Source organism: Salmo trutta, chromosome 6 (assembly GCF_901001165.1).
Source record: "Salmo trutta chromosome 6, fSalTru1.1, whole genome shotgun sequence".
In the NCBI taxonomy this organism is placed as follows: Eukaryota; Metazoa; Chordata; class Actinopteri; order Salmoniformes; family Salmonidae; genus Salmo; species Salmo trutta.
Genome location: NC_042962.1, coordinates 27,858,034 through 27,985,635, shown reverse-complemented (window position 1 = coordinate 27,985,635; position 127,602 = coordinate 27,858,034). Strand labels below are relative to the sequence as shown.

At 42.1% G+C, this 127,602-nt stretch overlaps 3 protein-coding genes and 1 long non-coding RNA gene across 13 annotated transcripts; 2 read left to right on the top strand and 2 right to left on the bottom strand.

Annotated features, from left to right (window-relative positions):
• Positions 1–22,673: 22,673 nt before the first annotated feature.
• LOC115195212 (transmembrane protein 236) lies at positions 22,674–30,819 on the bottom strand. Its single transcript, XM_029754996.1, has 4 exons — positions 30,401–30,819; positions 30,010–30,082; positions 27,753–27,876; positions 22,674–24,018 (listed from the first exon to the last, which is right to left on the bottom strand). The coding sequence occupies exons 1-4, from the start codon at positions 30,670–30,672 to the stop codon at positions 23,303–23,305; spliced, it is 1,185 nt and encodes a 394-aa protein (XP_029610856.1). The 5' UTR covers positions 30,673–30,819; the 3' UTR covers positions 22,674–23,302.
• Positions 30,820–39,589: 8,770 nt separating this feature from the next.
• On the top strand, positions 39,590–58,239 carry LOC115195800 (very-long-chain (3R)-3-hydroxyacyl-CoA dehydratase 1). Its single transcript, XM_029756057.1, has 7 exons — positions 39,590–39,759; positions 46,314–46,431; positions 46,824–46,842; positions 46,939–47,027; positions 47,304–47,425; positions 55,921–56,099; positions 56,474–58,239. The coding sequence occupies exons 1-7, from the start codon at positions 39,641–39,643 to the stop codon at positions 56,554–56,556; spliced, it is 729 nt and encodes a 242-aa protein (XP_029611917.1). The 5' UTR covers positions 39,590–39,640; the 3' UTR covers positions 56,557–58,239.
• Positions 58,240–59,735: 1,496 nt separating this feature from the next.
• LOC115195794 (collectin-12) lies at positions 59,736–125,922 on the bottom strand. 2 transcript variants are annotated; one of them, XM_029756053.1, is made up of 10 exons: positions 125,325–125,922; positions 121,399–121,449; positions 78,025–78,147; positions 65,668–65,754; positions 64,431–65,474; positions 62,109–62,606; positions 61,855–61,991; positions 61,638–61,747; positions 61,334–61,480; positions 59,736–61,187 (listed from the first exon to the last, which is right to left on the bottom strand). In XM_029756053.1, the coding sequence occupies exons 1-10, from the start codon at positions 125,329–125,331 to the stop codon at positions 61,097–61,099; spliced, it is 2,295 nt and encodes a 764-aa protein (XP_029611913.1). In that variant the 5' UTR covers positions 125,332–125,922; the 3' UTR covers positions 59,736–61,096. The 2 variants fall into 2 exon arrangements, with proteins under 2 accessions (XP_029611913.1, XP_029611912.1); XM_029756052.1 differs by lacking the exon at positions 125,325–125,922 and having other exon boundaries at positions 121,399–121,459.
• On the top strand, positions 82,090–86,651 carry LOC115195798 (uncharacterized). 9 transcript variants are annotated; one of them, XR_003878750.1, is made up of 9 exons: positions 82,092–82,227; positions 82,346–82,393; positions 82,849–83,661; positions 83,755–83,891; positions 83,977–84,070; positions 84,209–84,547; positions 84,635–84,818; positions 85,059–85,181; positions 85,403–86,651. It is a non-coding gene; the product is annotated as an uncharacterized LOC115195798 (long non-coding RNA). The 9 variants fall into 9 exon arrangements; XR_003878748.1 differs by having other exon boundaries at positions 82,090–82,227; positions 82,346–83,661; XR_003878745.1 differs by having other exon boundaries at positions 82,092–82,393.
• Positions 125,923–127,602: the final 1,680 nt, after the last annotated feature.

The following is a 127,602-nucleotide window of genomic DNA, read 5'->3' as shown; positions in this document are numbered from 1 at the left end:
GTGTGCATTGTATAATGGGAGAGCGCTCGTGAATAACATTTACATTTTTTACATTTTAGTCATTTAGCAGACGTTCTTATCCAGAGCGACTTACAGTAGTGAATGCATACATTTCATACATTTTTTTTTGTACTGGCACCCCGTGGGAATCAAACCCACAACCCTGGCATTGCACACACCATGCTCTACCAACTGAGCCACATTCTGATTATTGTAAGCTGGGCCTCCGTTTGTTTCATTTAACCAGAATCTTACAAACTCTGGGGTGCCGACTGAGTAGTTTAATTGAAGTTCAGTTTATGAACATTGGGATTGAACAATTTCGTAACAATTGGTCCTTCGAGCCGGATTCCAATACCTGTCCCTGTTGTCCGAAGGCAACACGCCATAAACCGTGCACGGGCGGGTCTTTGACCCGTAAATTAAAGACCTGTCCCCTGACATTGGGGTTCCATAACAGGCCGGCATATATCTAAGGCCGACAGAGACGGTGACAGAATCCAACCTACATTGCTTTTCCCAGCCTACAAGACGAAGGTCAGTAAATCTTTATTCAGGCGGATTTGGGGAATTGACATTCGGGCTACATTTAGAGAAATATTTGTAATGATTCTTGTGTGGTTTGGACATTGATCTCTAGATTCTGTTGGGCATTCTAACCTGGTGACCTATCTTTAGAATTTTGTGTAGAGAAAAGTTTTAAAGGGAACAAAGTATTCTATGCAATTGGAAGATAGGAATTGGGTGTAGAGCCACCTAGGAAGCGAAGTCCCTAGTGACTTGTCCGAAATGACACGGGGTATCTGCAGTACCAATGTAACCTAGCTAATATTGAGATCTAAAAGTAACTAATCAAAAGTATATTAGAAGGGAGACCTAAAAGAAGGGGTGTGAGATTGGAGATGTCAACAGTGTCAAAAGTCGTATATTATACGTGAGACCAGATACAACAGTCAAAAGCTGCTCCCGATCGATAAAGTTTCCAAAATGGAGAAGGCATAGTATAATAGGCGAGATATACTTATAAATCATAAGTAGGGCAGGGATATAGTTTTGTATGTATAGTTTTGTAGGTATCCCTGTCTCAGCTCAATTTTGCTGAATACCGTGGACCCATAAAAATGGGTTGTGAGCTCCTCAGCGGTTGGTAGCGGGTACATGTTGGGAATAATCGCTTGTTCACAGCCCTGAGGTCCATGCAGATCCGAAGATTGCCATTTTTCTTGGGTGCAAAGGCCAGGTTAGAGACCCATGGCGAGGCGTCAACGGCCTTGTCAAAAGGGTCAGCGGAACTCTCCACAATAGCTGGATTACTGGCTTGACATCTTTGTTGACTGTAGGCCGATGGACAAAACCTCTGAGGTGACCTAGCCCCTCAAACAGTTGTGAGTGCTGCACATGTGCACCAGTTGAATCTGACAGCTTGAACCCTAGGGCATGAAAATTGTCCAGTCCCAGGATGTTAGCGCCATCTGTTGCAACGTAGAACTGGGTGGCCGGTGTGGTTTTGTTGTTCTAACAGACTGGCAGTGAGACAGTCCCAGTGATTGAGATCAGTGTGTGGTTGTAGCTGTAGAGAGATACTGCTGGTCTCTGCAGTGGAACATGTGAGAAGAATGATTCATAAATGTCTTTCTTCAAAAGTGACAGTTTTGCTCCAGTGTCAATCACCAGAGAGGTTTTAACACCCTCAATGTAGCAGTCACATTTCTTGAACACAACTGAGTAATCATGTACAGAGTTAATGGGGACTGGTGAACTTCGACCTGCATCTGCACGATGCTGTCCTGCTGCTGCTGAACGACAACAACGGGCAAAATGATTGTATTTGTTGTAGTTCTTGCATCGTTGCCCCTTTGCTGGACATGTTGATGCTCTTGTAGCATGCCTACTGGAGCCACAATTTGAACAACGTCGCCCCCTCAGTGGTTTCCTGCGCATTCTGCACTGGTGCCTCCGCCAGTGTGTGAAGCCCTGCCCCCTGATATGCGCTCTGTAGTTTATGTAGGTCAGCGAGAGCAACTTCCATTTGTTTTCCAATATTAAGTGCTTTCTCCAGTGTCAGATCATCGGTCTCTAACAACAATTTCTCCCTCAGTGCAGCACGTTAAGTTTTTTCAATGAACTGATCACATAAAAATGTGTTTTCGAATCTGCATGGTCCCACTAGCTCTGTCAAGGAGGAGACAAACTGTGCTACGGACTCACTTGGCAGTTGAGCTCGTTGTCTGAAGAGAAAATGATGCATGATCACACTGTGTGAGCCACTGTAGTGTTCCTCCAGAGCTTGGACCGCCGATGTATACTTGTTATCCACTGGCTGTAGAGTGGAGAAGACACATTATCCCTCAGTGCCAAGACAGTGGAGTAGAACCGGCCGTTTTCGTGAGGTCGGCAGCTCCATGCAGATTGATAGCTACCATATACAACTGAAAGGATTGAACCCAGCAATTCCACGGAACAGGTGGATCTCCAGGGAGAGGGAGAAATGGAGATGGTGGAGGTAAGCAGAACTCGGCCATCCTCGTCGCCAAATGTTACAAATGCAAGGAGGCTTGTTGTGCAATTAAACTGAGCGTCTTTACTTCAGATCAACATGTTAACAGCTTGTACAATCCCCACACCTTCGTTTACGCACAACGTGCCTGATACATTCTTAAAGCAATAGTATTCAATACTCAACTGAGCTACGACACCATATTACTGAAAACAACAAGTCCTTAATTTGCTTTCTAATGATTATGATCTTTTCATCAAAAAAGTTAATCAATACTGAAGTGAAAGCCATCTTCTCTTGGGGAATGCTGCTTTTTAGTTTTGCGACAGTATCAAAAAATGTATTTTGGATTGTTCTTATTCTCCTCAAATACGTTGAAAAAATAGAATGATCGAACAGCAGTGAGGGCTCTTCGATATTGCACAGTACTGTCTTTCCAAGCTAGTCGGATGACTTCCAGTTTGGTGGAGTGCCATTTACTTTCTTGCTTCAGGGCTCGTGAATTTTCTGTTAAGGTTACATTTAGATCCTCAGTTAGGTGGTTAACTTCTATGGGCTAGGTGGGACGCCAGCGTCCGACCTGCGGGACATAGCCAGTGAAATATCAGGGCGGAAAATTCAAAAACAACAATGTCATAATTCAACTTTCTCAAACATACGACTATTTTACACCATTTTAAAGATACACTTCTCGTTAATCTAACCACATTGTCCGATTTCAAAAAGGCCTTACAGTGAAAGCAAAACATTAGATTATGTTAGGAGAGTACATAGACAAAAATAATCACACAGCCATTTTCCAAGCAAGGACATGTGTCAATAAAACCCAAAACATAGCGAAATGAAGCACTAACCTTTGACGATCTTCATCAGATGACACTCCTAGGACATTATGTTACACAATACATGTATGTTTTGTTCGATAAAGTTCATATTTATATCCAAAAACAGCATTTTACATTGGAGTGTGATATTCAGAAAATGTATTCCCACCAAAACGGCCGGTGAATGTGCACATCAATTTACAAAAATTGTTGACAAAATACATAACAATTATTTTAAGAATTATAGATAGACTACTCCTTTATGCAACCGCTGTGTCAGATTTTAAAATAGCTTTACGGAGAAAGCACATTTTTCAATATTCTGAGTACATAGCTCAGCCATCACGGTGAGCTATTCAGACACCCGCCAAATTCGGGACAACATAAACTCAGAATTAGTATTAGAAATATTGTATTGCCTTTGCTGATCTTCGTCAGAATGCACTCCCAGGACTGCTACTTCCACAAGAAATGTTGTTTTTGTTCCAAATAATCCATATTTATGTCCAAATACCTCCGTAACATAGCATAATGCGCGAGAGTGGAACAAGAGACGAAAAGTCTAAATGTGCCATTACCGTACTTAGAAGCCAAACGCTGTTTAAAATCAATCTTTATGGTATTTTTAACGTAAAATTGCGATAATATTCCAACCGGACAATAGCATATTCATTCAAGAAGAAAAAGAAGGAGGGGCGCGCTCGCGGGACCGAGCATATCCAATCCCTTTGTTGCCAGGCAGACCACTCAGTAACTGAGCTCCTATACTCTGCCTAGTGACAGGAAAATGCTCAAACCATTTTCTGAAGGCTTTAGACAGCCAATGGAAGCCTTAGGAAGTGCAACGTCACCCCACAGACACTGGAGCTTCGATAGAGAATCAAAAGAAGAACTACAATTCCCAGACGTTTCACTTCCTGCTTGGTTTTTCTCAGGTTTTTGCCTGCCATATGAGTTCTGTTATACTCACAGACACCATTCAAACAGTTTTAGAAACTTTAGAGTGTTTTCTATCAGAATATACTAATAATATGCATATTCTAGTTTCTGGGCCAGAGTAGTAACCTGTTTAAATTGGGTACGTTTTTTATCCGGCCGTGAAAATAATGCCCCCTAGCCCAGACAGGTTAACCGATTTTATGTACTTCGAAGTCCTTGTGTAGGTGGAGGGACTCTGGAAAGGCATCTAGGAATCTTTGAGTAGTCCGAGAATTTATAGCACATCTTTAGATGATCCTTGGTTGGGGTCTGAGCAGATTATTTGCTGCGATTGCAAACATAATAAGATGGTGGTTTGATAGTCCAGGATTATGAGGAAAAACATTTAGATCCACAATATTTATTCCATGGGACAAAAGTCGATGATGACTCCGAAAGCCTTTTGGAGTGGGTCTGTGGAATTATCCATGTGAATATTAAAGTCACCAAAAATTTGAATATTATCTGCCATGACTACAAGGTCCAATAGGAATTCAGGGAACACAGTGAGGAACACTGTATACAGCCCAGGAGGCCTGTAAACAGTAGCTATAAAAAGTGATTGAGTAGGCTGCATAGATTTCATTGCTAGAAGATCAAAAGACGAAAATTGAAAATTGCTGTTGTATATTGTTAGCAACACCTCTGTCATTGCGGGATGCGCGGGGGATATGGTCACTAGTGTAACCAGGAGGAGAGGCCTCATTTAACACTGTAAATTCCTCAGGCTTCAGCCATGTTTCAGTCAGGCCAATCACATCAAGATTATGATCAGTGATTAGTTAATAATTGACTATAACTGTCTTGGAATTGAGGGATCTAACATTAAGTAGCCCTATTTTGAGATATCAATCAATCAATCAAATGTATTTATAAAGCCCTTCTTACATCAGCCGATGTCACAAAGTGCTGGCTGTACAGAAACTCAGCCTAAAACCCCAAACAGCAAGCAATGCAGGTGTAGAAAGCCTGAACCTAGGAAGAAACCTAGAGAGGAACCAGGCAATGAGGGGTGGTCAGTCCTCTTCTGGCTGTGCCGGGTGGCGATTATAACAGAACATGGCCAAGATGTTCAAATGTTCATAGATGACCAGCAGGGTCAAATAAAAATAATAATCACAGTGGTTGTAGAGGGTGCAACAGGTCAGCACCTCAGGAGTAAATGTCAGTTGGCTTTTCATAGCTGATCATTCAGAGTATCTCTACCGCTCCTGCTGTCTCTAGAGAGTTGAAAACAGCGGGTCTGGGACCAGTGGCGGTTCTAGACCATCTCAACTGGGGGGACCAAGCTGGGGCCAGTTGTACTGTAAGAGGGGCCAGTTACATTAGACGTTATTGTTGTCATATCGTTTTCTTCACTGCATTGCAGGCATTAGCAGGCAAAAGACCATGTTCATAATCATTAGTGTTCCGCGTTGCCACAATAACGGATGTAAAAATGTGTTATGTAAAATGTATTTCATACTGCAGATTTAGGGGGGCCACAAGGGGGTCCAAAATTGTTGTCACAGGGGCACTGCCCCCCCCCCCCCCCCCCCCCCCCCAGAACTGCCCCTGTCTAGGACAAGGTAGCATGTCCGGTGTAAAAGGTCAGGGTTCCATAGCCGCAGGAAGAACGGTTGAAACTAGAGCAGCAGCATGACCAGGTGGACTGGGGACAGCAAGGAGTCATCAGGCCAGGTAGTCCTGAGGCATGGTCCTATGGCACATATCCTCCGAGAGAGAGAGAGAGAAAACGAGAGAGAGAGAATTAGAGAGAGCATACTTAAATTCACACAGGACACTGGAGAAGACAGGAGAAATACTCCATATAACAGACTGACCCTAGCCCCCCGACACAAACTATTGCAGCATAAATACTGGAGGCTGAGACAGGAGGGGTCAGGAGACACTGTGGCCCCGTCCAACGATACCCTCGGACAAGGCCAAACAGGCAGGATTAAACCCCACCCACTTTTCCAAAGCACAGTCCCCACACCACTAGAGGGATATCTTCAAGCACCAACTTACTATCCTGAAACAAGGCCGAGTATAGCCCACGAAGATCTCACCCACGGCACGAACCCAAGGGGGGGCGCCAACCAGAGACAGCAAGGGTGGGTCGTTGCTCCAGTGCCTTTCCGTTCACCTTCACACTCCTGGGCCAGACTACACTCAATCATAGGACCTACTGAAGAGATGAGTCTTCAATGAAGACTTAACCTCTCTGGGCTAGGCTTTGAAATGCTATTACTTCAATTTCTCAAACATATGACTATTTTACAGCTATTTAAAGACAAGACTCTCGTTAATCTAACCACACTGTCCGATTTCAAAAAGGCTTTACAACGAAAGCAACACATTAGATTATGTCAGCAGAGTACCCAGCCAGAAATAATCAGACACCCATTTTTCAAGCTAGCATATAATGTCACAAAAACCCAAATCACAGCTAAATGCAGCACTAACCTTTGATGATCTTCATCAGATGACGCACCTAGGACATTATGTTATACAATACATGCATGTCTGTTCAATCAAGTTCATATTTATATCAAAAAACAGCTTTTTACATTAGCATGTGACGTTCAGAAAAAGCATACCCCCGCAAACTTCCGGGGAATTTACTAACAATTTACTAAATTACTCACGATAAACGTTCACAAAAAGCATAACAATTATTTTAAGAATTATAGATACAGAACTCCTCTATGCACTCGATATGTCCGATTTTAAAATAGCTTTTCGGATGAAGCACATTTTGCAATATTCTAAGTACATAGCCCAGCCATCACGGGCTAGCTATTTAGACACCCGGCAAGTTTAGCCTTCACCAAAATCATATTTACTATAAGAAAAATGGTCTTACCTTTCCTGTTCTTCGTCAGAATGCACTCCCAGGACTTCTACTTCAATAACAAATGTAGGTTTGGTCCCAAATAATCCATCGTTATGTTCCATCAGCGACGTTTTGTTCGTGCGTTCTAGACACTATCAGAATGGTAAATCACGGTCGTGCGCATGGCGCATAACGTGACAAAAAAATTCTAAATATTCCATTACCGTAATTCGAAGCATGTCAACCGCTGTTTAAAATCAATTTTTATGCAATTTATCTCGTAGAAAACCGATAATATTCCGACCGGGAATCTGCCTGTCTGTAAATAGAGGGAAAAACAGAAAGGCGGGGGCGGGCAGTGCACGCGCCTAAGCCTTTTGTCTGCTGATAGACCACTTAGCAAAAGCGCTCGTGTGTTTCAGCCAGGGCTTTGAATTACGTCATTCAGGTTTTTCCCGGGCTCTGAGAGCCCATTGGAGACGTGGGAAGTGTCACGTAACAGCAGAGATCCGTAGTTTTTGGAAGAGATGTCAAATAAAGCAAATAAATGGTCAGACAGGCCACTTCCTGTAAAGGAATCTCTCAGGTTTTTGCCTGCCAAATGAGTTCTGTTATACTCACAGACACCATTCAAACAGTTTTAGAAACTTTAGGGTGTTTTCTATCCATATATAATAAGTATATGCATATTCTAGTTACTGGGTAGGATTAGTAACCAGATTAAATCGGGTACGTTTTTTATCCGGCCGTGTAAATACTGCCCCCTAGCCCCAACAGGTTAAAGGTCGAGACCGAGTCTGCGTCTCTCACATTGATAGGCAGACCATTCCATAAAAATGTAGCTCTATAGGAGAAAGCCCTGCCTCCAGCTGTTTGCTTAGAAATTCTAGGGAAAGGAAGGAGGCCTGCGTCTTGTGACTGTAGCGTACGTGTAGGTATGTACGGCAGGACCAAATCAGAAAGATAGTTAGGAGCAAGAACATGTAATGCTTTGTAGGTTAGCAATAAAACCTTGAAATCAGCTCTAGCCTTCACAGGAAGCCAGTGCAGAGAGGCTAGCACTGGAGTAATATGATAAAAACTTTTGGTTTTAGTCAAGATTCTAGCAGCCGTGTCTAGCACTAACTGAAGTTTATTTAGTGCTTTATCCGGGTAGCCGGAAAGTAGAGCATAGTAGTAGTCTTACCTAGAAGTGACAAAAGCATGGATACATTTTTCTGCATCATTTTTGGACAGAACGTTTCAGATTTTTGCAATGTTATGTAGACGGAAATAAGCTGTCCTTGAAACAGTCTTGATATGTTCGTCAAAAGAGATCAGGGTCCAGAGTAATGCTGAGGTCCTTCACAGTTTTATTTGAGACGACTGTGCAACCATCAAGACTGTCAGATTCAACAGACGATCTCTTTGTTGCTTGGGACCTAGAACTAGCATCTCTGTTTTGTCCGAGTTTAAAAGTAGAACATTTGCCGCCATCTACTTCCTTATGTCTGAAACACAGGCTTCCAGGGAGGGCAATTTTGGGGGTTCACCATGTTTCATCGAAATGTACAGCTGTGGGTAATTCGCATAGCAGTGAAAGTTAACATTATGTTTCCGAATGACATCCCCAAGATGTAAAATATATAGTGAAAACAATAGTGGTCCTAAAACGGAGTCTTGAGGAACACCAAAATTTACAGTTGATTTGTCAGTGGACAAACCATCTACAGAGACAAACTGATGTCTTTCTGACAGATAAGATCTAAACCAGGCCAGAACTTGTCCGTGTAGACCAATTTGGGTTTCCAATCTCTCCAAAGGAATGTGGTGATTGACGGTATCAAAAGCAGCACTAAGGTCTAGGAGCACAAGGACAGATGCAGAGGCCATTAAAAGGTAATTTACCACAAGTGCAGTCTCAGTGCTATGATGGGGTCTAAAACCAGACTGAAGCTTTTCGTATACATTGTTTGTCTTCAGGAAGGCAGTGAGTTGCTGAGCAACAACTTTTTCTACAATTTTTTGAGAGGAATGGGAGATTTGATATAGGCCGATAGTTTTTTATATTATCTGGGTCAAGCTTTGGCTTTTTCAAGAGAGGCTTTATTACTGCCACTTTTAGTGAGTTTGGTACACATCCAATGGATAGAGAGCCGTTTATTATGTTCAACATAGGAGGGCAAAGCACAGGAAGCAGCTCTTTCAGTTGTTAAGTTGGAATAGGGTCCAGTATGCAGCTTGAAGGTTTAGAGGCCATGATTATTTTCATCAATGTGTCAAGAGATATAGTATTAAAAACTTGAGTGTGTCCATTGATGCTAGGTCCTGGCAGTGTTGTGCAGACTCAGGACAACTGAGCTTTGGAGGAATATTCAGATTTAAAGAGGAGTCTATAATTTGCTTTCTTATGATCATGATATTTTCTTCAAAGAAGTCCATGAATTTATCACTGCCGAAGTGAAAGCCATTCTCTCTTTGGAATGCTGCTTTTTTGTTAACTTTGCGACAGTATCAAAAATACATTTTGGATTGTTCTTTTTTTCCTCAATTAAGTTGGAAAAATAGGATGATCGAGCAGCAGTGAGGGCTCTTCGATACTGCACAGTACTGTCTTTCCAAGCTAGTCGGAAGACTTCCAGTTTGGTGTAGCGCCATTTCCATTCCAATTTTCTGGACGCTTGCCTCAGAGCTCGGGTATTTTCTGTATACCAGGGAACTAGTTTCTTATGACAAATGTTTTTTGTTTTTAGGGTGTGACTGCATCTAGGGTATTATGCAAGGTTAAATTGAGTTCTTCAGTTAGGTGGTTATCTGATTTTTGTACTCTGACGTCCTTGGGTAGGTGGAGGGAGTCTGGAAGGGCATCAAGGAATCTTTGGGTTGTCCGAGAATTTATAGCACGGCTTTTGATGATCCTTGGTTGGGGTCTGAGCAGATTATTTGTTGCGATTGCAAACGTAATAAAATGTTGTTCCGATAGTCCAGGATTATGAGGAAAAACATTAAGATCCACAATATTTATTCCATGGGACAAAACTAGGTCTAGAGTATGACTGTGGCAGTGAGTAGGTCCGGAGAGATGTTGGACAAAACCGACTGATTCGATGATGGCTCCGAAAGCCTTTTGGAGTGGGTCTCTGGACTTTTCCACGTGAATATTAAAATCACCAAAAATGTGAATATTATCTGCCATGACTACAAGGTCCGATAGGAATTCAGGGAACTCAGTGAGGAACGCTGTATATGGCCCAGGAGGCCTGTAGCTATAAAAAGTGATTGAGTAGGCTGCATAGATTTCATTACCAGAAGCACAAAAGACAAAAACGCAGGCATTTAAAAAATGTTTTTTTGAAATGTGCTATTGTGAATGTTAGCAACACCTCTGCCTTTGTGGGATGCACGGGGGATATGGTCACGAGTGTAACAAGGAGGTGAGGCCTCATATAACACAGTAAATTCATCAGGCTTAAGCCGTGTTTCAATCAGGCCAATCACACCAAGATTATGATCAGTGATTAGTTAATTCACTATAACTGCCTTGGAAGTGAGGGATCTAACATTAAGTAGCCCTATTTTGAGATGTGAGATATCACAATCTCCTTCAATAATGACAGGAATGATAGAGATCTTAATTCCAGTGAAATTGCAAAGGCAAACACCGCCATGTTTAGTTTTGCCCAACCTAAATCGAGGCACAGACACGGTCTCAATGGGCATAGCTGAGCTGACTACACTGACTGTGCTAGTTGACAGACTCCACTAAGCTGCCTGGCCTGCACCCTATCTCATTGTGGAGCTAGAGGAGATAGAGTCCTGTCTATGTTTGTAGATAAGATGAGAGCACCCCTCCAGCTAGGATGGAGTCCGTCACTCCTCAGCAGGCCAGGCTTGGTCCTGTTTGTGGGTGAGTCCCAGAAAGAGGGCCAATTATCTACAAATTCTATATTTTGGGAGGGGCAGAAAACAGTTTCAACCAGCGATTGAGTTGTGAGACTCTGCTGTAGAGCTCATCACTCCCCCTAACTGGGAGGGTGCCAGAGACAATTACTCGATGCTGACACATCTTTCCAGCTGATTTACACGCTGAAGATATGTTGCGCATTATGACCTCTGACTGTTTCATCCTAACATCGTTGGTGCCGACGTGGATAACATTATCCCTATACTCTCTACACTTGCCAGTTTTAGCCTTAGCCAGCACCATCTTCAGATTAGCCTCAACTTCAGTAGCCCTGCCCCCTGGTAAACAGTGTATGATCGCTAGATGATTCATTTTAAGTCTAATACTATGGGTAATGGAGTCGCCAATGACTAGGGTTTTCAATTTGTCAGAGCTAATGGTGGGAGGCTTCGGCGTCTCAGACCCCGTAACGGGAGGAGGAGAGACCAGAGAAGGCTCGGCCTCTGACTCCGATCCGTTACTTCATGGGGAGAACCGGTTGAAAGTTTCTCTCGGCTGAATGAGTGACACCGGTTGAGCATTCCTACGGCATTTCCTTCCAGAAGCCATGAGAAAATTGTCCTGACATCGTTGGTGCCGACGTGGAAAACAATATCCCTATACTCTCTACGCTCGCCAGTTTTAGCCTTAGCCAACACCCTCTTCAGATTAGCCTTTACGTCAGTAGCCCTGCACAACCCGTTACTTATTGGGGAGAACCCATGGTTGAAAGTTTCTGTCGGTTGAATGAGCGAAATCGGTTGAGCTTTCCTACGGCATTTCCTTCCAGAAGCCATGAGAAAATTGTCCTGCTGCGGGTACTGTGCGAGGAGATTTATACTACTATCTGTACTGATTGGTGGCACAGACACTGGTTCATCCTTTCCTACGCTTAAATATCCCTTGAGTAATGATTGTGTCTGATGCTGGGCTTGCAGCACAGTTATCCTCGCCATAAGGCAATCGTTCTCCTGTACAGTCATGGCCAAAAGTTTTGAGAATGACACAAATATTAATTTCCACAAAGTTTGCTCCTTCAGTGTCTTTAGATATTTTTGTCAGATGTTACTATGGAATACTGAAGTATAATTACAAGCATTTCATAAGTGTCAAAGGCTTTTATTGACAATTACATGAAGTTGATGCAAAGAGTCAATATTTGTAGTGTTGACCCTTCTTTTTCAAGACCTCTGCAATCCGCCCTGGCATGCTGTCAATTAACTTCTGGGCCACATCCTGACTGATGGCAGCCCATTCTTGCATAATCAATGCTTGGAGTTTGTCAGAATTTGTGGGTTTTTGTTTGTCCACCCGCCTCTTGAGGATTGACCACAAGTTCTCAATGGGATTAAGGTCTGGGGAGTTTCCTGGCCATGGACCCAAAATATCGATGTTTCGTTCCCCGAGCCACTTAGTTATCACTTTTGCTTTATGGCAAGGTGCTCCATCATGCTGGAAAAGGCATTGTTAGTCACCAAACTGTTCCTGGATGGTTGGGAGAAGTTGCTCTCGGAGGATGTGTTGGTACCATTCTTAATTCATGGCTGTGTTATTAGGCAAAATGGTGAGTGAGCCCACTCCCTTGGCTGAGAAGCAACCCCACACATGAATGGTCTCAGGATGCTTTACTGTTGGCATGACACAGGACTGATGGTAGCACTCACCTTGTCTTCTCCAGACAAGCTTTTTTCCGGATGCCCCAAACAATCGGAAAGTGGAATCATCAGAGAAAATGACTTTACCTCAGACCTCAGCAGTCCAATCCCTGTACCTTTTGCAGAATATCAGTCTGTCCCTGATGTTTTTTCTGTAGAGAAGTGGCTTCTTTGCTGCCCTTCTTTACACCAGGCCATCCTCCAAAAGTCTTTGCCTCACTGTGCGTGCAGATGCCTCACACCTGCCTGCTGCCATTCCTGAGCAAGCTCTGTACTGGTGGTGCCCCGATCCTGCAGCTGAATCAACTTTAGGAGACAGTCCTTGCGCTTGCTGGACTTTCTTTGGCACCCTGAAGCCTTCTTCACAACAATTGAACCGCTCTCCTTGAAGTTCTTGATGATCCAATAAATGGTTGATTTTGGTGCAATCTTACTGGAAGCAATATCCTTGCCTGTGAAGCCCTTTTTGTGCAAAGCAATGATGACGGCACGTGTTTCCTTGCAGGTAACCATGTTTGACAGAGGAAGAACAAGGATTCCAAGCACCACCCTCCTTTTGAAGCTTCCAGTCTGTTATTGGAACTCAATCAGCATGACAGAGTGATCTCCAGTCTTGTCCTCGTCAACACTCACACCTGTGTTAACGAGAGAATCACTGACATGATGTCAGCTGGTCCTTTTGTGGCAGGGCTGAAATGCAGTGGAAATGTCTTTTGGGGATTCAGTTCATTTGCATGGCAAAGAGGGACTTTGCAATTCATCTGATCACTCTTCATAACATTCAGGAGTATATGCAAATTGCCATCATACGAACTGAGGCAGCAGACTTTGTGAAAATTAATATTTGTGTCATTCTCAAAACTTTTGTCCACGACTGTATATTATGAGTACAGCGACTGTAATTAGAAGGCATAATGTTAATGTTACTACTTAGCTTCGGCTCGTGGAGGTCCTGACGAACCACATCCAGATAAAGCGTCCAGGGTGAAAAAGTTGAATGAAAAAAGTTGAGCGAGGGAAAAAGTATATATATATAAAATGGTAATTAAAAAGTAAAAACCGTAAGGTTGGCATGTAGCAAAGTAAGGTTAGCAACAAACCGCACAGCAGCACGTAAACAAGTCTATAAGTTGTCTCCAAGACAACAATCTCTTTCAATAATGACAGAAATGGAGGAGGTCTTTATTCCAGTGAGATTGCTAAGGTGAACACCGCCTTAGTTCGACCTAGATCGAGGCAGAAAGACGGTCTCAATGGGGATAGCTGAGCTGACTACACTGACTGTGCTGGTGGCAGACTCCACTAGCTGGCAGGCTGGCTAACAGCCTGCTGCCTGGCCTGCACCCTATCTCATCATGGAGCTAGATTAGTTAGAGCCCTGTCTATGTTGATAGATAAGATGAGAGAACCCCTCCAGCTAGGATGGAGTCCGTCAGTCCTCAACAGGCCAGGCTTTGTCCTGTTTGTTGGTGAGTCCCAGAAAGAGGGCCAATTATCTACAAATTATATATTTTCTGAAGGGCAGAAAACAGTTTTCAACCAGCGATTGAGTTGTGAGACTCTGCTGTAGAGCACATCCCTCCCTTTAACTGGGAGGGGGCCAGAGACAATTACTCGATGCCAACACATCTTTCTAGCTAATTTACATGCTGAAGCTATAATGTGCTTGGTGACCTCTGACTGTTTCATCCTAACATCGTTGGTGCTGACGTGGAAAACAATATCCCTATACTCTCTACGCTCGCCAGTTTTAGCCTTAGCCAACACCCTCTTCAGATTAGCCTTTACGTCAGTAGCCCTGCCCCCTGGTAAACAGTGTATGATCACTGGAAGATTATATTAAGTCTAATATTGCGGATAATGGAGTCCCCAATAACTAGGGTTTTCAATTTGTCAGAGCTACTGGTAGGAACCTTTGGCTGCTCAGACCCCGTAACGGGTGGAGTAGAGACCTGAGAAGGCTCGTCCTCTGACTCCGACTCGTTGCTTAATGGGGAGAACTGGTTGAAAGTTTCTGTCGGCTGAATGAGCGACACCGGTTGAGCATTCCTACAGCATTTCCCTCCAGAAGCCTTGAGAAAATTGTCCAGCTGAGGGGACTGTGAGGGAGGATTTATATTACTATCTGTAGTTACTGGTGGCACAGACGCTGTTTCATCCTTTCCTACACTTAAATTGCCCTCGTCTAACGATTGCATCAGAATCTGGGCTTACAGCATGGCTATCCTCACCATAAGGTGATAGTTCTCCTGTATATTATGAGTACAGCGACTGCAATTAGAAGGCATAGTGTTGATGTTACTACTTAGCTTTTTCGGCTGTTGGAGGTTCTGTAAAACCATGTCCAGATAAAGCGTCCGGGGTGAAAAAGTTTAAAGAATAAAGTTGATCGAGGAAAAAGCGAAGACGTTGGTAAATGTGTTAAATGCAGAGTTTGATTAAACGGTTAATAAAAGTAAAAATGGAAAAGTTTGGCAGGTAGCCAAGTAGAAACAAACAGCACAGCAGCACGGAGACTAGACCATTCTCAAAGGGATATTCAATGTCTGCTTTTTTTTTACCAATCTACCAATAGCTGCGAGGCAATGGAAAACCTCCCTGGTCTTTATGGTTGAATCTGTATTTCACTGCTTGACTGAGGGACCTTACCATTGTCTAACAGTAAGGTTAACACTATTATTGCACCCAGAGTGAGCCCATGCAACTTATTAAGCAACATTTTACTCCTGAACTTAATTAGGCTTGCCATAAGAAGGGGTTGAATACTTTTTGACTCAAGACATTTTAGATTTTCATTTATTTTTCTAAAAACATAATTCCACTTTGACACACTTTGCTGTGTGTAAGCCAGTTACAAAAACATCTCAATTTAATCAATTTAAATTCAGGCTGTAACACAACAAAATGTGGAAAGGGACAGGAAAGGGAAAGGTCAAGGGGTGTGAATACTAGTGATGGGGAAACAAAGCTTCCTGAAGCATTGAGCCTTCCATCAGATTGCGTTGAAAATGGGTTCATTACTCGAGGCTTTGAGCAACAGGTTGTACACTAGTGACACCTGCTGGTAAAATAATTTAGAACGGCCAAATTATTATAGATGATGTCGCACACGCCGTAGCGCTTGCGCAGGTTAGCCATTTTGTCTTCTACCATACCAATACCAAACCAATCAGGTGGTTGTTCCACAAAATGAACTTTGGACATCATTGATCACGTGCTTCTCATAAAGTGATATAAGCATCAGCACACTGCTTCGAATTAAACTGCTTAGCGATTTTGATGCATGCCTCAGAGCGCTGGTATCAAATGTAACATCACTAGTGAATACTTTCTGAATGCACTCTATGTTAAAAGCACTACTTTCTTATGTCATTCATTTATCAACCCTACAAGCAATACACAACTCTATTATTAAGGTTGGAGATTACTATACGGTTTTAAATACCTTAATGGACCGTAAAGGAAATCAAACTACAAACTATGACCCTTACGCACTAAAGGAAATCACAAATATCATGGTTATATTGGAACTAGTGGATATATGGAGGCTTTAATATCCTGACCTAGTGAGATATACCTGGTGGAGGCTCATTGAACCTAGTCATCTTGACTTCTTTCTTATGTCATTCTCGCCGGCACCAAAAGTTTAAAAAGTGGTCGAACCATCAAATAATTGGCATACACATTACTCTTACAGAATGTCCATGTGGGTGAGGATATTGGAAATGTAATCAAAGCCTATTGGATGACAAATAGTTTTAAACCAGGACAGAAGAATTTATAACTTACTTTTTCCGACATAACATAGGAACAGCAAATCCCCTTATTGAGTGGGACACTTTTAAATGTGCCTTTAGAGGCCATGCAATTCAATACTCGTCTTTAAAACAAAAGCAATTTAGGTCAAAAGATTTCATATTAACAAAGGAAATAGAGGGACTAACAGTACATATAAATATAAATAAAAACTGTACCGTAGAGGCACAGAATAAGTTAGTGGAAAAACTAAAAGAAATGGAGAAACTTATTCAAGAAAGATAAAAAAATAAAGTGAACTGGATGGAATATGGGGAAAAATGCAACAAATTATTTTTTTATCGTCAACATAGAAATGCTACCAAAAATAATTTATTGAAACGTGTTACAAATAACGGAGTCACCCATGATTCACCAAACAATATATTGAAAGAGGAAGCAAAGTACTTTATTTAATTTATTATTTTTTTATCCCTTTTTCTCCCCAATTTTGTGGTATCCAATTGGTAGTTACAGTCTTGTCCCATTGCTGCAACTCCCCTACGGACTCGGGGGAGGCGAAGGTCGAGAGCTGTGCGTCCTCTGAAACATAACCCAGCCAAGCCGCACTGCTTCTTGACCCAATGCCCTCTTAATCCGGAAGCCTGCCGCACCAATGTGTTGGAGGAAACACCGTACACCTGGAGACCGTGTCAGCGTGCATTGCGCCCGGCCCGCCACAGGAGTTGCTTGTGCATGATTGGACAAAAGCATCCCTGTCGGCCAAACCCTTCCCTAACCCGGACGACGCTGGGCCTATTGTGCACCGATCCATGGGTCTCCCGGTCACGGCCGGCTGCAACAGAGCCTGGACTCGAATCAGGATCTCTAGTGACACAGCTAACACTGCAATGCAGTGCCTTTAGACCGCTGCACCACTCTGGAGGCCTGAAACAAAGTATTAATAACAAAGATTTTTGTTCTACTAACAATAGAAAATGAACAGCTGTACAGAAAGACACATGTGAAGGCCAAATTACAGAGGAGAAACGTATTGATGTAATTAAAGCCTTTATGTCTGGGAAACTCCAGGGCTGGATGGTATCCCAGTTGAGGTATACCAAACCTTTTTTGTTGTACTCAGAAGACCGTTATTAGCATGTTTTAACCACTTCAATAACAATGGTAGATTATCAGATACTCAACAAGAAGGTCTGATTTCATTATTACTGAAACAGGACCCAAGTGGTAAATATAAATATCCAGTCCATTTAAAACATTGGAGGCCCCTTACACTTCAGTGTTGTGATGCAAAGATTCTAGCAAAATGCATAGCGCATAAAATTAAAAAGTATTGTCATATATCATTGTAATCAGACATTTTTTTTTTACATGGACGAGACATTGGAGATAATATAAGACAAGTACTGGAAACAACAGAACACTTTTTGTAAAGGCTTTTGATAAAGTACGACTTGACTTTACAGTTGAAGTCGGAAGTTTACATACACCTAAGCCAAATACATTTAAACTGAGTTTGTCACAATTACTGACATTTAATCCTAGTAAAAATTCCCTGTTTTAGGTCAGTTAGGATCACCACTTTATTTTAAGAATGTGAAATGTCAGAATAATAGTTGAGAGAATGATTTATTTCAGCTTTTATTTCTTTCATCACATTCCCAGTGGGTCAGAAGTTGACATACAGTCAATTAGTATTTGGTAGCATTGCCTTTAAATTGTTTACCTTGGGTCAAACATTTTGTGTAGCCTTCCACAAGCTTTCCAAAATAAGTTGGGTGAATTTTGGCCCATTCCTCCTGACAGAGCTGGTATAACTGAATCAGGCTTGTAGGCCTCCTTGCTCGCACACGCTTTTTCAGTTCTGCCCACACATTTTCTATAGGATTGAGGTCAGGGCTTTGTAATGGCCACTCCAATACCTTGACTTTGTTGTCCTTAAGCCATTTTGCCACAACTTTGGAAGTTTTCTTGGGGTCATTGTCCATTTGGATGGCTCATTTGAGACCAAGCTTTAACTTCCTGACTGATGTCTTGAGATGTTGCTTCAATATATCCACATAATTTTCCTGCCTCGTGATGCCATCTATTTTGTGAAATGCATCAGTCCCTCCTGCAGCAAAGCACCCCCACAACATGTTGCTGCCACACCTGTGCTTCACAGTTGGGATGGTGTTCTTCGGCTTGCAAGCCTCCGCTTTTTATTCAAAACATAACGATGGTCATTATGGCCAAACAGTTCTATTTTTCTTTCATCAGACCAGAGGACATTTCTCCAAAAAGTACGATCTTTGTACCCATGTGCAATTGCAAACCGTAGTCTGGCTTTTTTATGGCAGTTTTGGAGCAGAGGCTTCTTCCTTGCTGAGCGGCCTTTCGGGTAATGGTGATATGTGTCATGCACAAAGTAGATGTCCTAACCAACTTGTCAAAACTATAGTTTATTAACAAGAAATTTGTGGAGTGGTTGAAAAATTAGTTTTAATGACTCCAACCTAAGTGTATGTACATTTCCAACATCATCTGTATATATAAATGCCTGGAATATTTCAATTTTAGAGAATCTCTTATACAATGGGTTAAAGTTATGTATAGTAACCCTAGGTGTAAAATAGTAAATAATGGCTACTTCTCAGATTGTATTAAACTGTCAAGAGGAGTAAAACAAGGTTGTCCACTGTAGACATATCTATTTATTATGACCATCAAAATGTTATCAATTGAAATGAGATCCAACAATAATATCAAGGGGCTAGAAAACCAGGGCTCAAAAACAAAGGTGTTCTTGTACGCCGATGATTCATGTTTTCTTTTAAATCCACAATTTGGATCTCACAGAGGATCTAAACTCTCTGGATTACAACCAAATTATGATAAGAGTATTATATGACATATTGGATCACAAAAAAAAGTACTTTCACATTTTACATACCAATAACATAATCTGACAGTGAAGGGGACATACTCTGTATTCATATCCCAAAATAAATAAATGATCTCACTACAAAACACTTGAATAGAAAGTTAGCAAAAATAGATAAGATGTTGTTACCATGGAAAGGAAAATACCTGTCTATTTGTGGAAAAATCACCCTGATTAACTCTTTAGTCATATCCCAGTTTACCTATTTGCTTATTGTCTTCCCTATACCTAGCGACTTGTTTTTTAAATTATATGAGCGAAACGTATTCCATTTTATTTGGAACTACATGCCAGACAGAATTACACAGGCCTATTTATATAATTAATATGAATTCAGAGGGCAGAAATGATTACATATTAAAGCATTAGACCTCTCACTAAAGGCTTCAGTCATACAAAAGTTATACTTAAATCCAAACCTGTTGTCTATCAGATTAGTAAGAATGTCTTACCCCATGGTCAAAAAATATTATGGTTAAACTCAAATATACTAATTGATAAAAAAAAACAGTTATATTAAAAAATCTATATTAAAAAAAAATCTGTATAATCTTTGTAAATTATATCATAAATAGGACTGGTGGAGTTATGTCACACTTGCGGCTAACAAAAATATATGGGAATGTCTGCTCGACCCAAACTATTTGCAGCATTACCGCAGAAATGGAAGAGGCAAGTGGAAAGGGAGAAAGTGAGGAACTTGTCTGTCGGCCCTGCATTAAAGACCAAAATTGGTTAAAGAAAGTTGTGATAAATAAAAAAGTATACCAGTTTAATTTAAGGACCAAAAAATTGTCAACTGTGCCATATAAATTACAAAATAGTTGGGAAGAGATTTTTTATGTTCCGATTCCATGGCACATGGATAATGAACTGATACACAAAACTGCACTGGATTCAAAATTGTGTCATCGGCAAACTTAATGATGGTGTTGGAGTCGTGCCTGGCCATGCAGTCATGAGTGAACAGGGAGTACAGGAGGGGACTGTGCCTAATAACCTTAGTGTTCTTGGGCACAGGGACTATGGTGGTCTCCTTGAAACATGTTGGTATTCCAGACTCAGACAGGGACAGGTTGAAAATGTCAGTGAAGACACTTGCCAGTTGGTTTGCGCATGCTCAGAGTATATGTCCTGGTAATACGTCTGGCACTGTGGCCTTGTGAATGTTAACCTGTTTAAAGGTCTTACTCACATCAGCTACGGAGAATGTGATCACACAGTCATCCAGAACAGCTGATGCTCTCATACATGCGTCAGTGTTGCTTGCCTTAAAGCGAGTATAGAAGTAATTTAGTTTGTCTGGTAGGCTTGTGTCACTGGGCAGCTCACAGCTGTGCTTCCCTTTGTAGTCTGTAATAGTTTGCAAGCCCTGCCACATCCGACGAGCGTCAGAGCCGGTGTAGTACAATTCAATCTTAGTCCTGTATTGATGCTTTGCCTGTTTGATGGTTCATCGGAGGGCATAGCGGGATTTCTTATAAGTTTCCGGGTTAGAGTCCCGCTCCTTGAAAGCAGCAGCTCTACACTTTAGCTCTACCATCACATATCACAGTCATAGCAAGTAAAAAGTTTCTGTAACCGTTACTGAGAATGCTGTTGCTGTTCAGGCTGGCTACTTGCAAATGTATTTTAGTATTTTAAAGTTTAGTTTATATTGATAGAATGATATTTATTGTATTTTGTAGTTCAATTTTGTAATTGTGTTTAGTCATTTTTGCCCATCCCTGACCATGGGTGAGGGAAGGGTAAAAGTGATGTTTTACTTTGATGTCAAGTCAGCTCATATTGTTGCTACCTTAGCTGTTGTGCTAGTTAACATGCTACTGAACAGTGACACTAGCATATTGACATGCATATTATTGATATTAGCTCAAATACAGAAATGTATTCACCAAAAAATACATGCTTAGGCAAATCCTAAGTGCTAGCCACTAACTAACTAGCTCGCTAGCCAGTCAGTGCTGCTGACAGATAGAAACTGATCTAGCAACAAAATGTTTTTCACTCTATTCCATAACACATGATATTGCTAAGCAGGCATCAATTATTTAACAAAATGTTTATTAGGATGATAGACACTCACCAAACAACTTTGGTAGGTAGCTACATTGGTTGGTTTACATTTTCTAACCAATTTTTCTTCACCCCCTGACTAGTCGTCAATGGTTACTGGCTTGGAACTCATGTGTTCACCAGAAACGGCTTCTGGTAAACTGTTTGCCACTAGTGGCAATACATATTGTCACCACAGATTCAAATAGAATCTTGAGAGAATTGTTTGCCAGAAAAAGTTCACAAGTGGCAATAAATATTATTGTCGTAGATTCACCACTAGAGGCAAACATTTGCAAACTTCTGGCAACATTTTGTGGCACAATATTAAGTTTGCAGCAAATTTGCCATAAACTTGCGGGAAGTTTGCCGCAATAAATGATATACTGTTCATGACACAGGAGGTGACAGTTGGTCATGAAGATGTGTGTGTTTTCAGAGGACAATAATGCGCTGTGTGTCATATAAAGGAACATTTTCATCAGACAGGACATTTGAAAGATACAGTAGGAGGCAGTTTGCTTCAAAAGTGTTTGGTGTGCATTTTATCACACTGCCCCCATCATACTCACTGTATGCCGAAAAAAGGGCCTTGAGGTAGATGATACGTGACGAGAGCAGACAAAAGAAATGCGTAAACAATTCCCAGAAGCTTGTATTTTTGGAATTGAAGTGATTTAGTGGCCAACTGTTTTGGGAAATTACACTGTAAAGATGTCAGATCAGCCAAGTGAATAAGGCCACCGTAGCCCCAAATGAAATAACTTTTGCTGACTTAGTGGCAGGGAAGGGAGAAGGATGGGGAGGGATGGGGGGGAGAAATGGGCAGGCTCTTCTCCTCCACCACACAGACTGCTGATGCTGTGGATTGGTGGGACAATAACCATTCAGGAGGAATTGTGAGGGCACCGCGCGGATGGAAGGTTCTCCAGAAAAGAGGGGACAGAAGAAGGGAGGATATCCTGCTTCCTGCCAGGGGAAGTGAGGGGAGGCCAGAGTGTGCAGATCCATTGTGGAAAGCCCAACATGGAGCCCTGTTACCCTGCACCATCATAGGCTGAACGAGGCTGGGGAGGGCCTGAAAAAAACACAATCATACACCGTCATGTACTAACATACAGAGAAATACATTAACAAAATGTAAACACACATGTAAATGCAGTCATACACAGTCCATGCTCATGTGGAATCATATCATAAAACAGATTTCTTTCCCTATTTTTCTTTATTATTTTTTACCCCCAAATATATGTTTCATTTGTACAAACTCACGCTTTGTTTTTGTGGATAATATCATAACCTAGCAAGGAAAATAAATCTGGGATGTATAACGACATTGATGTATATTCTTACACATTCACTGCACTTAGTAATAGAATAGAAAAATCATATATTCTCTGTTATAAAATCTGTAAGAAGTGACATGACAGGTTTTTTACATTCTCAAAGTGCCATAGTTCAGGTTGGGGACAAGGGGAATCGGAGGGTAAAAAACCCCACTTGGAACAAGGAGGAAATAAGATAACACTAAGACAACACATAGTCCTCTGACAGTTAATGTCCTCCCTCCCCTTTACGGGAACACATTGCCGAAGAGTTCCCTTTTAACTTGCAAAAAGCACCACAATGTAGTCCTGTCCCTCCTTTAATCAGAATCATCATTATGAAATGGATCAATCTGTCTTTGCTGTGGTGCAATCACATCAAACAGTAATCCTCTCCAATTCTTCTCATGTTCTCCATAACATCCTATTGTCATCGCTGTGTGAGCCCGTTCTTGTTTTTGTCTTCCTTTGGTTTGGTGACTCCTTTGTCTTTGTCATAAAGTCCATCATAGTCCATAGTTTTTTCTCATCCGTGGCCGGCAGCTCAGATCAGAACATTCTCTCTGTGTTGAAGACCTTCAGCTTGGTCATGAAGTTGAAGTAGATGAACGCCAAACAAACGAGCAAGTTCTTCATCAGGTAGAGGAGTGGCGTTACAAAGCCGAAGAAGGCAATGAGGCCGATACGCACAAACAGGAAAGGCAGATCCTGCAGGGCCACGCCTAGCAACGACAGCAGGGGACTGTGGGGCATGACCACCAGCCGCAGGCACGACAGGTAGCTGAAGATGTAGATAGGGAACACCCAGCCCGAGTAGTAGACCGCCGGGTGCCCTGCCACCCTCACCATCTCCACCGTGTCCATCCAGAATAGAAAGCTGTCCACAAACACTTCGGCTCGGGCATCGCTGGCACACAAGAAGCGCAACGGGCCTGTGTAGGCATATGGTGAGACGCCGTGGTCTGCGGACATGCTGGCCGAGCGTGCAGAGCATGCCGAGCGCGAGCTCAGGCCTGACATGCTGAACTGTCTGCCTTGTATCTGGTTAACTGGCATCCCCTGGAGTGTCCAATTGGCCTCTGGTTGAAACCCCGCCCCGTTCTGGTCCTGCCCATTTGGATTACCAGGTTGCCCTGGTTGTGTAGGTTGCCCGGGCACAGCTGGCGTTACGGATGCCGCAGGGTTTTCTGGGTTTACCGGTGTCACTGGGGTTATGTTCGTGAGGACAGTGGAAGGGATCTCAGCATCTCGGGCCAATTCGTTAGCTGGACGGAAAGACAACAGCACATGGGTATGTTAGCCATGATAGAACAACCCAGATCAGAACATCTCATTATGGCACAGACCCATGGAGCAGACCACGTCATTTCAACGTGGACAACTGGGTAATATTTGGTTGAGACGTTGATTGATAAGATTAGAACCTACATTCACTCCCTCAAAAAAAACGCCAAAAGTTTGTTGAATTCCAAATGTGTTATCACTATGCTTTCAACCGTCTAAAAGCACAGCCAAATTTTTATGGAAAAACCGTGTCTGATTTTTGGTTTAGTTGTCACTGAAAAGTTTTATCACTGCTCTTTCAACCATTTAAAAGCACAACAATGTTCAAATGGGAATACGTCAGATATTTGGTTTATTTATAAAAAAATGTTCATGTGTTATCACTGCGCTTCATCTTATCGCACAACCAAATGACCTGGATTGCAGTTGAGATTTCTTTAAAAGTACGTACAATCCACTCATTTGAACTGGTGTCCACATACTTTTGTATATACTGTATAGTGTATGTTCTGTTTGCATAGATCCATCTGTGCCACTGACTTAGACTGGATTTAATGCCAATTTGTCTATAAATTAATCATTTATATGTTGGATCTCAACCAAAAATCTTAAAGAATGTCACGCCCTGATCTGTTTCACCTGTCCTTGTGATTGTCTCAACCCCCTCCAGATGTCGCTTATTTTCCCCAGTGTATTTATCCGTGTGTTTCCTGTCTCTCTGTGCCAGTTCGTCTTGTCTGTTTCGAGTCAACCAGCGTGTTTTCCCCTGTGCTTTTGCTATTCCCTCTTTTGCTAGTCCTCCTGGTTTTTACCCTTGCCTGTTTTCTGGACTCTGTCCCGCCTGCCTGACCAGTCTGCCTGCCCTGACCTCGAGCCTGCCTGCCACTCTGTACCTCCTGGACTCTGATCTGGTTTTGACCTTTTGCCTGTCCACGACCATTCTCTTGCCTACCCCTTTTTGGAACTAATAAATATCAAACACTCTAACCATCTGCCTCCCGGGTCTGCATCTGGGTCTGAGCCCTTATAAAGAAAGAATACGACTAAACAGCACTAAATCAAATCAAACTTTAAATGCACTTTAAATCATTTTCTATTTGATTTAGTCCTATTCTTTCACTTCATTTGTTTGAGATGGAGATGTGAATCCAACATATTAATAACTCACTTGTAGATTACATTTGAAGTCAACCAAAGCTCGAAACTCTATATTTAGTTGAATCCTGGGTTGAATTGAAACAATACCTGTTCGATATAGGCCTAAACAGTATAACTAATGATATACAGTATGATAAAGTATGGTTTCATTTAATTTCATGTCATTATACTTACTCTTTGAAATTAATTTCAATAGCAACAGTGAATCTACAAACATTTTAAGTGGAGGATTCTCAATAATCATTCTCACGGTAGCACATTGGTAGTTGCCAGTGTCAAATAGCTAAGCTGGGCTTGGTTGAAACCCTGGATGGGAGACCAAAGGGTAGCTATAGATCAATTCTCCAGTTGGAGATGCTGCCAAGCCTATTGCTTTTTTTCTGATAGTGGACATAACAATGAAGATCTGACGTTGTTTCTAAAGGTACAAATTCAATGTTATTGTATCATACAAGATTTGTCTATGTTGAAAATTGGTTAGCATTACATAATCCTGATGTTGAAATTTCAACTTCAAAAAAGTTAGACTTTTTGCAAATCCAATGTACTTTAAAACATAGATTCCACATCACAAAACATTGGCAAATGACATTAAAACAACGTTGATTTAACCAGAGTCCAACAAAGTAGAACACAGGACAAGACATGGATTTTCTCTCTGGGCTATATAGGCACTATATTTGACCAACAGCTTTTCTGATCAGTGGAAAAGGACAAACGTTTTGGATCTGGATCATTTCTTCAAATAAAGGGATTCCAAGAAAATGACAGCCGCCCTTAGAACAACATCATGGTTTTTTCCAATTCAGCACTATTACGAATAATCCGTTCGTGGGTCATACATAGAATTTCCTGTTCATTTCCTGAGAAAGAGAACATATCCCCTGATAGTGTGAGTATTGTTGTCGTCATGAAATTACACTACTGTAGGTCCCGCTGCATGTGACAAGAGGTTGTGCTCAGTGAGTTGGCAGTGGATCATGTAATGTTCGGTTGAGTACACGCAACAGTAGCTCAGCCTGGCCTCAGATCCATACAAAGCATACTACACGTATTTTTGTACACCTACCAGACGTATGATATGTACTAATAGTCTAGTAGCTTTAGACAGAAACGAAAGTAGGGAGGTTGGTTGGGAGGGTGGACGAGCGTCTAGCAATCCAAAGGTTGTGTGTTCCACTCACGTCAGGAACAACTGTAGCTTTTAGCTAATCCTTCCCCTAACCCTTTTCCTAAACTTAACCTAGTTCTCCTAACCTTTTACATAGATTATCCTAACCTTTGTCATTAGTCCTCCTAACCACCAATGTAAATTCTCCCTGTAATTCTCATTTTTTGTTACAACGCAACAAGCAACATGGTCTCAACGAAAGACGCATAATACTATGTCATCCAATTCATATGCTATTGTACAACCGAGCAAGAAGTATTATACTATACATCCTCTAATTTGGATGATATTGTAAGACCGCTATTCTATTCACAAAGTAAATTAATATACACTATATATACAAAAGTATATGGACACCCCTTCAAATTAGTGGATTGGGCTATTTCAGCCACACACGGTTCTGATAGGTGTATAAAATCGAGCAAACAGCCATGCAATCTCCATAGACAAACATTGACAGTAGAATGGCCTTACTGAAGCGCTCAGTGACTTTCAACGTCGCACCGTCATACAACAAGTCAGTTTGTCAAATGTCTGCCTTGCTAGAGATGCCGCGGTCAACTTTAAGTGCTGTTATTGTGAAGTGGAAATGTCTAGGAGCAAAAACAACTCAGCCGTGAAGTGGTAGGCCACACAAGCTCACAAAACGGGACCACCAAATGCTGAAGCACTTAACTCGTATAAAAGCATCTTTCCTCAGTTGCAACACTCAATACCAAGTTCAAAACTGCCTCTGGGCCTCCCGAGTGGCTCAGCAGTCTAAGGCACTGCATCGCAGTGCTAGTTGTGCCACTAGAGATTCTGGGTTCGAGTCCAGGCTCTGTCCAAGCTGGCCGCGACTGGGAGACCCATGAGGAGGCCCACAATTGGCCCAGTGTCATCTGGATTAGGGAAGGGTTTGGCTGGCAGAGATGTCCTTGTCCCATCGCGCACTAGCAGAAAAGGTTTCTCGAGATCGGTGTGGAAGAACTTGAGCGGCCTGCACAGAGCCCTGATCTCAAACCCATCAAACATATTTGGAATGAATTGGAACGCAGAGATAGGCCTAATCGCCCAACATCAGTGCCGGACCTCACTAATCCTCTTGTGGCTGAATGGAAGCAAGTCCCCGCAGCAGTTTTCCAACATCTAGTGGAAAGTCTTCCCAGAAGAGTGGAGGCTGTTATATCAGCAAAAGGAGGACTAACTCCATATTAATGCAGATGATTTTGGAATGAGATGTTCAACGAGCAGGTGTTCAGATAATTTTGGTCATGTAGTGTATCTTTCTAAATGGAGGGAACTCATTTACATACCAAATCCAACGAATTGCCCTTAGACCAGGTTGAGTAGCTAGCCAATGTTCAATTAAACGTGTGTGTTTAACGCAGAGCTTTGTATTCTCACCGTGTCCAGTGAGTCGACTGTGGCGGATCCTCTCCACAATATCGATGCAGATGAGAGAGAAGAGCACCAACGACACGGGGAGCTCTGCAAACGTATCCTGTCTTATACTGTTATTGATCTGCACCTGAGAGAAAACAATGATCAAAACCAATCAGTGATTCAAATCAGACTACAATGCTAGCCCCGATTGTGATCTAATGAAACCCTCATGTGCCAGTCAGGTACCAGCTTGACTTCCCCTTCAAACCTTCTCCAAACACGACATACAACCCTATGAGTGCTATACACTGAGTGTACAAAACATTAGGAACACCTGCTCTTTCCAGGACATAGACTGACCAGGTGAAAGCTATGATCTCTTATTGATGTCACCTGTTAAATCTACTTCAGTCAGTGTAGATGAAGGGGCGGATACAGGTTAAAGAACGATTTTTGAGCCTTGAGACGATTGAGGCATGGATTGCGTATGTGTGCCATTCAGACGGTGAATGAGCAAGGCAAAACATTTAAGTGCCTTTGAAGGGGGTATGGTAGTAGGTGCCAGGCGCACTGGTTTGAGTATGTCAAGAACTGCAATGCTGCTGGGTTTTTCACGTTCAACAGTTTCCCGTGTGTATCAACAACAGTCAACCACCCAAAGGACATCCAGCCAACTTCCCTCAATTGTGGGAAGCATTGGAGTCAACATGGGCCAGCATCCCTGTGGGATGCTTTCAACACCTTGTAGGCCCATGCCCCGATGAATTGAGGCTGTTCTGAGGAGGGAAAAGGGTGTGCAACTTAATATTAGGAAGGTGTTCCTAATGTTTTGTACACTCAGTGTATACCCTCTGTGACACTTGGTTAGTGGGCTAATCACTTAGCTCTGGTATGTTCTCTACAGGACACAGAACAAAAGAGACTGGGCTGAATTTATGGCTTCTCTTATGTAAAATAGAGTAGATAAACCAAGGACCTGAGTCACCCATGGACCTTTAGGAACCTCTAAAAAGTGCTTCATAGACAGCTAATAGGAGGTGGGCACATCACAGACAGGAAGTCGGAAAGTGCCAGACAGACAGCCAATGTGACCAGGGTGGCTGGGACAGGAAGAGGAACTCAGCTGCTTATCAGTTGCTCCTTGGTCATAGGTCTGTAGATTGCTCCCCTGAGAACCCAACTGTTCCTTTGCTCTCATTACCTTTACCCCCTCCACTCTCATAAGACCCCCGCTATGAAACTGCACTTTAAGGAACTTTCATAATGCTGTGGTGGTGCCATAATGGTAGAATAGGTAGACTATAGTCGGCATTCTGCGTAGTAGGGTTTGATGTGCATGGAACCATCTAGACAAGGGATGGGCAACTTGATGGGGGTGGGGGCCACAAAAAAACAGAACTCATCATGAGGGGCCGCAGTGGCTTGTCGGTCTGCCCAGTGGCTCGTGGGCCCCCCTGCGAGCAAAACATTTTAACGGCACCCCTTAAAAAGTTAATTTCCTGCAATTATGCACATTTTGTCATGGGGCAGAGAGAAAATGTTGCCGTTTTAAAGCAAGTTTGCTGCAATTCTATACATTTTGCCATGGCGTGAAAAGAAGATTTTGCAATTTTATAACTAATTTCATGCAATTCTACACATTTTGCCATAAGGTGGAGGCAAATGTTTGCCAATTTTAATATGATAACTGATGATCAATGGGCCCCATCCCAGTCGCTAATTCAACCATGCTTTCTAAAAGTTTAAATAGCTAGCCACTAGACTAATTTACCAATAAATAAATAAAAATAGCTGACATGGCCTAATTGAGTGACTGCTGATGCACAACCAAATTTCGAAATTGCACGTTGTGTATTCTATTATTCTAACTGGTCCGCGGGCCTACAAAATGGGGGGTGGGGGGGCTGCCAGTTACCCATCCCTGATCTAGACATACAGTCGAATGACATAGAAGTGGAGTAGTACAATCCAGACATTGACGTCTACTTGTTTTCATCGTTCCTCGATGATTTAGACCTGGTACATCAGGTGAGTGGACTCTCGGGCTGCTCAATGGCATTAATCTATTAATCAACTACTGGGGGAGGAGGAACTGAAAACTAGCAGTACTGCAGACCTCAAGGCCTGGAAGTGAATACCTCTGACTTAGAATGTCTCTCTGAAAGTGTCCCTCTCATTTCAGAGAGGTAACCAACAGGTCGAGTGTCAATGGTCAAACATAGACACACTGAGATGAGAATAAACAAATGATGCATACTACTGGGGTCACATGGTTTACCTCTGAGCTGGCGATGAGAAAGGCAAAGCAGGGTAATGTGGAAAGGATCAAATAGACCAGGGCCACCGGCCTCCTGAGAGAGAGACAGAGAGAAAAGGAGATAGATATAGGAGGGATAGTTTGAGTTATAGGCTAGAGGTTTTCAAAAAGGAAAATATCGATGCATTTGGAAATGGATACTGCCAAACCAATTGCAGGCACGTCGAGAATCGGACACAGCACAGCTACCGGTCAGGTTCACGCCACAAAGACCAGACAGCCATTACTACACCCCAAGGCTTTGTTCCAGAAAACACTGTGCTGTTATATCACAGCTACAGCTTCTAGCTCCTAGCTTAGACAGCGGATTCCCAACTAGGCCACAGACCAGACAGGCCAGACAGACACTCACCACTTCTTCCTCCCGACAAGAAACTTCTTATTCGTGAATACCATGTACTTCATGGGCACCCAGACCAGCAAAGCAGCAGAAGTGACATAGGCGATGGAGGAGGCCACGGTGAGCCAGTAGGCGGTGCTTGCGTCGCCGGGCGGCTGCGCCACGCTCTTGACCCGCGCTACAATGAGGGCGAACCTCTGCATGACGATGAAGAGCGGCACGCACAGGCCTGCGAACTGCAGCACCTCGCACAGGGCGAACTTCAGCGTCCTCCCCGAGGCCATGCTGTGGCAGCCCCTGTGCTGGGGGCACTGAAAAAAAAGAGGGAGGGAGGGAGAGAGGGGGCTGTTGTCGCAGTGAAGCGACCCCTGTCCCTCTGAGGGCTGGTTAGGCCTCGGCCCGCTGCATTGTCTACGTCCACTAGCATTTTCCACACGCTACAACCCCGGCTCACTGCTCTGCCGTTTGCTTACACTGCACTAGGCATTGTGTACCTATATCGGCGCCAGCGGGTCGGTGTGACGCGGCTGCCCCTCTAACCTCTTTATGGAGGTTACAAACAAATTGTCTCTCTCTCTCTGGCCCTTCAAGGATATTATTTTTCAGAAAGAGGCTGAAGCCTTGGAAGAGATGTGAAACCAAAAGGAAAAGATCTATGGAGCAGAATCATATGGAATAATATAAGGGTAACACCATACATGTCCAGTCCCATGTTAAATTAGCAGAGAGAAAGAGAGCTCTTCATGCTTTGGCTGTCCTGTGCTTTGCATGTTCATTCTGCCATGACTACACATTCCCATCTTGTGGTACTCTGCAACACTCTGCCAGCAGTGTGACACAACACAGTGTTGGACTGCAACCAAAAGCCATAAAACATCAATCTCAAGAAGCGTGTTCTCTGATACTGTAAAAGAGATGTAGAGATGATGTATCCCCTTCCAGGCCAGACCGAAGTGAGTGTAGGGGAGACAGGAAGAGAACAAGCACAAGGGAAGGAGGGAGGAGTAGAGAGCGGGGAAGAAGAGAGAGGTGAAAGAGAGGAAAAGAGAGGGAGAGAGTAAACTTTGAAGACAAGCTCAATCAAGTGTTACTGAAGAGAAATGGAATTACGTTAGTATTGAATTATTTGATCTTCTTTGTACTGACATGTATGTGATCAGTTACACAGTACATACACACAAAAAGTAGGTCACATGGAGGAGAGGCGTTGTGCCGTGAGGTGTTGCTTTATTTGTTTTTTGAAATCAGGTTTTCTGTTCACTTACGCAATATAAGATGGGAGTTCCATGCACTCATTTGTTCTGGACCTGGGGACTGTGAATGCAGATTAGTAAATTACAAATAAAATCATAATAAAGAGTAACTATCTGACTGATATACAAGAAGCTATGAGAAAGATAATCCGACGGGCACTATGTAGTCATGAACCTAACCATGCAAATTTACCTACAATAATGAGATGTATTTATGCGCACTGACTCCCTGCCTCCAGGGTCCTCCCCCACATACAGTCTGCTCTGGGCAGACGTTGAGATTACCGTCTAACACAAACATCGTGCTTGGATCAAATGGCAAATATGACTAGGCTCCCAATTGCATTTACAAGCATCAGGTTACTCTCCAGTGACCCTTTACTGGTGGTGAGGTATTCGCTAGTTGTGTGACGACACACTACTCAGAATAATAAGCATGCCACAACATTCCTCCTGCCAATTCAGTACAGCTAAAATACAAATACACTGTATAAATCAATAGTTAATAACCTCTCTGGTTGTATTCTGCTGAGCGTACATGCTGGCGATCAATTTCTGATGTTAATGAGTCGTTCCACCAATTCGGTGCCTTTTGGGAAGTGTACTTGGTCCCTAAAAAAATTGATTTCACCTCATTTTAACATTCTGTCATAAAGAACACATGTTCAACTCCATAAAAAACATATTTTCCCACCTCAAGAGGGTAGCCCTTTCTTGCAATCAAATTACCTAGTGGCCTCATGGGTAGAATATTATAAATATTTTTGATAATTGTATAATTAATAAACATTATTTATTTAAAAAACTATGAAAATCTTGTGTTTCTATGTCAAACAGTGTTGTTATATTTCAGTCTGTGATGTATATAAAGTGTAATATTGGGATGCAAACTTTTTTCAACTATACATAATATCTGACATGGTACAGGTGTCTTCTTTTATAAAGCCCATAACCGTGTGTGAGGTTTATACTTTTTGTTTCAAAGTTTTATTTGTTTAAGACTACCAAGAAACTCTCTGTATGACCCTGATTTAGCCTGCAGTAAATGTTGAATAAAAACATGCAGTTTGGATTAAGATATAATGATTTAGATATAATGGAGGCTTTAAGTGAGAGGTTTAATGCCTTAATATTCATTAGTTTTTACCCTCCAAACTCATGTTCGCTATATAAATAAGCCTGTTTAACATTGTCTGGTTTGCTATTTCAAATCAAACAAAATATTATTTTCTCACATGACTTTAAAAAAGATTCTCATGGAGAGAGCCATTAACAGATACGTAAACTGCGATATCACTAGGGAATAAATCAGAGTAATTTTTCCGTAGATGGACAGGTAGATTTTTGAAGATTTTCCATCCCTGTCCACAGTTTCAAGATCCTATTTATTTTGCTAAGTTTACTATGAAAGTTAATAGTTTCAAGAGTGTTAGTCTTTTCCGGGATGTGTACACCAAGCACATCAACTTCCCCATCCACCCATTTAATCAGGAGACCACATGGCAATTTAAAGTTTGAATCTTTTGCATACCCAATCTGTAATATATAGTACACTTATCATAGTTGGGTTTTAGTCCAGAGAAACTGAAAAAATTATCCAGGTCCTCAATAAGGCCCTTCAAGGTTGAATATTTAGGACTCGAGAAACTTGAATCATCGGAGTATATTGATACTTTTGTCTCTTAACCATTCATTTTTATTCCCTCAATGTTATCATTGGATCTGATTTTTACCTGTAACACTTTAATGGCCATAATAAATAGGTATGGTGACAGAGGGCAACCTTGTTTTACACCTCTAAGTAACTGTTATTATTATTATTACTGTTATTATGTTACATAAAGTAATAGGGTTGACTGTAACAGGGTTGACGATTTCATCTGCAATCAGCTATTAATCCCCTTGTGACAGGGGGAAAGGAAGCTTGTTGTGTGCAACTGGGAGTGACAATTGAATGCAATTGTTCAATTTCAATTGTTAAAACATTTCTAGCCTGTCTATCTTTTGGTAACAGGGTTGACACGGTAGGTTTCCCACCACAAAATACCGGAACATTTCTGAAACAAGTAGACCCAGCTCACCTGCTTTTACACTATGATTTGACTATTAGATGTTCAATGTTTCTTTTGGAGAATTTCTTTTTTTTAAGGAATAGTTTCACCCAAAAAATTAGAGTTCAGTTCACGTAACAGGGTTGACCTTAAAATTAGGGACAATCATAAATTAATCACTAATCAGATTAACCAAATAACAATCTTCAGAAATGACTTTGTCAAAGCAACAAAATAACTAGGGCTTTTCAATGATGGGGAAAACGTTGGGTTAAGTGGGTTAAAATCTTCCTCGAAATCACAGAGGGTGCACTGAGAGACCTGTCAAAATGTACAATTTTGGCACTTTAGCAAGTATTTATTCATACATAAAATATGATTTATTCAATTCTCCATGTGGTCTACATAAAATGGCATTTAATTTAAGGATCCACCCCTTTTTCTTTTCAATTTTTGCCTAAAATAACATACCCAAATCTAACTGCCTGTAACTCAGGACCTGAAGCAAGGATATGCATATTCTTGATACCATTTGAAAGGAAACACTTTGACGTTTGTGGAAATGTGAAATGAATGTTGGAGAATATAACACATTAGATCATCTTTGAAACACAAGAGAAAGGTGATAATGTATTATTCCAGCCCAGTTGCAATTTAGATTTTGGCCACTAGATGGCAGCAGTGTATGTGAAAGTTTTAGACTGATCCAATGAACCATTGTATTTCTGTTCAAAATGTTGTATCAAGACTGCCCAAATGTACCTAATTTGTTTATTAATAACTTTTCAAGTTCATAAATGTGCACCCTTCTTTCACTGTAATAACTACTGTAAATTGGACAGTTAGTGCAGTTAGATTAACAAGAATTTAAGCTTTCTGCCATTATCAGATATGTCTATGTCCTGGGAAATGCTCTTGTTACTTACAACCTCATGCTAATCGCATTAGCCTACGTTAGCTCAACCGTCCCGCAGGGGGCCCACCGATCCTGTAGAGGTTTTAAAGCTGCAATAGGTAACTTTTTGGGACACTGGACCAAATACACATAGAAATGTCATACTCTAACTTCCATGATTCATGCAAGGCATGTGGATCCTGGACTTCCTGATGGGTCCTGATGGGTCGCCCCCAGGTGGTGAAGGTAGGAAACAACATCTCCACTTCACTGAACCTCAACATTGGGGCCCCACAAGGGTGCGTGCTCAGCCCCCTCCTGTACTTCCTGTTCACCCATGACTGCGTGGCCATGCACGCCTCCAACTCAATCATCAAGTTGGCAGATGACACAACAGTAGTAGGCTTGATCACCACCAACGACGAGACAGTCTATAGGAAGGAGGTGAGGGCACTCAGAGTGTGGTGTCAGGAAAACAACCTCTCACTCAACATCAACAAAACAAAGGAGATGATCGTGGACTTCAGGAAACAGCAGAGGGAGCACCCCCCTATCCACATCGACGGGACAACAGTGGAGAAGGTGGAAAGCTTTAAGTTCCTCGGCGTACACATCACTGACAAACTGAAATGGTCCATCCACACAGACAGTGTGGTGAAGGCGCCTCTTCAACCTCAGGAGGCTGAAGAAATGTGCCTTGTCACCTAAAACCCTCACAAACGTTTACAGATGCACAATTGAGAGCATCCTGTCGGGCTGTATCACTGCCTGGTATGGCAACTGCACCACCCACAACCGCAGGGCTCTCCACAGGGTGGTGCAGTCTGCACAACGCATCACAAGGGGGCAAACTACCTGCCCTCCAGGACACCTACAGCACCCGATGTCACAGGAAGGCTAAAAAGATCATCAAGGACAACAACCACCCAAGCCACTGCCTGTTCACCCGGCTACCATCCAGAAGGCGAGGTCAGTACAGGTGCATCAAAGCTGGGACCAAGAGACTGAAAAATAGCTTCTTTCTCAAGGCAATCAGACTGTTAAACAGCCATCACTAACACAGAGAAGCTGCTGCCTACATACAGACTTGAAATCATTGGCCACATGTAGTGACACTATGGGTCAAATGTTTGATTGAATGACTCATCGACAGTGGGACTTTCCTTAGGGACTTGCCACCACGCGTCACTAACACAGAGAGGCTGCTGCCTACATACAGACTTGAAATCATTGGCCACTTTAATAAATGGATCACTAGTCATAAATCAAATCAATTCAAATGTTATTAGTCACATGCGCCGAATACAACAGGTTTCACCTTACAGTGAAATGCTTACTTACGAGCCCCTAACCAACAATGAAGTTAAAAAAAATAGGAATAAGAATAAGAAATTAAAGTAACAAGTAATTAAAGAGCAGCAGTAAAATAAAAGAGGATAACAATAGTGAGACTATATACAGGGGGGTACCGGTACAGAGTCAATGTGCGGGTGCACCGGTTAGTCGAGGTAATTGAGGTAATATGTACATGTAGGTAGAGTTATTAAAGTGAATATGCATAGATGATTACAACAGAGAGTAGCAGCTGTGTAAAAGAGGGGGGCAATGCAAATAGTCTGGGTAGCCATTTGATTAGATGTTCAGGAGTCTTATAGCTTGGGGGTAGAGAGAGGAAAATCCAATGTTGGTGCAAAAAAATCTTTAAAGATTCATACGGGCACAAAAGGCACTCTTTTTGTGGAACGACCCTGATGACTATCAGTTTCAGAGAGTTGATGATAGCCTACCCTCTTCATCTGGCCAGATGCCTTCTTTGAGCATAAGGACACACTTGGCAAGAGATTACTCCAACAAGGGGAGGATGTCTGTGATTCAATCACTGAGGTGTGAATGATGCCCATGATCTCCATGTCATTCACACACAGAGAGTAGTAAAGAAAGGATAGTGATATGAACACACACACAAACTCATGCGCACACACACACACACGCACACACACACACACACACATGCACACGCGCGCACACACACACGGTGTGTCATTGTTGAATCCAACACTGAGACAGAAATTTGAGCACTTGTTACTGGATCAGGATTATGTGGCCTGCACTATATTTGCTGGCGTCTTTAGTTTACACAAATTTCTACTGGGCACTACGAGAGGAGCTAATTTTACATCCTGCAGTGATGCACTTTCTCAGGCTGTGTCTCCACTACTGAGTGCTCTAGTCCAACACTACTCCTTTAACCCATTCCAGCAGTACTCCTTTAACCCAGTCCAACACTACTCCTTTAACCCAGTCCAACACTACTCCTTTAACCCAGTCCACCACTACTCCTTTAACCCAGTCCAACACTACTCCTTTAAACCAGTCCAACACTACTCCTTTAACCCAGTCCAACACTGTCCCTCTAACCCAGTCCAACACTGCCCCTCTAACCCAGTCCAACACTACTCCTTTAACCCAGTCCAACACTACTCCTTTAACCCAGTCCAACACTACTCCCTCTAACCCAGTCCAATACTGTCCCTTTAACCCAGTCCAACACTACTCCTTCAACCCAGTCCAACACTGTCCCTCTAACCCAGTCCAACACTACTCCTTCAACCCAGTCCAACACTACTCCTTTAAACCAGTCCAACACTACTCCTTTAACACAGTCTAACACTACTCCTTTAACCCAGTCCAACACTGTCCCTCTAACCCAGTCCAACACTACTCCTTTAACCCAGTCCAACACTACTCCTTTAACCCAGTCCAACACTACTCCTTTAACCCAGTCCAACACTACTCCCTCTAACCCAGTCCAATACTGTCCCTTTAACCCAGTCCAACACTACTTCTTCAACCCAGTCCAACACTACTCCTTCAACCCAGTCCAACACTACTCCCTCTAACCCAGTCCAATACTGTCCCTTTAACCCAGTCCAACACTACTCCTTCAACCCAGTCCAACACTACTCCTTCAACCCAGTCCAACACTACTCCTTCAACCCAGTCCAACACTACTCCTTTAAACCAGTCCAACACTACTCCTTTAACACAGTCCAACACTACTCCTTTAACCCAGTCCAGCACTGTCCCTCTAACCCAGTCCAACACTGTCCCTCTAACCCAGTCCAACACTGTCCCTTTAATCCAGTCCAACACTGTCCCTCTAACCCAGTCCAACACTGTCCCTCTAACCCAGTCTAACCCAGTCCAACACTGTCCCTCTAACCCAGTCCAACACTGTCCCTCTAACCCAGGCCAACATTGTCCCTCTAACCCAGGCCAACACTGACTCTTCTTACCCAGTCCAACACTGTCCCTTTAACCCAGTCCAACACTGTCTCTTTAACCCAGTCCAACACTGTCTCTTTAACCCAGTCCAACACTGTCCCTCTAACCCAGTCCAACACTGTCCCTCTAACCCAGGCCAACACTGTCCCTCTAACCCAGTCCAACACTGTCCCTTTAACCCAGTCCAACACTGTCCCTCTAACCCAGTCCAACACTGTCCCCTCTAACCCAGGACAACACTGACTATTTTACCCAGGCCAACACTATCCCTTTAATCCAGTCCAACACTGTCCCTCTAACCCAGTCCAACACTGTCCCTTTAACCCAGTCCAACACTGTCCCTCTAACATAGTCCAACACTGTCCCCTCTAACCCAGGACAACACTGACTCTTTTACCCAGGCCAACACTATCCCTTTAATCCAGTCCAACACTGTCCCTCTAACCCAGTCCAACACTGTCCCCTCTAACCCAGGCCAACACTATCCCTTTAACCCAGTCCAACACTGTCCCCTCTAACCCATGCCAACAGTGCTCCTATAACCAGTGACAACACTGCACCTTTTACTGCAGTGGGCTAAATCAGGGTCACACAGAGTGTTTCTTGGTAGTGTTACACAAATCTACAAAAGTATACACCTCAAACACATGGTTATGGGCTATAAAAAAGAAGATTCCTGTAGATATAGAGTTGAAATGTATTCAATTTTGAGTTTGCATCCCAATATTCCACTTTATAAACATCACATATTACTGAAATATAAGAAAAGTAAAACACCAGATTTTCAGTTGTAATTTAAAAAAACATGTTTATTCATTATGAAATTATGAAAAATATTCATAACATTCGACCCATGAAGCCACTAGAGGGCGATTTTGTCATTTGACGGCAGGGAATTAACCCAGCCCAAATACATTTCAACTCTACAGTCAAAGCTTTGGGGTTTTGAATGCAACCCTGATCATACCAAGGGAGAATCTCAATTCCATTAACCTTGCATCCTCTCTCCTCACCTCCTCAAAACCCATTGGATGAAAAAGCCAGAGATCACTCCCCTCGAACCTTCAACCTTCTCTGCCAATGGGTTTTGAGAAGAAGGCGCGGAGAAAGGAGAAACGAAGTGAGGAGAATGTAATTGAGATTCTCCCCAAATCTAATTCTAGCCCCTGAAGGCAGAGGGCAGTAGCCTACTGTAAATCTGAAAGAGATTGGAGATTGGGAAGAAATATGAAAGAAAATTCAACATAAAGTGGAGATCATTTGGATTAGTGATGTTGAAGGACAACATTTTTTGAAGTTGAACTCCCCAATTGCCTATATATTTATCCACACTTAAAACAAGCTGAAGCTATTTAAATGGATTGGTATTTATAGATTTGAGAAGGCTAATATTATTGGCACAGAGGATTAGGATGACATCAAACTTCTTGTAGGCCTAAACTGTTCATCAGGCTACAAAACGACTTTGATTTGTAATAATAAATGTATGTAATTACCATTCCAAACGAATGTAGTCAAGAATTAATGAACAGTTACAGTTACATTAAATTGTTCTAATGAAGGCCTACTGGTAGTGTCACTACGGGTCAAATGTTTGATTGAATGACTCATCGACAGTGGGACTTTCCTTAGGGACTTGCCACCACGCACTTCTGAAGCAATAGTCCCGCGAGAGGGGTGTCGTGGATACATGGATGCATGACCCTGCTGCTCCCAGTCGCGCTTGCGCAGCGTTTCTGACTTTCCCACTCTGTCCCCCGTACGTACCATGGCGTCCACGGAGGAGGACGGCTCGGTTGAAGAGAAGGAAAACAACAACAAGAAGAGGACGAAAAGTGCCATCGCTGTCGCATGGCTTACATTTTACAACATCGCCATGACGGCCGGGTATGTCAATTATTCTGCCCTATCGCTGATTATAAAGTAGCCACTCCCTTAAAACTTCGTTATGCACCAGAGCGCTGTGAGCAAGCGCGTGTGGCTGTTTATAGGTCCGCGGTGTCTCTGACAGTGCAAGTGCCCACTCTGGTGCCAAATTTAGTGACAGACAGCGCCCATGAAGTTTGAACAGTGAGCAAAATAAATGTAAAGGACTTCATAGGGAGGGTGTCCAAGTAGACAATTCTCAAATAATCAATATGTGGATCTTTTTTGTGAAAATAACGGCGGTACAAGTGCGGCCCCCGGCGCGGGTTCAGCCTTTCCAAATACGGTCGATTACACTGTGTCAGCGTCATGCCCAGCACTACCTCGACAGTTGCAGTGATAAGTATAGACCGCGTGCTGACACTGGAGCTTCGGTTTGGGCGAGTGAAATGCCCAATAAGCAGATTTTATTAACTGCAAGTTTATGCGCTACAAAGCGCAAGGGCGCGATGACGCAATTATTTCACTTAGTGTTCGTATAGTCCTTGTAATGAACACACAAACTAACTTAATTTAATAGTTGTCAAGTTTTCAATGATTTATTAAGCTGTTGATAGTGTCTTAAGTTAATTTTCATTGGTCTGGGTCACTTGAACTGAGAATGGCACTTTTTGGAGATATGCGTAAAATGCGCATTTATGGAGCTGTTGGAGCCATGTTTTCTCCACTTACACTCAATGTACTGTAGCTCCCATTCATTCATCGTCTGCTACTCACATAATGGGTATTTTAGTATTACATGAAGGTGTGAAAACTAGGTTCAGTTATCTAGTTCAAGAGACATGCGCATTGAGGTAGTTATAAGCCTCTGTGCACGATCAGAGTAAACATATACCAATGTTGATTCAAACAGTCAAAGCGCTGTTAAAATAGTGACTATTGGAATCAATCTATTCATTGACATTTTAAATCATGTGTGTACATTTGTCCCTTCTTTCCAAATTATAGCACTAACCTACACCTATATTATCCAATCATCTTTATATGATGGTAACTGTTAGTAACAGAACCATTTTGCAAGTCCTAAACCCCATTAATGTAATTAGCATCAAATAAACCCTCATGAATTATTGTGCTGAGACAGAGATCATATATTTGCAATACAATAGTAATGTACTCTCAGGTAATAACCTGAAGTGGTTGTATTCAGTAGGTCCTAAATTATGTTTATTTTTCAAACAGATTCTGTCTTCAAACAGATAATACACTTGTTGCACAGCTTGAGCAGCTGACCCATCGACCTAGCACCTGAGCTCAAACACTGAACAGTAGCCACTAGGCTACAGCAGTAGCTACAAAAGTATCAGATCAATCTGGTTTAAAAGAAGCACATCCCTTGATAACAGCCGGTGGCAGTAGTGTATCTCTCACTAATCCCTGACAAAGTTTGATTTAACTTCAAGGTACACTCTGAAACGTCACATAAACGATGGAGATTTACATGGGCACTTGACACCTCGTCGGATTTAGATGATTCCGGTGTAATGTCCTAGGACTAATCCTACTATGAGCCCGTTTACTCATGAATTCCGAATCAAGGTGTGATTGTAGAAAATTCCCACCCACTCTCCACCAATTAACCAGTCACACACATTTACAGGTTCCTGCAGATACCCTCCTCTCACCTTGTGTTCTTACACAAGCTGTTTTTCAGTGATCTAAATGAGGGACGTCAAAATGTGACCAAAAAATTGTGATCTCAATTTGAGGCCATTTTATGCTACGATTTTTCCGTCCCAGACGAAATTTCCACGTCATGGGCAAATTCTTATAAATTCTTATAAAGTTTGTATGTGAAAACTATTTCTAAAATGCATATATTTTTCTGAACTCTTCTCGTGCAGAGAGTGAGGCTTGTGCTGCTGGTGCTGGCACATGCGCAAGCCAATTCTTTATTATATATAGTTTTTTTAACCTTTTATTTAACTAGGCAAGTCAGTTAAGAACAAATTATTATTTACAATGACGGCCTACCCCGGCCAAACCCTAACCTGGAATCATAGAATGTCGCAGAATGTGACGACAGAAATGAAGCGAATTGTACAATCTGGCCAGGTTGATATCAAGATTTTAATTTGGTAACCTCGCTCAGTGTGACGGGATAATCGTAAAAGACTGGAACCGACGTACAGTCTGCAAAGGCCTTTAGTGGAATAATGGATACGGTTGAGGAAGTAATGTAATTTGGCCTCCATCATTGCTAATACTGTGTGTTTGTGACCCTATAAAAATTATTTTTTGTAAAGTTACCTATTTTAGAAGAAAATAACAACTGTATGCCGAGACCCTTAGACACCTTCAGAAACATACCTTCACAGAGATCCATCGCACAGCTGACCTAGTAGACTAGTGAATGTAAAGGGAGCACAGTCTGTTTCCTCTGTAGAACTCAACAAGGGGCTGTATTTATCAAGCGTCTCAGAGTAGGAGTGTTGATTTAGGATTAGTTTTGCCCTTTCGATCCCAATAATAAAGATTACATGGACAGGGAGGACCTGATCCTAGATCAGCACTCCTACTCTGAAACGAATGATACATACAGCCCCTGGTTTTCTGTGTAAGTTCTATACAATAACTCACACACCTCTGTTTACCCTGATCTTTACCCATGACTAAAGCCATGGATAATTAGCTTTAAATGGTCCTCAAAACGGACCCGCAATTACATTGAACAAAAATATGAATTTACTGAATTACAGTTCATACTCTATAAGAAAATCAGTCAATTGAAATGCATTCATTAGGACCTAATCTATGAATTTCACATGAATGGAGATACAGATATGCATCTGTTGGTCACAGATACCTTAAAAAAAAGGTAGGGGTGTGGCTCAGAAAACCAGTCAGTATCTGGTGGAACCACCATTTGTCTCATGCAGCGCTTCACATCTCCTTCGCATAGAGTTGATCAGGCTGTTGATTGTGGCCTGTGGAATGTTGTCCAACTCCTCTTCAATGGCTGTGCGAAGAGTCTGGAAATTGGCGGGAACTGGAACACGCTGTCATACATGTCGATCCAGAGCATCCCAAACATGCTCAATGGGTGACATAACTGGCGAGTATGCAGGCCATGGAAGAACTGGGACATTTTCAGTACAGATCCTTACAACATGGGGCCGTGCATTATCATGCTGAAACATTAGGTGATGGTGGCGGATAAATGGCACTACAATGGTCCTCAGGATCTCGTCACGGTATCTCACAGCATTCAAATTGCCATCGATAAAATGCAGTTGTGTTCGTTGTCCGTAGCTTATGCCTGCCCATACCATAACCCCACTGCCACAATTGACCACACAACGCCATACTGCCCAGTACAGTTTAAACTGGGATTAATCCGTGAAGAGCACACTTTTCCAGCGTGCCAGTGGCTATTTCAAAGGTGAGCATTTGCCCACTCAAGTCAGTTACGACGCCAAACTGCAGACAGGTCAGGACCCTGGTGAGGACAACGAGCACGCAGATGAGCTTCCCTGAGACAGTTTCTGACAGTTTGTGCAGAAATTAATCGGTTGTGCAAACCCACAGTTTCATCTCAGATGATCCCGCAGGTGAAGAAGCCGGATGTGGAGGTCCTGGGCTGGCCTGGTTACATGTGGTCTGCGGTTGTGAGGCCAGTTGGACGTTCTGCCAAATTCTCTAAAACGACATTGCAGGCTGCTTATGGTAGAGAAATTAACATTACATTCTCTGGCAACAGCTCTGGTGGATATTCCTGCAGTCAGCATGCCAATTGCATGCTCCCTCAACTTAAGACATCTGTGGCATTGTGTTGTGTGACAAAATGCACATTTTAGACAGGCCTTTTATTGTCCGCAGCACAAGTTGCACCTGTGTAATGATCATGCTGTTTAATCAGCAAATTTTATATGCCACACCTGTTAGGTGGATGGATTATCTTGGCAAAACAAACAATTTCACAAACAGGAATGTAAACATATTTGTGCACAAAATCTGAGAGAAATAAGCTTTTTGTTCGTGTGGAACATTTTTGCAATCTTTCATTTCAGCTCATGAAACATGGGACCAACACTTTACATGTGGCGTTTATATTTTTGCTCAGTATAAATACTAAAACATGTATTTTGATTCAAACATAATTATACAGAAAGGTCACAAGGTCCTATTGGTCTTATTACTGTGACAGCAAAAACGTACATATTTGTGTTGTATCCTGATTGTAATAGACCAATAAAGATCGCATTGTATTTAGTATAGTGCTCTACATTTTAAACATACTTCATTGTAGATACAAATGGTGTCTGCACCAGATTGGTCAGTGATTTCCTTGAAAAATGTTCATTCATTATTCACATATTCAGGACCAGCCAAAAGTTTGGACACACTGACTCATTCCAGGGTTTTTCTTTATTTGTACTATTTTCTACATTGTAGAATAATAGTGAAGACATCAAAACTATGAAATAACATATATGGAATCATGTAGTAACCAAAATATGGTTTCTCCAAGCATTCTGTGTTTACATTCTATCTGGCTTATAGCTGTGCTGTATTGACTGATGTACAGTATAAATAGATTAGTGTGAAGTACCAGGCTAGAGACAATTAAGTCTTGTTCACATTGGCAATTTGAAGTGACTAAAAAATAAATAAATTAATATCCAATTCAAATCTGTTATTTTTCCTGCAGTCTGAACAGCCAAAAAAACACATGCAATCAGATATTTCAAGCCACATATCAAACCAACTTCGTGATTCCTGACCATGCGACTTGTCTGAAGGGTCACATCTGATTTATTTGCCCTCAAGTGGTTTTTAGATTTTATTTGCCTTATCTCAGTGCTTGCTACAGTAGCTATTCTGTTGACAGTTTGACAAGAACATGTGGTAGCTAACTAGCTTGTTAATTGTTTACAAACAAATGTGCTCGAATGCTAAACAGCTACTTAGCTAGCTAAGTGATTGCTGTGGCTAGCCAAAAAGGACTCGTTTTTTTTAAATCCTCAAAGGATATGATCCAACTTTCAAGTGTTCTTACAGTATGATTTTTGAACATTCAAAGCACCTGGGAAATGTCCATGGCAGGCATTGTTGTCACCATAGCTTACTACATAACTTCTGAGTGGTAAAGTATGAGCACCACCATCAATCAACCTACACCACTGCGCACACACTTGTCATTACTATGACAACTAGCGTAGCCATGACAGCAAATGACTGTTGTCTGAACACACACACACATCTGATTTGATCACTTGTAACTTGATGTTTGGACAGTCAGTACTCCAAAACGGATTTGAAAAACAATACTGATTTGAGTATTAAGGCCTGCAGTCGCTTAGAAGGCCTTAGATGTCGCGTAGAAGGGAGTTGGCCCTCGCTGTTTCCCCAACTGATGCTGTGGGTGCGTCCCAAATGGCACCTTATTCACTACATAGTGCACTACTTTTGACTAGAGCCCAGGTCAAAAGTAGTGGTCTATGTGAGGAATAGGGTGCCATTTGGGACGCGTTGTTGGTGATGAGGCATACAAGTTTAGCTGGTGAAAATGCTACTTGCTGACAATAGTACTGGAAAACTACATCGCTCAACAATCACACACAAGTAGGTTAGGTCATAAAAGTTGAGACCGAAAAAGCTAAAAACCCTAACCGTAACTATGGAAACAAAGTGATTGAACCAATCACTTTTGAGCTCTAACTCTAAAGTGGTACACTACATCATTGAACATCTCATTCCAATGTTATGGGCATTAATATGCTATAACAGCCTCCACTCTTCTGGGAAGGCTTTCCACTAGACGTTGGAACATTGCTGCCGGGACTTGTTTCCATTCTGCCACAAGAGCATTAGTGAGGTCGAGCACGGATGTTGGGCGAATAGGTCTGGCTCGCAGTCGGCGTTCCAAGTCATCCCAAAGGTGTTCGATGGGCCTGAAGTCAGGGCTCTGTGCAGGTCAGTCAAGTTCTTCCACACCGATCTTGACAAACCATTTCTGTATGGACCTCGCTTTGTGCATGGGGTCATTGTCATACTAAAACAGGAAAGGGCTTTCCCCAAGCTGTTGCCGCAAAGCTCCCGACGAACAGTTCTTGAGCTGACGTTGCTTCCAGAGGCAGTTTGGAACGCGGTAGTGAGTGTTACAACCGAGGACAGACAATTTTTAGGCACTTCAGCTCTCACCGGTCCCGTTCTGTGAGCTTATGTGGCCTACCACTTCACGGCTGAGCCTTTGTTACTCCTATACGTTTCCATTTCACAACAACACATACAATTGACCGGGGCAGCTTTAGCAGGGAAGAATTGTGACAAACTGACTTGTTGAAAAGGTGGCATCCTATGATGGTGCCACGTTGAAAGTCACTGAGCTCTTTAGTAAGGACATTCTACTACCAATGTTTGTCTATGGAGATTGCATGGCTGTGTGTTCGATTTTTATACACATACTTTTGTATATATAGTGTATCTATTAAGTAATCTTTGTCTTTCTCATGCACACTTCTTTAATGCTAAATACAGTTTTTCAGATGTTGTAAATATTGTCCCTTTTCCAGGTGGCTGGTTTTGGCTATGGCAATGATGCGCTTCTACATCCAGAAAGGCACACACAAGGGTCTGTACAAAAGTATAGCAAGGACACTCAAGTTTTTCCAGACCATTGCGTTAGTTGAGGTGAGTTTCTGAAATATCCTCATAGTTCACTAGTAGCCACATTCACACAAACACACACTCGTCTCAAAGTATTCCATGAAAACAGATTATAAAACAGTTAGACGTTGAAATGATTGATAAGATCCTTCTAATGTGAGCTTTAAATACTTTGAAGCTGAGCTTTGATACTGAGATCCTTGGTTAATACTAAGAAGTGAGAAGAGAGAATTCACCTGATTCTGTTTTTTTAAGTATTTTGTTTGGTTATGCGATAGAGAGTTCTAAAAGTGCAGTGGGCCAGATTCTAATCCATGCTGGCAGCGGTATATCATACATGTACTCCAGAGGCAGCGGCTTAGACCGCTAGACCACCCCAGGCCACGAGTCACTGATTCTTATTTGTTGTCTTTCAGGTGGTGCATTGTGCAATCGGTATGTATGGTCTTGAATAACAACCATATAATGTGAATATAACCAGATCTCCTACTTCTGACGTTAATGTTGATTTCCATGGTTCTCGTCGTATAGGAATCGTGAGGACCTCTGTAATTGTGACCGGGGTTCAAGTATGTTCACGAATCTTCATGGTGTGGTTCATCACCAACAGCATCAAACAGGTGACTATCTCATTTATCACCAAAGAGGTGTCTTGTACCATCTACAGTAAGGGGCCTTGGAGTTGGTGTGAGGTGAAGTTTCCCAGAGACACTGATCTTGGATTAGTTTAGCATTTTCCCCAATAATGGTTAAGTTTAGGATTGGGGGACGGGATGCTGATCCTAGAACTGCACCTAGGGGACACTAACTGTAGTAGTGTCCTACTGTTCAACATGGACCCCCTTAAGTGTTAACTATCTTCTCCCTCCTTGTTTTGTCCCGTTCTTTGTTGGAAGATCCAGAACGAAGAAAGTGTAATCCTCTTCTTGGCCGTTTGGACGTTTACAGAGATTACCAGATATTCCTTCTATACATTCAATCTGCTCAACCACCTGCCATACTTCATCAAATGGGCCAGGTGGAGATGGGGATGGGAGGGCTGGGTTTTGAGTAGCTCTGGTCCAGGGCGTTTACGTGCGCCTTGCTGATGCCGAGCGTTCTCAGCATCAGCAAGCCGCATGCAAACGCCCTGGACCAGCACTAAGGTTTCCGGTGCTGTCGCAGTTCTTGGAATGTTGGTCTGGTTTGATTGGTGTTTGCCGTGGCATGCTTCCCGCTACAGACAGACTGGTTTCACATCAGTATTGTGATGTCAGAGGAAATACATTAGTAGCCTGGGGAAGGTATCTCCTGGCTCATAACCATACAGCATGTGATCAGCATGAGTGTGTTGTTTTTTGATTAGCACCTTGTTAGCCATTCTCTATGGACATTGGTTGACCTAATCGCTAACGCTTAGTATTCTGGCATTATCACTTTGATTTATACGCTAGGAGACGGTTATGGGTAATTGATGGATTAAATGGGAGGTGATCAGGCATCGATAAGCATACAGATCAGAGATTGGAGAAAAAGTAGTGATTCGGATTTATTCCGGGGCCATATGTATCAAGCATCTCTATGCTCATTAAGGATCAGTTTTCACAATGCGTAACATTTTTTCTTTAAGCAATGGCTTTTTTCTGGTCACTCTTCCGTAAAGCCCAGCACTGTGGAGTGAATGGCTTAAAGTGGTCCTATGGACAGATACTCCAATCTCTGCTGTGGAGCTTTGCAGCTCCTTCAAGGTTATCTTTGGTCTCTTTGTTGCCTCTCTGATTAATGCCCTCCTTGCCTGGTCCGAGAGTTTTGGTGGGCGGCCCTCTCTTGGCAGGTTTGTTGTGGTGCCATATTCTTTCAATTTTTTATAATGAATTTAATGGTGCTCCTGGGATGTTCAAAGTTTTGAATATTTTTGTATAACCCAACCCTGATCTGTACTTCTCCACAACTTTGTCCCTGACCTGTTTGGAGAGCTCCTTGGTCTTCATGGTGCCACTTGCTTGGTGGTGGCCCTTGCTTAGTGGTGTTGCAGACTCTGGGGCCTTTCAGAACAGGTGTATATATACTGAGATCATGTGATAGATCATGTGACACTTAGATTTCACACAGGTGGACTTTATTTATCTAATTATGTGACTTCTGAAGGTAAATGGTTGCACCAGATCTTGTTTAGGGGCTTCATACATATGCATGCACCACTTCTCCGTTTTTAATTTGTTTGAATTTTTTTAAACAAGTTATTTTTTTCATTTCACTTCACCAATTTGGACTATTTTGTGTATGTCCATTACATGAAATCCACATAAAAATCCATTTCAATTACAGGTTGTAATGCAACAAAATAGCAAAAACACCAAGGGGGATGAATACTTTTGCAAGGCACTGTACATGGACAGCGGGGAGCTGATCCTATATCAGCACTCCTACTCTGAGATGCTTGATACTTTGGGGTCCTGGTCAAGAGAAGAGTGACATTATCCTCAATATCATGAAGGATAACTTTTTTTATTGGCAGAGTGTAATGTATTTAAGTGATAATGCCCAAGAAGCTGGTGTTTGGAGGATATATTGGCACGGGTGTTGTTCGTCGAGGGCCGGCAAACTGTGACAATATATCTAACAAACACCGGCTATGTGGCCATTATCACTTTTATACAACGGGTTATCAACATATTCTAATAATGGCTGCCATATTTTCATTCAACTTTATTCTGATTAATTTATTCATATTATTTCATCTTTCCACAAGATATAGTACCGACACAAATCTAGGGTTGCTACCCAAGCTGGACGGTCGTTCATTTTATTGGCTAGGTTGCCAGAGACGCGATCCGGTCGTGCCGTCCTTTTTTTTCTATTTCTATGGATGCAACCCAGTCGTTCTTTATAAATGTCCCATTGCCATGCTGGCTGACAACATTTTTATATCCCTTGCTTGTTAGCTAGCCAACTACGACTAACATAGTCGCGTCAAACAGTGCAGCCAGAATAACAGCAAAGTAGCTGCATTTGTGTTTGTTTAAGCTGTTTTCTAGTGACATTTATTTGGATACATCCATGACAAAGGGCAATGATGTGCGATTTTGCCTGGCATAGAATATTTGCTCTTGTCACTGTTCAGAGGAGTTAGGCAACTACACCGCTGTCACAATCACTTCAAACTGAAGCTGGAAAGATGGCAAACTAGCTGCGTTTCGTTTCATCTGACCTGTTTGTCTATTGACATTTCTTTATATATATCCATAAAAATTATGATTCATGATTTCGACTGGCTGAGAAAATATATATATCTCGTCCTGACCTGTTAATTCTCAATGGGACAGTGGAGATCAAATGTCAATATTGAAATGATGTTGCAATTGTCGGAGAGACAGACAGCAAGGTTTATACAGATCTCTGTTGTGGAAAACCAATTGTGAGCCGAAAGCAAGGGGAGATAATGTCTAGATGCTTTTTTAAAGTGGAGATCAAGTTTCTAAATTGCCTGTCTGAGCTGATGAGAAAGTGGATTGCGCAATGCGATGGAACAGTAAATACACATTTCAACGTCATAGCTTTAGCCGGTGGTAACTTGTGGAATAGACACCGGCTGGAATACGGTTTTAACCAATCAGCATCAAGGATTAGGCCCAACCAATGTATAACTCCTCATACTGTAGGTCAAACTGTTATTGTCTTTCCAGGTGTGAATGACATAAGGATGTTGTAATCTTTTGTCTCGTACTTTCAACATTCATTCACGCCTCTTTCATGTCGGCTCACAGGCTATGTGGACCGTAGCACCACTAGTTTTGAGTCTCACATACACTTCACCAGACCTGGGTTTAAATGCTATTTGAAATTATTTCAAATACTTTATCTGTGATTAAGCTTGAGATGTTTAAAAGCTTCATGTAAGCTTCATCTACTTGTGTAAAAACCCTGAAGAAGGCCAAAAGCCGAAACGCTTTGGTTATACTTTTAACACTAAAAAAGCTTTTTTATTTAATTCCATTGTCCTCCGAGAGTTGCTGAATCTTCTCTATACTTCAGTTTGCTCCTCAATTCATAGACCTTGGTTGGAAAGCGATAGTGATCCCTTTCCACTTGATTAAGCTTGCTTGACTATAATGGACGAATGGAATTGTCCCAAAACTGAAAACTCCGCCCATCTGACTCTTGAAGCAGTCTAGCGAAAATGCTCCCATAATTTTAACAATTTCAAATATACTGAACAAAGCCCACATGATGCCATACACATGGTCTGCGGTTGTGAAGCTGGTTGGACGTACAGCCAAATGATCTTTTAGAGCAACCGCTCTGGTGGACATTCCTGATGTCAGCATGCCAATTGCACGCTCCCTCAAAACATGAGACATCTGCGGCATTGTGTTATGTGTCAAAACTGCACATTTTAGAGTGGCCTTTTATTGTCCCCAGCACAAGGTGCACCTGTGTAACGATCATGCTGTTTAATCAGCTTTTTGATATGTCACACCTGTCAGGTGGAGGGATTATCTTGGCAAAGGAGAAATGCTCACTTACAGGGATCTAAATGAATTTCTGCACAGAATTTGAGAGAAATAACATTTTTGTGCGGTTGGAAAATTTCTGAGATCTTTTATTTCAGCTCATGAAACATGGGACTAACACTTTACGTGTTGCGTTTTATATTTTTGTTCAGTGTAGTATTTGAACCCAGATCTGCGCTTCACAGTCTCAGACATACACAAACAACTACACACAAAAAATGTGGGTTATTTGGTAAGGGGGATGGTTCTATGTGGAACCATAATGACTCACGTAAGCCTTTTGAGCCCTTCAATGGTTCTTTACAGTGAACAAAAGGATTCTTTGCCCTTTTAGTGATAATTAAAATGTAGCTCTTTTTGTGCAACCGTGAGTGAGAGTTTCATTCCAGTTGATCTAATGTAATGTAATGTGTTATGCAATTAAATATTATATATCACTATGGCTAGTGACAGTGTTTTGTGAAAGACTCATGTATGGCCTTGTGTCAATTAAGAATGGTTGACTAAATCAGTCAGTGGTTGTCAATTCTCTTCTCAGGGACCCCCAGCTGTTCCAAAGGTAGCTTTCTTGATTCAACTTGTCAGTTAACAAAATAATACATGGAATTTTAAAATTGAAAGGTTATTTTGTATGAACATTCTCCTACGAAGAGCCATTATAAAAAGGGTTCTACTGTATATAGCCCCAAAAAGGGTTGTTACCATAGTGGAACCCTTTTTTTTGCAATATAGAAGCTTTTTTTCATGTTTCTTTATAGAACCTTAGGGTTATTTATAGCACCTTACAGATTCCATTTAAAACCTTCTGAGTATTTATTGAATCTTCAAAAAAAAAAATAGATCTATATATATATATATATATATATATATATATATATATATATATATATATATATATATATATATATAGCACCAAAGACGATTCCGCAATGGATGTAAAAAAAACCCAATCTAGTACTATTTAAATATGTGTACTTTAACACATGGCATCAGCTGATGGTGACAGGGGGTCATGTGTCTGTGTTAGACCCCAGTTCAACAGCTAAGCAGTGATGTAGTAAAAATGCCAATTTCTCATGTCTGTCATTATACACGACACTCATAAAAACCTCTATTTACTGCCACTGTCAGCAGACTGGTGACGTAACGTGGGCCTATCAGGAGCAGTAGTGATGTGTAACTGTCAGCCTCGCATATCTGAGGGCCCTCATATGAAATGTGAGCACTGGTGAATAATGCCGACTACACGCGTGGGGAGCAATCCGACCGACCCATAGTCCTGGGATCCTATTGCTAAGGGCATGCTTCTTTCCGTTCAAAATATGAACGTCTAAAAATTCGATTCGAGACAGACACCGTTTATTGGCTGTGCAGTGGCTATGAATCGAGGTGACAATGAGACTCCTGCTTTTTCAGTGACTTCAGCAAGTCAGGTCTTGTTCCTGTGACCGCAGTACGGTTCATTCAATATATATTTTTTTACATGTACAACAGGTCTCTTGGGTTTGCAGGTTTGCTTCCCTTGTCTTGATCAGTTAGTATAGCCCCCGTTCTCCCCCTCTCTTGTCCTCCCCCTTTCCCCATTCCCCTCCGAGTGTTCTAAGGGGCTCATTTACACAGGGAGGGGAGCAGCCAGGCCCACACAGGGGGGGAGAGGGGCTCATATTCAGCTGCTCCTGTTTTTAAGACCATCTGTTTTGGGCATGGAATGCTCGCCCAACATTTCTCTCACATCCTCCGAGACACTCCCCAGTGCCGCCGCCACGTTCTTGAGTAAATTCAGGATTCTTACGCACCGCCGTCTCCACATATATAGATCCCTCTCCTTTGATAACCGACTGGTTTGTTTGCCCATACATTTTTGTACCCTTTTGGAATTGAATACAGTGGTATTATAAAAATAAATATTTCTGGGTTGATTATTAACCAATGCAGCCGTTTTTATCTCAATATCAAATCATTTCTGGGTAACAATTAAATACCTTACTGTGATTTGTTTTCAATTAAAATGGTCAAAAATAGCTTCTTGGCAAAGAGCAATTTCACAAGCAACAATTTTGTTAGGACTGTCTGGGAGTGGCCTGGTGAGGATGGGAAAACAGAACACTAGCTGTTATTGGCAGAGAGGTTTGGAACTCTTTTTCTTCTTGGCCTAATTTGCCGCCTGGTGAAAATTCCATCCCTCCAAAACAAACAGAAATTTCAGGCAGTCTTTTCAAACAGCGCTTACACCAAAATGTATTCACAATTTCACAATATTATTCCAACCTCATGGTGTGGAAATCATGTTTTCAACTGCACTGGGACTTTAAACATCTCAGTTTTTGTATTTGTCCTGTAAATCTACAGTAACTTACTGGCTACTGTGCTGCCAGTAATTTACTGTAATTCAGTACGAGAATACACTACCATACTGTATTTTTGAAATCTAAAAACCTTTGCCTGTAAATCTACAGTAATTACTGGCTACTGTGCTACCAGTAACTTACTGTAATTCAGAACCAGTAACTTACTGTAATTCAGAATACAGTACAATACTGTAATTTTGGAGTGCTAAAAACCTTTAGTGAGTGCATGGTTTTGTTGTGACTCATTAACACATTGAAGTGTGCCTTGTAAGAATCCATACTTGTTCCATCCGTTAGTGAGAATGCTGTACCAATTTAAGTGGTATGTGGTAGTAGTTCCCTAACAATTAATGTATATAGGGGACAGGTCAGAGTGACAGCAAGTCTCAAACCTTTAATGAGTGTTTAGCCATGTCCTTTTGACCTGTAGTCCCTACCAGTTTAGAAGCCTTTGTTAAGTAAGGCCTCTGCAAGTGATATGAGACACCAAATATGTATTGGTATGCTGTAATATGTAATTACATATTCACTGTTAGCAATTGCTGTAATTTTCTTAAAATACAATTGTGTAATAAAAAGCATGAACTTGCACACACCCAGAGAAAATAATTTAGTATAGAGGCTGACTAACGGTGAATAAACAGTAAGCTATAAAAATGTAAAATAAATAGTCGCACACTCCAAATGTTTGGGGTCACTTAGAAATGTCCTTGTTTTTGAAAGAAAAGCACTTTTTTTTGTTCTTTTAAAATAACATCAAATTGATCAGAAATACAGTGTAGACATTGTTAATGTTCAAATTAGCTGGAAACGGCAGATTTGAAAAAGAAAATGTTATATCTACATAGGTGTACAGAGGCCCATTATCAGCAACCATCACTCCTGTGTTCCAATGGCACGTTGTGTTAGCTAATCCAAGTTTATAATTTTAAAAGGTGAATTGATCATTAGAAAACCCTTTTGCAATTATGTTAGCACAGCTGAAAACTATTGTCCTGATTTAAAGAAGCAATAAAACTGTCCTTTAGACTACTTGAGTATCTGAAGCATCAGCATTTGTGGGTTTGATTACAGGCTCAAAATGGCCAGAAACAAAGAACTTTTTTCTGAAACTTGTCAGTCTATTCTTGTTCTGAGAAATGAAGGCGAGAAATTGCCAAGAAACTGAAGATCTGGTACAACGCTGTATACTACTCCCTTCACAGAACAGTGCAAACTGGCTTTAACCAGAATAGAAAGAGGAGTGGGAGGCCCCGGTGCACAACTGAGCAAGAGGACAAGTGCATTAGAGTGTCTAGTTTGAGAAACAGACGCCTCACAAGTCCTCAACTGGCAGCTTCATTAAATAGTACCTGCAAAACACCAGTCTCAATGTCAACAGTGAAGATGTGACTCCGGGATGCTGGCCTTGTTCAGGGGCAGAACGCTCGATTTTTACCTTGTTAGCTCGGGGATTCAATCTGAGCAACCTTTCGGTTACTGGCCCAACGCTCTATCTACTAGGCTACCTGCTGCCCCCACTCTTATCCACAACGACTTACAGTCAGTGTATTAAACTATACCACAGTCATAGCAAGTAAAAAAAAGTATGTTACCATTACTGAGAATGTTGTAGTTAAGTAGGGTACTTGCAAGTATATATATTTGTATTAGAAAACACAAAATACATGTATTCTAATAAAACTTTTACAAAATAGGCTGCATGAATTGTAGTTCAGGCCAGTGAAATACAAATTACAAAATGGGTATTGAAAGTATGGAAATACCTATATCAAATACATGTAACAGAAATACTGCCCGTCATTGGTACTAGCTACCTGCACTGTACATTTGCAACAGTTTACTAACCACTGTGCTTCCATTAATGAACTGTAAATTCTAGAAATACAGCATGTTAATGTAGTCAGGTGTTCCAGTAATATGCTGTAAATGTGGTTACAGTAAATGTCATGTAAGTCTACAGTAGTTTACTGGCTTCTGTGCTACCCGTAATTTACTGTAAATTTACAGTAACCTACTGGCTACTTTGCTGCCAGTCATTTATTGTAAAAAATTACAATACATGTTTTATAGTGTAAGGTGAAGAATAGCCTACTGCGAGTGAGACAGCACCTTGTCTAATGTTGTTCTGGTGTCGGTGTGTTAAGACAGTGGTTCCCAACCAGGGATACTAGGACCCCTGGGGAGAAGACTTATGAAACTCATGAGAGCATATCAAATCAATTTTATTGGTCATATACACATGGTTAGCAGGTGTTAATGCGAGTGTAGCGAAATGCTTGCGCTTCTAGTTCCGACCATGCAGTAATATCTAACAAGTAATCTACCAATTCCACAACAACTACCTCGTTGCATAGGCTTACTGGTCAAATGTACATGAGAGTGTACTTCAGGGGTACACCGAGCAGAGCAAAATTCAGTTGGTGGTACAGTAACCGAAAAAGGTTGGGAACCACTGTGTTTAGATAATAACAACATGTCAGCTCTCACTTTGGTAATCAGCCAATTAGTGGCCTTATTCTTCATTTTGCAGTGCAGTAATCCAACAGTGTGAATTTGTGTTTTTAGTTGTTCTTTGCTACACAGCCCCTGAGCTGAATAGTGTGTATGTGTGTACATACGTGTGTGCATGCCTCTATGTGTGTTAATAATGACTCTCCTCTCCCTGTCAGATACAACATGTTTATCATCATGTACCCTCTCGGAGTGGCCGGAGAACTCCTGACCATTTACACTGCTCTGCCATATGTTCGCAAAACCGGAATGTTGTCCATGAGGCTCCCCAACAAGTATAACGTCTCCTTTGACTACTACTACTTCCTCATTATCGTCATGCTCTCCTATATCCCATGTAAGCAGCTACGCACAACGCGTTTGTATGTTCAGCCTAGAGGTGGACGTTAATTACTCATGGGTCTTCACTGTCTCTTGTTTTGACCAGCAGAATTGTTCAGTAGTTTGTGACTGCTGTTGTTAATTTGGAATGTTTTGAATAATTAGTAGGACCTAGTGTTTGATTTAACAAAAATGAGGTTTAAGTGCATTTCTGTCTTTTATGGCTAGTTGGATACTAGATCTAGACCCAATACTCACCTATATCCCAGCCCTGAGAACTTCCCTGAAGGCTCTTTGTTAAAATATTGATCTGGACTGGATAAGTGTTTAGATTGGTGGGTAAATAGCTCTCGCTCTCTTCTCTCCTCTCCCCTCGTCTCTCTCTCCTAGTGTTCCCACAGCTCTACTTCCACATGCTCCGTCAGAGGAGAAAGGTGCTTCTTGGGGAGATCATAGTAGAGAAGGATGAGTAGAACCGCCTCACAGTCCAGCACCTGGCGTTTGTTTTGGGACAGCGAGTCAGCACAGCTCCCCTGCCGCCACGTCCATTCACCTTTGGTACCGCGCTCCACGACACTGCACATGCAACAAAATGGACCGGGAGAGTCAGACGAATACTAACATCACCGGAATAGCCATGTAATAATCACGGAAAAAGAATGAAACATCACAGTCACCACAATAACCCAACTGGACTAAATACAGTGCTGCAAGAGAAATCAAAACCCAACAGGAATAACAGTCATCAGAATCATCACTGATCAGTCATCACCAAACTCATCAATCAACGAGAGGAATCATTACAGAACTGGAATAGTCATCATTGTGGAAAGAATGAATAAATATAATCTCTACCCGGAATCATTATCATGGCAAAACTGGAACGTCATGCTGCGCATCCACTGAGTCTTCACTGTCCAGGTGTAGATATCTAGATCCCCAGAAAGAGAGAGCACTGAATCCACCAGCCAGCGTGGCCACAGCATACCACACTGAAACCCTGCAACCTGATAGCATAATACTGCACTGATTACCTTCTACACCTGCTAAAAAAAATACTGGAAGGCGCCTGCTGTGCATTGAGTCAACCACACAGCAGATACATACTGCACCCACCTTCAGTGCAAAATAGAGGAAGTTCAAGGGAACCAGGAAGTGGTGATATGGAAGGATGGAGGAGGAGAGATGATAGTTGAGTCCCCTGAGCAGTTTTTTTTTTTTTCAATCGGCTATTTATTTATTTCAGAATTTCTAAGCGTTTTCCACCACAGTGATTTTATACGTAAATAGCGTGTGGCAACAATGACTAGACAGAAGCTAAAAAAATAGAAACAATTATGCGTAGACGTATTATACCTCGACAATAAACAGACATTTGGGCAATATGCTGCTTCCTTGGTTTATGTGTGTTGTACTTTATTTGTAAACAATGTGAAACAGCACCATTAGAAGGCTATTTTATGCACAGATCGGATCATTTGAAGAATGACTTAATTTATTCACATATCACCTGGTTGGCAATATTATATGGTTTGTAAGGCAGTAATACACTTGTATTGACTGTTATTAGTGCTTTAGGTGTAGCTGAGACTGCTCAAACCTGTTAACTTGTGTTCCTAATGTTCTCTCCATGTTGCTTTTAATGTTTACCAAGAGCTCAGTCAAATGTATTTACAAGTGTGCATCTTAAACAAGGTTACAACTTTACAGAAAAGCGCTTGTTTTTTTAAAAGTTCAAGCCAACTTAGAAGACAGAAGATAAGAGAGAAATTATTTCTGAGCTCTCACAGTCTTCAGTTAGTCACTGTTTTGTTCTTTATGTTTAAAAATCTGTGTTCAGGATCCCATCGTCCCGGTTGGTATTGTACTGGTAGTTAGCGTTAGATTCCCTCTACTAAAAGGTGCTACTGTGTCAGATCGTTTCAAACTTCTGTGCAGCTGAAGGAGAAACTGGAATTGGGATGGAGATAGGAACGGAAAACTGATTGTGAAATGTTTTTGGGGAAAAGATGTAGGACTTGAAGTGTTCATCTAATTGTATGCACTGTGATATGGAGCCCCGTGCTACAGTGTACTGAATGAATTGACATAATGCTATGAATCAGGGTTAGACAAGAAAGAAAGAAAGAAACAATAAAACTCAATGTCAAAAATCACTGGACAATTATTATTTTTCCAGCCACAAATGTACAGTACATGTGAAGATGCAGTACAGTATCTTATAAGTACTGTAAGTACAAAAATGTGGATCCAAGGATGGAATCAACTTCCTAGCACCATAAAGGCAAATGAGACCTCTGGCAAGATCTTCAGTACGAGAGACGTGCTGTGTTCTCGCCTGACTATATTACATTGCCAGAACTCGCAACATCTGGATAGGTGTTCAACCGCCACATCATATGATATAGCTTTACAGATTCCGCGACATATAGAAATTTAAAGGTCATTTTCCGATTGAGCCGACATATGCAGTGTTTACTGTGAATGCGGTCTCCGCTAATGCAGTTGCCTTTAAAATTTAAATCATGCTGTAAAGCTGAACTTCCGCGATGTGGATTGAATAGAGTCCTAAGTATACTAAACAAAAATATAAACGCAACATGTAAAATATTGGTCCCATGTTTCATGAGCTGAAATAAAAGATCCCAGACATTTTTCATACACACAAAAAGCTTATTTCTCTGAAATTGTGTGCACAAATATGTTTACACCCCTGTTATAGTGAGCATTTCTCCAAGATAATCCATCCACCTGGCAGGTGTGGCATATCAAAAACCTGATTGAACAGCATGATCATTACACAGGTGCACCTTGTGCTGGGAACAATAAAAGACTACTCTAAAATGTGCAGTTTAGTCACAACACAATGCCACAGATGTCTCAAGTTTTGAGGGAGCGCGTAATTGGCATGCTGACTACATGAATGTCCACCAGAGCTGCTGCCAGATAATATAATGTTAATTTCTCCACTATAAACCGCCTCCAATGTCGTTTTAGAGAATTTGGCAGTACGTCCAATCAGCCTCACAACCACAGACCGTCCCAGGACCTCCACATGTGGCTTCTTCACCTGAGGGATCGTCTGGGACGGAAGGACGGGGGGGGGGGGGGGTTGCCGTGGTCATATTTCTGTCTTTAACAAAGGCCTTTTGTGGGGAAAAACTCATTGTGATTGGCTGGGCCTGGCTCCCCAGTGGCTGGGCCTTGCTCCCCAGTGGCTGGGCCTATCCCCTCCCATGCCCACTCACCTCCCGCTTTGGGCTGGATGAGTCAATGTGTAGTTCATGCATGTATAATCTATGATAAGAATTACTGTCTTGCCTCAATTAGCCACAGAATATCTGGTTTGAATGCAACTGTTTTTCTAGAAGCCATTTCCCCTATATTTTCCCCCACATGGGCCAGCCCCCTAGCAATTTGAGTTCTATGCGCCAATGAGCTTCAGTCCCTCGCCATTTGAGTGACAGCTAGCAAGATGCACACATAGTACAGCGAGTGAGAGCAATGATGTGGCGCTCATATCTGCACGTGTGACATGGTACGCAATTTTCTGGGACTTTTAGCTCGTGAACATTACTTTCAGAATTACTGGCTAAAAAGTATACACAAAGTAATTGTGACTATCAAAACCAGGAAACATGAATGCCATTAGTGCAGAAAAATTTACTTTAAAATGAGATATTGTTAGGTATGAGCCAGAGGCAGCGTTCCAGGCTGACTACATTGCAGATGCCACACAAAGCCTGGCAAGGTGTTTATCAAAACACCTGCCCACATCATATGTTATAGTATTCTGATGCCCGACTGCACAGTCAATTATTAGTCCCTCGCTCCCTCCAGAATTCTGCGATTGCAATTTTTTTTGAAAAGTCAACAATTCCCCGCATACTATGAGTGGCCTGGCAAATTTGACATATCCCTGTACTATTTCCGCATAAAACAGTAAAATCATTGCAATATTATCACATAAAACTAAAACTGACCCATCATCGCAGTACATAAATTGGACTCAATTTCAACCAATCGCCGTACATTTACCACATAATATGGTTCAATCAACAAACTTTTTCCCTTGTCCCCGCATTTTAGTGACAAATTGGAGGACAAACTCATTGCATTTTGGCATGCAAAATGTCAGAATTGCAAAATCAAGCATTTTTGCCTGCAGATATCCCTGCGAAATCCCAGAGGGACAGGATGATGTGGCATGCAACCATTAGTTGATGCAATGCAATGTCTGCATTGAAGCCAGCCTGGAACACGACCATAGTCACTTGTTACATTGTGGAAAGTACAAACTCATACACCATACAGGCCCCATACGCAAATATACAGTACCGTACATACAGAAATACTAACATGTAAACTTGTGCAGTCTTGACTTCATAACCAAGCAGACTTTCTGACTGTTATTATGTGTAAATACTTCATTTATTTAGATTCATGTGTATAATAACATACTTATATATAGCTAGACAGTTCTTGATGTTTGAGAAAGGACATATCAGCGACATTTCTATGATTTATTTGCGCATCATTTTGCACCTCACATAATTATGAAGGAACTAGACTATCAACTGTGAAAGACACTGCGGTGAGTCCCATTGGCGCTGTAAAATAATGGTCTATATTGAAAAACTGCAATATGAAAATATACATTCAGATAATCAGTTATAAATGGACTAACGTCACACAAAAAAAAACAGCATTAAAAACAATTAAATGAGACAAATATATATGAGTCAATTACTTTGGTGATTATTAAAAAAAACAAAATAAAACGATTGATCTTCCCCTCAACACTTGATTGTCATGTTGCTGGAATGCAAATTCTGGAAGTAGTGGTCTGGGTTCACTTTGGAGGAGAGCGGAATCTGGCTACCAGTGGGGGAAATCTCAGTGAAATGCAGCCATAGTCTCGATTCAGGCTTGTGAAGCTTGTCTCTCGTATTTCTCCACATAGCATGTCCATGCATAGGGTGTCAGATGGCCAGTGTCACTTGTGGGTGGGGCCTAATGATGCTCATCATACCGCCTCTGACTCAACCACGCCTCTTCCTTTTCTTCTTCTTCCACAGAGGGTGATGTAATCCTGGAGTTTTTGCTGCAGAAAAACGACATTGCTTGGAGATTATCACACATATTTTTTGCAAACAAAATAACTATGACTAAGACAGCAAAAAATATATACACGTAGAAAACTTGACAGACAGACAAACAGACAGACGGATACTGTAGATGGATACTCACGGATACTCCGTGGCTTTCTCGCAGATGTAGCTGATGAGATCTTCACAGAAGAAATCATTCCACAGTCCCTCGTGGATGAGGCCAGCGCAGTCCTCTCCTCTCTCGTGCCCGTGGCTCCAGTTGTCTGGCTGTCCTGGCTTCCACTGCCTACAGTCACACAGCAGAGGGCACTCACACACTGAAACCTAACTTGAGACACGTGAATGTAACTGCGTCTTCCCCTTTAGTCTTGCATTGATAGTAATGGGATTATCTCGGCTGCGAAAGACTAGCATCAGCCTTGACACTGAGGTACTATACATACGAGAAGGCAGGTTCGGTTCCATCCAGCCAGCGCCATGCATTCTCCTCCTCCCTGTCTGTCAGACCCATCCAGAAGTAGCCCTTTCCAGAGGTCTGCTTTTGCAGCCATTTCTGAGAGAAAACAAAGAAACATGATGTCAGTAATGTCACTCATTTTATGACTGTTTGAACAGTTGTGCTTTTGATTTTGAAAGACCTATGAGGATGACTGTTCTTACCTGTTCATCGTTATCGTTAATGATCACCATTGACGCAGTCTGAGCATCACAGCTTTTCTTCGCATCGTCAAAGTTGCGCAGCTCTTTGGAGAAGTGATAGCATTTGTCTCTGAAGCCAACCCACTCTTGAGGACAACCTGCAGTGAACGGTTATTGTTATACTATCACAATGAACTAATGTCCTGTCTATCATAGATGGTGTTGACAGAGTGATACAGACATATCGAGGGTGTATAAAAATGAATGAGTATCACCTGGGGCCGACACAGTAGAAGCGGGGGCCTCACTCTGCATCGAGAAAGGGACCAAAGGCACTGCTGCCGCTGCTGCAGGTCGGGCAGTGAGTCCTGGCAGTCCAGGTGGCCCTGGGGCCCCCACGGGCCCCACCGGTCCCCTGGGTCCCTGTGCCCCAGCCGGCCCCACCTGTCCTCGGTCTCCCGACGGACCTTGTGGCCCCTGAGGACCGGCCTGTCCATCTCTCCCAGGGAGCCCAGCAGTGCCTGGCTCACCATTTGCCCCCGGGGGTCCTGCCCTGCCCCCTGACCCTCGGGAGCCCTTTGAACCTGGGTTCCCCCGTGAGCCTGGCTGACCTTTGAACCCTTGTATTCCTGGTGGTCCTGAAGATCCCTTCTCTCCACGGAGCCCCTGCACCCCAGGCCCACCCGTATCCCCTTTCTCCCCTTTCTGACCGGGCTGACCGGCTCCTCCCTGGGGTCCTTTGTCTCCCCGCGGGCCTCTTGGACCAGGTGGACCTGAAACAAGAAACAATAAAAAATATATAAACCTGGGTCTGTTCAACTGTTCAAAGTGTAGTAGAGGAGTGTGAGTGTCACTTTACCCTGCCTTCATCTACATATCTACCACAAATACCTCGTACCTCTTCACATTGATCTAGTACTGGAACTCCCTGTATATAGCTCCATTCTTGTGTCATTCATTTTACTCCTCTTGTGTTACTAAACTCAGCAAAAAAAGAAACGTCCCTTTTTCAGGACCCTGTCTTTCAAAGATAATTAGTAAAATCCAAATAACTTCACAGATCTTCATTGTAAAGGGTTTAAACACTGTTTTCCATGCTTGTTCAATGAACCATAAACAATTAATGAACACGCACCTGTGGAACGGTCATTAAGACGCTAACAGCTTACAGATGGTAGGCAATTAAGGTCACAATTATGAAAACTTAGGATACTAAAGAGGCCTTTCTACTGACTCTGAAAAACACCAAAAGAAAGATGCCCAGGGTCCCTGCTCATCTGCGTGACCGTGCCTTAGGCATGCTGCAAGGAGGCATGAGGACTGCAGATGTGACCAGGGCAATAAATTGCAATGTCCGTACTGTGAGACGCCTAAGACAGCGCTACAGGGAGACAGGACGGACAGCTGATCGTCCTCGCAGTGGCAGACCACGAGTAACAACACCTGCAAAGGATCGGTACATCCGAACATCACACCTGCGGGACAAGTACAGGATGGCAACTACAACATTTCCCCGAGTTACACCAGGAACGCACAATCCCTCCATCAGTGCTCAGACTGTCCGCAATAGGCTGAGAGAGGCTGGACTGAGGGCTTGTAGGCCTGTTGTAAGGTAGGTCCTCACCAGACATCACCGGCAACAACGTCGCCTATGGGCACAAACCCACCGTCGCTGGACCAGACAGGACTGGCAAAAAGTGCTCTTCACTGACGAGTCGCTGTTTTGTCTCACCAGGGGGGTGATGGTCGGATTCGCGTTTATCGTAAAAGGAATGAGCGTTACACCGAGGCCTGTACTCTGGAGCGGGATTGATTTGGTGGTGGAGGGTCCATCATGGTCTGGGGCGGTGTGTCACAGCATCATCGGACTGAGCTTGTTGTCATTGCATTCAATCTCAACGCTGTGGGTTACAGGGAAGACATTCTCCTCCCTTGTGGTACCCTTCCTGCAGGCTTATCCTGACATGACCCTCCAGCATGACAATGCTACCAACCATACTGCTCGTTCTGTGCGTGATTTCTTGTAAGACAGGAATGTCAGTGTTCTGCCATGGCCAGCGAAGAGCCCGGATCTCAATCACATTTAGCACGTCTGGGACCTGTTGGATCGGAGGGTGAGGGCTAGGGCCATTCCCTCCAGAAATGTCCGGGAACTTGCAAACTTGCAGGTGCCTTGGTGGAAGAGTGGGGTAACATCTCACAGCAAGAACTGGCTAATCTGGTGCAGTCCATGAGGAGGAGATGCACTGCAGTACTTAATGCAGCTGGTGGCCACACCAGATACTGACTGTTACTTTTGATTTTGACACCCCCTTTGTTCAGGGACACATTATTCAATTTCTGTTAGTCACATGTCTGTGGAACTTGTTCAGTTTATGTCTCAGTTGTTAAATCTTGTTATGTTCATACAAATATATACACATGTTAAGTTTGCTGAAAATAAACGCAGTTGACAGTGGGAGGACGTTTCTTTTTTTGCTGAGTTTATTTTATTTTTAAACTCTGCATTGTTGGGAAGGGCTCATAAGCAAACATTGCACGGTAAAGTCTACACCAGTTGTATTCGACGCATGTAAATGTGTTTTCATTTTAATTACCCTGTAGGATGGTGAAGTTGGTGATGAGCTGTGAGTGCTTGCTGTCTACCAGCTTCATCTCCTCCATGATGATGGAGAGACTGGTGACCTCCTTGTCCAGGCGGGCCACCAGGTCGTCCTGCTGCGACCTCAGTGTGGTGGCGTCTGACCTCACGTCTGACACGGTGGCATTCAAGTCGGACAGGTAGTCGGAGTGGCGCCCCACTGTCTCGGCGCAGGTGCGCAGCTCGTTGAGGTTCAGGTTGATGGCGCCCAGGAGTTGAGTAGTAAAGCTGATGTTGCCTGTCACGCGGTCGATGCTCCCCTCTGACTCGTCCAGGCGTATCTCCAGCTGGTCGAACTTAGAGGAGGTGAGGTTGTCGTGGTTGCGCTGCTGGTCCATGATCTCCCTGAGAGTCTGGTCGTGGTTCTCTGCCAAGCTGGAGGTGTTCTGGAGCTGTCCAGACAGCGAGGCCAGCTGAGATCCCACGTCCTCCAGGCTGTCGTTGTTGGACTTGGCCAGGGCAGAGGCATTGGAGGCCAGCACCTGGAGGTTCTGCACCTTCTCCTTCAGCCAATCAGCATCCGACTTCGTCTGCCTGGCCGTCTGCTCCAGGCTTTGGAAGTCGTTTCGGATCTTCTGGATGGCCTGGCTGGTGTCATCCACAGATCTCTGCAAAGCCGAGATTAGGCCCCTCTGTTGGGCCTGGGTGAGGTTAAGATTCCCGATGCTCAGCAGGGCCTGGCTCTGCTGCCGAACCTGCTCCTGGAGCTCCGTTTGCAGCCGAGCCGTGTCCTCCTGAAGACCCTCCATGGTGCCTCCGTAGGCCCGCAGGGTGCCATTGACAGACTTCAGCGTGGCCGTGTTGGCGTCCAGCAGACCCTGTATGGAGCCCTGGCTGCCCTGCATGTCCAGGCCAGAATCCTGCAGACGACCCAGGGCTGCCCGGTTACTGTTGCTCCTCTCTGCCACCTCAGACAGCTGCCGCTGCAGAGCCCGGATGTTGTTCTTAAAGGCCTGGATCTCTGTGGTAGTGTTCTCCGACTTCTCCCCAGTCTGGTCATCTGGGGACATGGTGTGAAAGAAATTATTACATAATGGTTGGTGTGGTTACTCTTCAATCAAAGATTAAAGAGACTTCAATCAAAGACTTCAGTAAAAACAGTAACTCTTAACTGTTATTATTCAACACAATGCACAGGCTTAAGTTACAAAGGATTATGCATGGTCAACTTGCTAGGTAGTGGGGAAACTCACCTAGCTTTTTCAAGTCTGTTTCCACAGCAATGATCTTCCCCCCATAGCTCTCGATACCTTCGGACACATTGTCAACCTTTTGCACCACTGCAACACAAACAACACAACACAGTTCAGGGTTAGCTCTTCAGCACAGTGGCTCCATACAATATTACGAGTCTGAGAAGGATGGGCAGAATAGCCTGCAATCACAGACACCATGTATAAAAGGGATCAGAAAGAATGATTATGAAACCTCACTCAGACACAATATATAAGATATATGTCTGGTGGGTATGTAATAATGGTCGCCTCAGCAATCACATGCTTTAGGATTAGGAAAATGGTCATGTAATACACCATAATGTCTCAATGATTGGGTGTGTCCATGAAGACTGAGCGTGAGACACTGAAGACACTGGCAGATGAGCACAGAGTGGGTGGGTGGTCAGAGGGAGTAGGGTCCGGAGAGGAGGGGGTAGGACAGAGACACTGGAGGGACCCTGGGGGACAGGAAGCAACCCGAGGGGGGTCCTCAGTAAACAGGGGGATCAAAGGGTACCCTAAGGAGACAGACGCTGTGTCAGGCTACTGGACCCTTCATTTCCTCTGGAATGTGTCTGGGATTCCATGGAATCACCCCACCACCATCACTTCCACAGGCTAGGGAGCCATCTCTAACCATCTAACTGGAGACCACAGGGGTTACAACTAAGGGCGCACTATATATCGGTAATCATATCAGAATCGGCCGATATTAGCTAAAATGACAACATCGGCATCTAGTTTAACGCCAATGTGCAAAACCGATGTCAAAGCTGACGTGCATACCTATATAACGTAGGTAGATGACGTAATGACGCCACGAAAAATACAGCGCTACATGTGCAACACAGCATTCCTAACCTAGCCCACAATGTCTGCTGTGTGGATCTATTTTGAAGTTTCAAAGGAAGATAACAAAAAGGCCATCTGCAACGTTTGTGCTGCTATTATTTCCTCAGGACGTGAGAAAGGGAAATCTTTCAATACCACAAACCTAATTACTCACTTGAAAGTGCACCACCCCCAGACGTTCAGCGACTACTTAAAAGAAAATCTGAAAAAAACTAAGAGCACACAACTAAACAAGTTCAAGTCGAGCAGTCATATGAGAGTAAGAACATTTCAGCGAGACAACTCAAAGGCGAAATCCATTAAACGCCAAGATAATGGAATTCATTGCCCTTGACAATAAACCAATCTCTCTCATGGATGATGCTGGCTTTCGCCGACTGGTCGAGCATCTCAAGAACCGATAAACACTAACAAGTAGACGCTATTTTTCAGATGTTATCCTACCGGAGTTTCACAGTATTGTTGAAATGCACATCCATGAGCTACTTGCTATGGGCGTCAATGCTATTAGCTTCGCGACTGACATTTGGACCAGCGATGTCAGCCCCATGAGCATGCTGAGTCTGACAGCACAGTGGGTCGACAAGGATTTCGTACTGAGGAAAGCCGTATTGCATGCTCAAGAATGTGCTGGTTCTCATACTGCTGCTGCCATTTGAGAACATGTTTGAAACTTGTAAACATGAACACACTCCTAGCTCCATTCGAACCACTGACTCGGGAATAAGCTCATCAACTGCGTCTCCAGCAGACGTGATACCCTCTGTCATGGCATTGAAACGCCTGCTCAACAAAACTGCTGATACAGACCACGTGGTTAAAACTTGCAAAAGTACTCTACTAAAGGCTGTAAACAAGTGATTCAGTGGCATTCTCTCTGAGCCTCTTTACTGTGTCGCCACCATGCTCGATGCTAGGTATAAGGACCTCTACTTCGATGCAGACATGAAATCGGGTTTCCGTGAAATGTTACAGACACAGCTGGACAAATTGGAAACGGAAACAGTGACAGTGCGCACCGAGGAAGAGGACCCATGACAGAAGAGGCCACAGACAGACAGAGCTTGTGAGAACAGACGCTGGGAGACGAGAAGCAAGTACAGGGAGTGAATATTTAATAAATAACCGACATGAAACAAAACAAGGACAGCGTCTGGACAGGGGGACAAAACAACATTAATGCTGACATGGGGATCAAACTGAGGAATAGACAGATAAAGATGAGGCAATCAATAAAGTGATGGAGTCCAGGTGAGTCCAATGAAGCGCTGATGCGCGTAACGATGGTGACAGGTGTGCGTAACGATGAGCAGCCTGGCACCCAGGCGTGACAGAGCTAAAAAATATTTGAAAAGGAACAGTTCCACCATATTAAAACGACAGTTCAGTTCACATAACAGCCCACTGGCCACAGACGTCAGTTCAACGTGTATTCCACATTGGTTCAACGTAATTTCATTGAAATGACGTGGTGACAACATAGATTCAACCAGTGTGTGCCAAGTGGGAGGGTCGACCTTAAAATGAGGGACAGGTTTTTCTTTTAATTTAAAATTAATCACTAATCACATGAAGTAAATAATCATCTTCAGAAATGACTTTGTAAAAGCAACAAAATAACTAGGGCTTTACACTTTACACTGATGGTAAAAACGTTGAGAAATGTTGGGGTTAAGTGGGTTAAAATCTTCCTGGAAATCACAGAGGGTGCACAGAGGGGCATGTCAAAATGCAAATTTATTGGATTTTCCACATGGTCTATATTAAAGGGCACTTAATTGAATATAACCAGATTTTAAAATTCTATATTAGTGCACAATTTCTACTTAAAATATCAAAGGGAAGCAAAAGGCACTCATTTCATGGAACATCCCAATTAAGGAAGAAGTAGAGTGATGACAGAACATCTAACTAACAACGACAGAGAGAATGGAAGGCAACCGCTTGGAAACGAGAGATGAGAGACAGAGAAATAACAATGTGTCATTCTTTAAACCCGCCAAGGATGAGTGTACTTTTCTCATTGTCAGCAAACAATGGAAAGAAATGCCCTGCGGAAATAGAAACCCAGAACTTCATACATGCTTTTAACGACTTGCATGTGTTCGTCTGTAATTGTGCTAAGCTAAAATGGGAGTAGACTGAATCGCTTGATTCATGCCATATTAACATGCATGCGTAACATGGAATTCAGCCCAAAAGTACATTTCCCCATTTAGATAGAATTTATTTCAGGTGAGTGTCTTATCAAGAGTGCTGTGGTGTTAGAAGCACTCCTACCTGATAGTGTTGACTTGGGCCCATATTCACAAAGCGTCTCAGAGTAGGAGTGCTGATCTAGGATCAGGTCCCACCCCCTACTTATTCATTAAGATTTAAGGCAATGATCATCCTAGATCAGCACTCCTACTCTGAGTCACTTTCTGGATATGGGCCTGGTATGGGTGGTGTCATAGACATGTAGTAGTGTTTGTGAAACTCAGAAGTAATTGCTTTCGCATGTTTGAGAAAGTGTTTACTACATAAACTCTCTGAACGTATAATCCTCCCAGGATCCCACTCTTTCCATTGCAGGAAACAAAAGATCAAAACAACATTTCCAACCATTCCTAGAAATGTCTCCAGACTTGAAACAGAGAAGTCATAAAATTATGATGTAAAATGGCTTCGTACAGAGTAGACGTCCTAATATTTTGGGAAACTCAAGTCGCCTGTATATGGAAATCAAATGCCACTCGGGATGTAGCCTTCTCAGCCTGGTGGATGGATGTACAGTACCAGTCAAAATTTGGAAACACCTACTCATTCAAGGGTTTTTCTTTATTTTACTATTTTCTAAATTGTAGAATAATAGTGAAGACATCAAAACTATGAAATAACATATGGAATCAAAAGTTGTAAAAGATGGCGCCAGAGGAGATGGCTGCTGTTTTACGGGCTCCTAACCAATTGTGCAATTGTGTGTGTTCTTTCACGTTATTTGCAACTTATTTTGTACATAATGTTTCTGCCACCGTCTCTTATGACCGAAAAGAGCTTCTGGATATCAGGACATTTTACATTTACATTTTAGTCATTTAGCAGACGCTCTTATCCAGAGCAACTTACAGTAGTGAATGCATACATTTCATACAATTTCATACATATCATACAATTTTTTTCTGTGCTGGCCCCCCGTGGGAATCAAACCCACAACCCTGGTGTTGCAAACACCATGCTCTACCAACTGAGCTACAGGGAAGGACAGCGATTACTCACCTCGTACTGGACAAAGCATTTTTCTTTTTCTTTGACGCGAAGGATTTACTTCAGACACCCAACAAGGCCCAAATCCCCATCATTCGCATGAAGAAGATACAGAGATATTGGGGACATGGGTCGGGGTGCCTGGTAAGGATCCGACGGCGAGTGAGTAATCCCCTTTGGATAATAAAATGGATGAGTTCTGATCAAGACTATCCTACCAATGGGACATTAAAAACTGTAATATCTTATGTTTCACAGAGTCATGGCTGAACAATGACATGGATAACATACAACTGGCTGGGTGTTTCGGTCCATCGGCAAGATAGAACAGGTGCCTCCAGTAAGACAAGGGGTGGCGGTCTGTGTCGATTTGTCTCAAGGTTTTGCTCACCTGAGGTAGAGTATCTCATGATAAGCTATAGACCAAGAGAGTTTTCATCTATATTTTTCGTAGCTGTCTATTTACCACCACAAACTGATGCTGGCACTAAGACGGCACTCAACGAGCTGTATAAAGCCATAAGCAAAAAATATAATGCTCATCCAGAGGCAGCGCTCCTAGTGGCCAGGGACTTTAATGCAGGGAAACTTAAATCCGTTTTACCTCATTTCTACCAGCATGTCACATGTGCAACCAGAGGAAAAAAAACTCTAGACCACCTTTAAACATCACACAGAGACACGTACAAAGCTCTCCCTCGCCCTCCATTTGGCAAATCTGACCATAACTCTATCTTTCTGATTCCTGCTGACAAGCAAAAATTAAAGCAGGAAGTACCAGTGACTCGCTTAATGAGGAAGTGGTCAGATGATGCAGATGTTAACCTGTTAGGGCTAGGGGGCAGTATTTACACGGCCGGATAAAAACGTACCCGATTTAATCTGGTTACTACTCCTACCCAGTAACTAGAATATGCATATAATTATTGGCTTTGGATAGAAAACACCCTAAAGTTTCTAAAACTGTTTGAATGGTGTCTGTGAGTATAACAGAACTCATATGGCAGGCAAAAACCTGAGAAGATTCCTTAAAGGAAGTGCCCTCTCTGACAAGGTCTTGTTCTTCTTGTCTCTGTTTATTGAAGACATTTACATTTTTACATTTTAGTCATTTAGCAGACGCTCTTATCCAGAGCGACTTACAGTAGTGAATGCATACATTTCATACAATTTCATACATATCATACATTTTTTTTCTGAGGATCTTTGCTGTAACGTGACACTTCCTACGGCTCCCATAGGCTCTCAGAGCCCGGGAAAAAGCTGAATGATGTCATTCCAGCCCCAGGCTGAAACACATTTGCGCTTTTGGCAAGTGGCCGATAAGAGGATAATGGGCTTAGGCGCATGCACGAGTCGATCCCGTGCTTTATTTTCTTTCGTCTATTTACCTAAACGCAGATTCCCGGTCTGAATATTATCGCTTTTTTATGAGAAAAATGGCATAAAAATTGATTTTAAACAGCGGTTGACATGCTTTGAAGTACGGTAATGGCATATTTAGAATTTTTTTGTCACGAAATGCGCCGTGCTCGTAACCCTTATTTACCATTCGGATAGTGTCTTGAACGCACGAACAAAACGCCGCTGTTTGAACATAACTATTGATTATTTGGGACCAAACCAACATTTGTTATTGAAGTAGAAGTCCTGGGAGTGCATTCTGACGAAGAACACCAAAGGTAATCAAACTTTTCTAATAGTAAATCGGAGTTTGGTGAGTACTAAACTTGCTGGGTGTCTAAATAGCTAGCCCTGTGATGCTGGGCTATCTACTTAGAATATTGCAAAATGTGCTTTCACCAAAAAGCTATTTTAAAATCGGACATATCGAGTGCATAGAGGAGTTCTGTATCTATAATTCTTAAAATAATTGTTATGCTTTTTGTGAACGTTTATCGTGAGTAATTTAGTAAATTGTTAGTAAATTCGCCGGAAGTTTGCGGGGGGTATGCTAGTTCTGAACGTCACATGCTAATGTAAAAAGCTGGTTTTTGATATAAATATGAACTTGATTGAACAAAACATGCATGTATTGTATAACATAATGTCCTAGGTGTGTCATCTGATGAAGATCATCAAAGGTTAGTGCTGCATTTAGCTGTCTTCTGGGTTTTTGTGACATTATATGCTAACTTGAAAAATGGGTGTCTGATTATTTCTGGCTGGGTACTTTGCTGACATAATCTAATGTTTTGCTTTCGTTGTAAAGCCTTTTTGTATTCAGACAGTGTGGTTAGATTAACGAGCGTCTTGTCTTTAAAATGCTGTAAAATAGTCATATGTTTCAGAAATTGAAGTAATAGCATTTCTAAGGTATTTGAATAACGCGCCACAGGATTCCACTGGCTGTTACGTAGGTGGGACGATTTGGTGCCACCTACCCTAGAGAGGTTAAGCTGTTTTGCTAGCGTAGACTGGAATCTGTTCTGGGATTCTTCCAATGGCATTGAGGAGTACACCACATCAGTCACTGGCTTCATCAAAAGTGCATCGATGACGTCGTCCCCACAGTGACCACACGTACATACTCCAACCAGAAGCTATGGATTACAGGCAACATCAGCACTGAGCTAAAGGGTAGAGCTGCCGCTTTCAAGGAGCGGGACTCTAACCTGAACGCTAAAAACAAATCCCGCTATGCCCTCCGACGAACCATCAAACAGGCAAAGTGTCAGTACAGGACTAAGATTGAATAGTACTACACCGGCTCCACGCTCATCGGATGTGGCAGGGCTGGCAAACTATTACGGACTACAAAGGGAAGCACAGCCGTGAGCTGCCCAGTGCCACTAGCCTACCAGATGAGCTAAATAACTTCTATGCTCGCTTCGAGGCAAGCAACACTGAAGCATGCATGAGAGCATCAGCTGTTCCAGAAGACTGTGTGATCACGCTCTCCATAGCCGATGTGAGTAAGACCTTTAAACAGGTCAACAGTCACAAGGCCGCTGGGCCAAACGAATTACCAGGATGTGTACTCCAAGCATGCGCTGACACACTGGCAAGTATGTTGACTGACATTTTCAACCTCTCCCTGACCGAGTCTGTAATACCAACATGTTTCAAGCAGACCACCATAGTCCCTGTGCCCAAGAACACCAATTTAACCTGCCTAAATGACTACCGACCCATAGCACTCACGTCTGTAGCCATGAAGTGCTTTGAAAGGCTGATCATGGCTCACATCAACACCATTATCCCAAAAACCCTAGACCCACATCAATTTACTTTCCGCCCCAACAGATCCACAAATGCACTATTGTACTCCAAACTGCCCTTTCCCACCTGGACAAAAGGAACACCTATGTGAGAATGCTATTCATTGACAACAGCTCAGCGTTCAACACCATAGTGCCCTCAAAGTTCACCACTGAGCTAAGGACCCTGGGACTAAACACCTCCCTTTGCAACTGGATCCAGGACGTCCTGATGGGCCGCCCCCAGATGGTAAGGGTAGGTAACAACACATCTGCCACGATGATCCTCAACATGGGGGCCCCTCAGGAGGGGGTGCTCAGTCCCCTCCTGTACTCCATGAATGCATGGCCAAGTACGACTCCAACAGTATGACTCCAACACCATCATTAAGTTTGCCGACGACACAACAGCCTGATCACCAACAACGAGACAGACTATAGGGAGGAGTTCAGAGACCTGGCAGTGTGTTGCCAGGATAAGATCCTCTCCCTCAACGTAATCAAGACAAAAGAAATGATTGTGGACTACAGGAAAAGGAGGACCGAGCACACGCCCCTTCTCATCAACGAAGCTGTAGTGGAGCAGGTTGAGCGCTTCAAGTTCTTTGGTGTCCACATCACCAACAAACTATCATGTTCCAAACACACCAAGACAGTTGTGAAGAGGGCACGACAATGCCTATTCTCCATCAGGAGACTGAAAAGATTTGGCATGGGTCCTCAGATCCTCAAAAAGTTCTACAGCTGCACAATCGAGAGCATCCTGACTGGTTGCATCACCACCTGGTATGGCAAATGCTCGGCTTCCGACTGCAAGGCACTGCAGAAGATAGTGCGTACGGCCCAGTACATCACTGGGGCCAAGCTTCTTGCCATCCAGGACCTCTATACCAGGCGGTGTCAGAGGAATTTTGTGGAATTTCTTTCCTTCTTAATGCGTTTGAGCCAATCGGTTGTGTTGTGGCAAGGTAAGGGTGGTATACAGACGATAGCCCTATTTGGTACAAGACCAAGTCCATATTATGGCAAGAACAGCTCAAATAAGCAAAGAGAAATGACAGTCCAACATTCCTTTAAGACATGAAGGTAAGTCAATCTGGAAAATTTCAAAAGCTTTGAAAGTGCAGTCGCAAAAACCATCAAGCTCTATGATGAAACTGGCTCACATGAGGACCACCACAGGAAAGAAAGACCCTGAGTTTCCTTTGCTGCAGAGGATAAGTTCATCAGAGTTACCAGCCTCAGAAATTGCAGCCCCAATAAATACTTCACAGAGTTCAAGTAACAGACACATTTGAACATCAACTGTTCAGAGAAGACTGCGTGAATCAGGCCTTCATGGTCGAATTGCTGCAAAGGAACCACTACTAATGGACACCAATAATATAAAGAGACTTGCTTGGGCCAAGAAACACGAGCAATTGACAATAGACCAGTGGAAATGTGTCTTTTGGTCTGATGAGTCCAAATTTGAGATTTTGGTTCCAACCGCCGTGTCTTTGTGAGTCGCTGAGTAGGGGAACAGATGATCTCCGCATGTGTAGTTCCCAACGTGAAGTACGGAGGAGGAGGTATGATGATGTGGGGGTCCTTTGCTGGTGACACAGTCTATGATTTATTTAGAATTTAAGGCACACTTAAACAACTTCTTTGGGATCGGTGTCCCATCCACGGGACGGTTAAGCTAACGCAGGCTAATTCGATAAGCATGAGGTTGTAAGTAACAAGAACATTTCCCAGGACATAGACAAATCTGATATTGGCAGAAAGCTTAAATTATTGTTAATCTAACTGCACTGTCCAATTTACAGTAGCTATTACAGTGAAAGAATACCATGCTATTGCTTGAGGAGAGTGCACAATTTTGAACATGAAAAGTTATTAATAACCAAATTAGGCACATTTGGGCAGTCTTGATGCAACAAAAATGCAATGGCTCATTGGATCAGTCTAACACTTTGCACATACACTGCTGCCATCTAGTGGCCAAAATTGCACCTGGGCTGGAATAATACATTATAGCCTTTCTCTTGCATTTCAAAGATGTTGGTACAAAAAAATACAAAAGAACGGTTGGTTTATTCTTTGTATTATCTTTTACCAGATCTATTGTGTTATATTTTCCTACATTCCATTCACATTTCCACAAACGTCAAAGTGTTCCCTTTCAAATGGTACGAAGAATATGCATATCCTTGCTTCAGGGCCTGAGCTACAGGCAGTTAGATTTGGGTATGTAATATTAGGTAGCAGATCCTTGAAGAGGTTTTAATGGCTACCACAGCATTCTGCAGCGATACGCCATCCCATCTTGTTTGTGCTGAGTGGGACTATCATTATTTTTTCATCAGGACAATGACCCAACACACATCCAGGCTGTGTAAGGGCTATTTGACCAAGGAGAGTGATTGAGTGCTGCATCAGATGACCTGGCCTCCACGATCACCTGACCTCAACCCAATTAAGATGGTTTGGAATTAGTTGGACCACAGAGTGAAGGAAAAGCAGCCAACAAGTGCTCACCATATGTGGGAACTCCTTCAAGATTGTCGAAAAAACATTTCAGGTGAAGCTCGTTGAGAGAATGCCAAGAGTGTGCAAAGCTGTAATCAAGGCAAAGGCTGGCTACTTTGAAGAATCTCAAATCTCAAATAGATTTTTGATTTGTTTAACACTTTTTTGGTTAGTCAAATAAAGAAAATCCCTTGAATGAGTAGGTGTGTAACTTTAGAGTGGTACTGTATGTTTAACATTTTCACCTTCATAGATGACTAATCACCCAAAATACTTTTGAAATACAAAAACAATTATGACAGTTTGGAGAAAGCCATATGATCTATAAAAACTCCCTGTCGATTGAAAGAGAAGTTTTACCTCAGATTGGATAGGTATGGCCAGTCTGAATGAAATCTTCCACTGCAAACTAAATGAGACAAATTTCCAGACACCATTCACTACTGTACCACACAGAGCTCGAAAGACACATTCACCTTAAACCATACATTTACTGTACATTGTTTCTCTGTATAACACACACACACAAACACACATACACACACACCAACACTCACATACACACACACACTGTATAATATCTGTCCAAGAGCTATGCCCTACTATGGCATGTGTAGTAGGCCAGCTGTGCTGCAGCTGTGGTTTCTGGGTGTCATCTCTTCCTCACACACAACACACACACACCCACACACTGAGCAGGCACCGAGCATGCACACACAAACGCATGCACACACACACATGCATGCATACACACATACACACAACCTGACAAGTCCGCTTATTTTGGCTAAAGCTCTGATTATAGCCCAGAATGTAGTGACAGATCCCATGCACACAGCCTGAGCACAGAGAGAAACAGAGGAAAAGAAAGGGAAAAATAAATGAATGCAGCAGGAGTGCTGAGTGAGGACAAAGAGAGGGGAGACTCCCCCTACACCCTCTAATTCCCCTCTCTGTGTCCTCTCCTTCCTCATATTCATATTTTTCTGATCCCTACCTCATCCAAACTGGGTCGTGTCTCAGATGCCACCCTATTCCCTATATAGTGCACTACTTTTGACCAGAGCCCCCTGGTCAAAAGTAGTGCACTATGTAGGGAATAGGATGACATTGGGGATGCAGCCCTAGTCTTGCCTGCAAGGAAAGCCTATATCATGGAGGTTCTATATCTCAGTGGAGACCACATACACACCATAAAGAGATAAAGAGACAAAGCGAGGACATTGTTATGGGTGAGAGTAGAGAACACAGGGTCAGAGATATGCTGTATTCTACAGTACAGAATACAGATGTGAGGTGAATAGAGCATTGGGATCTCACTCCACATAACCATCTGGACCTGACTGCATGTGTAGGCTGTGGAGCTGTGGTTCCCTGGACAGCCCAGTACTACAGCTCCGCCAGTAAAAACCCAATTTCAGTGGGTTCTGCTAGAGTGGCACCGAGTTCACCGCTCATCTGGTCTAAATTAGGGATGCATTAAAATATGCAGCGGGGAACAAGGATGAGGATTGACTGCTGACTGACTGAATCCAAGTGTGAGTGTAAAGGACATTACTTTTAATGTAGTTGAGAATCCCCAATAACCACGAGAGATGTAAACCAGTGTCATTTTGAGATGTTGTAAATAGGAAAAAAAACACGTATACACATATGGGAATGTTTAGCGCAATTATCACAAGAACAGTCTTAAGTTTGGCCTTCGGACCGTTGCGGGACAGTTTTCCCAAAGCTGGAAAAATCAGAACGCAGGAAGTGGAGCTCCGCAAAGCCGCGGGTTGGTTCCCGGAGGTGTGATTGGGGGTGTTGGTTAAATAAACAGAGACAGGGTGAATGGGGGGACGTGTGCAGGGGTGCAGGAAGGGTGCAAGGGGGAGGACAGACAACGGTGCTGAGGTTTCGTGGAAAAGCAAAAAAAGGGGGCAGTCTGCGGGTGGCAGACTGTGTGTAAATGTTACGTTAGAGAGAAAAGGGCTTGTTTTAGTTTCAGAGAGTGTGATGATCTTACAGAGTGGGATCTCTCAGAGTTTCCATGACTCTCCCACTAGCCTTAATTAATAACAATGAAACATTGTCCAACAGCATCTATGTCATGTTTGGGCAGACTGGGGTCACTGGGGATGTTAGGCACACAAACACACAACACATACACAGCCTGGTCCCCCCACACACACTCTCCAATGTAATCTTATTTCCTGGCAGGATATGAACAAGGACCCCACGCGCAGTTTGGACAATCACTTTCTCAACAAATCGCACGACTTTAGTAACAACATGCTCGGGCATAATCAGGTTCGGTTGAACAATGACATACACTTTCTATTCTAGGTCTCAAAAGTAGCATGCCCTTTTGACGGACACACAAGCATGACAATATGTCTCTCCCTACCTCTTTAAAGTTGACACCTTATTCCCTATTGGTCCTGGTCAAAAGTTGTGCACTACATAGGGAATAGGGTGCCACTTGGGACGCAGGCATGCATGCACTTTGACTGACAGATAGATGTGTGTCTCTGCTTACCTTTATACCCGAGGACAGCCACAGCGATGGTGAGTAGAGTGCACAGCACGTAGAGTAGTGCTATGGAGGTCTTTAACGCCCACTCATTCTTACACTTAGTGCACTGGGTCCCCTCCTGGATCCCTACACAAGGGAGAGAAATGCAGATGAATAAACATTTGGGGAAATAGTTAGCATATTTCCTTTCCTTCCTACATCAATAGTCACAATGTAGCCATACGAAGTGAAAGGATGTTATGGTTATCATACCAAAACATTTAATACATTGTATGAAGGTCCTGGGTCTCTGTGCATTACCTGTGGCAGGGGTATTCAACTCTTACCCTACGAGGTCCAGAGCCTGCTGGTTTTCTGTTCTACCTGATAATTAATTGCACCCACTTAAATCAGTCCCTGATTAGAGGGGAACAATGAAAAAATGTAGTGAAACTGGTTTCAAGGTCCAGAGTTAAGTTTGAGGGGCCTAGGGGATAGGGTGCCATTGTCATAAGTAGTGGACTATATAGGTAACAGGGTGCCATTTGGAACACATGTGGTCAGGTGTCTATTGCGGCTCAGATGGCTGCAGAGTCAGGCTATGTGGAGACAGCAGAGAGCGAGGTCAGAGTGGGGCCTGGCTGGCCCTATGTGGGCTGGGAATCTGGGGTCTATCCAGGTTCTGGGTCTGAATCTCCAGATCACCGCATCTGGACAAACAGCCTGGAGGCCACATTAAAGGGCCCACTTGTCCCCTGGGGCCCGGTTGGTGAGGGGGCGAGGGACACCAAAGAAACACATACGATGAAGAGATATGATACCAACCTCCTCTGATTCAAACCATGGACCTTCAAGTGCCTCCAACCAGTGGGGAAAGTCACAGAGCCACGCAAGCATTCTCCTACATTCTCTTGGAATATTTCTTTCCAAGGATATCTTTCCTGACAGATGAGTGCCGAGATCCGCAGTGCTGACGGGAACACAGCTGTATTTCATTTGAATTCAGGAAGTGGGGGAAAATTAAAGGTCCTGCTTTCCTAGTACCTGAAATAAAACTCCTTTGCATGTTCAGCGCAAGGAAAGCCACTTCCAAGACATGGAAATTTCCATGGCAACACAAAGGCAGCCTGTGCCAATGCAATCTTTGTGTTAACACTTCTTGGCCTATGCTAAATATATGCTTATTGAGCTTCCTGTTTCGTTTAATGTGATTATGATAATGAATTATATCCTAATAATTTCCATTAAAAGCATTGGTGTAGAAATTGTGATTTCCAGTGAAGCTTAGTCTTAAAAATAAAGGTTCCAGTTGGAACCAAATAAGAACCTTAAATAGGATGGTTCTTTGAGGAAGAGCACACACTCAACACCTTATTTTATGCAAATAATGTGTTTAGCCTTATTTACATATTTCCCAGGGTGCCTTTCAAGTGAATTTTAGAGTACTACCCATGACTGTGTTTGCTAGTAACAGAGACATTTATTGTTTCTTTCATTCATTTTAACCATGTGACATTTGTCAAGTGAGATCCTAATTGAATGACTCAATGTTTAAAGGCAATTTATATTTCGTAAGGCCTTATTTTGAGGGTCTAGTTAAACCCTAACAAGGTGACCTGACACTCATGGTTTACAGGCCACATCAGGCCTGTAAAGTAACGTGTTATTCCTATTACAATCCAGACAGAGTGGGGATATCCAACATTCTGAATTTGTTTTCACCTGCAACCTATATTTAGAATGACTGCTAGGGTTGGGAGTATTAAGATACTGTATGATACTACCTAAAGCAGAGGTATTCAACTCTTACCCTACAAGATCCAGAGCCTGCTGGTTTTCTGTTCTACCTGATAATTAATTGCACACAGCTGCTGTCCCAGGTCTAAATCAGTCCCTGATTAGAGGGGAACAGTAAAAAAAAATATTAATAAAGCAGTGGAACTGGCTTCAAGGCCCAGAGTTGAGTTTGAGGGACCTAAAGCATCTAAACTGGGACCACCATTTCAGTAACGGGTGCAATAAGTCCAAGTAACAGATTTGATTAGTTTAGAAAAATGTATGTTATTTAAATTTGAGTAGCATAAGATTAGTTAATCAATCAGAAACATAGATATTGAAACAAACAAATCTAAAAATCAATGCATGCTGTGAAATATGATAATGATGGGCGTGGTTTTGGTTCAGCTATGGTTATTAACACCAACACTGAGGTTATTTTACACCACTTAGTGTTAATTTGACTCTTTACAGTGTTAATTTAAGCCCTGAATCAACACTAGAAATGTTACACTAGTTAACACTGCCCAATGTGCTCTGTGCTATGAAAGGGACACATCTGCAGCCTTCCATACATTTCAAGAACCTTTTAGAACTTTGAAGAACCATAGATGCCACGCGAAGAATCCCACACTTAACTAAAAGGTTATTCTTTATCGGGCAAGAGTTCTCCAAGGAACTTTAAGAGCTGAGGAAGGAAGGACCATTTAAGAATCATAATTTTCTTCAGTGCACTGGAACCATTTGGTGCTAGAGCTCTTGAGTCACCACCCATACAATTGAAAAGAGGTATAGCTAGCAACGGATAGCTTTAGCCAATTAGAACATACTGGAGTGATCAGGTTGTCAATGTAAATAAGAAATCATTTATTAATTGATTATAAAAAAGTTTGTCAGGTTGCTCGGCTGCTATAGGGCCACAGTGGGACTTGAAGATGCATTGTGTCCACACAGCCAAGTCAGAGTGAACATTTTATTTACCTGAAAGAGTGTTGAGGCAAAGCAATCCTATGAGGCAAAGCATATGCAAACACAGTTCAACACTCCAAGCTTTCACTAGCTCCTAGCCAACCTTGAGTCATTCAGGTTGACTCAACTCCCTGGCGGTCCAAGCAAGCAGCAGTTCACTAACTTCACTTTAGCTCACTGAGGCTAATTATGCACTCCCCATCGCCCCTAACAACCACATGGAGCACTTCAGCAGTCAGCACACTGCTCTATTACACAACATGTTAAGATAACACAACTGGAGAGCTGATCTTTTCATTACTGTTACTCTTTAACAACAGTCACTCTACAGCGCATCCAGAAAGTATTCAGACCCCTTGTCTTTTTTCACATTTAGTTACGTTACAGCCTTATTCTAAAATTGATTCATTTTATTTTTCCTCATCAATCTACATACAATGACAAAGCAAAAATAGGTTTTTAGAAATTTTAGCAAAGAAATGGTTGTCCTTCTGGAAGATTCTCCCATCTCCACAGAGGAACTCTGGAGCTCCTTCAGAGTGACCATTGGGTTCTTGTTCACCTCCCTGACCTTTCTCCCCCAATTGCTCAGTTTGGCTGGGCGGCCAGCCCAGGAAGAGTCTTGATGCTTCCAGACTTCTTCCATTTAAGAATGATGGAGGCTACTGTGTTCTTGGGGACCTGCAGATATTTTTTGGAGTACTTCCCCAGGTCTGTGCCTCTACACAATCCTGTCTCGTAGCTCTACGGACAATTCCTTCAACCTCATGGCTTGGTTTTTTCTCTGACATACACTGTCAACTGTAAGACCTTATATAGACAGGTGTGTGTCGTTCCAAATCATGTCCAATCAATTGAATTTACCACAACTGGACTCCAATCAAGTTGTTGAAACATCTCAAGGACGATCAATGGAAATAGGAAGTACCTGAGCTCAATTTCGAGTCTCACACCAAAGGGTCTGAATACTTGTGAAAATAAGTTATCTGTTTTTTTTTAAATAAATATGCTAAAATGTCTAAAAACCTGTTTTCACAAAAAACCTGTTTTGTCATTATGGGGTATTGTGTGTAGATTGAGGAGGAAAAATATAAATTTCATCCATTTTAGAATACGGCTGTATCATAACAAATGTGGAAAAATTAAAAGGGTCTGAATACTTTCTGAATGCACTGTAATTACAGCTAAAGAAGGTAATTAATCAAGAGAAAGTCAAAGAAGGAGAGTACACAGCAAAAATTGGAGTGTTGAAATTTCAGGGTTAAACATTTCCGAGTTGATTTTCACTCCCAGAGTGTAATTTTAACACATTCTGATTTAAATGGTGTTCAGTGTTAGAGTTATTTGACAGAGTTGATCCGGTCAGTGTTAACCCAACTCCGCAGAGATGTAATTAAGCTCCGCCCATGCATTTCACTTCGTCGGTTGGAGACAGAGGAGACAAGTCGGCGCCATTTTCTCCCTCCCATGCAGTACTACACGGTAAGTGCAATTAACTCAAACTTACTGAAACAATTATAAATTGATGCTGAGAATTTCAGTATGAACAATGAAACATCTACAGAGAATATATGCCTAACAAAACCGTGTTTGTTGCCAGGTCTGAGCAGCAAATTTGTCCTGGTGATTAGCTAGCTAGAAGTGTATGGTAAGCTAGCTAACAGTTTGTTACTTAAACCGTCTCCAACTTTATCAATGATGATTTATTGAAAGGAAAAACAAAGCGTTATGTTTTTTTACTGTATAAAATCTTGTTTGAGGCAGGAGCTAACGTCTTTTCCCCCCCTTCACCAGTTAATTGTACTGAAATTACTAAGTTAAAGCTAAAGTACAAAATTAGCAGAAAATCGGGCTGTGACTGATATTAAACATTTATTAAACATTTAAGTGCTTCATTAAATACTGATGAGTCAATGCATAAGCAGCATTTTAATATCTCAGTCACAGCGCGATTTTCTGAAAATTAGTACTTTTTCCAACAGTGCAGGTCACAGAATCTGATGGGTCACCAAAAATGGTGTAACACTGTCGACTTAGCTTTAATCTTTATCGTTCTTCCTTTAAATGTTTATTTACTTTGTCAAACTTCCTTGCATGTCTCAGTCAAAATGCTGGTCCAGGTGAAGGACAGCCAACAGCAGAAATATGTGAAGCTGGATGAGGATGAAGGACGGTTTGACTTTATGCAATTCCATGAAAACGGTTAGCATGGCTTTAAAAACTCGTTGTGCAAGCTCCTTAATGTTGTCGATTCTGATTTTCTTTACATGCCTTTATCAGACTCTTTTATACGGTAAATGGGGTTAAATTGCTAATCATTTTCAGTTCTGTAATGTGTGCATCATAGAGTGTAAAGTATTAATATACACCAAAACAGTCACGAAAAAAAGCCAATCATCAATTTGGACTTAAGAGGGAATGGGTTATGTGAGGGAAAATGCTCTAGGTATATTTAAGGGTTATACAGTGTGTATTCAACGTGAAGAGTTATTGGCTGTGAGGCAAGAAACAGTGCTGACTTCAAAGGCACATTCAGTTTGACCTTACTATCTTTTCCAGTCATGGAGAGATTTTGCCTGCCACCTGATGCAAAAGTTATATACAAGGATGCAACAGGGACAGAAGTTGATGCAGAAATATTCAGCGACCTCGTTGGACAAGGCAATGTGGTGCTGACACTATTCTCAGATCAGGGTGAGATATCAAGGCAGGTATAATAAAGAACTTTACACCTTACATAATATAATTATTTGCATTTTTTCTATTCCTTTAGAATTCTCTGATTTCTCCTTGTCTTCTGCTTCTGAGACGTCTGACTCAAGCTTCAGCTCAAGTGCATCAACTATAATCCTAGATGATGTCCCTAGCAAGAGACAAAGAATTGAGGATACACATGATGCTGTGTCTGCTGAACAGGTTTCTTAAAGCTTTCACATTTTTTCACTCTGAGTCTCTAGAAAAGCTATTTATCACCATGTTTTGTATTGTAATGTTTTTGTTTTGTATTAGTTGATTGAAGCTGTGCTAAGAGGCAAGTCTGGGGGTGAAGAAGTACTACAGGAGTACCAAACAACAGAAACCCTAACAGATGCTGCAAGAAGAAAAATGGTTAACATCCTGGTGGCTTACATGATTGACAATCATGGGTATGTTTGTTTCACATAGTTTTTATTTGTACCAGATAACTGCATGGCCATTGCATAAATGTACTAATTTAATATCTCCTCTCAGGCACCGCCCCACTAAAGCAATCAGAGAAGATTATGCGCGTGGGATAGTGATGTTGTTCCCTTCCCTCAAGGATCCATATTCCAAGAAGGGCTATGTAATAGGCATTATTATTGTTAACTCTTTCATGTCATGTTGTGACACAAAACTGTGGATGACATTGATATTTGAATTCCGTGAGATTTCTCATGAGCCTGGTATGACAACGCATTTATTTTCTTTTTTTCCATTTCAGGAACACTTCTATGATGCTGCAAGCAGCACAGGATACATTTCTGGCGTCTGAAAACAGTCCAGAGGAAGATTCGTCGAGGATCTGCACTGCTACCAAATAGCCCAATTGACTTTTCTCCAGGGGGCCCAAATTTCCAAAGGACTGTTAATGTTGAAAGGCAGCTTGATGGTGATGCTTGCCAAGAGGCCATGTCTTTGCTCAACCATACCACAGACAATTCCCTGATTTTTCCAGAAGATGAGAGAGACCTTTCAGCACCGTCAGAAGCTCGTTAATGACCCAGGCAGAAGTGTTGATATCCTCGCCAGCTTCCCAAGATTCCTGGATACAAAAGGATTGGTAAGTTTGGGATGAGATGTTTAGAATGGCTTGAAATTTGAAAGTATTTCCTGAAGTAGTAGTAGATGAATATCTTCTTTCTTAAAGGTGGACCAAGACTTCACTCTCCTATTTGATGGCGACACATCCTCCAGGCTTCTTCAGAAATGGGATTTGTTCTTCAAGCCAAATGTCATAAAAGAGGCTAAGCGGCTCACCTCAACACCAGAGTTGCGTCGCTTGGTGCAGTCAGCAGAAAGTCCCCCAGGAAGTGATCTTGATGAGCCAACAAGTGAGTTTTTATTTTATTTTAATAAATTTGCTATAATTGCAGTTAAATTATAACTGCAATAATATTTCATTTGTTTATTCTGTGTATCTCTGAACGTTGATCTGATTTTTGGGATAAATGTGACTAATAGATGGATGACTGTTTAAAACGTTCTCATAATGCCTCCCTGTTCTCATTCAAACTTTAAAAGTATTACATTTGAAGAGTTTTCAGTTAATTCTTGTGACTCTTTGTCCTCAGCCTACGACCAAGAAATGGCTTCCCTGTTGTTGCTGTTACATCTCCTTCCACCACCTCCAGGGGGACTGAAGTCTCCAAAAATTAGTGCATGTGATGCAGTTGAGACTTGTTGTCTTTCATAAGGTAATTATATTATTAACGTGATTATAATAATTTGTCACGTCACCTTCTTAGCCACATATGTAAATGAGGGTTGTTAAAAAGTGGATGGAATTGTAATTAAGTCTTCATTCCCATCTTGCACTAGCCAATGAAAGCTGTTTGAATAATCACTTCTATAATGTAGTTTTCTCTGGCTGCACATTATTCTTGTCTAATTTTCAGTTTTCTGATCTCAACCCTAGTCATGCTGCAGTTTGGAGGAGCATCTCCGCAACCAGCAGGATCGGCAGCCGTACCTCCTCGCTGTTGGGCGTCAGAAGAGCAAGATTGAGAGCTTCTACATCACAATGGATAAGCGTCTCATCCCATTTAAGGCAAACCGTTTAATTCATTGAAGTATTTCCATGTTTGTAATAACTATTCATTTGATATCATGCATGATCTTCTTGAGGGTGTGTTTCAGTATGAGATCAAATTGCTTTTTGGATATCTCACGCAACACTATGTCAGAACAGGACTTGCTTTCCAGGATTTATTGTTTTGATTATGGATTTTTAGAATGAAAAAATCTTCCTACAAAGATTATTTTGGAGAGTTTTGGCAATGGCATTGGTTTGAATTCTATTCAGACATTGTCTTGTGAAAAACATCCCACTGTTTGACATTATTCCTGCAGGAAACAAAAACTGGAATTTGTTACTGTTGTTACTTCAAATAATGAACATAGTTTTTTCACCTTCTCTCACTCTAGGTATGACAATATATTTAAAGCATTTGATTGTTGACCACCACAAACTATTTAAGCACTTGTATCCACATAAAATGATGCTTAGGTATCAAGTTTCTATGATCCATTACCCATCTTCTATAAGGAAAATTGGCCCCTTATTATATACGTGGTGTATGAGGTTTGAGGCCAAACACAAGCTGTTTAAAGATTGTTTTAAAAATTTCAAAAACATAACCAAATCGCTTGCTAAAAAGCATCAGATGGCCATTGCTTATCACTGGGAAACCTTCACCCTCAACCAAAATGAGTATGGGCCAATTAAATCTTTTCTCTTCAGAGATGAGAATGTCGTCAACAATGAAATGCTTGAAACGATCTTGTCAAAAGATGTTTTCTCAACTAGTTGGGTTAAAGTTGATGGTGTAGAATATAAAGCTGGACTAGTTATTTGCAGTGCAACGGAAGAAGACATGCCAGTCTTTTGTCAAATAAGTGATGTACTTTTGGTTGAAGATCTTTTTTTTTTTTTTGACAAACAAGCTATTTACAGAGAATTTTGATGACCATCATCATGCATTCAGAGTATTACGAAGTGTGGAAAGATGTCTACTAAAAATGTCTGAGCTTAAATTTCATAAACCGTTTGATATTCAAAGCTCATACAATGTTTCAGATGAAAGTATGTACATTACCTTCATTCACAATGTTTTAATTCAACTGACTGCAAGGGAGAAGGCACAAATAAATGTTTTTGACAATGATTGTTTATTGTGATTCATTATTATTATTATTATTATTATAAGTATATATTTAATTAAATAATATTGAATAAATTAACAATTCATTTTAACATTTTTTCAGTGTAGATAATTGACACTTTAGGGAGTGAAATTAACACTACCCAAATAGTTAATAAAAATGAACACTACCCAAATAGTTAATAAAAATTAACTCGGAGCAGTGTTACTTTAACTCTGTTTTGCGAGTTAAAGAAGGAACTCTGGCAGAGTGTTAAATGTTTAACTATTTTGAAAGTGTTAATTTAACTCTGGAGAGTGTGGACCTATATAAACCCTCAAAAAGTGTTGAAATCAACTCTGTGGGAGTTAATTCAACACTGGACTTTTTGCTGTGTAGAGAGAAAAAGAGACGGACAAAGGGCGATAACAGTTGGGAAGCAGCAAGAAAGAAGAGAGAGGAAAAAGACAGAGAGAAATAAAGAGAATGAGACAGAAATGAGAGAGCGAGAGAGCGCGAGAGAGAGAGATGAATGATAGCACCTGTACACCTTGCTATCCTGACATCATATATGTTTCCTTTTGGAGCTGAGGTACCTTGTCCAGCTCTCTGTGAGTCACAAATGGCATCCTCACATGGCTTATGATGCACCCATCTATAACTGGCCCCTCGGTGGCCCCCTTAAAATCTCTTAACAAGGACTAGCGCCTGCCAAGAATATCTCTTACAATCACTGTGCCAGTTCTGTGTGTGCAGTCAGTTATACAGAATCACGTCAGACAGGTCCAATAGCAGCTGGCAAATGTCTTGGTCAGTGACAAAGATCCGCTTCAATCTGTGGTTTGCCTCTATGCATAGATCATTGTAGATCATGGCAATGGTCATTGAGTATGCAGCCGTCAGGGCTAAACAAAATGGATATCAAAGCTTCCGAACATTAATAACGACTGACGTGTGTTTGGAGTACAAACCCAATGCCGGCTTCCACTGCTAAACAAGCACATGAGAACACCACTTCAAAGTAATCAAAAAGGCTTGCGCCAGAAACAGCAGTGCTATCTAAATATGTTGACAGAGTTCTTATAAATCCATTGCTCTGAAAGTAAATCAAAACACTAGAAAATGAATTTTTACAATACACAGACAAGGCGTTCCAACTTTTTCGTCGTTAGACAATGTTGACAGGATCAACTGAGCTCCCAGGATTAGCTGTCCAAGTATTCAACATGGAGGACAGCTGTCAAAACACAAACATGGCCACCACAACAACAAAGCAACCTGCAACCCCCTCCATTTTCCAGCTCATTCCATCCCTACTCTTTCCAATCGATGGTCAGATTTAGAGAGAAGGGGGCTGGAGGTATCAGATGAAGCAGCTGTGTTCTGTTGGACTCTTGTGTTTTTCTGCACCCCAGTGAGATCCCAGTGACACTCTCAGTCCAAGGTCGTGATCCAAAGGTCATGGCTTGGTTGTTTGTCGCCCAGTGGGTGACTTCCTGGATGGGCCCTTCAGTCTGACAACAGACACAGGCTATGTCCTAAATGGCACCTTATTCCCTTTGGTCAAAAGTAGTGCACTATATAGGGAGAAGAGTGCCATTTGCCCTGGTCAAAATTAGTGCACTATATAGGGAATAGGATGCTATTTGGGACACCGTATAGATGCTGGACTCCTGACTGCGTCACATCAAAGTTAGGTCAATAAACATTGTCACTCACTGGGAAAGCATCTTTATGTTCATACCATAGGCACCTGGGATACAAGGCCCACAGATTCCCTTGTTGAATGTTAGAAGCCAAGTAGTCATCTGACAGATGTACATTGGACAATTCAAACAAAATGTGAAACATAAACTGCCTGTTCTCATATCAGATCACCAAACCAAATCCACAAAACAGACCGCAACATAGAGGAGAGAACCACTGATAGCTGATGCCATTTAAACATTGAGTTTTGAATTTACCAGAGAGGAAGAGGCAAAGCGAGAGGTTTTACTCCGGCCAAAATCTGTCAACGAAAGACTCCACGAAGTGACTGTAAGCTACAGTGAAAATCATTCACAGGCTGGTCTGTGACTATACACATTTTTTGAGGAAGGATCTGACGCAGACTCCAGAGAAATGGAGACAAGCATGAATGCGATGCTTCCTTCTTCACAGTTTAACAACAATGTGTTGTCTATCTGTGGAGTTTCATGGTTACTTCAGACTGGCTGCTACTCATTCAATTGGACAGTGGTTCGTCATCACTTCCCACAGCTGCACGGTCAAACCTAGGTTAGCCTTGCCGACCACGACCACAAAACAACCAACATCCAGGATACTGAGACCATACTGAGACCATACTGAGACCATACTGAGACCACAGACTGACAAAAACACTTTTATTGCTCACAGCAAAACACAATGCTGCTTCAAACACTAAGAAGTTTTTCCATAACAAGTAAAGAACACCAATCTCTTTTCCAAACTAAGTGCTGTTTGGGATGAACAGTGTACGCTATTGTTCTTCTAATGTTATTGAGTTCTGACATCCTGACAATGTCTACCTTGTTCACATCGGAGGATGCTGTTATGTCCCAGAGCTTTGCCTTTGACTAACGTTTGGTCAGTTTACTGGAACCGTATCCTCACCAAGCCTCATCAACTTGTTCTCTTCTACAAATCGACCATTAAAGGGTCACTCTGGGATTAGAAAAACATAAAACTGCTCAAGTGGCCAATGGATGTACCAATCCCGGATTGCCCTTTTAATTATTGGCCAGAATGTCAAGCGGGACGTCCTTGGGGCAAATGGTCTAGCAGAAACGTACAGCCTTGCTCATTAGAAGACAGAGTTGACTTACAGTAAATATGAGGAGAAAGCTATATTAACCGATGAGGAGCGGAGGTCAGTGAGAGGAGGTCACTCTAAGAGTGATCTGGAACTGTGCCCTGCCTAACACACACGCAACCCTTTCCAGGAATCAGCACAAAATCAGCTCCAAGAGGGCAATCATCGCATTCCTATGTGAAAGTGAACCTCTGGCATCCCGGATGGTTGAGATGGTTGAGAAATAAACTAGTTAGATAGACTCCTGGTGAGAGCACATAAAGACAATGGACCGTCACGGATAACCTTGTTGTGCGAAAAGACCAAAACGATGTCGTTAAAATGCAGGACAATACGGGTGGAATGGTACATTTGTTTTGTAAATCATGCTAAATTCTGGACTTTTCCTGCAGCCCATCTGTGGCTCTTTACTCCAAATAGAAATGAGAAGTTTAATAAGATCGTTTGATATACTGTAAACCAAGCCAAAAGCTCTTTTTACAATTTGGAGGGGGAGGAAGGCTCAATGAATGACTCATATGCAGCTCTGACTTCTTCAATGGCATAAAGTAGTACAAAGTACGAGACAAAGTGTGTGTGTGTGTGTGTGTGTGTGCGTGTGTGCGTGTGTGCGTGTGTGTGTGTGTGTGTGTGCGTGTGTGTGTGTGTGTGTGTGTGTGTGTGTGTGTGTGTGTGTGTGTGCGTGCGTGTCTGTGTGTGTGTGCTTACGCCTATGTCTCTGTGTGTGAATGAATATGCATGAATAAACACATTAGGAAAGTTGAGAAATATACCTAAGGCTGTGGCGGTCATAACATTTTGTCAGCCGGTAATTGTCAAGCAAATAACTGCCTGTCTCACAATAATTGTCCCTTAATTAACATAAACACATTCAGCATCTCCTGGCTTCCACACAAGCCACTGATGCAGACCTTAGGAAAATCTTAATTTTAAAAAGTCTAATAAATCCATTTAATTTTTTAAATCTTTTTTATATTTAACGAGGCAAGTCAGTTAAGAACAAATTCTTATTTACAATGATGGCCTACCCCGGCCAAACCCGGACGACGCTGGGCGCCATATTGTGCGCCTTAATATAGCCTACACCTTCACAATAAATCCATTATTTATTTTAGACAGGTCTAAAGAAACACGATATGTAGAAAATGTAGTCTATTTCAGATTAACAGAATAGCATACTCTGAGTTGTCCTTATGCTAGGCCCTGATCTAGCTATGCCATATGGCTGTGGGCTACACTAGTTCATTTAGCAGACACGATTTGGATAGAATTCCGTGGCATTATTTTATATTATTTTATAGTATGAAGAATACAATTGAACATATTTTCTCCAAACGATTTGAGGGAGTGCGCAAATGCGACTATTCGGTGTTGAGCAGTTAACAAAGAAACAGGTCCTCCTGTATGCTTAATTTAGAGTTATTTATGCAACTTATTTGTGACACAAATGTTGGGATATATGTTTTGATTGTTAATACATTCTAAGGCTGTATGATGCGAATCTAATGATGATTTGAAAAAAGTCTCATGGCTGCACACACTTCATCAGTCTCTCATTCACAATTTGACAAGCACTTGATAATGACTCTGTCACACCAGCCTTCACTTTGGCTTCCCCTCCTGTCCAGCTCAGGCATTCAGCGTCGCCGGCCTTCTAGCTGCTCCTGAGCCTACTGCTGGCAAATGCCCTTCACGCATCAACCCCGGACTTGTCTCGTCATCATTACACACACCTGGTTCCAATCCCCACTCTATCACTGTATATATACTCCCTCTGCCATTTGTCTTTGTCGGTCTTTGAAAATATTACTTGTTTTCATGACAGGAATCTTGCCTACTATTTCCTGAGTACTTTATATTTTGCACTTTGGGTTCATCCTGTGCCTTTTTGTTTATGAAGATATATTTTGAGCACAATATCTTTTGGGTTTCGTCCCACTTTGATCTATGGTGCTTAAATAAATACAGTAGTTCTAAACCTGCGACTGCCTCCTGCCTACTCCTCTCTACACCAGTGACAGCCTCAAATTTCCCAGCTTCATATATAATATAATAATAATCATAATTCCCTTCTCCTGGCCGCGTGCTCTGAAGCGCCCCTCACTCACATGGCTCTCTCAGATATCTACATGATCGGGTCTTTTTCAAAGGCTACTAATGAAGACATACAAATCGGGGACGCAACTGCAAGCGTCCTTTCAAATTCCTATGCGCATATTGAAGGTGTTGGAAGAACTGTCCACATTTATATTTCGTCATCCAACAAGATAGTCAGCCAACAAGATGAGTAGGCCTAACGAACAGCAAAAGCACCAGCCTATGTCAATCTACTCTCTACCATAGTACAAAAGGTGACCTATTCTATTCTGTGTGAGAAATTAATATTCCAAGCATAGTCAAGTGATAGGCTAATATTGTCACCCATCATACTATTCTTGATTTAATCTCGTCTTTAGACATACTAAATAATATATGTGTGACATTTGTTTTGATTTAGAATGGACCACTATCATGCACCTGTCTCAAAACTTGGGAGGGGGAAAAAAATACATGTAATCTATGCACTTAAATAGATAATGGAGGATGCTTTTTCCATGGTTCGTTTTCATGCCAGCCAGGTAGGCTATACTCCTGTTGTAAAGATAAGCAATGTGTTTATTATTAGGAAAGTTGAGAAATAAATATAGTAGACCTAGCCTATAGAAAGCTGATGGGATCCTCCTCTTTTTAATAGAGGCCATTTACACTAGATAATTCCCATCAAAACTCTTGTGTTCTCACGCAATTGCATAGTCTATAGAAATGTTGTGCAACATGAACTCACAGGCTCTCGTGAAGTGTTTGATTACATTTTCGATTACATTTGCATTGATGTCAGAGTGATTAGAGGGACAATAGAGTGCTGAGTACCAGGCAGTAAGTAAGTTTGGTAGGCTACTAATGACCATCAGCAGCATCAGAGCTTGGAGAAGCCTAATTACCGTGACTAAACGGTCACATGGAATTTATCTGCTGGCATGACTCGTGACCGCCGGTGTGGTGGTAATACGGTCACTGTAACAGCCCTACTTACACCAATGTTAAATCCTGTTATTAAATGACAATGCATAAAGCCAATGTATTTGTGTGTGACTGACTAGGAGGTATCACTGTGGTTGGTACAGCAGAGACCCAGCTCTGCTTCCCATTACCAGGATTCTGCTCAGTGGGGAGGGTGGAGGTCAGCCACCGTGGCTTAGGGCTTGTTCAACTTTACGCACAGGCTCCAAACTGGGCCTCCAAGCTAAATAAGCTAAATGTGCTCAAACATCAAGTCAGTCCAGCTCTGGTCCTGGCAGTACAGCCTGCCTAATAACTGACTGTTTAACAGCTTGGATTGAATAGAATCCAAAACATGTCCCCTGTGTTCACTTAGTTTCTACCTGTGAATGACGTAATACATAGCGAGTGGAGAAACCAAGCGGGCCAGAGGGCTCTAAGTTCATGCAATCGTTCTTGGGGGCCCCAGGAAACTGACACCATCTCTGCTGCATGTGTGGCCTGATTTAGGCTCCATCTCTTGTATTACATGTGATGGAAACCATACGCCTCCACCACACGAGACAGGCGGGGGTGATGCGAGCGGTTATGAGTGAAGAGGGATGGAGGGAGGGTGGCGAGAGGAAAGGGGGATGCTGAGATTGAGATACAGAGGATGAGGGGAGAGAAAGCGTTGGACAGGGAGAGAAATGTGGAGAGGGGGGATAGAGACGAACGGAGAGAGAGGGGGAGGATACAGAGAAACAGAGAGAGAAGAAGAGGACGAGAGAAACATGGACAGACATGGAGAAAGCAGAGCAGATGTAGTAGTGACAGTAGAGAACACAGACAGTAACTCCTGTCACAATACAGTAAAGTGTGACGAGCCAGACAGGAAGTGTTTGCCACTGTGACAGAGAGCTTAGGAGAGTCTGAGACAGGGATCTGCCACGTAGATGACAACAGACATAGATGGAACCACTGATCCTCCAACCAACCCACAAAGTAATTCTATCACATATCTACTGGTCTCAACTGGTCTCTGCTAGTCACCTACTGGTCTCTATACTCTTAGAAAAAAAGGTTATTTGCAAAGGGATAGGGTTCTACCAAGAACCATTTTGATCAGAGGAACCACTTTTAGAGGATTTTTTATTTAACCTGGCAAGTCAGTTAAGAACAATTTCTTAATTACAATGACAGCCTACCCAGACAACGCTGGGCCAATTGTGCGCCACCCTATGGGACTCCCAATCACAGCCGGGTGTGATACAGCCTGGAATCAAACCAGGGTCTGTAGTGACACCTCTAGCACTAGAGATGCAGTGCCTTAGACCACTGCACCACTCAGGAGGATAAAGGTTTTTTGTAAGGCAAAGGGTTCTACCTAGAACCTTTAACATCCTAAGAACCGCTTTTCTTTTCTAGGCAAGAAAGATTCTTTGGAAAGCAAGAAGGGTTCAACATATAACCATATATCATATTTCCCAGCATGCTCTATTGCAGGGTGATTTTCAGAATTGTTTGTTTTAATATCTGTGTTTTTGATTGATTGATACATTTTAAGCTACACAGAGATAAATATCATACATTTTTCTAAACTAATCCAATCTGTTAGTAGTTGGACTTATTGCACCCGTTACTGAGATATTGTTCCAGTTTAGATAATTTCGGTTGTCTCAATATTCAATTTTCTTTGCCTTGGCAGTAATTCTGAATGTAGGTGTGGGTGATTAAAAAAATACCCACTTGTTGGATCTCTTAACTCTGGTTTGATTCCAATAGGAATTAAACACCACTTTGCAAGCCAACATAATGTTACTTGCAGGTCTGATGTGGCCTGTAAACCAAGAGTTTCTTAACACCATTGTGTTTGGGTTTATACAATGGGTGGGTCTAATCATGAATGCTGATTGGTTAAAACCGCATTCCAGCCAGTGTCTATTCCACAAGTTATCACCGGCTAAATCTTTGATGTTCCATCTGTTCCATCTGACAGTGCAATCCACTGTCTCATCAGCCCAGCCAGGCAATTTATGAACTTGATCTCCACTATAAAAAGCATCTAGACATTACTTCACATTTCTTTTAGACTAGCATTTCATTTTCAACAGCAGAGATTTGTATAAACCTTGCTGTCTTTGTCTCCGACATTTACAACATTGTTTCAATATTCAAATTCGATCTCCAGCTGTTATTAACAGGTCAGGAGTCCGGACGAGACAGGCAGGCAGGCAGCGTATGTCCTTTGAACAACAGCATCCTGACAAGATAGCAAATTTTAATGAGGCAAAATTGCATCTCATTAGTTCATTGTTATGGATGTCTTCAAATCAATTTCACTAGAAAACAGCTTAAACAAATGCAAATGCTGCTACTGTTGTTATTCTGGCTGCACTGTTTGATGTGACACAAGTTAGCCGTAGTTGGCTAGCTAGCAAGCAAGGGATAAGCCAGTTTGGCAATGGAACATTTAGAACGAACGACCGGGTAGAGTCCATAGATACAGAACAAAAAGACTGAATGACTGGGTCGCTCTCTGGCAACCGAAACGATAGAACGAATGACCAGCCAGCTTGGATAGCAACCCTAGATTTGTGTCGGGACTATATCTAGTGGAAGGATGAAATAGTATGAATAAATTCATCAAAATAATGTTTTTAATTAAAAGATGTAAATCATTATTTGAATATGTTGCTAACCCGTTGTATAAAAGTGATAATTTCCTCGAAGCCGACTTTGTCTGGGGCCTAACAACACCTGTGCCAACATATCCTCCAAACACCGTCTTCTCTGGCATTATCACTTAAATAACTAGGCCCTCAAAGAAAGATATGTTGATATATGTATTGTATTGTCATAAATAATTACATTTTAAAGGCTAATAAGGCTGGTGGAATCGTTCATAGAGGGTTCTGGGAATAACCCTCCGAAGATACTGGTCTCTACTGGTTTCTACTGGTCTCTACTGGTTTCTACTGGTCTCTACTGGTCACATACTGGTTTACCGGTCTCTACTGCCTACTGGTCTCTACTGGTCTCTACTGGTCACATACTGGTTTACCGGTCTCTACTGCCTACTGGTCTCTACTGGTCTCTACTGGTCACATACTGGTTTACCGGTCGCTGCCGGTCTTTACTGCCTACTGGTCTCTACTGGTGTCTATTACCTACTGGTCTCTACTGGTCTATAACTTGCCTTTACTGGTCACCTAAGAGAATCCTCAATTGTAGAACACTACCATTTAAAACACACTGCTCACAATCATTCAAATTCATTCAAATTCCCATACTGCATGCTTATATTTCCCCATGGTATTTCCCTGGTTCTGTACTCATAAAGGGAGCCGGGTACACGTATTTTACATGGTGTAACAATCTCTAAATCTCCCAGACACCCCCTCTGATCTATTGAGTAATGTCAGACAGATAAAAGGAGTGTATCTGGGCTGCAAAAAAGAAATAGAGCATGAGATAAAGATAAATGGTGCCTCTACAGTGGATATGAAGGTGGCCAAATTCCTCACTCTTTACCATGGATAAGGATCCAGTAGAGGTAAATAAATGAACACCTCCAGAATGGTTCTCAGATGAGTTGTGGTTCAACTTTAAGGCAGACAGGCAGGCACGGAGGCAGGCAGGGAGGCAGGCAGGGAGGCAGATAGGGAGGGAGGCAGGGAGGGAGGCAGGGAGCAAGGCAGGGAGGCAGGCAGGGAGGCAGATAGGGAGGGAGGCAGGGAGGAAGGCAGGGAGACAGGCAGCAGTATCTGCTGTGTTCCTGCTTAGCCAACTAGCTCCCAACCCCAACCCCGATCAGAGGCCCTCCCTGTGTCTGTACAGACTCAGCTTTTTGCAGCAGTTACACAAACAGGCCATCTTTCCAGAAAACTACATCAACAATGGTGTGGAGTGAGGGGGTGGAAAGGCCCCTTTTAGCGTGGTGATTTGAGGCCCAAGGAATGACTTGGGTTTTGGTTACAAAGCAAAACAAGGGTTTTAAGCTGCAGCCAACCCCCCCACCCCATCAACGCAGTGTGTGTGTGTGTGTGTGTGTGTGTGTGTGTGTGTGTGTGTGTGTGTGTGTGTGTGTGTGTGTGTGTGTGTGTGTGTGTGTGTGTGTGTGTGTGTGTGTGTGTGTGTGTGTGTGTGTGTGTGTGTGTGTGTGTGTGAGCACGTGTGTGTGTGTGAGCACGTGTGTGAGGGTGTGTAGCCTATTTGCGTGTGGTCCAAAGGTTGCTGACCACCATCAGTGACAGGAGTTTAATATAATACTTTCCAAAAAAGGAAAATAAATACCATTAGCAGAAAGAACTGGAAGGAGTGTTGATGACTATAACAATACATAGCCAGATACAACATCGACTGAAGCACAGAAACCTGACATGCATTTCAACAGAAAATAAGTCAAGAAGTCCTTGGCTTAGCCTACAAAAAACTGTGGAGGTCTAAAAAATATACAGTACCAGTCAAAAGTTTGGACACACCTACTCATTCAAGGGTTTTTCTTTAACTATTTTGTACATTGTAGAATAATAGTGAAGACATCAAAACTATGAAATAACGCATATGGAATCATGTAGTAACCAAAAAAGTGTTAAACAAATCAAAATATATTTTATATTTGAGATTTTTCAAAGTAGACACCTTTGCCTTGATGACAGCTTAGCACACTCTTGGCATTCTCTTAACCAGCTTCACCTGGAATGCTTTTCCAACAGTCTTGAAGGAATTCCTACATATGTTGAGCACTGTTGGTTGCTTTTCCTTCACTCTGCGGTCCAACTCATCACAAACCATCTCAATTGGGTTGAGATCGGGTGATTGTGGAGGCCAAGTCATCTGATGCAGTACTCCATCACTATCATTTCTGGTCAAATAGCCCTTACACAGCCTGGATGTGTGTTGGGTCATTGTCCTGTTGAAAAACAAATGATAGTCCCACTAAGCACAAACCAGATGGGATGGCACACTGCTGCAGAATGCTGTGTGCCTTGAATTCTAATTAATAATAATACTAAGTCTACCTTGAATTCTAAATAATTCACTGACAGTGTCAACGGCAAAGCACCCCCATACCATCACACGTCCTCCTCCATGCTTCACAGTGGGAACCACACATGCAGAGATCATCCATTCACCTACTCTGCGTCTCACAAAGACACGGCGGTTGGATATAAAAATCTCAAATTTGGACTCATCAGACCAAAGGATACATTTCCACCAGTGTAATGTTCATTGCTTGTGTTTCTTGGCCCAAGAAAGTATTTTCTTCTTATTGCTGTCCTTTAATTGTGGTTTCTTTGCAGCAATTCGACCATGAAGGCCTGATTCACGCAGTCTCCTCTAAACAGTTGATGTTGAGATGTGTCTGTTACTTGAACTCTGCGAAGCATTTACTTGGGCTGTAATTTCTGAGGCTGGTAACTCTAATGAACTTATCCTCTGCAGCAGAGGTAACTCTAGGTCTTCCTTTCCTGTGGCGGTCCTCATCAGAGCCAGTTTCATCATAGCGCTTGATGGTTTTTGCGACTGCACTTGAAGAAACTTTCAAAGTTCTTGAAATGTTCCGCATTGACTGACCTTCATGTCTTAAAGTAATGATGGACTGCCGTTTCTGTTTGCTTATTTGAGCTGTTCTTGTCATAATATGGACTTGGTCTTTTACCAAATAGGGCTATCTTCTTTATACCAACCCTACCTTGTCACAACACAACTGATTGGCTCAAACGCATTAAAGAAAGAAATTCCACAAATTAACTTTTAACAAGGCACACCTGTTAATTGAAATGGTTGACAGAATGCCAAGAGTGTGCAAAGCTGTCATCAAGGCAAAGGTTGTCTACATTGAAGAATCTCCCATATAAAATATATTTCAATTTTTTTAACACTTTTATGGTTAGTACATGATTCCATATGTGTTATTTCATGATTTTGATATCTTCACTATTATTCTACAATGTAGAAAACAGTAAAAAATAAAGAAAAACCCTTGAATGAGTAGGTGTGTCCAAACGTTTGACTGGTACAGTATATTTTTAAATATAATATGTGCATACTCAACTCAAAAGGTCTAGAGAAAAAGCTCCATCAGAGAAAGTTAGAATCAGTTATTTACTAAAGGTCAGCATTTTCAACAGTAATGCAGTATTTTGGCAGAGATGTGTCTCTCTTTCCCCTTTCTTTCATAACCATCCCGCTGAGTTCCAGAACCTTGCATGCAATTTCTCTACGCTCTGCTTAGTGTTTTTGTAATGTTTGGAACTGGGCCTATGTAGCCTCCCCTTTAAAAATCGACTCATCTCATTGGTCTCCGTCCCCCTGGGTCTCATCTCCTACTGGATCATTTAGGTGCCAATCAAAATGAACCCAGATGCCACAAAGACCCCCAGTGACGATAGAGCCGAGGGAGAATGTCAAACAGAAACAAACAAGTTAAATTTAACTATTTGGGGGAAAGGAAAGAAAACAAACAAGAGGTTATTTATCCTCTGATGCAAACAGCTGGAAAAATAAACCATGAGCTGGTATTTGAGGCATGACATTTTCTGACGGGTTCCTTTTGTTGCCATTGCTAGACCATCTGTAATGGCTACACTGGGAATAGCATCTTCCAGTGTGATTTCTTTCTTTCTTTCGCTCTCTCTCTCTGTCTCTCTCTATTTATCCCTTTCTCTTTCTCTCCCTCCTCCTCTCCTAACTTCCTGCCACTCCGACAGTAACCGGGGTAGTATCCAGAGTCCTTGTTAGCCTGAGCTATGCGCTCCGTGTCCAAAAGTTTGCGTTTAATTTCTAATACAGCATAAACAAAATGCCGGTGGATGTGAAGCCTGCTTTATTGACAGTGGTGGAAAAAGTACCCAATTGTTATATTTGAGTAAAAGTAAAGAGAACTTCATAGAAAATGACTCAAGTAAAATTGAAAGTCACCCAGTAAAATACTACTTGAGTAAAAGTCTAAAAGCATTTGGTTTTAAATATATATAAGTTTCAAAAGTAAATGTAATTGCTAAAATGTACCTAAGTATCAAAAGTAAAAGTTTAAATCATTTCAAATTCCTTATATTAATTAAACCAGATGGCACAATTTAAAAAAAAGTATTTACGGAGAGCCAGGGGCACACTCCAACACGCATTTATGTTTAGTGAGTCCACCAGAGTAGGGATGACCAGGTATGTTCTCTTGATAAGTGCGTTTTCCTGTCCTGCTAAGCATTCAAAATGTAATGATTACTTTTCCGTGTCAGGGAAAATGTATGGAGTAAAAAGTACATTATTTTCCTTAGGAATGTAGTGAAGTAAAACAAAAATATATATATAAATAGTAAAGTAAAGTATAGATACCCCAAAAAACTACTTAAGTAGTACTTTAAAGTATTTTTACTTAAGTACTTTACACCACTGCTTATTGAGCAGTGCAAATGAACTCCCCCCTGTGCAACATGACAACACTCGCATATCCAGACTGAGTTCATTCCTCATAAAGAAGAGATGCATGCTACTCTCTCCCCACACACCTCATGTCGCCTAGCCCATAGGCCAGTGGCGGTTCTAGACCATTTCAACTGGGGGGGCCAAGCTGGGGCCAGTTGTACTGTTAGAGGGGCCAGTTACATTAGACGTAATTGTTGTCATATCGTTTTCTTCACTGCATTGCAGGCATTAGCAGGCAAAAGACCATGTTCATAATCATCATCGTTGCCACTGTCTAATAACAGATGTAAAAAAAGAACGATAGCAAAAATTTGTGATGTAAAAATTATTTCATACTCCACATTTAGGGGGGCCACAAGCGGGTCCAAAATTGTTGTCACAGGGGCATTGCCCCCCAGAACAGCTAGTGCCATAGGCCTATATGTTTCAATAAGGTTTGTATCAGACCTAAAGTGGCAAAATAACTTCTTAAAATTAAGCACATTAATCTGCTTTACAAGGGGTGTAGAGCCTAACTGGCATACATAAGCAGCACGTGAATTTCAAGTTTGGGGAAGCAAATTTTTACCATAAAAATGCACCTTTATTATAAAAGCATTACATGCATAATTGCATTTGCAGTCACTTTTGATAATGGTGTTTTCCGCTAATGGAACATTTGCGCTTATAGCCTACTCCCATGTGCACATTGCTGCACTTATAATGTGAAGAAATAGCCTAATAGTTCATTAACATTTGAAGCTAAATGTTCTGATATGTTGCGTCAGCAACATCGCGTAAAAAAGTTTTTATGATGCTAGTGGTTGTATCAATTTGGGATCTATCGCATCCCACAACTGTCCCAGACAATGTTTGGAATATTTATTTCTCACACAGAATAGGTCTACTTCTGTACTATGGTGGATAGTAGATTGACATAGGCTAGTGCTTTGCTGTTTGTTAGCCCTACTCATCTTGTTAGCTGACGAAAAGAAAATGTGGAACAGTTCTTCCAATATCTTCAATATGCACCTCGGAATTGGATAAGGATGAGCGCAGTTGCGTCCCTGATGTGTCTGTCTTCACTTGTAGCCTGTGAGAAAGACCCAATCACGTGATGGCGTGAGCAGCACTCAGCGAGAAGGGCACCACGGCCACTGGCCGCAAAAGGCATGGATTTTTTTAGGGTGCAATACGGCCACACAAAGGGGATGCCACCTTGAAATTATAGGCATTATCAAGTGCTTGTCAAATTGTGAATGTGTGACTGATGAAGTGTGTACAGCCTGCGCAAAAAACTAAGCAGAGCTAATGCCTTGAAGCTACTTTTTTCAAATCATCATTTCAAATCATCATTAGAGTCGCATCATGCAGCCTTACAATGTATTAAAAATCAAAAAATATAGACAAACGTTTGTAGAACAACTAAAGTTACATTAATAACTCAGCAGGTAGCCTAGTGGTTAGAGCATTGGGCCAGTAACCGAAAGGTTGCTAGATCAAATCCCTGAGCTGACAAGGTAACAATCTGTAGTTCTGCCCCTGAACAAGGCAGTTAACCCACTGTTCCTAGGCCGTCATTGTAAATATGAATTTGTTCTTAACTGACTTGCTTAGTAAAATAAAACTCTAAATTAAGCATATAGGAATGCCTATTTCTTTGTGAACTGCTCAACACAGAATAGCATGTACGCACTCCCTCAAATCATTCGGAGAAAATATCCTTTCTATTTTATTCATCGTTTTCAATTGTATTCTTCATACTATAAAATAATGCCACGGAATTCTAAGAAAATCCTGTCTGCTAAATTAACTAGCGTAGCCCACAGCCATTTGGCATAGCCAGATTAGGACCTAACATAAGGATAACTCAGAGTATACTATTCTGTTCTTCTGAAATAGACTACATTTTCTTCATATCATGCTTCTTTAGACCTGTCTAAATTAATAATGGATTTATTGTGAAGGTGTAGGCTATATTACATGGATTTATTAGACTTTTTAAAATGTAGCTGTTCCAAAGGTCAGCATCAGTGGCTTGTAGGCTATGTGTAGAAGCCAGGAGATGCTAAATGTGTTTATGTTAATTAACTGTCAATTACCGTGAGACCAATTGTTATTTGTTGACAATCACCGGCTGACGAAATTTCGTGAACGCCACAGTCCTACCTGCAACCTAAAAATATTTTCACATTTAAACGTTTAAAAAAACATTCTGTTTTACCGGTCAGGAAACGTATGGCTTAGTTCCCACAACCAATGTGAAACCAAAAAAATATATTCCCACAACTTCCAAGGAACCAAATGTGCTAGCTGGGTATCTATCATGGAGCAAGCTCTACTGTATTCCACCATGGCTGCACCCTATTCCCTATTTAGTGTACTACTGTACTTATGACCAGGACCATTTAGGACACATACCCATGACAACTGCTAACAGTATCTTACAGTGCCCCAGTCAAACCCAAGACCCATTACGTCTTTGGTTATGTTATAAGGTGATAAAGTGTGTGAGTGTTTGATTTTAAGACAGGTATGTGCGTGACCCATTGATTGCATGGTGTGTATAACTGAGTTTGTGTGCGTGAGTGTTAAACGCAGTGGTACAGAGAGATGGGTGGAGAATAAACTCTTAACACAGCTCCTCTGCCATGAGTGATTTAACTTCAGAACGAGCCATGAGGTTCTACTCAAATCACCCCAGTCACACACACACACTCGCACATGCGCACACACGCACGCACGCACACAGTGAGTGAGTACACTGTTGGGGCTAAAAGCTTGTTACACTCCGACCAAAACAGCTCCGACAATGTAATGTCATCATTTACAGGCGCTGTGTACTGTACAGTTGACGTATTTGTTCTGTAAGACTAAAAACACAGCAGGTCTGCTTCAGTGTTGCAGATGTGGAGTCCAGATAAAACCATGAGGAACCATGAGGCCATAAAAGTGTTGAACAGATTCTTGGGCTAGTTCACAGGAAGCAGGTTGAGAGAGTCACAATGGGCCAACCCTTTTACTGCCTAGGCTAACACACATCAGCCAAACTCATCACTGTCTTGGTCACATCGCTCAGTAACGCTCTGAAACAAGACCATATGGGGAGCTGACCTAACATACCTCTTTCCCACATGAAAAAATACTACTATAGTATACTACAGTACTTACTATACAATGCTGTTGTAAACTGTAGTATACTTTCGAATACTATACTACACATTGTAATATCCCTTGATTATGTCTAGCATATCATTTTCTTTTGTATACTGTAGAATATTAGAGTAAATACTACAGTATACTATAGATCGCAAAAACACTACAGTAAATACTAGAGTAATGTCTGCAAAAACACTACAGTAAATACTGAAGGGGTTAGGGTCCCAAAGGCCCTCCCCATAATTGATTAAGGGGACTTTAAGATTTATATGTTTTGCTGCAGCTAAATGCCTTATAATAGATACTGTTGCTATGTGTCTAAAAACTCTGCCACTATACGTTGCATAAGCCATCTCTATTAGTTTTTGTGGTTAAGCCCTGGCTGTTGCAAGAGTGTGCTTGCAGGCTGGGTCTGAGTCAGACCGAAACTAGATAAAGAGAAGTAACCACTGTCTGGTTTTGACATTTTGATCTTGTGTGACAGTGGACAATGCTAATGAATTCAGAGAAGCTACTGTACTAGGTTACCTCATAGGATAACCTCAGCATATTGCTGTATACTAACATTGATGTAGGTGATCGTACCACTAGGGAGTGACCACATGTATAAAATCAGCTGCGCCCTTAGGTGGGGTGCAGAATTTACTCTGAGACATACATGCTGTGTTTCCATTGTCAACTTCTGTCTGCAATTGCATTAAATAAAGGTTTGATTGATTTACTTAAAGAAGTTATTGTCTGACTGCTGATTTCACCAATTAGCCAATGATTGACAAGGAACAAGGAACCTACCCCGACAATACTACAGTAATGTCCGCAAAAACACTACAGTCAGCAAAAACACTACAGTAATTACTATTGTACAGTGTATACTACAGTATTTATGCCAAGTATAGACCATACATTGTATTCCTTTCATCTTATAGAAAAGAGCAGAAGCGCTGAACTGCCTGTTCAGTCCTCAGTCCTACCTACAGATTATGGAAAATAGATAATTAAACACTATAGAAAATACTACAGTCTACAAAAACACTACAGTAAATATTATAGTACTCCGACATAGAGTATCCAGTCACTGTAGTCATGTCCTCACAACTGAGCCAATTAGAGAAGACTTCCTGCTTCTGGAAGTCTCCCAAATGGCACCCTATACCCTTTATAGTGCACTACTTTCGACCAGGGCCTGAGCCTGGTCGAAAGTAGTGTATTATATAGGGAATAAGGTGCTATTTGAGACACAGGCAGAGGCATGCGTTCCAATGGGACCCCATGTTCTGTTACGTTACTGTACTCCCTCACTATGGTGTTGGTCGTGGTTTGGTTTTCATTGTTTCTGGTCAATCTGGAAGAAGCCACTCTCTGATTTGGGGGTTTTAGGTTAGGTTGTAATAAGTAACTCTGCCATTCAGAGGAATAATAACTTTTACAGAACATTATGTTAAGATGGTTTGCATAGGTTTGCATAGTGAAACTAAAAACCAGTGTGGACTGTATTTTTTGTTGGATCTATAACTTCTCAAGTGGTTCATGTCGTTCTTAGTAAAATGTCTCTTCATTACAGGCAGTACATGAAACAGAGAGAAGTTGTGTGTCAGTCTCAAAGTTAAAGTAAGGAAGGGAGATTCACTCAATGGAATGTTAGTGGTATTAAACTGTTACCAAAGAGGCAAAAAAAACAGTCCATTTGAAGGGCAGCTTTCAGTTGGACAAAAACTACAAGTGAAAGATAAAAAAAAAGTGAGATTAGGATAACTTCTGTGAGTTGAAAGCAGGAGCACAATTCCACACGGACACATTTGAATGAGAGAAAACCACATGGACGATGATATTTAACCAAAATATATGTTTTCCTTCCAAAATCTTAGAAACGTCCAACATCAACAGATCAACATTCAAAAGAAAACAGGCGCAGCCATGAAAGCCATGGGCTGCATTCTGAGGGCTGTAACAATAGAAGCCATCTCCTGTCTGCGTTGGTGCATCGTGGGTGATGGAGTTTGATGGAGTTCTCTCTGGGTGGCCTACCACATCTATGGCTGGATGCGGGGGAGTGGCCTGTCAGTCGCCATGACAGTGAGCCATCGGCTGCAGCTAGTTGGACTGGAAGGGACACACGCCAGACTAGAGAGTGGCACGCTCTCCGCCGGAAAACCTTGGTTTAGCCTATTAGAGACGAGGGATCCAGCGCAGACATCTGACTGTCAGACATCTGGGCTTGCGATTCGTGCCAAGTAAATTCCACTTAATGGAACACACGCTAATCAACAACAGACAAAATTGGGTTCAAATTAGATCACTTACTATGGAGTAGTCTAGTAGTTTAGTATTCGTGAGGACAAGTTGAAGGATGAGCTGAAGAGAACACTCCTCACTCTAAACTCTCTGAACAAATATTTTCAGTGATAAAAACAATGTCCGAGCCTTATGTATACAGGTCAGGGCACTGACCTTTTAGGATAACATTTTTGGAAAAATATGTAACGGAAGTGACTTCACAAGTCTGTGAAGTTGAGAGCTCAACAAGGAGAGTTCAACAAGGCCTCTGTTTGCAGCGAACATGTTGCCAGAGTAACAATTTCAGTTGAACGACTTTAATGAACATTCCAAAATGTTACGGTGAAACATCAAACAGCTACTTTTTGTAACGATTACTATGGCTTTTTAGAGAATATTCAAACTGAAAACGACTTGGCTATTCCTACTAAATATAGAAAGTTTACATGGCCACTTGACTGTATTTAGCGGCAGTTTAGACACTCACATTCGCCACACACTATCTTCTCAGACTGTTAGCTAACGTTAGCGAATGGTCGCGGCTAACCCAAAACAAATGGAATATGCTAGCTTTTTTTTGTCAACATTATTATTTTACCTTTATTTAACTAGGCAAGTCAACTGACTTTCTTATTTACAATGACGGCCTAACAGCTAACGTTAACAAACTATTTCCCTTGTTGAATGCACCTCTGTTCTCCGTGCATAAGTGCTATTTTTCAGCCAATGACAGAGCTGACGAGGCCTGACCGGATGTTGAGAGATCTGACTAAGATGAGGACACAATACTATAAAAGAAGTGATTTTGGAAAAACAATGCCAACTCAGGTAAAAAAATAAAGTTGACTCATGCCGACTGTCATTCTGAAAATGGTGTTTCCTAGTGTGTAAACCCACCCCTTTGCATTTGCAGTGGCGGGATATGCAGAGCAAGCAAAAACAGGTATACTGGGTTTAGAAAAAGAAAATATAACAGCAAATTCTCTCCGTCTCAGTCTTGGCCACGTCTGAGAATGTGATAGTCATTATGGGTTTGACTGGGATTTGGACCAGAATATACATCATCTTCTCCACTTCAGCTGTTTTTCTAAACCAGGAAGCAGTAGGTTGATCTTGGCATCTGGCTGAGTCAATTTCTTTCTTTCATTAATGTTTCAAACTTCCCAAAACAGATTTAGGATTTGTATTGGTAGTTTATACTAAACCAGTAGAAATTAGAATCCCCAAATTCATCATCGCACACACACACGGACGCATGCATGCGCGCGCATGTGCGCACACACACACACACACACACACACACACACCAGTAGAAATTAGAATCCCCAAATTCATCATCGCACACACACACACACACACACACACACGTACACACACACACACACACACACACACACACACACACACACACACACAGCATTACATAATTTTAAAGACAGAGTATGTAGGCTTCCAGTATAGTAGGCAGGTCTCTAATACAAAAGACTGCCTGCTTGCAAGTGTAATAGGCTTCTATACTAAACAAAAACATGCAACAATTTCAAAGATTTTACTGAGATACAGTTCATATAAGGAAACCAGCCAACTGAAATAAATTCATTAGGACCTAATCTATGGATTTCACATGACTGGGAATACAGATATGCATCTGTTGGTCAGAGATACCTTAAAAAGTTAGGGGTGTGGATCAGAAAACCAGTCAGTATCTGGTGTGACCACCATTTGCCTCATGCAACGTGACACATCTCCTTCGCATAGAGTTGATCAGGCTGTTGATTGTGGCCTGTGGAATGTTGTCCCACTCCTCTTCAATGGCTGTGTGAAGTTGCTGGATATTGGCAAGAACACGCTGTCGTACACATCAATCCAGAGCATCCCAAACATGCTCAATGGGTGACATGTCTGGTGAGTATGCAGGCCATGGAAGAACTTGGACATTTTCAGCTTCCAGGAATTGTGTACAGATCCTTGCGACATGGGGCCGTGCATTATCATGCTGAAACATGAGGTGATGGTGGCGGATAAATGGCACTACAATGGGCCTCAGGATCTTGTCACGGTATCTCTGTGCATTCAAATTGCCATCGATAAAATGCAATTGTGTTCATTGTCCATAGCTTATGCCTGCCCATACCATAATCCCACCACCACCATGGGGCACTCTGTTCACAACATTGAGATCAACAAACCGCTCGCCCACACAATGCCATCCATGTGGTCTGCGGTTGTGAGGCCGGTTGGACGTACTGCCAAATTCTCTAAAACGACGTTGGAGGCGGCTTATGGTAGAGAAATTACCATTACATTCTCTGGCAACAGCTCTGGTGGACATTCCTGCAGTCAGCATGCCAATTGCACGCTGCCTCAAAACTTGAGACATCTGTGGCATTGTGTTGTGTGTGGCCTTTTATTGTCCCTGGGATCTTTCATTTCAGCTCATGAAACACGGGACCAACACTTCACATGTTGCCTTTATATTTTTGTTGAGTATACTTGTTATTTTAAAATACATTTTGGGAGATACAGATCCCCTGCGTGGAAAACTTCTAAAATGGTTCTCAAAAGAAGGCAATATTGAACCTAATTCAAAAAGAAGAAAATCGATGTGCATGGGTCAGTCCAAGGACACGATGGGGATATTATGGTGTGTGTTCTTGCATTTGTGTGTGTGTGTGTCTGTGTGCATGCATTCATGCATGTGTGCATGTGCCTGTGTCTCGCTGTGTGTGTCTGTGTCTGCTTGCTGTTTGGGGTTTTAGGCTGGGTTTCTGTACAGCACTTTGAGATTTCAGCTGATGTACGAAGGGCTATATAAATAAATTTGATTTGATTTGATTTGTGTGCGTGTGTTCGTCAGTGCGTGCATGAATGTGTGTGTCTCCGTGTGTGTATTTGTGTGTGCGTATGTGCGTGTGTGTAGGGGGAAGCTGCTTTTCCTCACAGACAGGTGAGCCAGAGTCACTGACACTCTGGATTACCAAATTCAATTTAAATCAGGTTTAAGCATCAGCTTAATGTGTTACTCTGGCAAAAACATCACTGTTCACCCTAAATTACAAATCTTCACTTTGACGCCTCAATTAACACCACCTACTCCTTAATTCTGCTGAAGGAGCAAAAGATAAGCTTATTTTAATGCTTTTGGTTGCCATTTAGGTTGTACAGGAGACAAAGGGTGCAAAATCTATGAAAACCTTTCAACCTTGTTTTTGCCAAAATTGATAGTCTGGACCCAAGAAATCTGTTTTTCTACTCACTGTTGTCTTCTACCTACAATATTTTGATCGCTGTTTTGGTATGAAAGCTCTGTCCCAAGTGGCACACTACTCCATGTGTAGTGCACGACTTTTGACCAGGGCACATAGGGCTGTGGTCAAAAGTAGTGCACTATATAGGGAATAGGGAACCCTTTCAGATGCAGCCTCTGATTTGGTGATGAGCCCATGGGTGGAGGTCTCTCTGGAAAGAAAAGATAAATGTCCTTTATGATATTAGGCCATTTTTCACTTGGCACTGTTGCCTGGTTCCGATCGTTCTGGGAGATTCCAAATTGATAGGAGTAAGTTATGACTGTCTGGAGAGCGTGTCTGTCTGAGGGAGAACGTGAATGCATGAGAAAGAAAGCCAAAGTATGTCATGAAAGATAATAAAAAAGATGATAAAAACATTATAAACAGGGGTCGCTTTAATGCTATTTAGCCAATGAAGGAAAATAGTCAGCACATCACTGTCCATATCAATGTAGCTTGAATTAGAAATGTAAGAACTGTGTATAAGAGTTGCAACATGTGAATGGACAAATAATCTGCAGGTCCTGCTTCATATCAACATAAACACCATGTTTGGATGAATCTCCCCGAGTAGGGAAGAACACTCACTCACTCCTTCACACACACACACGCACACAAATACACACACACATACACACACAAATACACACACACACACAAACACACACACACACGCACACAAATACACACACAAACACACACGCACACACGCACACGCACACACGCACACGCACACACACACACACACACACACACACACACACACACACACACACACACACACACACACACACACAGAGTGTAACTAGATATTGGACATTCTTATCTCCCCACAAAGAGCTCCCTTTTCCCTTCCTGCTCCTGTCTTTCATCAGCCCTGTTTTCCTTCAACTTGTCTTCACTCTTCATTTTCACTCCCTTCCTCTCTCCTGGGTTGAGCCCCCCACTCCCTCTCAACACCTCTTGTTCTTCTTGCTCATACTCCCCATCAATGTTATCTCTCTCCCTATCCCTCTGTCATTCCCCCCATGCTTCTTTCTCTCTCCCATCCCTCTGTCTCTCTACGGGTGTAGGATTCTCCTTTACCAGAGCAGATACGTCCTTGTATACATCCTGACTGTGGCTCCATGAGGGCCTCAGCCTCAGCTTCTTACTTGTATTGGTTTATTCTCTCAGTGTGACCAGTCTGTTCCCTGGACAGAGGAAGGAATACGTAAGACAACCTCTAATATTTTGCACTGAGCCGGAGATGTGGAATTAAGAACTTGTCCTGTTCTCGTTAACGACTGGTTTTACATTTTATGCTTCAGTCTTTCAGCCAAAGATTTATGGTTTTCCAACCCCCTCCGCTAACTAAACATTCACTGTTTCTCTTTCTCTCTCCTTCCTTCTCTCTTTCTTACTCATTCTTCATCCACTGGCACTCTCTCTCCTCTTTCTCTTTTTTTTCTCTCCTTCTTTCTTCTGTTCTCTCATTCTCTTCTCCCTCTCTTTTCTCTCTGGCCTGCAGGAAGGTTTTACAAGGTTGAGCCTCAGGTTTGTAGCCGTGTCCCTGGGTGACTTCCATAAGTACTTTCCCTTCCCATCTCTCCCTGCTTTCACCACGACTTAGCAGGAGGTGCACAGGTGGATGACCGTACGTACGCAGTCACGTGGTCACCAGGTCAGGTTAAGTGTGTCGTTTTGGCCTCTCAGGTCAATCCTGTGTCTTAGTTTTCTAGTTTCAGAGACTCAGAGTCTGACTATGCAAAATGTATGTATTGCGAAGCGGTTGGTTTAAAACGTCTTTTAAGATGTGTGTAATTACTAGTAGGGTTTGACCACGAGCTAGCCAATTCGAAACATTGGCCAGGCTCTCTTTCATCTCTGTTGGTTCTCGCTATGTCAAAGAGTTATCCTCATCATTTTTTTTACCTCATTGTAGAAGAGTATTGCCCCCCCCCCCAACCACGCTGCTGCTACCACAACTTCTGATGTGAAAAGGGCTTTAGAAATACATTTGATTGATTGATTGAACTTCAGTAAGAGAAGAAAACCACATAAAAGTGCTTTCCACTCCTTCATAGTGCTGCCTAACACTACATAGCACCGGCAGATTGATGACGCAGCTTAATTCATTGGGATTGGTGGGAAAGTTTCAGTGGCACGCTACGCCTCATTCAACGTCAATGCCATTCGATATTGACTAACTCATTTCCCCACTTCACCAAGCATGGGGCAGGGAAACTCATGAGATGAGATGGTGAGGATAGAAAGAGGGTGAGTCAGAGAAGGGGTGAGGGCTGGGTAGGGGAGGGTTGTGTGTGGTGCGTCCCATTGGAATGAAACCACCAGTACGGCTGGTGTACTGCTGCTGCTGACACAGCTGGGCCCGGGCACTGACTCCGCACCGCTCTCCTGGAATGTACCAGGCCATGCCGACTGGGAGTGAAACCATAACAAGTGCAGGAAACTGATCAGCACACTCTGGGTTTCACGCCGTCCGCAGGACGCCTGGCGCGGACTCCAGAAACCCAGATGTGTGGGAGAAGAAGAAGAAGTCTTCATCCCAAATGGTACCCTATTTCCTTCACGGTGCACTAGGGAATAGGGTGTTATTTGGGACTCGTTTAAAGAGAAACCCTCAAACCTAGACCTCAGACCTCAAGCCCCAGATCCCAGGAGTCCACCCACTGGGACAGCTGCTTACAACAATTACTTATCTACGTGTTCTTCTCTGGCTGTTCCCAGCCTTTACTCTCCTGTACCTGGAAACTCACACATGAAAGCCCACCAATAAAAAGTCATACTGAGCTCACTCATCCATATCAGTAGCTGGCAGCAGAAGATCTGAAGGTATTGATGCCCGGGTTGGTGATTGAAGGCCAAGATGGCCCATGACAAATCCTCCTTTATCCACAGATTTAAAAGGAGATGTGGGGGTTCGACCGAAAAGCTAATGGCCTTCCTATGTCAACCACCCACAGAAAAATAAATACGTCCGAAACCTTGAGGACTAGGGAGGTAATTTTGAGCTGGCTTCAATTTGGCAGAGGAGAGACTGATGGGAATACCATATGAATTCACTCAGCCTATGCGTGTGTGTGTGTGTGTGAGAGGGGGAAAGTGGAAAAGACAGACGGCAAAAGGAGAAACAGTAAAAAAGAATATCTGTTGAATATGTATCTTTGCATAAACCCAAGGTCATATCCGCTCAGCTTCTTCGAACACTCAGAGAAAAAAGAGAAAGAGAGTTCAATGGTTATCTGGGTGACTCCGCACATATGTCAGTAATTGTGTCAAGACCACCAAAAGCACATATACACATTTCAACATGTGGTCACAAAATGTTAGTGGGACATGTGTGTTGATATTACACCTTCTAACTTTTAATATGACGATCCCAAGGTCTTTGTGCTGGAAAGAATGCGTAAGGTAAGCTTGAGTTCACTCTGCTCGCTCTCACTCTGAAATTCAGCCATCTTCTCCTGAGAGAGTTCGGATACGCTGAGAAAAGGTAGAAAAAGGTGGTTGGCTCAATGCTCTGCGAATACCCGCCTTACGGATCAGCCTGCATTTCATGAGAACACTGGGACTACTATTGCCAGCCGTAGTCCCAAAATGTCTGGAATTCCCCAAAAGAGGTTAAACGGAAGGACATACTCGAGGAGGAAGTCTGATAAACAACTTGAGACAGACAAGGTAAACAAAAGGGAGAGAAAAACTTTCACAATCATCCCTTTCACTTTCAGTGAGACATCTGTATTGTAAAATCACCCCCATCCCAGACTATACCATTTTGAGGACAATGTCCCTAGTATAACACCAGGACAACACCAGTGCCACAGTGGAATAGGTATTTTTTGGGGCCAGGGTATACTGCACAATATATACAAAAGTAAGTGGACACCCCTTCAAATTAGTGGATTTGGCTATTTCAGCTACGCCCGTTGCTGACAGGTGTATAAATTTGAGCACACAGACATTGAATCTCCATAGGCAAACATTGGCAGTAGAATGGCCTTTCTGAAGAGTTCAGTGACTTTCAACGTGGCACCATCATAGGATGTCACCTTTGTGAAGTGGAAACACCTAGGCGCAACAACGGCTCAGCCGCGAAGTGGTAGGCCACACAAGCTTACAGAACGGGACCGCCGAGTGCGGAACCACATAGCGTGTAAAAATGCAACACTCACTATCAAGTTCCAAACTGCCTCTGGATGCAACGTCAGCACAAGAACTGTTCGTCGGAATCTTAATTAAATGGGTTTCCATGGCCAAATACCCACACACAAGACTAAGATCACCATGCGCAATGCTAAGCATCGATTGGAGTGGTGTAAAGCTTGCCGCCATTGGATTCTGGAGCAGTGGAAACGAGTTCTCTGGAGTGATGAATCACACTTCACCATCTGGCAGTCTGAGGACGAATCTGGGTTTGGTGGATGCCAGGAGAACACTACCTGACCCAATGCATAGTGCCAACTGTACATGTTGGTGGAGGAGGAATAATGGTCTGGGGCTGTTTGTCTTTGTTTGGGGTAGGCCCCTTAGTTCCAGGGAAGGGAAACCTTAACACCACAGCATACAATGACATTCTAGACGATCCTGTGCTTCCAACTTTGTGGCAACAGTTTGGGGAAGGCTCTTTCCTGTTTCTGCATGGCAATGCCCCGTGCACAAAGCGAGGTCCATATAGAAATGGTTCGTCGAGATCGCTGTGGAAGAACTTGACTGGCCTGCACAGAGCCCTGACCTCAACCCCATCGAACATCTTTAGGATGAATTGGAACGCCAACTGCGAGCCAGGCCTAATCGCCCAACATCAGTGCCCGAACTCACTAATGCTCTTGTGGCTGAAAGGAAGCAAGTCCTCACAGCAATGTTCCAACATCTAGTGTAAAGCCTTCCCAAAAGAGGGGAGGCTGGTATTGCAGCAAAGGGTGGACCAACTCCATATTAAAGCCCATGATTTTGGAATGAAATGTTCGACGAGCACATACATTTGGTCATGTAGTGTATTTTTGGGCCTCATAGTTGGAATCACCAAAGTCTATGTCTTTAGGCCAAACTCCAGGGTAAAGTCATACAATGTTTGTTGAGTCTCCCCTATGCAGTTTAGAAGACACCCCTCTCCATTGAACCTGATGGAGAGGGGTACACACTGGTTACATGTAGCAGTGAACAACCCTATGAAAACATTACGCTTCAGGGGTTTAATACTCAAGCTAGCCGTAGAGAAAAATAAATGGCTCATTTACACTATAGTTTTAAAGTTTCAAGCACGGCACTTAATGATCATCATGCAAATAGTTATTTTGTACAATAACAGCTCCAGAGTGAGGAGACGGGCCTGTAAGAGCATGGTAGGCCAGGCCAACAGCTGCCATTGCCTGAGTCCCAAATAGAAACCCTATTCCCTATATAGTGCACTACTTTTAGCATAGTCCTCCCAGAGCCAAGAGCAGAATCCCCTCCCTGGTTGGGTTGCACAGAGTTCAGCAGCTCCTCTCCTCAGCCTGGCTCTTCTCTGCTCCTACGAGGCCTTACACATATCCAGAGTTCATTTAAATAAATGTAAAAGCGAAACTGGCCTTTGCTATTTGGCCTCGTTCCCTAAGAGCTGTCGTCTAGTCCGGATGCGTCCAAATTGGCACCCTTTAACCTTCCATAGGGCTCTGGTCAAGAGTAGTGCACTAAATAGGAAATAGGGTGGCATTTTGGACACATCCAATGAGTGGAGGGCTGGCGTCTCGCGATGCAGCGCGCTCACACAAACAGGATGCTTCCTCTCAGGTGACACTTTAATGAGAGAGATTGTGTTTTAGCACCGTTTGAGTTCGTCTCCACTGGTGCCGGGGTAAACATGGGGGATCATTCCTCCCTTCATCACTCCATCCTCCCTGATGGACCTGAGTCACACTATGTGTGGATGACTAATTCTGGACTGAAGCAACAGACTCTTTGGATCAACAGAACAATGGCGGAGTACTCTCTCTCTCTCTCTCCTCTGTCTCTCAATTCAATTCAATTCAAGGGGCTTTATTAGCATTGTAAACATATGTTTACATTGCCAAAGCAAGTGAAATAGATAATAAACAAAAGTGAAATAAACAATAAAACATTAACAGTTAACATTACACTCACAAAAGTTCCAAAAGAATAAAGACATTTCAAATGTCATACTATGTCTATATACAGTGTTGTAACGATGTGCAACTAGTTAAAGTAAAAAAGGGAAAATAAATAAACATAAATATGGGTTGTATTTACAACGGTGTTTGTTCTTCACTGGTTGCCTTTTTCTTGTGGCAACAGGTCACAAATCTTGCTGCTGTGATTGCACACTGTGTCACGCCCTGATCTGTTTCACCTGTTCCTGTGATTGTCTCTACCCCCTCCAGGTGTCACTTATTTTCCCCAGTGTATTTATCCCTGTGTTTCCTGTCTCTCTGTGCCAGTTTGTCTTGTATGTTAGTCAAGTCAACCGGTGTGGTTTTCCCCCGTTCTCCTTTTGCTAGTCTCTTTTCGCTAGTCTTCCCGGTTTTGACCCCTGCCTGACTCTGGACTACTTTTCCACCTGCCTGTTCATCCTGCCTGCCCTTCGGTACCTTTTGGACTCTGAACTGGTTTTGACCCTTTTGCCTGTCCATGACCATTCTCTTGCCTTACCTATTGGATTAATAAATATTGTAAGACTCCAACCATCTGCCTCCTGTGTCAACATCAGGGTCTCGCCTTGTGTCATGATACACTGTGGTATGTCACCCAAGAGATAAAGGAGTTTATCAAAATTGGATTCATTTTTGAATTCTTTGTGGATCTGTGTAATCTGAGGGAAATATGTGTCTCTAATATGGTCATAAATTTAGCAGGAGGTTAGGAAGTGTGGCCAGTTTCCACCTAATTTTGTGGGCAATGTGCACATTTGTGGGCAATGTGCACATTATCTTGAGAGCCAGGTCTGCCTACGGCAGCCATTCTCAAAAGCAAGGCTATGCTCACTAAGTCTGTACATAGTCAAAGCTTTCCTAAAGTTTGGGTCAGTCACAGTGGTCAGGTATTCTGCCACTGTGTCCTCTCAAGGGCCATATAGCATTCTCGTTTGCTCTGTTTTTATGTTAATTCTTTCCAATGTGAAGTAATATTTTTGTTTTCTCATGATTTGGTTGGGTCTGATTGTGTTGCTGTCCAGGGGCTCTGTGGGGTTTGTTTGTTTGTGAACAGAGTCCCAGGACCAGTAGTGCAAAAATTATTTAAAGTTCTACTTAAGTCGTTTTTGGGGGTATCTGTACTTTTACTTTACTATTTATATATTTGACAACTTTTACTTTAACTTCACTACATTCCTAAAGAAAATGATGTACTTTATACTTCATACATTTTCTCTGAGACCCAAAAGTACTCGTTACATTTTGAATGGCTAGCAGGACAGAAAAATGGTCGAATTCATGCACTTATCAAGAGAACATCCCTGGTCATCCCTATTGCCTCTGATCTGGTGGACTCATCTGGTTGACTAACATGCATCGTTTATAAATTATGTCTGAGTGTTGGAGTACCCCTGGCTATCGTTAAATTTAAAAAACTTGAAAATGTGGCCATCTGATTTGCTTAATATAGGGAATTTTAAATTATTTATACTTTTGCTTTATATAATTAAGTATATTTTTGCAATTACATTTACTTTGGATACTTAAGTATATTTAAAACCAAATACTTTTAGACATTTACTCAAGTAGCATTTTACTGGGTGACTCACTTTTACATTAGTAATTTTCTAATAAGGTATCTTTACTTTCACTCAACTGGGTACTTTTTCCACCACTGCCCAGGACCAGCTTGCATAGGGGACTCTTCTCCAGGTTCATCTCTCTGTAGGTGATGGCTTTGTTATGGAAGGGTTGGGAATCGCTTCCTTTTAAGTGGTTGTAGAATTTAACGGCTCTTTTCTATATTTTGATCATTAGTGGGTATCGGCCTAATTCTGCTGCAATCATTATTTGGCGTTTTACGATGCACACTGAGGATATTTTTGCAGAATTCTGCATGCAATCTCAATTTGGTGTTTGTCCCATTTTGTGAATTCTTGGTTGGTGAGCGTACCCCAGACCTCACAACCATAAAGGGTAATGGGTTCTATAATCGATTCAAGTATTTTCAGCCAGATCCTAATTGGTATGTTGAATTTTATGTTCCTTTTGATGGCAAAGAAGGCCCTTCTTTCCTTGTCTCTCAGATCGTTCAGAGCTTTGTGGAAGTTACCTGTGGCGCTGATATTTAGGCCGAGGTATGTATTGTTTTTTGTGTGCTCTAGGGCAACAGTGTCTAGATGGAATTTGTATTTGTGGTCCTGGCAACTGGACCTTTTTTGGAACACCATTATTTTTGTCTTACTGAGATTTAATGTCAGGGCCCAGGTCTGACGGAATCTGAGCAGAAGATCTAGGTGCTGCTGTAGGCCCTCCTTGGTTGGGGACAGAAGCACCAAATCATCAGCAAACATTTTACTTCAGATTCTAGTTGGGTGAGGCTGGGTGCTGCAGACTTTTCTAGTGCCCTCGCCAATGCGTTGATATACAGTCGAAGTCGGAGGTTTACATACACTTAGGTTGGAGTCATTAAAACTTGTTTTTCAACCACTCTGCAAATTTCTTGTTAACAAACTATAGTTTTGGCAAGTCGGTTAGGACATCTACTTTGTGCATGACACAAGTAATTTTTCCAACAATTGTTTACAGACAGATTATTTCACTTATAATTCACTATCACAATTCCAGTGGGTCAGAAGTTTACATACACGAAATTGACTGTGCCTTTAGACAGCTTGGAAAATTCCAGAAAATGATGTCATGGCTTTAGAGGCTTCTGATAGGCTAATTGACATACTTTGAGTCAATTGGAGGTGTACCTGTGGATGTATTTCAAGGCCTACCTTCAAACTCAGTGCCTCTTTGCTTGACATCATGGGAAAATCAAAAGAAATCAGCCAAGATCTCAGAAAAAAAATTGTAGACCTCCACAAGTCTGGTTCATCCTTGGGAGCAATTTCCAAATGCCTGAAAATACCACGTTCATCTGTACAAACAATAGTACGTAAGTATAAACACCATGGGACCATGCAGCCGTCATACCGCTCAGGAAGGAGACGCGTTCTGTCTCCTAGAGATTAACGTACTTTGGTGCGAAAAGTGCAAATCAATCCCAGAACAACAGCAAAGGAACTTGTGATGATGCTGGAGGAAACAAGTACAAAAGTATCTATATCCACAGTAAAATGAGCCATATTTCAACATAACTGTAAAGGCCGCTCAGCAAGGAAGAAGCCACTGCTCCATAACCTCCATAAAAAAAGCCAGACTACGGTTTGCAGCTGCAGATGGGGACATAGATTGTACTTTTTGGAGAAATGTCCTCTGGTCTGATGAAACAAAAATAGAACTGTTTGGCCATAATGACCATCGTTATGTTTGGAGAAAAAAGGGGGAGCTTGCAAGCCGAAGAACACCATCTCAACCGTGAAGCACGGGGGTGGCAGCATCATGTTGTGGGGGTGCTTTGCTGCAGGAGGGACTGGTGCACTTTACAAAATAGATGGCATCATGAGGCAGGAAAATTATGTGGATATATTGAAGCAACATCTCAAGACATCAGTCAGGAAGTTAAAGCTTGGTTGTATGTGGGTCTTCCAAATGGACAATGACCCCAAGCATACTTCCAAAGTTGTGGAAAAATGGCTTAAGGACAACAAAGTCAACAAAGTCAAGGTATTGGAGTGGTCATCACAAAGCCCTGACCTCAATCCCATCGAAAATTTGTGGGCAGAGCTGAAAAAAAAAGCGTGTGCGAGCAAGGAGGCCTACAAACCTGACTCAGTTACTGTCACATCCTGACCATAGAAAGCTCTTATTTTCTATGATAGAGTAGGTCAGGGCGTGACTGGGGGGTTTTCTAGTTATTCTTTTCTATGTGGGGTTCTAGTTTAGTTTTTCTATGTTTGGGTGATTTGTATGATTCCTAATTAGAGGCAGCTGGTAATCATTGTCTCTAATTGGGGATACTTAATTAAGTAGCTTGTTTTTCACTTGTGGGTTATGGGATATTGTTTATGTGTAGTTTCATTGTAGTCACGGTTTGTTTATTATTTATTTGTTTAGTATTTTTCTAAAGTTTCACTTTCTAATAAATTATGTGGAAAGCTACTCACGCTGCGCCTTGGTCCGACCATCATTATTATGACGAACGTGACAGTTACACCAGCTCTGTCAGGAGGAATGGGCCAAAATTCACCCAATTTATTGTGGGAAGCTTGTGGAAGGCTACCCGAAACGTTTGACCCAAGTTAAACAATTTAATAGCAATGCTACCAAATACTAATTGAGTGTATGTAAACTTCTGACCAACTGGGAATGTGATGAAAGAAATTAAAGCTGAAAGAAATCATTCTCTACTATTATTCTGACATTTCACATTCCTAAAATAACGTGGTGATCCTAACTGACCTATAACAGAGAATTTTTACTTGGATTAAATGTCAGGGATTGTGAAAAACTGAGTTTAAATGTATTTGGCTAAGGCGTATGTAAACCTCCGACTTCAACTGTATATTTTGAAGAATGTGGGGCTTAAGCTGCAACCCTGTCTCACACCATGGTCCTGTGGAAATAAATGTGTGTTTTTTGCCAATTTTAATCGCACACTTGTTGTTTCTGTACATGGATTTTATAATGTCGTATGTTTTTCCCCCAACACCACTTTCCATCAATTTGTATAGCAGACTCTCATGCCAAATTTAATTTCTGAAATCAACAAAGCATGAGAAGACTTTGCCTTTTTTTTGGTTTGTTTGTTTGTCAGTTAGGGTGTGCAGGGTGAATATGGTAATTTGGTAAAAAGACAATTTGACATTTGCTCAGTACATTGTTTTCACTGAGGAAATGTATAAGTCTGCTGTTAATGATAATGCAGAGGATTTTCCCAAGGTTGCTGTTGAAGCATATCAAACGGTAGTTACAGGAGTCAAATGTGTCTCCACTTTTGTGCATTGGGGTTATCAGTCTTTGGTTCTGAATATTGGGGATAATGCCAGAGCTGAGGATGATGTTAAAGAGCTTAAGTATAGCCAATTGGAATTTGTGGTCTGTATATTTTATCATTTCATGTAGGATAACACAGGCCTTTTTGGGTTGGAGGGTTTGTATTTTGTCCTGTAGTTCATTCAATGTAATTGGAGAATACTGTGGGTTTCTTGTAGTCTTTAAAAGCTGATTCTAAGATTTGCAATTGATAATGTATTATGTATGTTTTTGTTTTTTGTTCTTTGTTATAGAGCCAAAAAGATTGGAGAAGTGGTTTATCCACACATCTCCGTTTTGGATAGATAACTCTTCATGTTGTTGTTTGTTTAGTGTGTTCCAATTTTCCCAGAAGTGGTTAGATTCTATGGACTTCAATTACATTGAGCTGATTTCTGACGTGCTCTATTTCTGTATTGTTTTAGTGATTCACCATAGTGAAGGTGTAGACTCAGGTTTTCTAGGTATCTATGTTTTTGGTTAGAATGGTTTCTCAATTTCTTTCTTCGATTTTTCATTCTTCATCAAACCATTTATCATTGTTTTTCATTTTCTTAGGTTGTCTACTTGAAAAAAATGTATTCGATAGGGAAGCTGAAAGGTCAAATATACTGTTTACACTTTCTAACGCCAAGTTTACATCTTCACTATTAGAGTGAAATGTTTTGTCCAGGAAGTCATCTAAAAGGGATTGAATTTGTTTTTGGTAGATTTCTACACTACATTCCTTCCATCTATAGCATTTCTTAATATTGTGCAGTTCCTTCGGCCTCGATGCCTCATGATTGAGGATTGTTCTGTTCAGTTACTGTGATTTTGCTGTGATCTGTCTCTGTCTGTCTGTCTGTCTGTCTGTCTGTCTGTCTGTCTGTCTGTCTGTCTGTCTGTCTGTCTGTCTGTCTGTCTGTCTGTCTGTCTGTCTGTCTGTCTGTCTGTCTCTTCTCTCTTTTACTCTGTATGTGTGATTTTGAGAGTGTGAGTGTGCACGGTGTGTGCAGTGGCGGTTCTAGACCATTTCAACTGGGGGGGCCAAGCTGGGGCCAGTTGTACTGTTAGAGGGGTCAGATACATTAGACGTTATTGTTGTCATATCGTTTTGCATGTGGTACGATACTATTGTGTTCCGCCTAAAGCCGTCCCTCTAGAAAATGTGAGGGTTAAATTAGTGTTCCGCATTGCCACTTTCTAATAACGGATGTAAAAAAAGAACGATAGAAAAAATGTGTTATTTCATACTCCACATTTAGGGGGGCCACAAGGGGGTCCAAAATTGTTGTCACAGGGGCACTGGCCCCCCCTGCCCCCCCCCCGAACCGCTAGTGGGTGTGTGTATGTCTATCTATCAGTGACTGAGTGTATGTGTGTTTATGAAGTTGTGACATCCTGGCCCAAGCAAGCTGTGATTGCTGCTTTTGGACCAGTGGCGGGGTTGGATCGCACACGCTGTCAGCCAGAATGAGCTGTTGTGTTTAACCCTGCGCGGTCCAGACAGGAACGCATCACTGACCCCCTGACCCAAAGGCAGTGGGGAGACAGACTGCCTTGTGTCTGTCCCTATTCCCTATATGATGCATTACTTTTCACCATAGCCCTATGGTTAGTGCACTTCATAGGGAATAAGTTGCCATGTGAGACGCATGCAAAGTATCACTCGATGGTGATAAGGGAGATTGATATTTCTCTCAGTAGGGAATGGGAGTAAAGACAGTAAGGAGAGTTGTGCTCTACTCACCGAACCTCTTGTATCCAAAAGACTGTACTTCCTCCTCGTCTGCAAAATCGTCTGTGGGCATGACAACAGAAACATATGTGTTACCATGAGGTCTGAGAGAAAAATCACACATGGCAACAAATGAACCGTGTAGCCTATACTCCATTGGTTCCAGAACAAAAACTCCATATAGATCAAGAATATGGTATAGTCACATCACACACTGAAATCAACTGCGTGGGGTGATAACAGTGTCACTACATTTACCACAATGGAAATACGTTGTTTTTACTTTTTTGTGTCATCCTCAATGATTTGAAATGCATTATGATGTGGTTGTATTGTGTTTTAAGTGATCAACTAAATATATCTCTCTATAAACCTTCATATACACTGTATTACTGCATCCCAAATGGCACCCTACTTACTATATAGCCTTCCCTGTAGCTCAGTTGGTAGAGCATGGTGTTTGCAACGCCAGGGTTGTGGGTTCGATTCCCACAGGGGGCCAGCACAGGAAATGAAATGTATGAAATGAAATGTATGCATTCACTACTGTAAGTCGCTCTGGATAAGAGTGTCTGCTAAATGACTAAAATGTAAATGTATAGTATATGGGCCCTGTTCAAAAGTAGTGCACTAAATGGGGACATTTGACACTCTGAATATATCAACTCCCCAGAGGAATGAGTACCCCACCTCAGCAAAGGTCAGGACAGAATGTTCTCCCCATAACTGTTCTGTTACCATGGTTCTCTCTGGTTGAGAGACCTTGTAATATAATCAAGCATTTTCAGCCTCAACTATCACAACAAAAATGGCAAGATCCTGGAGGGACTGTTATATGTACACACTTTAGCACTCCATGTTTCACAGTGAATCCAGTGTATGTGATAAAAGTACAACTGACACAGAATATTTATAATATGATACTTCTGGCACGTCTGAAGAATTATGCAGCACCTGGGATGTGTCCACAATGGCACCCTTTTCCCTGTCGTGCACTACTTTTAACCAGGGCTTTACATGGCTCTAGTCAAATGTAGTGCACTATAAAGGGTGTCATTTGAGACGTAACCCAGGTAGCCAAATGGATGCAGGACACCAACAGGCATTTGCTACAGCCCAGGATACTACACAAATGTCTTTCTCTCTGGGGGCGGATATATAGGCCTTACTCAGCGAATAGCGTTATCATCATGGTATGTTATAGAGGCTCTAACTCCCCATCAAGTGCCTCTTTCTATGTGGAAAGGAGACAGGAGGACTCAGGCCTGTAAAAGCCACAAGCTGCGGTTTCTCTGGGTTGTTGACTTTAAACCCTAATTACACTTTGCCACACTACACTGCACTCCACTCCACTACACTGGAAGCCAGCGCAGGGAGGCTGCAGAAAGATAAGAACATCACTGATAATGGCTAGCAGATGTAGGAGAGGGAGAGATGCAGTTTTGACTGGGGGCAGTGTGAGGGGGAGGGGAGAAGGAGGTTGAGGAGGGCGGCAGTACACTACATAGAGAATAGGGCGCCATTTGGGATGCAGCCTGTGTGACAGAGAGGTCCAAAATGGACATATGAGATGTTCTACACTGTAAGACATTTCCTGTAATTTTTTTTACAATAAATGACAGGTAGCACAGTAGCTAGTAGGTTACTGTAAATGTACAGTAAATTACTGGCAGCACAGAAGCCAGTAAATTACTGTAGATTTACATGACCTTTACTGAAACACAAATTTACAGCATATTACTGGACCACCTGACTACAGCAACATGGTGTATTTCTCGAATTTACAATGCTTTACTGGAAGCACAGGGGTTAGTAAACTGTTGCAGATTTACAGCCCAGGCAGCTACTGCTAACGATAGGCAGTATTTCTGTTACATGTATTTGATATAGGTATTTCCAGATTTTCAATACCTATTTTGTCATTTGTATTTCACTGGCCTGATCTACAATGTATGTATTTTGTAACAATTTAACAAGAATACATGTATTTTGTATTTTCTAATACAAAAATAAACCTGCAAGGTGCTCGCTTAACTACAACAACATTTTCGGTAATGGTAACATCTTTTTACTTGCCTTGATTGTGATATGTTCTTGTTGATCTTCCTTAGTTCAATGCACTGACTGTAAGTCACTCTGGATAAGAGTGTCTGCTAAATGACGTTGATGAAATAAAAAACATATCACAGTAATAGCAAGTAAAAAGTTACTGAGAATGTTGTTGTAGTTAAGGATACATTGGTCTTCAAGGTATTTTGTATTTGTAACAAGGTACATTTTGATGTATCTTTGCCCATCTCTGGCTAGTGCAAAGTACGTTACTGTAATATTCACAGTGACTTGCCACCAGTGTCCTGTAAGTTACTGTAATATCCGAGCAACGATACAGTACGATACTTTAACATTTGCCTACTATACTGTAAGAAAGTAAATTCTACTGTAATCGTAATATTGGTATTTTACTGTAATTACATGGGACTGGCGCAAACAGGTTGGCTGCTAGGCATTTGTACAGTACAGAATATTTATGAAAATGTGTTGTTTTATATTGCTTGCAAAGACTTCCAAACTGGCTGTGATTACAGAGCCAAGCAGACCAAAAGGACTTGGCAAAAAACTCAACCAGTAAAGGTTTAAGACTTGCTGCCACTCTGATCTGTCCCCTTTACACATGAAATGATAAGGGAACTTCGAACACATATCAGTTCTATTGCTACAGCATTCTCACTAACGGATGCACCAAAGACAGTATACCCACTTACAAGTCACGCCTCTAAATATGTTGAGCTAGCGATTCTTTCCCCTCCCACAACATTTTTCAAAAAATTCACCATAATTTAAAGAATGCTGCAATAAATATACAACAACATAGCAATACAGTACTTTATGGTTAAAGCTGCAATATGTAACTTTTTGGGTGACCAAACCAAATTCAAATAAAAATGTGAGTTATAGATATGTAATTTTTATTAAAAGCAAGTCTAAGAAGGGGTAGATCTGTTCTATGTGCTCTATTTCTTTGCTTCCCGTTCTTAAGTTACTTTTGGTTTAGTACCCCAGCTTCAAACAGCTGAAAATACAATATTTTTGGTTATTGAAAATATATTCCACAGCGGTTTAGATGGTACAATGATTCTCCACACTATACTTGTTTTGTCACATAAATTGAAATTAACCAAACTAGTCAAATTTTAGCAACCAGGAAATGGCGGAGCGATTTTTGCATATTGCACAAATTGAGCCCCCATAATGCATTGCTCTTTACAGTACTGTACTGTAATATAGAATTACAGTAGGTCTATGTACATATTTTGCTGGAAACTTACAGCAATTGTTACAGTGATATTGTTCCCTGATCACTTTTGAATTTGAGAGACACATCTATCTGAGTACTACCATCTATGGTGTTAAATTTTATTTCGCACAGGTAAGATAACAAAACGGTGTTTCGCAGGGGAGTTAACATAACTATAACATAACTATATAATGGAATACATCGATTTATAAGGAGAACATGACAGATCCATGTAAAACACACAAAAAAATATCTAATACGCAATACATAAAATATGATTAAAATTTCACTTTAGTAATATTACTGCAGCCTAGACCAGAAATATCACTGCTATCATACATGTAGGGCATATCACCAAGGACCAAATTATTAAACAAAGACAGCCACCCTCTCATTGTCCAACTATAGAGAATGATGCGACTGGCGGAGAAAGGCCAAGTCATTTCACAACGCAGCTGAACTCCACACCACAGGCACTTAATCTCATCCAGATGTGCAACACACAGCCCAACGCACAAATAAGCAGGCACGCACACATATACAGAAAACCGTGAATTCATCAAAATCATAGTTTAGCTACGACTTCAAACTTCTCAAAACTCTATTTTAAGATGAGCATAACTGTGCATAACACATACTGTACCTTTCATGGCGTTATATAAATCTGTTAGGAGTGTAGAAGAGATGAGAGTCTCTATGTCACTTTTAGCGCATCTCAAAGTTCCGTCCAACCGGGCAGATTTGAATCAGTTGCTTGGAGAACAGAAAACGAAACGTGTACACAAAAAGTTCAGCTCCCCCAACTGCAAAATGTAATGATTGCGCACGAACCGCTCCGTTAGGCTATTTGTTCATCCCGAACATCCCGTTAGAATGTCATTGTTCCGTTATTTGCATACATAGTTGAATAAAATGTGTAGCGTGCGTGGGAGAGAAAGTTAAAAGTTCACGTATTTGTAATATTTTGTGTAGCTCTGTAAAATGCACCCGTGGCTATAGTGTTAGGTTGTTGATGTCTTCTTTCCAGTACACTGCGCCTGCCACAATCCCAAACCCACAAAAATGTCAAAGCCAAAGGAAGTCCCGCGTCTGGAGCCCCGTTCTAGCAGCAAACCACGTGTGTTCTACATCTGTCCGATTCCCCCCCCACTCCTCGCACTCCTTAAAGGGGAAAAGGTGAAGATGCCTTTCAGCGCGAACTCTGGGACCCTCGTGGAGCTGCTAGCAGGAGATGAGATTAGATTACTGGCTTGATGGCGATCGCGTCCTCTGGGTGAAAAATGTGGTACTCATTAAAGACCATTTCAAAGGGGTTGCAGAGGGGGCTCAACCAACATCACTGGGCCAGCCTGGGACATTAGACAGTGCACTGCAATTTTTTGTGTGCATTCTTCCTCACTTCAAGTAGTATTTATACGACATTAGACAAAACAATTGGAATGTTTAATATCCATCCATCCACTCTTTTATAAAGTTTCCACTACCTCCAATAACTATTATCACCCTTGAGAGAAGTTACTACTATCACAGCTGGGAATGTTGCTAGGAATGCCAGACCATTTTATTCAGCCTAATGGGAACCCAAACACAGACCTTACCCTCTTTGGTTTGTGGCCCCTGAAATGTCAATGCCCTGCAGATGCAGTTCACTGATCAAATACACAGGGTCTTCTCAGGCTAATTATGACATCAAGGCAATTAGTATCTTTTATCTTATCTTAAAGCCACATGTTTTACTGAGTGTCAATGGGATACTAGTACACACAGCGTTTCTGCTTAGTCTAAAACAGCCCCAAAGTAATATAGAGTCACCTACGTTTGGCACTTAAATCCACATTGAACAAAGCATTAATTGTGTATGTGCGAGTGCGTGTGCTTATGTGTGTGTGTGTGGGTGTTTGTGTGCGGGTGCATGTATGCATGTGTTTTGCAGCACACTCCCTTGGTGTTCGCACTCAAGCTGATCCTCTGGCACGCGTTCAGTCACAATCTGATTCTACAAACAGATCGATTTCAGGGAAAAACTGAAAATCCCCCAAGCTTTAAAGAGCAGCCAACAGATCACCTCGTAAAGCTTCCGGTGCATTCCAAATGGCACCATATCCTGTTTGAAAAGGTCCCATAGTGCATTATATAGGGAATATGTTGCCATTTGGGACCCACTCTTCTTATTTGTGGATAAGAGCCCATAACCAAGACTAACCCAGGCTCAGTGTTAAGGGCTTGGGTTATGACACAGTCCAGAGGGTATCGGTTTCCAGACCAGTCTGAAATAATTTGAGGGGTCATCCAGTGTTTTCCATAGGGCTGCAAAACTGTTTTTTTGTAGTTTTGTTTTATTTGTTTTATTTTTTACTGTTGGCTATAATTGGAGCAGCAGGTTGGTATTAGGGCCCAGGTAGAGATCAGGGCTTGCTGATAGAAAGCAGTTGAGTGGCAGGTAGTCTATATACCAGACTCCTGCTGGGCCTCATTTAGAGGTTGGGACCTCATTTGCTGTGTCGGGGCTCTTTGCAGTACAGAGGGTTCATATTAACCAGACTAGAAATACAGTGCCTTCAGTAAGTATTCACACCCCTTGACTTTTTCCACATGTTGTTGTCTTACAGCCTGAATTTAAAATGTATTCAAATTTGATTTTGTGTCACTGGCCTACACACAATATCCCATAATGTCAAAGTGGAATTATGTTTTTCGAAATGTTTCAGAAATTAATTTAAATTGAAAAACGTAAATGTCTTGAGTCAATAAGTATTCAACCCCTTTGTTATGGCAAGCCTAAATAAGTTCAGGAGTAAAAATGTGCTTAAGAAGTCACATAAAAAGTTGCATGGACTCTGTCTACAATGATGTTTACATGATTTTGAATGACTACCTCATCTATGTACCCCACACATACAATTATCTGTAAGGTCCCTCAG

What these genes read in the sequence shown, in the direction of transcription:
- LOC115195212 (XM_029754996.1), bottom strand. Translation starts at nt 30,672, where the DNA reads ATGGCCTCGGGGAGGACGCTGAAGTTCGCCCTGTGCGAGGTGCTGCAG. An exon ending in CTTGTCGGGAGGAAGAAGTG is followed by an intron (nt 30,083 to 30,400) that starts GTGAGTGTCTGT and finishes TCTCTCTCTCAG; the next exon opens with GAGGCCGGTGGCCCTGGTCT. An exon ending in TTCTCATCGCCAGCTCAGAG is followed by an intron (nt 27,877 to 30,009) that starts GTAAACCATGTG and finishes GTTTTCTCTCAG; the next exon opens with GTGCAGATCAATAACAGTAT.
- LOC115195800 (XM_029756057.1), top strand. Translation starts at nt 39,641, where the DNA reads ATGGCGTCCACGGAGGAGGACGGCTCGGTTGAAGAGAAGGAAAACAAC. An exon ending in AACATCGCCATGACGGCCGG is followed by an intron (nt 39,760 to 46,313) that starts GTATGTCAATTA and finishes TCCCTTTTCCAG; the next exon opens with GTGGCTGGTTTTGGCTATGG. An exon ending in TCACCAACAGCATCAAACAG is followed by an intron (nt 47,028 to 47,303) that starts GTGACTATCTCA and finishes CTTTGTTGGAAG; the next exon opens with ATCCAGAACGAAGAAAGTGT.
- LOC115195794 (XM_029756052.1), bottom strand. Translation starts at nt 121,459, where the DNA reads ATGCCCACAGACGATTTTGCAGACGAGGAGGAAGTACAGTCTTTTGGA. An exon ending in TTTTGGATACAAGAGGTTCG is followed by an intron (nt 78,148 to 121,398) that starts GTGAGTAGAGCA and finishes TCCCTTGTGTAG; the next exon opens with GGATCCAGGAGGGGACCCAG. An exon ending in GAGAAAGCCACGGAGTATCC is followed by an intron (nt 61,188 to 61,333) that starts GTGAGTATCCAT and finishes GTTTTTCTGCAG; the next exon opens with CAAAAACTCCAGGATTACAT.